We start from the raw sequence: 144,179 nt of genomic DNA, 5'->3' as shown, positions 1-144,179 counted from the left end.
AGCAGTTGGGGGTTCAGTGCCTTGCTCAAGGACAAATCAGTCGTGGTATTGCCGGCCCAAGACTTGAACCCACTACCTTAGGGTTAGGAGTCATGCTCTCTAACCACTAGGCCACAAGTCGAAATATTACGAGAATAAAGTCTAAATATTACGAGAATAAAGTCAAAATGTTTCGAGAATAAAGTCGAAATAGCCTATTACGAGAATAAAGTCGATAATATTACGAGAATAAAGTCAAAATGTTTCGAGAATAAAGTCGAAATAGCCTATTACGAGAATAAAGTCGATAATATTACGAGAATAAAGTCTAAATTTTACGAGAATAAAGTTGAAGTAAAACTGATTTTGAAAGCTGAGACGTTAAAAGTAGGTTTATCAAAAGCATGAATCTTATTGCTATTGGGTGGCTGGTGCACTACAAACAACGAATGCAATGGAAGATATGAAATATTATTTACAAGCATACTGTCCCTGTGAGTATGACACATGGTATAATTTCTGCTAATAATCCCACATATTTTTGTATTGTTTTAAAAAAAAAAGTTAAATAAGAGAGCTACAACGCCCTCTGAAGGAATGTCGATTGGGTGTGTGAGCTGATGTTAATACTAAAAGTATTAATGTATGTTTCCTGTTCATTCTGTTAAAACATTTCGACTTTATTCTCGAAGTATTTCAATTTATTCTCGTAATCTTAGATCATTTTTTTCCAACATGGCACTAAAATACCGTCGTTAGATGTAGATGCGTTTCTTTATAAAAAAAAACAGAATTGGAGAAATGTAGCTTTCCATCACTTGTTCACCAATGAATGCTGTGGAGTGAATGGGTGCCGTCAGAATGAGAGTCCAAACAGCTGATAAAAACACCACAGTAATCCACGAGTAACCCACACAACTCCAGTCCATCAGCTAATATCTTGTAGAGCAAAAAAAAACTGCATGTTTGTAAGAAACGAATAAAATATCTTTGCTATGATCGCAGATCGAACGGTCAATTCTCACACAGCATAACCTAAAGCTATATATAAATGTATTTATAAAAACAGCAATGCACTGCAACTCTAAGGAAAGGAATTTGGCTTTCTTGTTGCCTTATAAATCTGCTCTTTTGTTGGTGGTTGATTTAATGAGTAAAATCTTTCTCTCTCTCTATCTTCCTCTTTTGTTGACTATATCTAATAAGCACAAAAAGTCTCTCCCCATCCGTTCTGGATTTCAAGGGCACAGTCAAAAGGGCAGTCATGTCTTTTATCCACACATAAAGCTTGTTTTTGTACCGAGTCCCTTTTCCCTCTGATGAAAGGAACAGTGCAGAACCCTTTCAGAATACAGAGTGCCACATAAACGCCGTCTTTCACTGAAGTACAGTTTGAGGGCTCGTTCAGAGCGCCTGGCCCATGCGCTGGAGTTCATTACATTAGAGATTTGTAGTTCAGTGAATGTCATACTCATAATCTCTCCATCTTCCCCAAATTTTACAAGTGACATGATGACCACACGTGCACTGCAAATGTTGATCATGTGTAATGGTGTTACTGTAATGAATGAGCGTTTTGTTTTTTATGTTGTAGCTTGTGTGAGAGTGTGTTTGTGTGTGTGTGTGTCTGTGTGTGTGTGTGTGTGTGTGTGTGTGTGTGTGTGTGTGTGTGTGTGTGTGTGTGTGTGCGTGTGTGTGTGTGTGTGTGTGTGTGTGTGTGTGTGTGTGTGTGTGTGTGTGTGTGTGTGTGTGTGGAGAAGGATTTCCCGCTTTTGTTTCTTGAGGAAGTTAACGGACTCAACTCTGTGGATGACCTGTCACTCAAAAGGCTGAGAGGCAGAAATAATAATGCTACACAGAGTTTAGTTATAAATAAGTATCATCACTGAGAATTCTTGTGAAAAAGAAGTGCACATAATTGTGTGTATATATATATATATGTGTGTGTGTGTGTGTGTGTGTGTGTGTGTGTGTGTGTGGTATAATATTGATGAAATAAAAGGCAGTTTAAGTGTACTTTAAGACTTGAAGAGTATACTTTCATGACTGTTTCTTAACACACTAAAGTGCACTTTTAGGTATTCTTAAGTTCACTTCTTTTAATAATGTCAAATTAAAAGCTTTGTTTACAGTACAATTTAAATCCGTTTAAATAATGTGTTGTGCTTTAACAAGCACACTTGTTTTAGGTGTTGACTTACAACTAAAGTACTTAATGATATCTTTAACGTAATGTTTTTCAATTACATTTAAATGTATTCAATTGCAGCTTAATTATTACAAATGTGTAATTGAAAATATATTTCAATACATTATGTGATGATGTTTCAATAGAAATGACAAAGTATATTTTAGTTTACTTAAATTAGTTTACAATACTTGTTAGTAGATTCAGTATTTAATCATATTTCACTGACAATGGAAGTAATTATGAAACTACATAAAGATGTACTTAAGTCATAGGTGTATGCAACTAATTCCAGTTAATATCTATTTAAACTATAAAACATTTTCATTTATTTGTAAAAAAAAAACCATGCAATTACGTTTGTCCAAAATGTTACATTCAGTTCGCACTTAAGTCTTATTTTAATGAATTTTATTTCTGAAATGAGTATTCTTTTTTTATCCTAAAATGTTTTTCTTTTCCACAGTGGAAACAGTTAAAGTAATCACTCTTCTTTTCATTGAAAGAATATTTGAACTGGTATAAAACCCTTGTAAAAATGTAAATGGTTGGAGAAAATAATGGTTCCAGGGCTTTCCTGCAGCACCCTCTGTGACTTTTATTATGTTACGTAAATGCATTATATTAATTTTATTAACTTTGTATTAACTTGACAATGGAACCTAATAAAATTGAAATAAAGACATAAAAGAAATAAAAGTTATCCATTGCTCAGTAGGGATTGACTTAGTTAACATAAGCGTGTCAGCTTTGACGAGATTTTTCCAACTTTGAATATTAATTATTATGTGTGTGTGTGTGTGTGTGTGTGTGTGTGTGTTTTAAATGAACACCTTTATGAAACAAGCATGCAATGATCAAAAATACATTTATAATATTACAAAACATATCTATTTCAAATTTAAAATTGTCACTAACATATTAAGCAGCACAATTGTTTTTCGATCATTATAATAACCAGAAATGTTTTTCTCGAGCAGTAAATCAGCATATTAGAATGATTTCTGAAGGATTATGCAACACTGAAGACTGGAGTAATGATGCTGAAAATACAGCTTTGCATCACAGAAATAAATTACATTTTAAAATATATTGAGATATGTTAATATATTCCAGTATTAAATCATTATGTTTAACAGCATAACTCAGAAAAACTAACAGAAACTGTAATAAATTTGAACAAGAGTGTACAGGAACGAGTTCAAACTAATTGTCACATAATTAAACACAATAATAGCTAAATAAACAATCACACCCGCCTTAATTATGTCTGCTATGATAATTTACTCATGTCATCATGGATTTAAAAAAAAGGAGCTGTAATAAAGCTTATGTCAGAGAGTGTTGCATTTCCTTTTTCACATGTTTATACCTGCTCTTCAGCCAGAGCCAAAACCCAAATGATCGTCTTCTGTGAGTCACACAGTTCATATGTGGCTGAGTAAAGCAGGGAGTGTACAGATGAATGAGTGATTGGATAAGTGTGAACGTGTGCGAGAAAAGGCTCAGACTTCTGTTATAGTCTCTTCCTGATGATGTCAGTGATTATGTAACTGAGAGCGAGACAATAGGGCTCTGTATGAGCCAGTAAGGTGTTAAAAGTTTTCCCTATAGTGCTGTTTGGACTGGAATCCACAATAAACTTCCATCTTTTTACAGTTTTACAGTCGCCTCTGGCAAGTTCAAAATGCAAAATTGCCTCTGAAAGTGAAAAAGCTGATTATCACATTCAGGTTTCCCGTCAGAACACAATCACGATCGCTCACAAACCATCGCAGACACTTTAATGAGGGTTATTGATGGCCGGTCATCTGTGACAATACATCCTTTACTAGGCACAAAGACGCTGCTTTACTGTACATTAAATCACATGCACGACGGAAACTCTGACGTATAATCAAGTACTCCACAATTATCATTAGCAGTCACAAAGTCATAAATTAAACACAAGGGTCAAATTCTTGGCTGAAGCTCTCCGGCATAGTGCTGACATTCATGAGAAGCTGGCCATCTATGTCGCCTCCTTAAAGAGCACATAACTCATGCTAATTGTGTAAAATGAAGGAAATGAGGAGTTATTAAGTGACGACCCCCCGCTGCTAAATCAGCTCCCTTTCTCAGCACTTAACCACTTAAGACAATTAAGCGGTGGGAGGAATCGGTTGTGCTGGTTGTTAAAGCTGAGTGGTGTAGTTTCAGTGGGCAGGACGCCCCGGGCTGCGTGTGTTTAATTGGCTTGACTCATCTGCATGCTGTGAAGAGCCACTGGAGCTCATTCACAACACTACAGGACTACAGTTCCCAGCATGCCTCAGGGCACCGCTGCTGTCTGTGGACCATAAATATCAGTGCAGCACAAATTTCATTGACTCTACTAGATTATAAGACCCAGCATAAGTTATGTTGATTACTTTTTATATTTTATTTTGTGTGTGTGCGCACGCGTGTGTGTGTGTGTGTGTGTGTGTGTGTTTTCTCTCTTCCTTTTGGTCTTGTCAAAGCAAATTCATTTACAAAAAAAAAAAAAAAAGTGGACATGATATACATGATTTGTATATGGCTTGCAGGAATGCATTTTGAAAATATACTTGCGTAAAGAAAATTATACTTTATTCAGCAAAGAGGCATTAAAGTGACAGTAAATACAAAAATGTCTATTTTGTTACAAAAATAAAAATCTAAATAATAATAATAAAAAATCAAATAAATGTTCTTTTAAACTTTCTACTCATCAGAGAATCCTGTAAAAAAATTACTTTTTTTCACAAATATATTAAGCAGCACAACTGCTTCAAAATTATATTATGTCATTTTCTGAGCATCAAATCAGCATATCAGAATGATTTCTGAAGGATCACGTGACATGATCCTGAAATTATGCTGAAAATAAAGCAATAAATTACATTTAAATATATATTCAAATAGAATGTGTATGTGCATGTTTATATATATATATATATATATATATATATATATATATATATATATATATATATATATATATATATATATACATACTGTAAAAAATAATCCCTAAAATATACGGTAAAAAACCGGCAGCTGTGGTTGCCAGAATTATACCATAAAAAATACGGTAACACCGTTTTAAGTTTAACGGTTTTATGCCGTAAGGTTTAAAGTTTTTACCTTTAATTTACCGTTTACAACCGTAATTTAACTGATATAATATTAATATACCAAATTGATGAAGTACTGAAATCTGTTTTGTACCTTTGTAATACACTGGTAACCACCAAAAGCAGGTGGTGATGAGAAAGTCACGTGATGAAACAAAGCCCATCACAAGCAGCTTTTAAATAATAAGATACATAGAAGGTGCACAGTGTCATTCACACAAGCACTAAACACCATCATGGTGAGACTCATTAAACTGAAATATGCAATAAACATTAATTTAACAACATTATATGTAAAATACAACCCTAATAAACATAACAGCTAAGAAAAAAAATAAGAAAAAACATAGCTATTTCATAGAAAAAACATGAAATTCAAACAAAATTGGAAATGCAACGCAGAGAATTCTGGGAAAGTCAGTTTACGTTTTTTCTCGTTTACTGGGAAAAAAATTACCGTTAACCATTTAACAGGTTTGTACTGTAGCATTTTCACAGTTTTTTACCATTAAAATCACATTCATTTTTTACAGTATAAGTATATATAATACAGTATATATTATATTAATATTAAATACATAAATTGTTAATAATAATAATAATAATAATTAAAGATTATAAGAAATATTTCATGAGGTTTTTATTTCAATAATTTTTTTCCTCTTAATTATGGTATCACGAAGGACATTTGGAGGTATGTATGACTGAATCAACTGCATATTTAATGTATTTTTTAAATGAATTCAGAGATCCAGACAAAAAAAAAACAATGCCAAACCTAATGTCTGGAAAGGAGGAAAAGAGCTTCAAAATAATCAGAATCAGAATCAGAAAGAGCGTTATTGCCGAATATGTTTGCACATACAAGAAATCTGTTCTGGTGGCAGAAGCTTCCAGTACACAGTCACAACACCACCACACAGATGATAAGAAATAAAGATATGTGAATGAAAAACACGTATGTGTATATATAATAGAGATTACCAGGTTCGATTGGCTTCTGTTTGACTCTGTTTCCTGGTAATTTGATACTGGCTCTCTACAGGGATTGTTTTCATTCATACTGATGTTTCTGATCATGACACACAATATAAGCCTCACATTTAGCTGCAAACACAGCAAATAAATAGTGGTTTAATAGTTCACCAAAACAGTTAACACTGCTCTTTCCAATACAACTCACAGACTAATCTTCTCATGAAATCTCCTCCATAAGACGACCATTTCAACTTGATGAACAAGATAGATCAGGGCAGATTTGATGTGAATGACACCGTACACCATTTTATCATGCCCTTCTGAAAAGAGCAGCTTGAACATTCTTCATAACGTTTACTTCTGTGTTCTACACATGAGAGAAAGTCATTTTGTTCTTTATTTTTCAGTGAACTATCCCTTTAATGTGTATTTCTGAGTGCAATGAGAGTGTTTTATACGTTTTCTAAGGCTCAGCTCAGTTGTGGCCAGGACAAAGTCTAGACACACACGAGCTCCAGAAAACACAATTAAATCACAGATAAAGTAAATAGGTTGTGCAGGCATGACTGCAGTTCAGAGAATGAAGTCTCTTCATGAAGTGCCTCGCGGACAGGCTGACATTGTGCTGGGGGCTGCTGAGCGCACCATAAACATGAGAACTGCTCTCGCTCTTATGAGCGCATAATCAAATCAGTCTCATTGATAAGAGCTGTGCACAAACCGCTCAGTGTGGACGCAGCACAAAGGGGCTCTAGCTGCTCTTCTCCTCTGGCATCACAATGGGCCCAATTTAATCAAACCACCATTAAAACCCATGCACAACATGCCAAGCAAAATATGATTTTCACACAGGTTTTCTTGCTTACGTAAAGCTTCACATATATATATATATATATATATATACAACCCGAATTCCGGAAAAGTTGGGACGTTTTTAAAATTATAATAAAATGAAAACTAAAGGAATTTCAAATCACATGAGCCAATATTTTATTCACAATAGAACATAGATAACGTAGCAAATGTTTAAACTGAGAAATTTTACACTTTTATCCACTTAATTAGCTCATTTAAAATTGAATGCCTGCTACAGGTCTCAAAAAAGTTGGCACGGGGGCAACAAATGGCTAAAAAAGCAAGCAGTTTTGAAAAGATTCAGCTGGGAGAACATCTAGTGATTAATTAAGTTAATTGATATCAGGCCTGTAACATGATTAGCTATAAAAGCTTTGTCTTAGAGAAGCAGAGTCTCTCAGAAGTAAAGATGGGCAGAGGCTCTCCAATCTGTGAAAGACTGCGTAAAAAATTGTGGAAAACTTTAAAAACAATGTTCCTCAACGTCAAATTGCAAAGGCTTTGCAAATCTCATCATCTACAGTGCATAACATCATCAAAAGTTCAGAGAAACTGGAGAAATCTCTGTGCGTAAGGGACAAGGCCGGAGACCTTTATTGGATGCCCGTGGTCTTCGGGCTCTCAGACGACACTGCATCACTCATCGGCATGATTGTGTCAATGACATTACTAAATGGGCCCAGCAATACTTTCAGAAACCACTGTCGGTAAACACAATCCGCCGTGCCATCAGCAGATGCCAACTAAAGCTCTATCATGCAAAAAGGAAGCCATATGTGAACATGGTCCAGAAGCGCCGTCGTGTCCTGTGGGCCAAGGCTCATTTAAAATGGACTATTTCAAAGTGGAATAGTGTTTTATGGTCAGACGAGTCCAAATTTGACATTCTTGTTGGAAATCACGGACGCCGTGTCCTCCGGGCTAAAGAGGAGGGAGACCTTCCAGCATGTTATCAGCGTTCAGTTCAAAAGCCAGCATCTCTGATGGTATGGGGGTGCATAAGTGCATACGGTATGGGCAGCTTGCATGTTTTGGAAGGCTCTGTGAATGCTGAAAGGTATATAAAGGTTTTAGAGCAACATATGCTTCCCTCCAAACAACGTCTATTTCAGGGAAGGCCTTGTTTATTTCAGCAGGACAATGCAAAACCACATACTGCAGCTATAACAACAGCATGGCTTCGTCGTAGAAGAGTCCGGGTGCTAACCTGGCCTGCCTGCAGTCCAGATCTTTCACCTATAGAGAACATTTGGCACATCATTAAACGAAAAATACGTCAAAGATGACCACGAACTCTTCAGCAGCAGGAAATCTATATAAGGCAAGAATGGGACCAAATTCCAACAGCAAAACTCCAGCAACTCATAGCCTCAATGCCCAGACGTCTTCAAACTGTTTTGAAAAGAAAAGGAGATGCTACACCATGGTAAACATGCCCCGTCCCAACTATTTTGAGACCTGTAGCAGAAATCAAAATGGAAATGAGCTCATTTTGTGCATAAAATTGTAAACTTTCTCAGTTTAAACATTTGCTATGTTATCTATGTTCTATTGTGAATAAAATATTGGCTCATGTGATTTGAAAGTCTTTTAGTTTTCATTTTATTAAAATTTAAAAAAACGTCCCAACTTTTCCGGAATTCGGGTTGTATATATATTTTTATACAGTAAAGACCAAACGTTTGGACACACCTTCTCATTCAAAGAGTTTTCTTTATTTTCATGACTAAGAAAATTGTAGAGTCACACTGAAGGCATCAAGGGCTATTTGACCAAGAAGGAGAGTGATGGGGTGCTGCACCAGATGACCTGGCCTCCACAGTAACCGGACCTGAACCCAGTCGAGATGGTTTAGGGGTGAGCTGGACCGCAGACAGAAGGCAAAAGGGCCAACAAGTGCTAAGCATCTCTCGGGGAACTCCTTCAAGACTGTTGGAAGACCATTTCAGGTGACTACCTCTTGAAGCTCATCAAGAGAATGCCAAGAGTGTGCAAAGCAGTAATCAAAGCAAAAGGTGGCTACTTTGAAGAACCTACAATATGACATATTTTCAGTTGTTTCACACTTTTTTGTTCTGTATATAATTCCATATATAATTCCACATGTGTTAATTCATAGTTTTGATGCCTTCAGTGTGAATCTACAATTTTCATAGTCATGAAAATAAAGAAAACTCTTTGAATGAGAAGGTGTGTCCAAACTTTTGGTCTGTACTGTATATATATATATTTTATTTAAGAGATCTCTGCAGGGATCCTCTCTTCGGACAAATCGGACAATCGGACAAATGTCTGAGGAACGCAAATGGAGATATTTTGAAGAATGCTCATGCTGCCTTTTCCCATACAATGGAAACTTTAAACAATAATACAAGTATGGGACCGTTTTCTTTTCACTACATGCTTTTGTTGTATAAAAATTTGCCTGATTTGCGTTGCTTTGTCAATTATAAATTTTTAGCTTGATTTAGTTGAATGAAACACGTTCAATTTTCTTAAAAGCATCTGGTCCCATGACAGGTCTTTGAAAGATCTTCAAACAATAACGCTACCACAAAAACAACATGAAAACAGCTGTAGCATTTGAGCGTTGAACTTTAAGGTCTCTGGAAGTTATAAAGGGGGCTTTCTCACTCGGATATGGCCAGTGGGCCAAGATCACCCACAGGCCCTTCTGCTCACATTACAGTGCCACTTTCAATTGTGTTCAGTGTGAGAGAGGTCAGGCCTCTCCTATAACTCACACACACACACACACACACACACACTCATACAGCACCCTAGGACCTGGGGGCATCCATCATTACTAGGGTGCTGAAAGTAGACACTCTCAAATATTGCAACGTGGTTGGTCTATAGTAACCCAACACTGGCAGAGAGCGAGTGTGAGACGCTCTAATTTTATGAGCGCTCACACACACACACACACACACTTCTCTTGCCCCCGTCCCAGGCCTGAAGCACAACTGAAATCAGCCACGAGCGCAAAGAATTCGCTGAAAAACACAAGCCTGGCAATAGCTTCAGTCCGTCTGGATTGATTACATAATGACTTTCTTTTCAGAAAAGTGTTTGCTGTCTATATTTCTGCCCAGCACAAAAAGAGGATGCTGTTATTGATAAGATCTTAGTAATTATAGGAAATAAACAAAAAATCAAATCAACTCAAAACTTCAGTGTCACATCATTTCATAAATGTTCATGCATCTATTTAGCTGTTTTAATATTTTTCATACATATATTTTTCATTACATGTTATATTATAAACATAAGCTTTGAAATATTGAATAGAACAAATAAATAAATAAACTGTCCTCTAAAGCATGATTTGGGATAAATCTTGTGCTTCAATTGAAGATGGAGCATCTAACCCTGTACAAAGAGTCACATGATCAATTATTTGATTAGACACCAGAAATAGTGCAGAGTATTAAATACTTCTCCTTCACTTTAAGTGATTACCAATTTATTTCTGATGGTGTGACCTACCAAATGAAAGCTTCCACCCCTGAGACACATCAAAACAAAGGGTTGGTGGCCCTTTAAATTAAGGTTACTATTTTTTAATTGAATAAATAAGTCTCTTAACTTACCAACTGCTTTGCAGTTATTTGATCAAAAATACAGGAAAAACAGTAATATTGTGAAATAATATTTTTATTCAAAATAGCTGTTTTCTATTTTAATATATTTTAAAACGTAATTTATTTCAGTGATATAAAGCTGAATTTTCACATGACTTTTCACATTTTTTTCACATGATCCTTCAGAAATCATATGCTGATCTAACATTTCATATTATTATCAACATTAAAAACTATTTCGGTGCTTAAATTTCTAATTTAATTAAATTATTTTATTTATTATTATAGCATTTATTTGACAGAAATCTCTTGTAACATTATAGATGTCTTTACTGTCACTTTTGATCAATTTAAAGCATCCTTGCCAATTAAAACTATTAATTTCTTTAAAAAATGTATTCTTACTGACCCCAAACTTTTGAACGGTAGTATATAAATACTTGGCAGACTTAAATTTACATAATGCATTCCAACAGATCATAAAACCGAATATAATTATGATGTCATTTTAATAATGCATTAATTGTTAAATTACTCAAATGATTTTCTTCAAACTATAACACTGAAACATGATAACCATAAAAATCAGAGATTTGCAGACCTCTGCAGAGTCCCAAAAGTGAGAAAAGCATGTCACAAAAATTTTATATAAAAAGTTTTAAAATCTATTAAATACATGACATGTTTCAATGACTTTGAAATACATTTATACACTTAAAAAAACACTTTAAACATTTTTAAAGACAATAAAAGCAATTATAAATTACATATAAAGATCTACTTACGTTTTACTTAAATTGGTCAAAAATGGCACTTAGTTCCACTAATTGCATTAAATATAAATTTAAACTGAAATACATTCTCATTTAAGCATTAATAACATACAGTTTAATGTCTGAAAGCATGACATTCAGTCCACACTTAAGTATGTAAAATAAAAGTTCTTAAAAATAAAAATGTTGTATGTTGCTTTCATATAGTTTTAAAAAACCTTTAAATAAAAACGTAATGACTCTAAAAATATCATGTGGTGTAAACCATTAAGTAAAAAGTAATAAAATATTTTCCTTACACCTTGAATTTATTAATATTTTTTTAAAAGGTTTTAAAATATATTTTACTAGAGCAAAAAAAGAATATATATATATATATATCATAAATGATTAATTCATAAATATTATTGAATTTTTGGAGAAAGTTGCACCACATGACAATTTTGAACTTATACGCCAGACATGTTGAAATTTTTTTGGAAATAATTTCAAACAAAATTTTTGATTCTAGACTTTTGGTCATATTAATAAATCTCCTCTAAAATCTGCATGAGATTGCCGAGGTCTGATTCTCAGGAGACTTCCACTGTCTTCTAGAAGAAACAGCTGAGACTGTAGAGAGATTTCATCTGTGATTTTCTTTCCAGTGGAAGTAACAGTAACGTTCAGAGACTCATGTGGCGTTCCTGTTGCTTCTGACCGTGCCTTAAGAAGTGACGGCCGCCCTGCACTGCATCTGACTCCTTCAGGACACTGGAGTTATTCAAAGAGCAGGGATGAGCCCTGACAATGCCATATTATCAGCTGGAATCTCTAGGTCTGCAAAAGGAAAATACTCCTTCTCAGTGTCACACTGAAGAGAGATCCCTAAACCTGACACTGAGGAGAGCCATTTAAGAGCACTGAACAGTGCCAGCTATTCATGCGGGCCTGTGAAGAGAATGGCCGCTCTTCTGTCCTCGCCTTGTTTAAAACACAGAGAAGGAAACTCATGAGGGTCCGAGAGACAAGGCAGCGCAGAAACTGGAGCAGCCAGCTGACTCACACATGAATAGAGGCAGCACAATGATAAAGTAATCACCTTCACAATCCCCGGTTTATCAGCAGCTCTAGCCTAAACAGATAATGAAATGAAGTATCGTCGGCCTCGCTAACTAATGGAAGACCGCTATTATACACGCTGGCTGAGAGACGATACATACATCTGTGCTGTTGATCGGCAACACTTGATCTGAAAAACATCATTCACATATGAACTTATGTCGTTCAGAATATGTACAAATCGAATTGAGCTGTCTGGAGAATCCTAAGAGTTATTGCTGATGGAATTTGAAACCGCATCTCATTGGTTCAAAGTAACAAGCTGGATGTCTGACATTAAATAAGTGGCAGGGATGTCAGCTAACACAATTCATCTGGCAATATGAGATCCATATTCATGGATAGCATAGATTTTGTTAAAGGGATAGTTCACCCAGAAAAAAAAAAAAAAAACTAATTTACTCACCCTTAAGTTGTTCACGGAGTCTAAAATAATATGAAACCCCTTTGACTTTCATTGCATAGACTAAAAAAAAAGAAATAGTATAGCAAAAAATAAAAAGTGTTTACATTATTTTATTGTAAAGATAAAGACTAACTTTGTCAAGAAACCTCCAATATTACTTTCAATGACAACATCCCAAAAATATGACATGCCTTGAAATCCTAATGGTTGCAAGAATGTCCAGAACATCTGTATAGAGTTAAAGGGCCCTATCATACACCCGGCGCAATGCGACGCAGGGCTCAGCGCAAGTATGTTTGTTAGTTTCAGTCCAGCGCCACATCGTTTAATTAGCAAATGCATTTGCGCCCATTTGTTCACCCATGTGCGTGCTGGTCTAAAAATGAAGTGTGTTCAGGCAAATTGCTATTTCAAGGAGCTGAAAATAGACTGCACCATAGACCAACTCAAACCTGGTTCAAAGTCTGGCGCAATGTTTTTTCTTTGTTATTTAAAGAGCGTGTTAGGACAGGCGGGTCCACAATGCGCATACACACTGCTTATTAAACATAGGGACGCACAGCAGCACACAAACATGCCAAATATTAAATATTAAAGAATAAAGGACTTCAATTATACAACTGGAGTGACTTCTGTAGATTTGTTTCATATTAAAGAGGTTCCGTAGACAAACATCTTAGAAATTATTAATAAATTGTCTAATTCTAAAACAAATGATTTATATATGATGAATAGTTGTTTTTAAAAAAAATATGTAACAGTGTTAGTTAAACCTCTTACATATCTTGTCAATCTTTCTATAAGAACCTGTACATTTCCTTTAGGATGGAAAAAAGCAGTAATTGTGCCAGTATTTAAATCAGGAAGTCAGGACTCTATGTGTAACTATCGTCCCATATCTATTTTACCTATTTTATCTAAAGTTATTGAGAAAGTTGTAGCAGCACAAATGGTTGATCACTTAGAAGCCAATCAGTTCCTCCACCCACAGCAGTTTGGTTTTAGATCAGGTTATTCCACAGAAATTGCAAACTGCTGTTTTATTGAAAATGTGAAGAAATCACTGGATGGGGTGATGTGGTGGGAGCTGTTTTCCTTGAACTTAAAAAGGCATTTGATACAATCAACCATAGTTTACTTTTAACTAAAATGTCATCTTTTCATTTTTCTACTAAGGCAGTACAGTGGTTTGCGTCTTATCTTCAGGCTAGAGTTCAGTGTGTTAAAGTTAACCAGGAAAAATCCTCACTCTTGAACATCAAAATGGGCATACCACAGGGCTCCGAACTTGGTCCTTTGTTGTTCAGTCTTTTTATTAATGACCTACCATTAAACTGTTCAGGTGCCAGCTTCCAGCTCTATGCAGATGATGCAGTTCTTTATGCACCTGCTAAGTCACCAGAGTTGGCTGCTGATGTTCTCTCTGCATGTATGGCTGATGTCGGACAGTGGCTCAATCAAAATCAGTTGGTGCTAAAGACAGTCTCCATGTGTTTTAACTTGCAAAATGAAAAAATTCAATCTGTAACAGAATTCACATACCTTGGATTGGTTATAGATCCTCAACTTAATTTTACTAAACATATCAAGAAAATCTCTAAAACAATACAAAGAAATCTCAACTGTTTTAAATTAATCAGACACTATATACCAAATCAGGCAGCCCTACTGTACATGCATGCTATGGTGTTTTCACATATTTCATACTGCATGACAGTTTGGGGGCAAGCAGCTCCGTCTGCAACAAAACACATTGGTTCACTTTACAATCGAGCAATAAAAATTATGGATAAAAAGCCAATCCGCTATCATCACTGTTACATACTGGAGAAATATAAAATATTAAGCTTTGAAAGCTTTAGTAATTTATGTTTCCTTAAATTAATCTTCAAGTGTATTAATAATTTAGCACCTGAGCCTCTTAGTAAATTTATTGAAATACAGAACAGCCAAAGATTTACTAGAAGTAGTACAAATCATAACTGTACAATACCATACTGTAGGACAAGCTTTGCACAGACTGCCTTTTCTGTTAAGAGCTGTAGGCTATGGAATGCATTACCATCTGATATTAAGGCCATATCTGACTTCAAAAAGTTCACTTCCAGGATTAAGCTGTGGCTAAAGACAAATCAAAACTGTATACATTTTTAATTGTTGTTATAATTGTGTATGATTATGTATGTATATGTGTGTATATATATATATATATATATATATATATATACATAGTTTTGTAGTATTTCTTGTTTTTTATGTATGTATTTGTTTTATAATGTTCTTAGAAATGCCCAACCAGGGACAGGAGTTGAAAATTAGCACTAGCTATAAACTCTATATGCTGCACATCAGTTACAGGCTTTTTATTGTAACTATGTTTGCTTGTATGGTCCCTGTTAAATAAACTTTAAATAAAAACAATAAATGTATCAGAATTAGGCTACCAATTTGCTCGTACACGAGCAGCTCCGTTTCATCTCGGAGACGCGTTCTGTTTTTGCGCTTGCTAAATTTCGCCGTGTAAACAGCAAATCCGTCATGGCACAAGTACTCCTCGCTGCAGACTGTAGCGCGGCGACGTCACGTATGTACGTCACGTATGTACGTGACGTGTGTTTACCGCACATGCGCAGTAACGTATATGTATTTACCGTAAATATGATTGTGCACCGTACTTACTGTCATTAATGCGCATATCCAGGTTCATTCACTTCCGAAATTTCGTAAGGTATGGTGAATATGAGCTATTACTTTTTTTTCTTAAAAATTTGCGTTTAAAAATGCTTTTAATTGTAATAATGCTTTGGTCATAATCATAGAGAGTGCCATTGCAAATGTGTGTGATTTCAAACACTTCTGACATGTTTTATGATATACGTAGTATTCGAATGCTGGTCTTTCAAAGTCTTATTTCGCCTAAAATGAACCATTAAAGATGTATTAAAATAGAGCAGAAATACTTTATTAATATAAGTAATGCCATTGATGGTTGCATGCATTGCACTATATTTGTAATCTTTTTCATTAACATTATCAAAAATTAATAGATACTGTGTATTGTTCATTGTTAGTTCATGTTAATTAATTCATTAACTAGTGTTTACCAATGACACCTTATTGTAAGGTGTTAACTCTTAAATTGACCTTCATATATCTTAATATGACTTTTTGGGGACATTGTCAGTGAGAAGAAATTCAGAGAAGAGACTCAGTTCATGTGGCTAGAGTACTGTAATTATCTGTTTTTCTTTCTCTGACAGACTGTATAGCCCTCAACTGTAACATTTTCAAATTGACAAAAACTTCAAACTTTCAGGCCATGCTTTCTCAAGCCAAGCCAACCTAAATTTTGACTTGACAAAATGTATTAATTTAGTTGATGTTAATGCTGGTAAATTAAATATCTTAGGTAGTTTACAGACAAAGCAAATAACACTTTTTCTAACACCATGCTATAATACATTTAAAAATACATTTAAAATATTTTCCTTGTATGGCTCTTCTGCCTTTCTTCAAAATGATTTAATATTGCTTTAGTATTGTTTGTTCTTTTATGTAAATTAGGTGTCGTGAACTGGAGTGCATTGTCTGAACAATACAACCTGAGCTCCGGGCGTCATGTTCTCTGACCCAGTGCCTCCGGTGCAGTGAGATATTTAAAGACTGTCCACCTGTGTGTGAGGAATCACAGGAGGAAAGTCCTGTGTGGGTTTTATCCATTCAAAGAATTTGAGGGCTACTGCTTGACTTATTGTTTTATCAGTGATGGAGGTGAATTTCAGATATTTTTTTCTTGTGTCATGTCTATAGTCTTAATCTATATTTGGATATACAATTATATTTTCTGTTTTGTTCTTTGAAATAAATGAAAAAATATCACTGTCATCAGTTTTTTTTTTGAGGCACCTTGCATAAAATGGGATGCAGACACTGAAAATATACTGTATGTAGTCAACTGAACTTAAAACTACTTTATTGGCTTAAATGTTTCACATGCAGAATTGCCAAAGCAAAAGAAAAATGTCCAAATTTCTAGTTAAAAAATAAATAAACAAGAACCATAGCAAAGGAAAGATTAAAATAAGAAAGGCAGCGGCTATTTACACTTAGAGCAAATGGCTAGATTCTATTTACACTATGTTAAAATAGCAGGATTTTCTGCTATTTATATTACTTATTGCAAATAGTGGCAATTATCTGCACCTCAGTATTTTAGTACATTATAAAACAGTATGCAATAATTACTGAGTGTAAATTGTAATTTTAATTCAAATTATTAAATGGATGCCAGCATATTAGGACAATAAAGCCCTCCCTCAAAACTGTTTGATTATTTCCTTCATTTTTATTTAAAATAAATGCTTTTCTGATGTGATTTGCAATTTGAAAAGGTAGGGGAAAAAAGGCAGATTCGGATCGATTGCATCATATTGTGAACAACACACGTTTTACCATCTGCACTATTAGAGCCGACGACTGTACTTTATCTGTTGTAATTTTGACTAGCTCAATAAGAAATATAAGGTGCCAGTGCAGTGTAATATTACAATATACAGTGAAGTAAAGTGCAACAGAATGTTAATATATTGTAAGTAAGATACTACACAGATATTACAGAATAAACTTTAATTCCGTAAAATTTTCCCTCAAATGAAACATGGTTAAACACGGTTGTTTCCCCCGTCTTTTTTACACCTAAATGTTCTTTAATACTTTAACATTTTATTAGAGTTTTCTTTTAAGTATGCGCATCGTTTTAATGCACGCACGACGCGAAAACAACTAACGTCATCACGCAATGCAGATTACAAGCGCATGCGCGGTAAACACATATGTGACGTACATACGTGACGTACATATGTGACGTACATACATGACGTACGTACGTGACGTCACCGCGCTACAGTCTGCAGCGAAGTGTGTCTCTCATGGCACAAGCGCAACTGGCTCTTAAAGGGAGGGAGACTCTGATTGGTTTATTGCACGTTACGCCCAAAAAACACCCATTACTCATTAAGAGAATAGGGACAAATTAGCGTCGTTAAAATAGCAAAACTGGGTTTGGACACGCTCTGAGTGCACCTGCGCCGTGCGCTTCACACTTTGAGTTTAGGGGCCCTATTTTAACGATCTAAAAGCAAAGTGTAAAGCGCACGGCATAGGCATTATGGGTAATGAAAGGTTCATATTTTGTTTTTGGGAGACGCAACAACAGGTTGACATGCATGCAAGGTAAAAAAAAAAAAAAACATCTTCATTGTCTTATAATATGCATTTATTTTTACCTTATTTGCTCAACGACTCCCAAACGATTCGCTCAAGGATTCCTTTGCATGACGCTTATCTGCGGTGATTGATCTTATTTTCATTTCATCTTGCCTGTAATGTCTGATAAAGCAGTGTTTGTGAGCAGTGGCGGCTCCAGACAATTTTGATTGGGGGGGCAATGGGGGGTCCTGGTCATTTCAAGGGGGGTCTCATCAAAACCAACAAAAAATATAGTGGACACGGCTAATAACTGCATATTACTGCTACTAAACAACAAAAACAACACAGCATATCAACTACTTTGTTTTTAATTAATTAAATTGCAGTTTGCAAACAATATGCTCAAACTTTAAAGGGTTGGTTCACCCAAAAATTTAAATTATGTCATTAATGACTCACCCTCATGTCGTTCCAAACCCGTGAGATCTCCGTTCATCTTCGGGACACAGTTTAAGATATTTTAGATTTAGTCCGAGAGCTCTCAGTCCCTCCATTGAAGCTGTGTACGGTCTACTGTTCAAGTCCAGAAAGGTAAGAAAAACATCTTCAAAGTAATCCATGTCAGTTAGAATTTTTGGAAGCATGGTCCAAAAATAGCAAAAACTACGACTTTATTCATCATTGTCTTCTCTTACTGTTGTGTGAGATTTCAAAACACAACAGTTCAATGATATCTGGTTCGCAAACGAATCATTCAATACAACCGGATCTTCTTGAACCAGTTCACCAAATCGAACTGAATCATTTGAAACGGTTTGCATCTCCAATAAGCATTAATCCACAAATGACTTAAGCGGTTAACTTTTGTAATGTGGCTGACACTCCCTCTGAACAGGGCCGTGGGGAGACCTTTGGAGGGGAAGTATAAAAGGGGCACATGGAACAAAGCTTTAAATGGCGCTGTTCAAAATATCAATACAGCAATATATTGTGATGCATTCCTTGCTGATTCGCATATCGATATGGATGATTATGTATTGATACAGCAGCAAATACTTTGATTCAATTTTGAAAAAGAAAAAATAGAGAAGACAATTTTAAGTTTAAAATAATAATAGCTCTGGGATTAGAAACTGAAATTTCTTAATTTGTCCCAACCTGATGGCTTTTTCTTCTCTGTTCTACAGAATCATTTAGAGCAGCAGTTATAGTAAAAACTATAGAAAACACTTGTGCCTCTACATTTTCCTCTTTCTCACCAGCCTCTGTCTCCTGGCTTGCTGTTACCTGCTCTCTTTATGTCACATGTGCCTCTACATTTCCCTCTTTTTCTTCCTCTTTCTCCATCTCCTCATTTGATCTATTACTTTCCACTTTCTGTCCATCTAGGAACAAGGCTCAATTTACTATTTCAGCATTAATCTATTATTTTAACCATCACTACTACTCTTGCACCTAATCAATAAGTCCACCTTAAATATCGATACAAAACATTAAAAAACTGATACACTGGAATATAGTGATTAATATTATTATTACTGTTGTAGTTGTCTAAAATTTAACACCTTTGCAATGTAAACAAATGACAGGCTACATTTGTTATTCATATACTTCACACTGCACTTTGATGTCAGGTATGTTATGCATTTTTTATTGACATTGATATTTTTTTCCAGAGAGATATTATTGAGTTTACAGGCTAAAGTGGTCTTGCTGTTGGAAACACTGTTGCTATTGTAGAAAAAAAATATTTGCGTCACATTTAAAATATAATTATATTTTCATTCATTTCTGAATTGTTTTTATTTTTATAATGATAATTCAGAGAATGAGAAAATCTGAATAAGCCTTACCAGTGTTGTGATAATTATTTTTAAGGCACTCTACGTGTAAAAAAATAAATAAGTACTGTAATATAATAAAAGTTTAGTCAAATAACATAAAAAAAGACCAGACCCCTCAATGCCTGTGAAACATTTCTCCCTCACGCCGCCTTCACACTGGCAGTTGAAATCAGCTCCGTAATACGCAATACTCCCCCAGTGGACGTCGTACTACACTGCTGAAAAGCATCGGAAAGCTTCGGAAGCGAGTAGAACAAAAATGGTGGAGAGATTAGAACGATTGATATTGTCTGTATCTGAATGTGCAGTACTCTATGATCTCTCTGATGAGGGTTATAGAGACATCAATCGGAAGGCTGCTGTGTGGAGGAAAGTTGCCCAGGACGTTGACATGTCAGGTCATCTAAATGTGATATAGTGGTATATAGGGCTGCAACAACCCTGCACTCGAGTGAGAGAGACCGGGTGTGTCCGAGAGCGGGGGCCACAATATTTAATTATTCATTTTAAACTGCACTTATAATGTTAGAAAATCATGAAAATAAAAAAATGACATGACAGCTTATCGTTATAAAATCATTATTTATTTTATTAAAAGTTACGAATTCAGGTTTGTTTATCAGTACCATAGCAACGCCAACTTCCGCTGGAATAGGGCTTGGGCGTCGTGACGTCATTACTTGGCGTGGCCGCCTCATTGATGGCCTTCTTTACTGCTCCTCGGACTACTGCGCAGTGTATTGTGGGGTGTAATAGCGCAACAGATAATCACCATGGGTAAAATGAGAATGGATTAACTTTCCACCACTTTCCTGCTTGAAGGCGCGACCACGGAGACCATAACATCTGAATATTAATTTATATAGCTTAAGTCAACATTGAAAATAAGGGAAATTTCTCGGGTTACTCATCCAAAATACAGGAAATTTCAACATTCATTTTTTGTTGCTATCCCTCTGCTGACAGCAAAAATTCGTACTACAAAACTGCTGCATTAACTAACGTTAAGCGATTTGTGAAGCTAGGTCTAACGTGACTTTAGTTAGAGATTGGCGTGAAATCGTGCTCTCACAACAACCACGCTATCTTAAAAAGCCCAACATCACGCTAAGGTTGCTTTCAAGTAAGCAAAACGATGCTTTGAAAACATCTGTTTCGCTGGAAGGGCAAGGAGTAGCAACAGGACAACAACACAGAGACTTGACAGGTCCGATCGAAGGGCTAACGGGATATTTTACAGGAAAATACTAAAACGGGAAGACTGCGGGAAAAGAGCTCAAATACGTGAGAACCCCAGAAAAAACGGCAGGGTTGACAGCTACTAACTACACTTTTGAAACACATTGTTAAAAGTCCATGTGTGAATGGTTGTTAGCACTAACGGTTACTAAACTAGCAGCAAGGTAGAGCGCATCTTACCGGATTTCTGTGTACTGTTTTGCCGCTGTTTCGGTTCTATGATTTGCAGCTCCTGAACCCATCCATTTGTGAACTGTACATGAGACTTCAATGACTTGTAGCTTCGGAACTATTCTGAAGTGTAGGCGCTCACAAAACAAACAAGGTAGCCGAAGATATCTGTAATGCAAAAGTGCGGCAGCAAGTCGTCGGTATTCCACTCTTTGTTGGGAATTTCATATGGATCCAAACCGTTAATAGTGCAGATTTTGTCCACATACCGGTCCCTGGCATCCCTATTTAGCGTATCCCTATAAATCCCACAACCTTTTCGCGATTTTAACATCTTTTTTCTTTCTCCCAACTCTGCTCTTCTCGTTCAACTTACTCTATGTTTACATTCGCGAGGCCAGCAACATGGCAGCTACGTCCCAGAATGCAACTCGGCGCCCAAGCCCTATTGTCGGCTAGGAACCGTCTGTAGCCGTTTCGCAAGTGTTCAATTTTTGGAACTCATCCGGATGACCAACAGACACGATTTTTTTCGCACCGCACTCGTTCGGACCCGATTCGTAGCCATTCGCATGCGGTCTGCGAATCTCCATAGGAAATGAATGACTTCGGACGTTTCGTAGCCGTATTAGAGCTGATTTCAACTGCCAGTGTGAAGGCGGCGTCAAACAGCACGCTAGAGTTACTTCTACACTACAGGCTACACACAGCAATATAAACAACATATCTGCATGTTCTCACACCACATTGTTCTTGTAAAATAATGATAAGTAAATAAACATCAAAATCACTTTGCTGAGAATGAAACACAACTTACCAGCTGCCACGGTGTTGAAAATATCCTTTAGCAATTAAAAAATGTGCGTACGGCGTGAAGAATCGTCCCGCTCGGATAAGGTCGTCGTCGTCAGGTGAAAGGTCATCATGTAGGTCATTTTATTTACGGCTAAATTATTATTAATAAATTGTAGTAATATTATGATTGGGAGTGGGCAGGCATTCACAAAAGGGTATGTTATTACAAAAAAAATTCGAGGAAATTTTGCTTTGACAAAAGGGCACTTAAGGGGCAAAGGATCAGGTGCTCAAGTGAACCGGTTCTTTTGGGCAGTTCGATCAAATAAACCAGTTGAAAAAAAAACTGTTCACCAGTTCTTTTGCGCTCGAAGTAATGTCATTCGCGATGACTGCCCTTCATTCAAGCCTTCGGTTTACCCGCGCTTATTACAGTACATTAGCACAGAATCAGTTCAGAATCAATCATCAAAAGAATCAGTTCGGTTCAGACGCTCTGTGTGTCATTCTGCTTCAAACTGAATCACAAATGCGCAGTATAATCAGCTCCTCGGTTCTCGAATCGGACGCGCCTGACAGAAGCGGTTCTCAGTTCAGTGTGCGAATAAATATCGAAGTAATTATTATTTATTATTGTTCTGCGTAGTGTGAAGAGAAACTTTTTTAATCTTTATCCCGGATTTATATATTTCTAATCAGGAAGAGGGTGGGGGGTTAAATGGGGGGTCAGTCGAAAATTTTTTGCAGGGTCTTGAGACCCCCCAAGACCCCCCGTGGCGCCGCCGGTGTTTGTGAGCACAGTGTTGCTTTGTTTACAGACGTTACCGGGGAAACCGCTGTTTTTATGCTCCAAAAGTGGCATCTAGTGGCAAACAGTGAATTTTCATTTTCCATTCAGACCAAAGTGAAAAGACCAACAAGTGGATGGGAAATATGCTAATGTTTCATGTCGACTTCAACATGAAAATGGCTTGGGATTTGTTTTAAAAATGACTCGTTTCAATGATTCAGAGTCGACTCTTTTTTTGAGAGACAATAACTTTATACACGGTGCACTTTCAGATTTTAATCTTTGCAGGATGTTTTCTATCACTTAGAGCTTTGTTCTATTATGTAAAATCCATAATAGGGCCATAATTAATGTAGGTGTTTTCATGAAAATACATAGGCTTCACTTTTCTGCTTATAATCCTCCAAAAATGGGCTCCATTTACTTTCATTGTAACTGTTTCTCATCTTTTAAGAGACGAGGCTTGAAATTATTTTGTGTAATCAGCATTATGTCTCAAATGCTGTAAAATGAGCATAACTTCCATTTGTAAAATAAAAGCAATTATTTTTATGAAGGCCAAAACCATCCATTGTGAACAGACAGTATGTGAGCAGAAAAAGAAAAGAAGAAGAAAAAGCTAAAAAGTCATGGATATCTATAATGATCTTATGCATGAAATTAATATCTCAGTCACTTACTTGACTAGTGAAGAGAAATATCCTCAAGTGAACAGTGCGGGTCACTCTTACAAGCTCTGTTCAAATTCCAAAAAGAAACAAGGATATGATTGGAAACCAGTTACAACTGTAATGTTAAAAATGTTGAGCTCCAGAAAATCAATGCTGAGGTGGCTGTGACGGAATTTTGACAGTTACAGATTCTAATAGAACTATTACAATGCGCAAAGAACCTTTAAAGAGCCATCTTTTTTAGAGTGTACTGTACCCAAAATATCCCTTTAATTAATTGTTTTTAACTCAACTACAGTGCTATACTGACCAATCAGCATCCAGGATTGAGTGTTTTAGAACTGAAAAAAATACCTTTATTTATTTTTATAAACATAAGACTTATAACTGCAAAGTTTTGAAATGTTTTTGAGGTTCTGTCAGCCGTTTTACTCACTGACCTAACAGCACATTGTTTAACTTTAGGAGAGTTTCTTGTTGTTAAAGTGACTATAAACCCTGCTTGACTCACTTTAAGCACCTTGGAGCTTTCAATGTTAAGCAGCTGGAATAAAATTCACTCAGAGAGATCATGACTCTGCCTCAGGCTGACAGAGAAGCCATTAGTGTCAGAGTTAAATTGGATAAACCTGAGACGAAATACAGCCTTTTACAACACAATACGCTATAGATTCATCAAGGCCATCTGATACTCATGCACGTGGCACATAAAGAAACTGATCACTGAGGATTGAGTAATGTTATAACACACTACAAAAGTTACCACAGAGTGAAATAAATCGCAAAAATTAAATGCAAAAAAAATTCTACCCAAATTATTGCTTACTGTCAGTGTTTTTGTAAAGCGATGGGGGAGGGCAGACTTTAACCTCAGTGAATATTTCTCAGGGTAGGTTTATTTCTGTAAACATATCTCAAAGTCTTGGCTACACAACAGCTATTGAACATTTCCACTCTTAATGCCCACAGTTCATTAAACACAAGGTTGTCACAAGGGGAACCTACCTATTATAAGCTATTAAAAAGCCTATAATCGTCTTTAAAATTATAGGCTTTACTCAGTGAAATACAAACAGTTACAAAATCAGGAAACAGGACAAATTATGAAAACATTGTTATGGCCATCACATTATAATTAATTGTATAAAACGGATAAAATAACAGAAACACGTGACAATCTGTCCCAAGTGAGAAAAATACCCTTAAAACACATTTTTTCGGTGGTTTTATTGTCTTCAATAATTGTTACCCAGCAACGTCAAAAAACTTCTTTCTAATTACAATTATAATTGAAATTTATTCACTGAACATCAGACTACTTTTATTTTATATTATGTCTTTCAGTTTCCCGATGCTGTTAACATGGGCTTCATATCATATGATGGAAATGTAATGTCACACTTTTAGTGCTAAAGAAAAGAAATCTACGAGCGTTTAGGATTTCCCCTCAATTTACCTGGACAAACAGCGTCATCTTATGGACAGAGACACCACAGCAAAATTAACTACGATTTAAATGTTCATTTTCAGGAATTTGCATATATATATATATATTTTTTTTTTTTTTTGGGTTGAGCAAAAATAGATGCTCATGATCATTAAGCGTAGACCTTACGAGCATTAGTAGAAGTATCCTAAATAAATATGTTCTAGTGTAGTTTAATGAGATGCACTTAAATTGGAAGGATTACGGTCAATATTGAGGTTTTTCTCCTTATTTTCAACTAAATAATGTGCGCGGCTTCCGGTGCACATTCGCTTCCAGTTGTTTTAAATCTACAAAAACAAATAAAATAAAAATAAAATAGCATCACAAACATATGTTAAATTATTTAACAGCGACAGTTCATATGGCTTTTTTTAATTTACAGATTAAAATGAATTTTTTTCACTTAAAAAAAATTATTTGAATAAAGTCAATTCATATTTATCTTCGATTACAAGTTACTCTCCACACATACTTTAATTCAAATTACGAACGATAACACCCACATAACTACATTTCCCAAGATCCCATCGCACCCCAAAGTATCGCGATATTATCTTAAATAATTGGCGTTTTATCGCGAGATTCCTCTTGCTGTCTAGTACAGCACTAAAAACTGTCAGTGAGGTTAGAGGGAGGTAAGAATTTCTGAAATCGGCGACTGCCGTTCAAACAGCGCTGTGAATGTTCAAACCTGTGCTTTTGTGTAATACAAACGCAACGTGTGACGCTGAGGGGGAAAACGGCAGCGTCCTCGTCCAGACTGCACAGGCCAGCAGTCTCTGAACCAGATCAAACAGAGCTGTAACACAGCGAGCAAATGGCGTTGAAAAGAATCCAGAAGGTGAGTCTGTGTGCATTGTGTGAATCTCATAACCTCAAGGCATCTCTCGATGTCCTCTTCCTCTTCTCTAATGCTGTTGTGAATGTGAAGCAGTCGCACTTTTCTCATTTGGTCCCCATCTGGCCAAGACAAAGACGGACGGCCCGATGGTGGATGCATCAGTCGACAGACGCACTGATCATTACAGATTCACTGCGCGCGTACTAACGCGTGGTTTGGGGAGGACAGGTACTGTGGTGACTGATTTGTTGTATGTAAGTGTGTCGGCGCTGGAAACATTGTTAAAATGAATCTTTTCTGTTGTGTGTCATCATGAATGAGAGAAGCGCCGCTGGTGCGCATGGGCGATGGCGACCACTGCTCTCCAGCTGCCAAATACTGAACCCCAAAGTCAGTGTGTCCATATAAGGCTTGGTAAATAGTGCAGAAGGACACCGGAGGGTATTTTTAACAGATTTGCCACCCTGCCCGAATAACCAACGACTTTAATCACAGAAAAAGAAAAAAACACTTTGAGTCTGTCTGTTGCTTTCATTGATTTCATGAGAGTTTTATTATAAAGGAGGCAGATTCCGTCATTATTGTCTCGCCCTCATGGTGTTGTTCTAAATGAGGAGAAATTGGAAAAATCTGACTTTTTTTTGAATAGTCGTCTCCAAAAAATATTGTCCCTTTAAAAAAACTATTAAAATTTGGATTATTATTATTATTATTAATGTCAAAACACTTACTAACAAGCCTCACACAACAACAACCTCAAAAACAATAGAGGACAAAATATGAAAAAAATAATACAAGATAAAAAAAGATAAAATAAATGAATAAATAAATCAAAGAACAAACAAATAGCATAAACCAGAGGGGGGAAATTATACAAGGTTAAACATCTAAAGCAATTTTTGACTTTAGAATGACTTTTTGTTTTTTATGCCCATCAAAGATCAAACTTAAGAGTTATAGTCAACCAGAAAAATGTACAGGACTGGGTTCTTACCCAAAAATGCTTACCCAAAAATTAACAATATATTGAATACAAAAGTTAGAGTTTTGATAGATATTCTAACATTTGTTTTATCTGAGAGATAAGTAAATAGCTCATTCCAAAATTATTCATCAATTATTCATCATTCACATTCACAAAAAAGATGTACAATGGTCTCTTCTATATCACAGAAAGTACAGGTTTTTTTCAATATTTTGCTTATACTTATTGAGTACTATATTACAAGTGTGGCATCTATGTAATATTTTAAATGTGCCTTCTTTAATACCCTATTGAATTGTGTGCTATATCCCAGGGTCTTCTGGAGTCCATAGCTTCGTGTAAGGAAAAGGCCAAAGTTTAAAGGGATAGTCCAACCAAAAATGAAAAGTGCTATCATTTGCTCACTCTCTTGTCGTTTTAATCCTGTGTTACTTCAGAAGACTCTGAATATACAGCTTAATGGAGATCTCAAGTAGTCGCGTTTAGTGCAATATAAAAAAATATTTGAGTTTTAATATCGATGTTGTACGATTTGATAGCCATAATAAACATGACAATCAATAATTTATCTCAGATCTCAAAAATAACAGGAATGTTCAAACTGGGAACAGTCTTCTCTTTAAGATCTGAGAAGCCCTGTGAAACAATGCGTAAGATCTATTCACTAAATATTAAATGCACATTTTTAGACATTATATTAAAACGCATACAGACCCATGAACAGGGATAGAAATGAGACATTTAACATGTGCTGAATGCGATGTTTCATCAACAAAGGGGTCAAGAAAGAGTGTCAACAATAGACTGTAAAGGCTCCGCCCCCTTAAAAAACAGCACAGATGTAGCACAGTATGCAGTGTGTTGTTGTGATGATCCTGCCAGAGGTCATTTTATAAGGATCAGTATTGTGCAATGATCATGGTTACGAAATCAGAAATTCATGCCTGTTTATGTGTATTTAAGTATGTAAAGGCAGTATAATAAAGTATAATGTAAAAGCAGGTGTCAATACAGACTACATGTTGATTGATGTATTGGACTCCAACACTGAAGAAAAGGATAATTATTTTTTTGAGACTTTTTTAATTTATTTTTTTACATACAGTAAACATTGATTTTATTAAAGCTGTAGTCTTTTCTGGGGAGGATAAGACAATACACTGTATTGCAGGTTTATGGCATAATGATATATTTTTTTAATAATTGTCCCTAAATTCAGCGTATAGTTTGAGGGTCTGTTCCTTATTAATTTCTTGCACTGAAGTCATTTAATGATGTAATGTTGCTCTGTTGTTGTGTACAGTGTTACATATGTACCGCTCCATTAAAGCCATTTATGTTTTGTTTTTTTAAGTGTGCTGAGAGTTAAAGTTATTGAAAGTGCTGTCGATGAACAGCTGACCGCTCCGTGTCTATCTTTAGAGAGGTGTTTCAGCCGCTCAAGAGGTGAAATAGAGGGGTGACATGGCCATGAGGATGAGATATGAGATATTTCAGATGAATGATTCAGAACGGTTACAGAAATACACCTGATGCCAGATAGCAAACTCAGTAGAGAAGCTGGTCCGAGACACTGTAAATAATGTCCAGTGTTTGTATAACAAACAAGAAGTGGAGATTAATTTCCTTAATTCAGATTAACATTGTAGCAACAGTTATGTTATTGTTGAAAGAATGCTTTAAGATAGAAACTGGGTCAAAACCAGCATTGAGCATTAATAAAAAAACATATGGATAAATCTCATAAAAAATATCAAAAACATATTTAGCTCCAATTTTACCCCCACATTTAAAGGAAATAAATGAATGCAGTTTAAAATGTAATGTATATCCAATACTGTTCAAAAGTTCAGTTAGTGTTTTAATCATTTTTATGCATCAGTTCATTCAGCAAGGATGCAATAAATCGAAGATATTTATAATGTTATAATTTATTATATTTTAAATAAATACTTTGGAGCATTCTGGTCATCAAAGAAATGTAAAAAAAATAATAATAATAATAACCGTTTGCACCTAAATGTAAATGTATTATTATTACATATTAATAAGAAGAAAATAATAGGCTGCTAATATGTTTCTTGAGCAAGAAATCATCATATCAGAATGATTTCTGAAGGATCATGTGACACTGAAGACTGGAGTAATGATGCTGAAAATTCAGCTTTACCATCTCAGGAATAAATTACATAAAAATATATGATAAAAATGCTGTCTTTTGATCAATAAATGCAGTCTTGGTGAGCATTGAGGCTCATTTCAAAAGCATAAAAAATACATCTGGTTAGTTGAACTACCTTAAATTGCTGATTTAAATTACTAGCACAATATTTTTGTCTTTTATGCAGAATGTAATTTTTTTTTCTTCTGGTAGTGTTAGTGAAATTCACATGGATGCACTTATATGTCTATATTTCAGATATTTCTGTACACCCTGATATTTTCAGTCATACTCTGTTTACACACCCATATTTTATTCTCAGACCTGTTTGTTAGGTGCTATGAGGTGACTGCCCCAGCGTTGGTTGAGCTGGCAGTGCTCCAGAAATAATCTCATTATTGAAACAAACCTCAGAGCCAAAGCATTAGGAGTATGCGTTGGCAGCCACGTTACACTAACATGAGCCAAATTCTGTTTTTAGAAAGCATTTTGAGTAAATAAAGTATCCTGGTGCTGAAAACATTCTGATCCGACCAAGAATCCTTTCTTGTCTTGTCAGTTTTCTCTGAAGTTCAGGTTTCCTGCACCAGAAGTGCTGTTTTACATGACGTGGCCCTTTTGTTTCCCTCAGGAACTGACAGACCTTCAGAGAGATCCCCCAGCCCAATGTTCAGCAGGTCCGGTCGGAGAGGACTGTGAGTATTTGATGAGTTACTATTGAGTTACTATTTTGTCAGATTACCGTTTAAATATAAAGATATTCACATGTATTCAATCTAATAGAGATCCCATTTAGGTCGTCCAACAATAACTACCATTCTCAGCATACATTGGATCAGTTGTTGCTCTTGCATTGATTTTATATAATGAATCATGTTTTTCAGTGTTTCACTGGCAGGCAACAATAATGGGGCCGGTAAGTAGCCATTTTTCTGCCTAATTCTTTTCAAATTATAGGCTTCCCACACTCATGAAATATCAGGGAATTTTGATTTCCAGTTCTGGGGGGTGGGTGGGGGGGATCAGTACACTTAAGATCAATAAAATTAATAGACTTAAAATTAATAGAATCTTAAAATGTTTTGGGAAAATCATTGAAATTCATTGATCTAAATGTGTAGTAATCCTGAAATTAGTTAAAGGGACAGTTCACCCAAAATTCTAAATCACCCCATGATTTACTCACCCTCTAGCCATCATAGATGTATATGACCTTCATCTTTCAGACAGATACAATTAAGCTGTTAAAATGAAATAAATTACCCGACTCTTCCAAGCTTAATAATGGCAGTGAATGGGTGCCAAATTTGTAAAGCCCCAAAAAAGTGCATCCATCCATCATAAAAAGTGCTCCTCACAGCGCCGGAGGATTAAAAAAGACCTTCTGAAGTGAATCCATGCATTTGTGTAAAAAAAAAAAAAGTCGATTGCACGAGTGGTGTTCCAGCAGATGGAACTTTATTATCCCCCCAGAGCTGTGTGGAGTACTTTTTTATGATGGATGGATGCAATTTTTTGGCCTTCAGAATTTCTACGCCCATTTACTGCCATTATAAAGCTTTTTTTCTGCATTCGTCTGAAAGAAGAAAGTCACATACACATAGGATGGCTTGAGGGTGAGTAAATCATGGTAATTTTCATTTTTGGGTGAACTGTCCCTTTAAGAAAAGTTTTTAAAGTATTTAAAAGGGACATTTAATACCTTTGTAGCATTTTATTTTCTTCTAGAAGTCCACTTACAATGCTGATGAATGTTTGCTTGTACCACAAACAGTTAAAGTTTAGAGAAATAATCAGGTTAGTGTTTAACAGCTATATGCAAATATCCTTTGTTCTGATTGGCTGATCTCCATGTCCAAGTGCAGTTCATAAGATTGTACATTTAAAAAAAGTCGTTTAAACTAACAGAATATAACATTTTTTAATTAATTTGTCCTTGTCATATATAAATATTGTGATGTGTTAAAATATCGCCTGCTTTGTGACAGTTGCAGTACATGCATATATAAGCAAAGCTGTGTTCTTGGTTTTTAGAATGACAGTCCATATCAAGGAGGGGTTTTCTTCCTTACAATTCATTTCCCAACAGACTACCCCTTTAAACCACCAAAGGTTAGTTGCTTTGTGAGATTCATTGTGGTTGGAGTCATTAGTCAAATGCAAATGAATGTAATGGTTTGTAATTCTATAATCAGTACACTTTGCGTTGATTGACAGGTCGCATTCACAACAAAAATCTACCACCCCAATATTAACAGTAACGGCAGTATTTGTCTGGACATCCTCCGATCTCAGTGGTCACCTGCACTTACTGTATCCAAAGGTAGGATTCAGCAACATCTCAATGCATCATGCAAGCACTTTGAAAATAAAATGTAAAAAATCTGCAGTACCTCATTGCTGTATATGTACAGTACACTACCATTCAAACGTTTGGGGTTGGTAAGTTTTTTTTTTTGGTTTGTTTTTAAAGAAATTAATGCCTTTATTCAGCAAGGATGGATTAAATTGATCACAAATGACAGGAAAGACATTACAATGATACAAAATATTTCTATTTTAATTAAATGCTGTTCTTTTAAAAAAATATTAAGCACTGCAACCGTTCTCCACATTTATAATTATCAGAAATGTTTCTTGAGCATCAAATCAGCATATTAGAATGATTTCTGAAGGATCATGTGACACTGAAGACTGGAATAATGATGCTGACAATTCTAATAAACTACATTTTCAAATATAATCAAATAGAAAACAGTTATTTTGAATTGTACTAATATTGCACAATATTACGGTCTTGCATACCATTGGTACAGGTTAAAAGTCATGATTGTAATCGGCCAGTAAAACCTACAGTACAAGTTCTCCTGATCAGGAAAACTGAAAGATGATTGTTATAATTTAGGTATTATGATGTTCTCATGTGGCTTGAAACTGTTTGTTTTGAGTACTGTAGAGCACTGAGCCCAGTGTGTCTGATTGTGTTGTCAGACTGGAGTGATTAAGCAGTGACCTAGTTTGGATCACTCCACGGGAAGCTGTTTTGGTATTATGTCTTTTTAATGTGTTCCCTCTCTGTTTTAGTCCTGTTGTCCATCTGCTCCCTGTTGTGTGACCCGAACCCAGATGACCCGCTGGTACCTGAGATCGCACATACATATAAAGCAGACAGAGAAAAGTGAGTGACAATTATGTGCATATTTAATTTTTTTTTTTTTTTAATTATTATTGTTCATGTGTTCATTTTTCTTGTTTCCATCAAATGCCTATTTTTGGAAAATCCAATTAATTGAATACAAATGAAAAGTACTTGTAATTGCTTGTTGTGCTTCTGCTTTTAATTGATGGACGTCACATGACAAGTGTACAAAAAACGCTTTATGTATCAGAACAAAAGACTCAGAACTGTTACACTCTGATTGAATGAGCGACATTCAGAGTTGTTGTAAAATTGCCAATACATGCACACGTCAGACTGTTAAATACTGTATTAATCTGCCAGATTAGTTGCCACATTGCGACCTGAACTTCTCTCCATATTGCACCCATTAATAAAAAGCTCTTCCTTGTCTTGGCTTGTTTGGGATGTCTTAGTCTCGTGTAGTCAAATTTTTGACTGATGCCTTTAGTTTCTTAAAAATTCGCCATTTGTAAACTGATGTTTATTGTCCTTTTTTTTTTACATTTCAATAATGTATATCAGAAATGTATACAAAACGAATCGTAATCTAATCGGGACATTTGAATCGATACCCATCCCTAATGACGATATATTGAGGTCTTATGAAGTGAAACAATCAGTCGGTGCAAGAAACTGTTCATTAATTACAACGTTATTAACTGTGATCCAGAGCCTCAAACAAACTAGTTATGTTATTAGTTAATTAATGTAATCACTCAATGGCATAACATATACACAATTATATTATTAAAGTACCCAATAATGATGTGAAACATGAATGTTCTACCTGTATAAAGTGAATAAACTAGCCTTAACTAGAAGTCGAACTGTTTCTTCAGTTCAGTGACTGTTGAAGGAAGTGGAGCGCTGAATGAGTAATGAGCAAAAACCAGCATCATAGGATCATATACGCCGCTATCTTGGCTCATTTCGAGTCAGAGTGACTGTCAGGCGTCCGAAAGTGAGTTTTGATTGAGTAACTTGTAGATCTGTGCTGGTCGAGAACTGCAAACTGTTTTAGATGGTTCAGTCCTTTATGATTGACCCAATAAACAGTGTCACTTTATGTAAAACATTCTTGCCCACTGTTAAATAAAACAGAAATGTGGCTTGAATTACATCATAATAGTGTATACTTTTTATGCTTGTAGGTACAACAGACTAGCGAGAGAATGGACGCAAAAGTACGCCATGTGAGAGTGCCTGCGACTAAAACACTACAGAATCAAACGGACAGAGAAACGTGTTTTTACTTTGAGCAAGAGGAGTCAAAAGAAGTGAATGTTGATGGGAGGGGACGTCTTAAAACCAGTCCCTTGGAAGGGAAGCAGAAGGCGGAGGTTTGGAGGTGAGAGCCACTGGTACATGTGCCGTTCTCCCAGATCCGCCACCACAACGGCTTAGCCTGGAAAACTCCAGGAAAACTGTAAAACCGGACAAACCTCGGGAACCACAACCCAGGAAGTTAGACTTGTACTACAGTTAGTTCTGTTATTACTGACTTAGTGATTTTCTCAGTGTTGCTTTCTCACTCTTGCCATCACTGAATGAGGAAACGTCGGGCTGATGTTGGAATTGCGGCGATACAGGATTGATCATGTCTGAGCCATCGCACCATCCCGTCGGAGTCCCTGTGGAAACCATAGTTGTGTGTGGACTCATACACGTGACATTTTTAACAGATTGTGGTAGAATGTAAAAAATTGGATGTCAGAAAGACCTTACTGTAGTCTCCAACTTCCTGCCGTTTCAGTGTTATCCCATAAAACACTATGAATGTGATTAGGAAGAGGTTGTGTCCTAATGAGATAATGGGATTTGATTTTTGAACAAATGGAGGTCATAAATAGTCAAGTGAGTCTATATCTTTGTGCTATAAAAAACAGAAAAAACATAACACCAGGTCCTAACCAGACGCGATGCAAAGAGATTCCATATACCCTCATTCACTGTTCCCTAGCTTACTTCACTAACGTAGTCCACTTACATGAGTGAATGAAAACAAGTGTGTAAACTTGGACACTGAGTACACCAAAAGAGCTGCAGGAATTCATTTAGCTCAACCCTCACATGTTTTTTAGCACGTGAGTGTACATTGGTTGTACACTAGATATGAGTGCACTCGATAATGTCCACTTCGGTCACCACTACAAATGTCAGCTTCCTCAAATAGTGACCTTTTAAGGGTATGGGGTGAATTTGTCTGTCCACAACGGGCGCAACAAGACACAAAATGCAACAAAAGCGATCACAATTCACAGCCAGTCAGAAGAGTATGTGGGCGGAGCGTTCTCAGAGAGCTTACTGCTCTCTCGCTATGAAATGGATAAATATGTAATTTCATCACATTTAACATATATACTCAGTGACTGATACAATTTTGTTGTGAAATACACACAGAGTTCACAGTTTGATATTTCTTGTTTATTTCAAGGTGTAAATTATCCATTGTTTCTTTCATTATGACTTTAAATTCATACAAAAATGAAACGCAAATGAAACTTTTAATATTGTACAAAACGCATACATGCCTGAGATAAGTCTAATCGTTGTCAGCCATGAGGTAGCAGACATTGAAAAAGAAATGTGTTTTTAAAATTAAAATCACCCTTCACTCGTCTATTGCTGTTGATTAGGACAAAAGCAAAATGGAAAAGCAAATCTTTTATCTTGTGGCGTGTTGCATTGCGTCTCATTAGGACACAGTTATTTTTTTTATTTGGTTATAATCATATCTCCTTTTGACATATTGTTTATTAAACCTTGAGTGTTGATTTCAGAATTAAGCTGGCCGTTCGCACAGGACATGCTCTTATTTTCTATTTGTGCAGTATTTTTAATGTTGCTATATGTAAACGTTAGATGGATATCTTTTTTCAAACACTATTTTGTTCATTGTTTGATGCGCAGTGGAATGGTGTCGATTTTTAAAAGAATGGACCAATCAGATGAATCTGGGGGCACGTTAACCATATTTACTGTACATATGGACGAACAAATGTATATGGAAAGCTCTGTCAACCTGTTTTTAATGCAAAAATGTGTCTTGTGCGAATGGCCACTAAATTTTATTGACCTCAGCCGCATGTGCATGATATGGCAGATGTGTAAGTATTTGTTTTGATGAGTATTGTGAAGTTGCTTTAGGAATCAAATATACTTGTCTTAAAAATTCACCCAATTTGCTTGCAGAACAAAAAAAGAGGGAGCAAAAATGCTGAACAGTGGGACTTTGTGAAAAAAAAAGAAAAAGAAATGCCACCATTTCTGCCAAATGTGATTATGCCCCTTTCAGATTTGCAGGCAATGGGCACGTCATAGCGTATGAATGCAATATTTTTTGGCTATGTAGTATTTCTCTCTTCTACAAATCTGTCTGCAAAAGTGTAATCCTCAATAATCTTAAGATACTCTTGTTCCTGTAGTCACTAATATTACTAACTTTTGAAAGAGTAGATGGTACGTTTGATGTATGACCAGCACAGGTGTTGGATTTACTTTTACTGTAAATTATGTTTTGTAAACACACTCATTAACTCATGGCTGCCTATTTAGAGGTGGATGATCAAGATGTTTACACAGAGCAGAATGAAAAAAATATCTTCACTTGTCTGAACTGGAGCTCGGTGGGGTTGGGAAGCCTTTCCATTGGGAAAGAAACCGTGAACATCTCACTCTCACCTCCTGGTGCTGCTCTTCACAAGCTCATGGCTCAAGACTCCCTGAAAAGGGCTAAATATTGCCACAATTATATTAAGCATCATATATGTGTTCTGTCACCAAGAGAACTGACATTGGTGTCAGGTATAGCTTTGGATGATCCAAACTTTTTGAAACTGCAGTATAGTTTACAACAAAAGGTGAATTCTGAAATAATTTACTCATTTTTCCAAACAGAATGGATGACTTTCCACTGAGAAACACAAAAAGAGAAATTTTGAAGTATGTTCACACTGCTGTTTTCGTACATTTACGTTTAGTAATTTAGCATTCAGTTAGACAAGCTGAGAGGTGAGCAGCTACCTTTTGGATCATCAGGATGGAATGAGAGGTAGAGTTGAGTGTCATCCGCACAGCAGTGATATGAAAAGCCATGTTTCTGTATGACAAACCCAAGGGATGCCATGTAAACAGAGAATAGAAGTGGTCCAAGAACAGAGCCCTGAGGCGCCCCATTCTTCATATGTTGCCCCTTAGATAACTCACCTCTCAAAGATACCTACAATGAAAGCAGATGGGGACCATGAACTTTCAAGCTCCAAATCAAAAGTTTGTTATTTGTTTCCAACTAAAATTGTAGTAGTTATTTATTGGAAATTTTTGCAATTGATACTTGACCACTGTAGTCACCATTTCTCTTTAAATGTATGGAAAAGAGCAGTATGAACAAACTTCAAAATTTCTCCTTTTGTGTTTTATGGAAAAAGGTCATCAGTTGGATTTGGAAAACATGATGATGTGTAAATGATGATAGATTTTTCTTTTTAATTGAAGTGAATGTAAAATTTTATGTGGACTTTTAACTTTGATTCAAAGACCAATGGTATCGTCTTTGCATCATTCGATTTTTCACTACTAAATGTGGCTCACTGGTTTTGCATCTGGAAGTAGAATGTTACATTTAAGTTATTTATTTATTTTCTATTTATTTGTCGTCTTCCAGTCATCAGCTTAAATGCAGTCAGCCTGAAATTACGAGTTGCTTCTCTCTGATGCTTCATCTGAAGCACCCGGTCGAGTTGCAACCCTTTTTGAAATTGTGCTAAGGCAGTATAGCATGCTTTGCACTCTGGTAGTCCACAAACCTTTTTCCGCAGCTATTTGCAAGATATCAGGGATCTTTTTTCCATTCTCTCACCTCCCTCAAGACCTTCAATAAAATCTTAGCCTTAACCATCAATGTATAAGCAACTGTACTGTTTACTTTATTTTCACTGATGATTGGTACTGTACTACTTTGTGTATCATGTACACACGTACACAGAGCCATAATGACCTCTCCTTGCTAACTGTTTGTGTTAGAAAACCCTGTCATCTAACCAGCTCTCTCCTCAGACTCGGTACAGCTGAGACTAACATCCAAGGTGTCAACTTTAGTGAATAAATCTCCTTTTGTTTAATAAATTCTTTTGGATTTATTGTAAAGACAACACCACAGACTTTTATGAAACTCAAAATGTTACGGTTGATCTAATGCACTATCAGACAGAATTATACATTTATTAAATATATAAATTACAGGTCACATTTTACCCCAAGATCAATATTACAATAATTATATTATTTTGAATAACAAAAAATGATGCCTGTTCTGAAACATTTATTATATATTAAATCAAGTTTGTAATTCATCTATGGATGTGTGATATGTATATAGGTGCATCTCAATAAATTAGAATGTCGCGGAAAAGTTCATTTTAGTAATTAAACTCAAATTTGAAACTTGATACATTCAATTCACACTGTCTGAAGTAGTTAAGTCTTTGGTTCTTTTAATTGTGATGTTTTTTTGCCTACATTTAACAAAAAAACACCAATTCACTATCTCAATTCAATTGACTGTCTATTTATGTGCATATGGCAGAAATTTTCAGAAAAATTAATTAAAGACGTAGTCAAACAGACATGAACACTATTAACAGCAATTATTATATACACAATCATGGGCAGGGGCGATTCTAGGGTCAGAGCTTTAGGGGTGCTGAGCACCCAATGAGCCCCAATGCCTCCACCCACCCTCTTTTCACACGAAAACAAAAAATATGTCTATTGAAAAATAACTTTATAATTTTAACATTGATTCAACTAACTCCAAAAAATTTTCTTTTTTTGAGACCTTTTCAAAACAACAGCTTAATTGTGAGAGTTCACACAGACAGCCCCCTGTAACAAACACAAAACCTTCTTCACTCAGCTGGTTTTCCTGACCGTTAACTCCATGTGCCTCCTTTTGTATCAACAGTCATCAGATTGGTTACATTAGATTCAACTTTATTGTCATTGAACAAAGTAACAGGTACGACAACAAAATGTAATTCATCTTCTGTAAATTATTTACAAATGGCCATCTCTAACATATCTGGATGCACGCCTGTCTGAACTTTCATAAACCAATATGTCATCAATAAATAATAATAAAAAACAAGCTTCATATCAAGAGTCATTTTAAATGTCTTTATTATTATTATTATTATTATTATTGGGCTTAGAAACTTTTTTTAAATGACAAATTCCTTTCACAAGAGAAACTTGTGAGTTTGAAATAAATAAATAAAAAATAAAAGCAGGGGACCATTGACTAGATAAGTAATTTGATACAACAGCAGCGGGTTTGCATTATCTGTTACTTTAACTGAACTCTTTTCAGCAGAAAAAAAAAACAAGACAGAGGTCATTATGGACTGTCCCTACTCTCTCACATGAATCTGTCTTTTTTCTTTTAAAGAATTGTCGTATGTCCATTGCTCACTGCCAGGCCACATACACACACACACACACACACACACACAGAGAGAGAGAGTAATGCTAGGAGTTCAGGAGTTAAGCCTGGTTCAGGTTAAATCCTGTGTGTGATGAATGAATAAATACAGCAAAAGAAAAACATGAAACTTTATTTTATTGTCTAGTTTGATAGTCAGCCACAACTGAAAAATAACAGATATAAATCTAGGAATTAATAACAATTCTTTTAAAAAGCCACAGTGAGTGTTTTCAGTGATACGTCGTTTGTTTTCACTCAAAACGCCAGCGCTTCATGTTTCCATGACGACTGACGAGAAAAGACGCACGTGACGTCATGTTTACATGACTCCCGAGTATTAAATTAACGATAAACTTTAACAACAGAGACACACGTACGCACTACACAGGTACGCAGTTTATTTGTCGCGCTTCTGTTTTTGTTTCACGCTCTAGCAGTTAATAAACAGAACTGCATGCGTCTTGCGGAAGAACATTGTAACCGGCGTTAATTCTCTCCGTTTATGACTATGGACGAGTCACCCAGGTCCTGTGCTACTCCACAGCGGCGGGGACCCGCCGGACTAAAATAGTCCGAAAATAAACACTTATTATAGATGTACCATAGATTATAGATGTATAGAACCACCATGGTGATTCAGGATACTGACTCCAGTATTCACCGATATGGTTTCGGAACTTAGTTGCATCACAACCGATCACAACACTACATCACGGGTTCTCACTCTGTGTGTGTTTCGCGCTGGATGACGGTCGTGCTGAGCGGTGCAGGTACAGAGGAGAAGTAGAAGAAGAGAAGAGGATGACACCATTTGCTATGCGGGGATGTTTTCATTTTCCTCATTAACACCCACAAACTACGGAGTATGTTTTGGACATTATTTGACCGTGTAAAAGACGAACAAAACTTTTAGAATAACAACATTTCTCACTCCAAGTTTTAGGGGTGCTGAGCTCCTTTTTAGGGGTGCTTCAGCACCCCTAAAAAGGGGCTAGCCTCACCCATGATCATGGGTAAGACTGCTGATCTGACAGTTGTCCAGAAGACAATCATTGACACCCTTCACAAGAAGTGTAAGCCACAGACATTCATTGCCAAAGAAGCTGGCTGTTCACAGAGTGCTGTATCCAAGCATGTTAACAGAAAGTTGCGTGGAAGGAAAAAGTGTGAAAGAAAAAGATGCACAACCAACCGAGAGAACCGCAGCCTTATGAGGATTGTCAAACAAAATCAATTCAAGAATTTGAGTGAACATCACAAGGAATGGACTGAGGCTGGGGTCAAGGCATCAAGAGCCACTCACAGATGTGTCAATGAATTTGCTGAACCACAGACATCTTCAGAGGTGTCTTACCTGTGCTTAGGAGAAGTAGAACTGGATTGTTGCCCAGTGGTCCAAAGTCCTCTTTTCAGATGAGAGCAAGTTTCATTTGGAAACCAAGATCCTAGAGTCTGGACGAAGAGTGGAGAAGCTTACAGCCCAAGTTGCTTGAAGTCCAGTGTTAAGTTTCCAAGTCTGTGATGATTTGGGATGCAATGTCATCTGCTGGTGTGGATCCATTGTGTTTTTTGAAAACCAAAGTCTCTGCACCCATTTACCAAGAAATCTCGGAGCACTTCATGCTTCCTTCTGCTGAGCAGCTTTTTGAAGATGCTGATTTCATTTTTCAGCAGGATTTGGCTCCTGCCCACACTGCCAAAAGTGTTTAAATTGTTATTTTACAGTTTGGGATGCTACTACAGACATTCAGTCTCATTTCATTGAATATATATATATATATATATATATATATATATATATATATATATATATATATATTACATTTAGTCATTTAGCAGATGCTTTTATCTAAAGCTACTTACAAATGAGGACAATGGAAGCAATCAAAAAACACCAAAAGAGCAATGATATACAAGTGATGTAACAAGTCTCAGTTAGCTTAAACACAGTACACGTAGCAAGGGCTTTTAAATAATATAATAAAGAAAAAGAAAACAGAATAGAAAAAGATTAGAGCAAGTTAATGTTAGAGGTCTTTTTTATTTTTTTATAAGTGTATAATAAATTAAAAGAAAAAAGAATACAAAAAGATTAGAAAGGTAGTTAGAATATATATATATAAGATAAGATATAAGATATATACAAGACTAAGGGGTAGTAACCTGAAATGGTTTTCACTTTACAGGTGTGCCCTGTCAGGTTTAATAAGTGTGATTTCTTGCCTTATAAATGGGGTTGGGACCATCAGTTGTGTTGTACAGAAGTCAGGTGGATACACAGCTGATAGTCCTACTGAATAGACTGTTAGAATTTGTATTATGGCAAGAAAAAAGCAACTAAGTACAGGAAAACGAGTGGACATCATTACTTTAAGAAATGAAGGTCAGTCAGTCCGAAAAATTGGGAAAACTTTGAAAGTGTCCCCAAGTGCAGTCACAAAAACCATCAAGCGCTACAAAGAAACTGGCTCACATGCGGACCGCCCCAGGAAAGGAAGACCAAGAGTCACCTCTGCTGCGGAGGATAAGTTCATCCGAGTCACCAGCCTCAGAAATCGCAGGTTAACAGCAGCTCAGATTACACTGTAAAAAATCCAACTTACACTTTGTATTACAAACTCAGTTTTTAAAGTTAACTCAACAATATAACATTAAAAAAGTTGAGATAACACAGAAACGTAAGTTGAATAGAATTTTAGATCAAATTGTTACACCAAATTAATATTTCAAGTTCGAACAACTAACAACTTTAAGTTTGTTATTAGTATTGCCCACAAAGGCCGATGAGCATGCGCAGTTCGATCGCTTTTTTATTAACAACGCCATTTTAATTTCTCCTGTTTCATTTTCGAGTTTCCTTAAGCAGCGTCTGTTTATTCCCTCATTGTGATCGCTCTGGTAAGTGTAGTTCTATGAGTATCAATTCACGATTTGATTTAAATGAAGTTTATTCACAATATGCGCTTTTGTACAACATAGGTGGCTGCAAGTTAGTCAGTTAAGTTTTCCCGCCTGGCCTTATTGTTGCCTCAGGTCAGACGTCGCCTATTTTTTTCTGCCTGACAGTGTAAATTAATCTCTCCGTTAGGTGCTGTTCTCTATATAATATTTACCATAAGAGTTGAAATATGTTTGTTCAAAATATGTGCTTGTGTACGCCGTTTTAGAGTTGCCTCAGGCGGCGCCCAGTTAACGTTGGTCCGTCATTGTTATCACTCCGGTAAGCGGTGGTTCTTTGTGTATCAATTTAAGCCATGATTTAAATGAACTTTATTCACAATATGCACGTTTTTACATCGGTGTAGGTGGCGGCAAGTTAGTCATTTCATTTTCCTGCTTCGTCTTCGAGTTGCCTGAGAAGGGTCAGACGAGCGCGAGGTTTTTTTTTTTCTCGACCGTGCAATCGCTCTGGCAGGTGAGAATAATTAACAATAAGGTCTGAATGGTATTTGTTCACTATGTGCTTCTGTACAGCTGCTTGGGTGGCTCCAAACTGGTCAGTTCAACCTCTCCTGCTTCGTCTTCGAGAAGCCTTTAAGTCATTCGGTGGCTTTTTTTCCCGACAGTATCATGACTTGGGTAAGCACTGTTTTATATATATAAAGTAAAGGGATTTAATTATTGTTAAGGATAGAGTTTTCTTTATTTGTTTATAATATGTTCATTTTGTACAGTTGTGTGGGTGCCTTTGAGTTTTGAATAAGATTAAGTTATAAGTGTATTAATAAAAAGTTAAAACAAATGTAACCGTATAAGATTGCTTGTTTTCGTCTCAAAGATGTATTTTCTTCTTTTAACTTATTTTAAATTTATGTGCTTATGTTTGCTAGGCGTGCTATAAATCTGTATGTTTTAAAAATGCAAATAACTTGAGAGCTACTTTAAAGGGTTAGTTCACCCAGATAGCAAAATTATGTAATTAATAACTTACCTTCATGTTGTTTCAAACCTGTAAGACCTCCATTTATGAAAAACATCATCAAAGTAGTCCATGTGACATCAGAGGGTCAGTTAGAATTTTTTGAAGCATCGAAAATAAATTTTGGTCCAAAAATAGCAAAAACGACGACTTTATTCAGCATTGTCTTCTCTTCTGTGTCTGTTGTGAGAGAGAGTTCAAAACAAAGCGGTTTGTCATATCCGGTTCACGGCCGAATCATTTGATGTAACCGGACCAGTTCACCAAATCGAACTGAATCATTTTAAACGGTTCGCGTCTCTAATACGCATTAATCCACAAATGACTTAAGCTGTTAACTTGTTTAATGTGGCTGACACCCCCTCTGAGTTCAAACAAACCAATATCCCGGAGTAATTCATTTACTCAAACAGTACACTGACTGAACTGCTGTGAAGAGAGAACTGAAGATGAACACCGAACAGAGTAAGATAACGAACAAAACATTGACTCATTCACGAGCTGATGATACTGCGCATGTGTGATTCAGTGTGAAGCAGACCAACACACAGCGCCTGAACCGAACTGATTCTTTTGGTGATTGATTCTGAACTGATTGTGTACTAATGTTATGAGCGCGGGTAAACCGAAGGCTTGAATCAAGGGCAATCATCGCAAATTACGCCATTATACGTCGAGCGCAAAAGAACCGGTGAACCGTTTTCTTCAACCGGTTTATTGAATCGAACTGTCCGAAAGAACTACTGGTGATCCGAAAACCGATGCAACCGGTTCTTGACTAGTGAACGAGTCAGTCTATTGTTTATCTTACTCTGTTCGGTGTTCATCTTCAGTTCTCTCTTCACAGCAGTTCAGTCAGTGTACTGTTTGAGTAAATGAATTCCTCCGGGATATTGGTTTGTTTGAACTCAGAGGGGGTGTCAGCCACATTAAAAAAGTTAACAGCTTAAGTCATTTGTGGATTAATGCGTATTAGAGATGCGAACAGTTTAAAATGATTCAGTTCGATTTGGTGAACTGGTCCGGTTACATTGAATGATTCGGCCGTGAACCGGATATGACAAACCGCTTTGTTTTGAACTCTCTCTCACAACAGACACGGAAGAGAAGACAGTGCTGAATAAAGTCGTCGTTTTTGCTATTTTTGGACCAAAATTTATTTTTGATGCTTTAAAAAAATTCTAACTGACCCTCTGATGTCACATGGAATCTAAATCTAAAATATCCTAAACTGTTCTGAAGATAAATGGAGGTATTACTGGTTTGGAATGACATGAGGGTGAGTTATTAATAACATAATTATGACTTTTGGGGGAACTATCCCTTTAAGTTGTTGTTGTTTTATATTGTTCTCCAGCAATTAATGCATCCCTGGTGGTAAAAAATTAAATAAAATCGTATGTTGTTGCCAAAACAATTTAGTTCTAACGTTACCGCTGTATTGTGTGTGTGTGTGTGTGTGTGTGTGTGGGGTTTTTTTTTTTTTTTTTTTTTTTTTTTTCTTTCTCTGATTAGGTTGATGCAGTGCAAGATGGGCAGATTTGAACACACTGCCCAGGAGGTCCTTTTGAAACATGACCAATTGTGCCACTACCAGGGAAGATACTGCCAACTACCCTGCCTCTACACAGATTGCATCTGCTCCTTTATAACCACTGGTTGAAGTCTCGCCTTTTAAGATCACACAAGTGCTTATCTTCACGTGAGAGTCACTTAACATTGAATGGTGAATTGTGTGACTTTAAGGAAATTTGTAAAACACCCTATTACTCCAAACATATAAGGAGCCATTTAAAAAAAAATCATGAAACTTTAAGGTGCCCTTTTAGCCAGTGTGGTTTTTAAAACCCATCTGATTATATCATCCAGTGGTCACAGAAGTCAAAAACATTGCAGCTTTTCCATTACAGACTTTAAAGCAAATATCATTATTCAAAATGCAGAACCAAAAGACAGTGAGCCACAAACTGTTGCTATGCACACACTTTTATCATCATTGCAGTTAATTTTATATTGCTTGTGATAGATATGAAAGCCAATACATTTGAGTGGACCCGTTGTTATTTTTGCACATTTATTTTGGACTTGAATTTTGTGATAGTTTTTATTTGATGCTTTCCCAATTTAATTAACTGTAGAAGGTTTTTAATTTTGCAACACAAATGTGACAAATAAGCTCTTAACTTGAAAAAAACTTTATATTGTATTTAATTGTATTGCGAATGAAATGACTTAATATGGTTTGTGATTTTAAACTTGCTGTTCTACAAAAAAAAAAAAAAATATTGATGGAATAAAAAAAAAATGTGATTCTGTCCATTTAAAGTTTTTTTTTTTTTTGAGGACCAATGTTGTACTGAGTAGCATTTAATAAATTAATTCATTCATATTGGTTTGACAGTTTTGTGCTGAACTTTAAACTGCTTGAGTAAAACCTAAAGTTCTGAAGCTGCACTGTAAAAACCAAAAAAAAAAAAAAAAGTTGAGCTCAAAAACCTTCGGAAGTTGCACAAATTTGGAAGTTTAACTAAAAGTTCACTTAACTTAATATATTATGTTGATTAAACATGCACAAAAGTTCGTACAACTAATTGACCTTTAAGTTGAGCAAACTCAAAAATCTGCTGAAGTTTGTTGCCTTAAAATTTTAAGTTGGCCCAACTTTAGATTTTTTACAGTGTTGAGACCAGGTCAATGGCACACGGAGTTCTTGCAGCAGACACATCTCTAGAACAACTGTTAAGAGGAGACCGTGCGAATCAGGCCTTCATGGTAGAATATCTGCTAGGAAACCACTGCTAAAGAAAGGCAACTAGCAGAAGAGACTTGTTTGGGCTAAAGAACACAAGGAATGGACATTAGACCAGTGGAAATCTGTGCTTTGGTCTGATGAGTCCAAATTTGAGATCTTTGGTTCCAACCACCGTGTCTTTGTGCGACGCAGAAAAGGTGAACGGATGGACTCTACATGCCTGGTTCCCACCGTGAAGCATGGAGGAGGAGGTGTGATGGTGTGGGGGTGCTTTGCTGGTGACACTGTTGGGGATTTATTCAAAATGGAAGGCATACTGAACCAGCATGGCTATGCTATTCCATCCGGTTTGCGTTTAGTTGGACCATTTATTTTTCAACAGGACAATGACCACAAACACACCTCCAGGCTGTGTAAGGGCTATTTGACCAAGAAGGAGAGTGATGGGGTGCTGCGCCAGATGACCTGGCCTCCACAGTCACCGGACCTGAACCCAATCGAGATGGTTTAGGGGTGAGCTGGACCGCAGACAGAAGGCAAAAGGGCCAACAAGTGCTAAGCATCTCTCGGAGAACTCCTTCAAGACCAGGGGTCGCCAAACTTTTTTCTCTGGGGGCCACATTATCGTTCCTGACTGTGATGGGGGGCCAGGCCGGGCCGGCTATATAACATAGAATTGTATTACCCAGGCCAAAGTGACCACCAGCAGGCCTCATTGTGTAGTAGAGATTACTAGCCTGGCACAGCCATCCCCACTACTAAATCTACACATCTATATCAACACTTGATTCGTCGCACATATTTGTTTATCTTTACTAGTGGTTTGCAAAAAAGTCGTGGCCTGGTGGTTAGAGAATCGGACTCCCAATCGAAGGGTTGTGGGTTCGAGTCCCGGGCCGGCAGGAATTGTGGGTGGGGGGAGTGCATGTACAGTTCTCTCTCCACCTTCAATACCACGACTTAGGTGCCCTTGAGCAAGGCATCGAACCCCCAACTGCTCCCCGGGCGCCGCAGCATAAATGGCTGCCCACTGCTCCGGGTGTGTGTTCACAGTGTGTGTGTGTGTTCACTGCTCTGTGTGTGTGCACTTCGGATGGGTTAAATGCAGAGCACAAATTCTGAGTATGGGTCACCATACTTGGCCGAATGTCACTTCACCTTCAAAAGTAGTCATTGAGTTTACACTTTACACTTTGTTTAAATTTGAAATACCACAGATATTCCATTAATTTATTTTCTAATAAAAATAACATCAAAGCTGTCAAGGAAAGAAACATCTGCCAAGTTGAGGTGATTGACACTGGCAAAGGTGAGTGAAAAATTATAAATCACGGGTAGGTCTGTTGATAATAATAATAATAGTTATAGTGTGCAGCACTTAATAAAGGAAATAAAATCAATAAAAAAAACATTGAAATTCTAGATGAGTAAAAGAACATTTAACATGAGTAATAGAACAACTAGCCAGCTCTTATGCCTATCCAGGTGAGCATGTTCAGTAAACATTTTTTAGGTCAAGGTGAAAATGAAATGAGCAGTAGGCTGAACATTGTGAGTTGCGCGTGGGCACTGTCTTTTACTGATTGATCTCGAGCATGTCGGGTGATGAAAATTCGGCAAATATTATAGTTTATTTTATAACTAAATATCAATTTCTAACTGAAAAAAAAAATCTAAATACCAGATACAGACATTTAAAAAAAATAAAAATAGGCCATGATGACTTTTGGGGATTGCCTCATAGGGCCGGTTCAAGTAGTGGGGGGCAGAGGGGCTGAGGGGCCAGTCAAAGGGGGGTGGCGGGCCTGAGTTTGGTGACCCATGTTCAAGACTGTTGGAAGACCATTTCAGGTGACTACTTCTTGAAGCTCATCAAGAGAATGCCAAGAGTGTGCAAAGCAGTAATCAAAGCAAAAGGTGGCTACTTTGAAGAACCTAGAATATGACATATTTTCAGTTGTTTCACACTTTTTTGTTATGTATATAATTCCACATGTGTTAATTCATAGTTTTGATGCCTTCAGTGTGAATCTACAATTTTCATAGTCATGAAAATAAAGAAAACTCTTTGAATGAGAAGGTGTGTCCAAACTTTTGGTCTGTAGCTACTGTGTATATATATATACATTAAAATAATAGATTTAGAATAGTGAGAGCCAGAGTTAGAGGGTCAACGTTCACATGCAGAACGCAAGCTTCTAGGGCACATAACTGAAGTAATGAATTTAGTTAAATGGTTGCAGAGCCTGTGTGTGTGTGTGTGTGTGTGTGTATATGTATATAATTGTTCGTTTAGAAAGGTGCCTGTCCAGCAGGTGGCGCTGCCACGTGATTTATAAACCTATACTATGCCAGAGAGTTGCTTGGTAACCTTTAGAAGTCTCGTGTCTTCATTAATATACATGAGGAGAGTCGTCGTTCGTGCGTCAGCCCTGCAGCAAATCAGGGAGGCTTACTGGGCATACCTCGCTTTGCGTAATTAATATTCATGAGCTATGCCTTCACCATAGTAGGCCCGTAATGTCGCTCCAGGGAGGAGTGAGTGATACGTGATGTGTCTCTGCGCGCTTCCTGTCTGCGAGAGATCCCCATCTACCCCCGGAGTCCACTGCAGCGTCTGTCTCCGCTGTCGGACGGTCAGAAACCCGCAGATTTGTCCACCATGGCTGTGAACCTGAGTAAAAACGGCCCAGCTCTGACCGCGGCCTACAAGGAGGTGGTGGATGAGAAGTCGGAGACAAACTGGTGAGTAACGTTAGTGTCTCTGTTACACTCACTCACATCCTCGGGTTTAGCCTGTTAGCTGCTCCTTTGGCATTTAAACGCACTACTTGTGTTTATCACAGCATAGATAATAACAAATGTCCTTTGGGATCAATGCAGTGACCGTTTATGATGTTTGCGAGATCACTGCACTTTATCCGTGTGCCCTCATCCGTTAACAGCTCATGCACAAAAACACTCAATCTTCCAGAAATGATTTCCTCCCAGTAATGCACTGATGCTCTCTGGCCAACGATGAAGGTTTATATTCAGTTGTGCACATCAGTGCAGTGTTGCTTTGCATGCTTGCACATCTGAGATGAGTGGATCAGTTCAGAAGCATCACAACTTTCGGGGAAGATGGGGTTTAAGAAGTGCACTCATGTTGAACCACTCCTACCTCCTTATGTTCCTGTAGTTTCTGTCCATATATGGCTGCTGGGTTGACAACTCCCTGCCTACTATTTGTGACTCAATTTGAATGCAATCTCATTGTCTTGTACTCCAAAATAATTGCTCTTTGTAGCCAGATTGTTCCTGCAAGTGTATGAGTGACAAAGACAATTGTATAAAGATCGGTAAGAGACTTCCTCTCCCTCATACGGAAATGATATTAATGTTTGACAGCTTGACACCAGACTGAAGTCCTATAGCTCTACACTCTGAAGTGTAAGAGTTTCAGGTTCAAGCTGTGGAAATGAGGACAGAGTGCTGGGATGCTCTTGAGAGACGGCTGTTTGAGTCTGGGTCATGAACGCTTCAGAAATGAAGAGTGATTAGAAATGACCTACATTAATTACACTCCTCGCCCTACCTAGAGATTTGACATCATTTGAGAAAAATCAAACAAATGCAGACACTGGAGTTTCACACGTGTAAAAATAACATGTACATTACAATTACATTATTGTATATATATATATATATAAGGAATTCATTTTATTCCTTGTACTCTTAAGAATCCTGAAAAAATGTATCGTGGTTTCCACAAAAAATATTAAGCTGCCTCAACATCATAATTCCAACAAAATAAGTTAACAAGAATAAGTTTTAATGATAAAAGTAAGAAATGCTTTTTGAGCATACATTCTTAATATATATTACAATAAAAAGTTTTTTAACTTATATGTTTTTTATAACTTTTTTTTCAATATTACTATTTTTGCTGCATTTCTCAAGTAAATGGAACCTTGGTGAGAATAAGAGACTTAATTAAAAATAAATTTAAAAATCTCACTGATAAACTACAATTTAAAAAGTAGATTTTTGTATTTTCTCATTTAATTAACTTTTTTTTTATGCTTTAATTTGGTATTTTGTACTTTTTTGGCCTCTTAAACATGGACCAGGTCAATTAATTGGCTCAAAAGATGGCCATTTGTACATCGACACATCATATTGTGCCAAAGTGCACATGTTTTCATTTATTTATTATTATTATTAAGAAAATTGAAGGAATTGTCCTGACAGACAAAATGAGTCATTATAGGCCCCGGAAGGTACACGCTCAACCTATCATTGCCTATTAAAGAAGCAGCTCTGTCTTAACGATTGTGACTTTCATTTCCACATCAAACCACAACCGAGCATGAATGTCACTGGATGATCAGACCTGTGAGGTCTTCTGGAAATATAACTGCTGCAGTTCTTATTCCTCATTACACACTTCCTGTTTGTGACAGGCAAGAGTCTTCAGTTGACTTTGGCTCTGTGTTTCAGAGAGGAAGTTGACACAGCTTCCTTGCTGTACAAGTGTCTTTGTTTAGTGAGAATCAGAACTAAGTTCACACACGCACACACACACACACACACACACACACACGCGCACACACACACACACACACACACACACACACACACACACACACGCACACACACACACAGGGCCGGCTCTATATCGGCTTCATATTACAGACATTTCAGAGGCGTTTTTTCACTTTGACATCAGTCAACAACTGTGTATTTTATTATCAGTGATATACTATTATATTAATATTTTGAGTTAGTTGTAATTTTTTATTTTCAGTATCCTTAAAATTCAGTTGTTGTTTAATTTTTTTTTTGTATGTCTATATGTTTTATAGATTTTAAGGAATAAATAAATTGTTTATGAATTTTTAGTTATTTGAGAGCAATATACATTAAAATTATCTAAAAATTTGAAATGTTGTCTCGGCAACTAGCTGATATAAAATGAGTTTCATGTCAGTGTTTTGTATTTTATATTTTATCTTTTTTTCAAGTAACACAGGTATTTATGGTATTTTTAACTTATATTAATTAAACTTCCTTTCCTGGTAAATGGTCAACTTTATAAAATTGTACAAAATTACAGAATTTCTTCTTTTTAGGTCTTAAGTTAAATTGATAGTTTATCCAAAAATAAATAAAGAAATAAAAGTTAACATATACTTACCTTCATGTTGTTCCAATCCTCTATGAGTTTCTTTTTTCTGTGAAACCTAAAAAAATATGTTTTTAGAAATCTCAATGTTTTTCAAAATATCTTTTATGTTCTGCAGAAGAAAGAAACTCCTACAGTTTTGGAACAACATGAGGGTAAATAATAATGGCAGAATATAATTTTTTTGTGAACCAGCCAAGACAAGTTCAATATTGGAACCACAATGTAAACTCGTATCACAATGGTTACTAAACAAATAAGACCGAAGTCTGATTTAGGACACAAATCTCATGGGTTTGATTTCCAGTATAAAAGTATATTTTCAATGCAGTGTAAAGTCACTTTGGATAAAAGCATATGCATAATGTATGAACTCAAATCTACTGTATGTGTCGTAATGTAACAACCTACTCCATCTCAGAAAATCACTTTCCTTTCTGGCTAACATCACAGACCCAATCAGTTCCCAATGGATTATGTTATTATTTCTCATTGAAAATCCTGATTTACTGAAAAATGCATCAGATTATGGACTCAATGTTGCTTTTGAACAGTGTTTGATGTTGACTTGAGTTGGAAGGACTGAGCCGTGTTGCCCTCAGTCTTCAGTGACCTGACTGTTTAACACTTCTGTAATGAACGTCTTTCACACGTTTGGTGTTTCTGCAGGGCTCTCTTCACCTATGAGGGAAACACCAATGACATCAGGCTAGCAGAGAAAGGAGGTGGGTTTTCTTCTGCTGTTGATCATGTGCAGACTCATTTAGAGAAGTACAGTCATTTACACTAGCATCATGTGGTGTATAAGCAAACCGTGTCAGTGTGCGTCCGTCTTCAGCCTGCAGCCATTGTATTGAGTGCATGAACTGATTGAACCAGTAGACAGTCAAGAACAGGTCGAGATTCATCTAAAGATTTGTCTAGAGTTCTTCCTACATGTTTGAAGAAAATAGAGCTGGCTAAATGTGAATAAACATGGATTTTAACTGTGGTAAACCGGTGCTAAAATCAGTAATGCGTTGAAACCATGATATGTTAAAAGATTCCAATGAACAAGAAAAAGAAGAAAATCTTACATAATATTTAAATAACCCTGGTCTAATGAATACCCTGGCATCTGGATTTTTTACTGGATTCATATTGTTTTATTGATTAATTTTATAAGAATATCTACCGGTTGCTAGTATAAACTTTCCTAAAAAGGTTCCTTTTGAGCTTAACAGTCCAAATGTATTAAATGTACACATTCATTTCCTAACAAAACAGCTTAAAGCAACATCCGTTCAGAAACCCCAAGATCAAAACAAGTCTCAGTTGTCAGCTTTATTGATTCCTGTGGAATTATTTAAGGTTTGGCTCCAGATCTTGAGTTGATTGCTTACTGCGTGAGTGTGTGTGGTGTGTGATTTCAGAAGGAGGTCTGGAGGAGTTGGTCGAGGAGCTGAACAGCGGGAAGGTGATGTACGCTTTCTGCCGCGTTAAAGACCCCAACTCTGGCCTTCCCAAATACGTCCTCATCAACTGGGTGAGTTATGAGCGTCCAGTAGCTCAGAGCTAAGTCCTTCTGTCAAATCTATTTATGAATCCGTTTAGCTCCTATGCACCAAATCAGCATTTTGGACAGCATGATGGTACATTATATTTAATTTATTCACTGGATCATCTTAAAAAAAGCATTACCACTTGGTTATTCGATATATAAACTCTTTTTCTTTGAATTTCCAGCAAAAATAACTGTTGTAATACAGTGAAAGGCCATGACTGTCATGTAAATAGATTTTTTTCCTTTTTTTCAGACCGGTGAGGGTGTTAAAGATGCCAGAAAAGGCCAATGTGCAAATCATGTGAGCTCCATTGCTAACTTTCTTAAGGTACTTGGGCTGTTTTGTAATTCTTTTCGGTGTGTGAGCATTGTGAAGAGTGTGTATGGTTGTGTGGTCCGTGAACTCAGTCTATGACTCACAGTGCTGCGTTGTGCAGGCTAGACTCTCACAACAGGATATGACATCATGGGCTATATCCAGACACATTTGGTTTGGCTTCATTGGTATTTATGCAGAGCGTGACAACATCCGACCACGAGCCCTTACTGTGTCTAAAAAAGAATTACAGCTGGTCCAGATTTAAAGCAAAAATTCACTTTCACAGTAAGTGGTGATATTAACCCAATTAAATTTGATTCCTAGGTTTTTTTTTTCCTTTTATAATGTCTTTTTTTTACTTTTATGAATGTATGCAATTGATGTTAAACTTTTAAAGTGAATCAGTCAGTTCAGTTCGAATAACACACTATAGGCTGTTATAAATCAGATGAAATCAGTATTTTTGAAATCTACAGAGGTGCCACAGAAGAAGCACAGACTTCTTTTTTAATTTAGTCTTAGTCCTGGTATCAAATGCACTTTTAAGTTATCATATTTAATCAACCTTGTTCTGTTTTTGTTTAGTCTAGTTTTAGTCATTGAAAACGTTTCGTCACATTTTCTTCATGCTGTATAATATTAAACTGATCACTTTTTTTTTTTTTGCTCAAAATTATAATCAAAAAGATCATTGTTATTTGAGAAACTTTTACATTTCAGGTATTGCACTTTCACCAATAAGCACAAATCAGTAGACTCATGCACATTGTTTATTTGACCTCATCTAGTGTACTGATTTATTATTGGCTAATATATGAATTAATATCAAAGACTTAGATCTGTGCGTTCTCTGTCTACATTATGAAAACAAATGTATGTAGAAATAACCGTCATTTGGGGCTCCCCAAAGCTGGAACCACGATCCCGATGTAACAGAATTAGCAGAAGTAGATGTTTTCTTCTATATTGTGATGAAGTGGATTATGAAATGGAAGGCAGGGAATCTATCTGTTGGTTTTTGATTGGATGGAGGCAGATGAGATGCATTAAGAAATTAAATAGGATGAATTAGGTCCATATCATCCTGATTTAGATCAAAATCAACCTTTTAGACATAAAAGTGCTTGAGGTGTTGATAGAGAGATGATGAGAGAGAAAAGATGTTTGAATTCAGATTCCTGTTTATTTGAGCCAATCACTTGCTTGCATCAGATTAATTGGTGTAAAGTGGGAAATGGGTGGAGGCCTCCTCCTCTGATTAGAAAGTGTTTGTATGTCTACGCTAGCTGTGTTTATGATCAGTAAGTCACAGCCAAAGGTTGCTAATAAATGAACTGAAGGAAGTGTGTGTGCACGTGGGCATGTTTCACTAAGAAATCTGTGAATCTCGACGCTTCCTTCCGGCTGATAGTTTAATATGCATGTTTTAAAGGAGGTTTGAGAACATGTTTGGGTGTGGGACTAAACTGACAGTGCTGTGTCTGCAGGGAGCTCACGTGACGATAAACGCCCGGGCGGAGGAGGACGTGGAGCCTGAAGCCATCATGCAGAAAGTGGCCAAAGCCTCAGGAGCCAACTACAGCTTTCACAAAGAGTCCAGTCGCTTCAAAGACAGCGGGCCGCAGGGGCCTGTGGTCAGTTCACACACACACACACACACACACACTTTGCCCACAATGCACCAGAGCAGTGTCCAGTGCCGTTTTTAGTCATTGAACATATATACATTACGGTTCATAAGTTTGAGGTCTGTAATTTTTGTTATTGTCATTTCTATTTCTATTTCCAGACAATATTATGCAGCCCAGTTGTTTTTAACATTGATAATAAGAAGAAATGTTTTTTTTTTTGAGCAGCAAATCAGCATATTTGAAATCAACCTCAAATCAAATTAAATCCAAACTTTTGAATGGTAGTGGACATTAATCTTGCACAGGTAGACTTTAATTGCAATTGAATACAAAATGTATTACGTTCATGTTCCCTATTAGCTCAATGTGGTTAGCTAATCATAACAGAGGTCATTTTCATAAAGAAGTCTCAAGGGACAGTAGCAAACACAGCCTGCTTAAAACTGGATTTAATAAAGGCTCAGAGAGGAAATAATCATGTAACAAAACACTGATTAAAGCAGTTTTTGATGCAAAATAGTTATCATTAATATTATAAGTCGGTCCATTATTGAGAGTTCACGAGGTGTGCGTGGTCTGATGCATGCACATTTTCTTGAGAAGATGTAATCATCTACTTTGGGTTTTACACTGCTTGTGAAAAATAATTGCTATTTTTTAAATCTTTCTTAAGTGTAGTTAGTGGTCAGCAGCAGAAGGCATCAGACAGGTCTTATGTGCCAGCATGCTGTTTGTTTATCTCAAACACTCTTTCAGAGTGCTGTGTCAGGAATTTCACAGGGAATGAGCCAGAATGCTCGGAATGTGGAAACTGAATTAGTGGTTTGGAATAATTTCTCTGCTGGACTCCAAATGTGTCCACACACTGCAGTTGAGTCATTTCTCTTTAGTACATTGTGAATGCATAAATGTCATTTTGATGTATGGTTATTTAGTGTTGTGTTTGACTGTTTTCAAGTCTTGTTTTGGTTCTAATGATGCCCACATGGAATCTGCACCCGCAGTAAGCTGTGGGAGATCCTCCGCCCCCTTGCATGGGTGTTTAATAAATGTTCTGTCTAATTTGCATATGCTTTTAGCTGTAAGAGTGTCATGCTCTCATAATTTTTTTTAAATCATCACAGGAAATAAAGATGTTTTGGCTTAGTCGTAATTTACCATTGTTTTTCCATACAGGGATCTGTTTACCAGAAGACTAATGCCATGTCTGAAATCAAGAAAACCAACAAAGACAATTTCTGGGCCCAAGCAGAGGTAATACAGCATACTTTAGAGTATCTGCTTGCAAAATGTTGTGGAGTTTCCTCAAACAAAATAAGCATTTTAATGCAGTTCTCCTTGATTCCCCATAATCCACAACAGTGCTTGAAGGTCCTGTGACTTTCTGATTTATGGATTATGATTCTGAATAAGGATTAAGGACAAGAACTTAAAATATATTTATTCACAATTTCTACCAGTTAATATATTTTCGAGCTTGGCATAAATCTAAAAATGTAATTTCATAAAATAGGTTTAAAAAATGCTTATGTAGTTATAAGATTGTTAGTTTAATTATATTTATTTACAGACTGTTTGAGTTCCTCTTAAACCCTCCACCTCCCCCAGCACCACCTGTCTAGATCTGCTACAGGATTTATGTAGCAGCAGCATTATGTCTTGCATGCTTTCAGCAGCATTTCTGAGGATCTGTTGGCATTAGCAAGTGTGTACTTGCTCTGCAGCAGCATTGCATAGCAGATCTAGCGTGCCTAGGCCAAATATATTAACATTGTCTTATACGTACCATGTCTAAACTATTGAGTTGTCATGATTGATTGAGTCTACCTTTATATTTGAACTATCTTTGTTTTGCTTAATGCTTTGGTCTCTTGTACAGAAAGACGAGGAGAAGCGTCTTCAGGAGGAGAAGAGAAGGGCAGCAGAAGAGAGACAGCGGCTAGAGAAAGAGACGAAGGCCCGAGATGTTAAGGAGGCGGATTTACGGGAAAAGAGATCAAAAGAGAGGGCATCGCAGATAGATGAACAGAGGTCAGAAACATTTACACTAATAAACGCCTTGTGCATTGGGCATTACAGGGTTGTCCAACCAGAAATGAAAATTCTGTCATTGTCGCTCCAAACCTGTATGACTTTCTCTGTTCTGTGGAACACTTTTGAAGAACTTTGGTGCACAAACCATTTTGGGTTCCTTCCAATTTAAGCCATGCTGCGTTTCATTTTATTATTCTGATATATATTTTTTATGTTTTAATTTAATTTCAGTTCATTTTAAACATCATGTGTTTGTGTTATAGGATGTACCAGCAGCCGCAGGACGTGGAAAATCGAGGCCAGCAGAAACAGCAATGGGTGAGACACACACACACACCCCTGCGTAGTTATTTAAGTCCACATATCGCCACTCTGGACATGTTCTGACATGGTTCCTATAGAGAAGCCACATTATGTTTAACACCTTCATAGCAGCACAAAAACACTTTTATCTCTTTTAAGTTGTGAACATGTTCATGCAAATTGTGTAAAATATTAAGAGACTGTTGAAAGACAATTACCCATCAATTCAAACAAATTTTAGGGAGGAGTTTAGAAGAATTACAAACCCTTTGAAAACACTTTTAAACATAAAAATTAAAATCTCATCCACTTTGCAATTTATTGGGCTACAAATCACCCATTAATACAGGAAGAGAAGGTTTGATCAGTTGTAAAGCGTTTTTTTAGATGTTAATAGCAGATCATTGTGAAATCATAAAGTTTCTTCACTCTCACAAGCAGTCCGATGCCTCTTGAATATATCTACATTGATTTAAACACTGACACAGTTCTTCTGTCTCATGTCATATTGCCCAATGCTACAGTGTGTACAACAAAGACTTCCCTTTTTCTAGCACAGTGTGGTTGTCTGAGCCCACTGTTCTTTAATCATCTTAACACTTCTCTCTTCGCATATATAATCTTTAAACCAAATTTCCAAAATAAACTTTCTACAGCCCAGTGAGACACTGTGACACAAATAAGTCTAATAAATAAAACCGTCTGTGGTTTGGTATTTAGGCCATATGCACAAGAGACACTGCCACACATGTTCAGCTCACAAGGGTCTCGGGGCCCGATCTGCAAGGGCCACAGCTGTTTATATCCGAGATCGTGGTTGTGGTTACCAGCCCACCTTTACAGCATGCTCTGTGGCTTGGCATCTCAACAGGTTTTGATACACGGCCCTCATTTATGAGATCAACCTTGTATTTAAGCAGCTGCCTTCTAACTCAAATGCTACTTTATAACTGAACAGTTGGTAGCGATCAACATAGACAGCAATGCATGTGCATCATACAAATAACACTCCTCATGAGAAGTGCGCTTGAGACTTGACTCTGGTGTTAGCATGTTGCTAAACTATCAGCGAAATAATGCAGTGTGCAACAGTCAGTTCCGGAAGTCATTTTCTCCTTAAGGGAACTGGTTTTTAAGCTAACTTATAAACCTTTAATGAGAGACCTACTGTGAGCTCTGTGGTTGTTAATTGATTGTATTTGCTTTTGTTGAAACCATCAGCATCCATTATTTCAATGTATTTTTTAAACAGTGGTTTTTCCATGAAATTCATGGTGAAAAACTTAATTACTAAGTCCGTCCAGGATTTTGCTTTTCTGCGATCGCAGAATTGATCACAAAATCAAGCAAACTCTGCAATATTCGGAGGAGCTACTCAAATTTTTCTGCAGATTTTGGGCCTAGAAGCGTCGTGTGACGACATCATTCCCATCTACCGGTTGACTTTATCAGTACTGTCTGTATGTTGTGTAAAGCAGGCTTGCATATTACGTAAACAACCACAAAATGGATAAAGAGATAAATGAACGGAATGAGTGAAGACACCGAATGAAAATGTAGATTCACTTTCTGACAGTAGGTGGCGCTTTTGTAACAGCAGTACTATAGCGATTTCCAGGGTTACCCACTTAAACACAGCAGGCTGCCCTTTCGGTTTCTGACACTCTCAACAAATATACTAGTTTGTTTTTAACCCGGTAATGCTTGAAATAATTCAATGATAGTTCATTTTTAAGTACAAAAAAATGCATATCTGTATTTGTAAAACCACCACAAAAAAATGTTTTGGCTGCAAAAATCTGAAGTCCTGCAGAAACCTGGTGGGACCGATCACCCATGATTCTGCAAAAAATAAATACATAAATAAACCTCCGCCAATTTAAGAAAATATAAACAAGCAAATCTCACCTGCTATGTAGTTCCATGTGTATTCTGCAATAAACAGACAATGTTGTTTCACAATAAATCCTTAACAGATTTTAAACATAATAGTTTTATATTTCTTTTTCATTTTGCAATGGTTCATGGGATTGTAGTTATTTAACCTCATTAAGTATTTTTTGTTTTTGTGTGTGTATGTGTCTGATTGGCCTGGTTTGTGACTTCTAGTGCATTAATGAAGACTTTTTTTAAATTCCCAGTTTTAAAAAAAAAAAACCAATCAGAAAAATGCTTCTAGTACCAGGGCCACTTCTTTCACTTCTGCTCTAGAATTTGGCTGAAAGAAGGCGGCATAAACAAATATGATACCTTAAAATGCAGCTAACTAGGTTTTGTAATAAAACAAAGTGTGTGAGAGTCAAAGTGTGCTGATGTCCATCAGGAGGAGGAGGAGGAGGAGAGGAAGCAGGCAGCACAGAAACCCTTTAGACGCGGAGAGTCGGTGGAAAAAGCCAACGTGAGTGAGAGGAAGCATCAAACATCTCCTTTGGCCCTGGACAGCAGGACTCTCCAAACTTTCTAACTGTTTTCTTCCTACAGTGTGGCAGTGTCCTCTGATGCTGACTCAGATTTTCTTTCTTCCTCTTCCCCTTCTCTGTCTGACTCAACTTGCCTTACTTGGTAAACCACCATGGCTCACATCAGTGTCTGTTTTATCACTCTAGCAAAATCCTATGAACAAGCTTTTTCCTTTTTTTCTTTTTTTCTCTGGCATAATCGCAGTTTATAAACCTGATTCCTGTTCCTAAACCTGTTCCAGTCATGAATGCCGATTTATCAAGATTCACAATGAAGTATGAAGTAGTAGTACCAAAATGCTTCCAAAATACCAAAACAGTCTTAGCCTCAGAAGCATGCATGATGCAGTGTTAACATCCCTTACATGATCCATGCCCTTTTATCAGTATTTTCAGCATGCATACAGTAGGATGGATATGCAGTTTGTGATTCAGCCTTATAGTTCTGCTGTTCTCTGTTTTTTTCCTCTTTCACTGTAACCACTTACTTTGTATCTCTGGCTCTTCTATTCTGTAAAGACTCTTTGTACTGCCATCAGGGTTATCAGTCGTGATGGCTACTTTAATGTTTGTGTGTATCTGTAACAGGAAGCCGCGGCTCTCGTCTCCCAGCGCTCCGTTAATCCCAGAGAAATGTTCAAACAGCGGGAGATGGGCATCAGCTCTGCTAACACAGACAATACTCAGTCCAGTCCAAAACCAGGTAACCGTTCATCTGGACGTACTCTGTGTCCCTCAAAAACACTCACTAATACCAGTCAAACCACAATATGTGTTTATATTAAAATATAAATTCGTTATATTTAGCTTTTATAGTAGTACTATTTAATATTTTATGTACTCTCTCTCTCTCTCTCTCTCGCTCTCTCTCTCTCTCTCTCTCTCTATATATATATATATATATATATATATATATATATATATATATATATATATATATATATATATATATATATATATAGACAAAATTGCTTTCTCTGCTGTGGAGTCAAGACATTATAAGATTAAAAGATGAATGTGTGACAACTACAGAATGTCACATTTTATTATAATAAAATGTGACATTCTGTAGTTTTGTCTCATATTAATCTTTTAATCATATTTACTGATTTATTTACTCCAGAACAATTTTGTCTTTACTGTTCCAATACTTATGGAGGGCACTGTATATATGTGTGGCTTGACACAAGGAATGCGACAGCTGAAACCCATGTCTTGCATACGTCTGTGCGTACTGGTTCTTGAAGCACTGGCTCCAGCTGCAGTCCACTCTTTGTGAATCTCCCCCACATTTTTAATGGGTTTTTTCACAATCCTCTCCAGGGTGAGGTTATCCCTATTGCTTGTACACTTTTTTTTCTACCACATCTTTTCCTTCCCTTCGCCTCTCTATTAATGTGCTTGGACACAGAGCTCTGTGAACAGCCAGCCTCTTTTGCAATGACCTTTTGTGTCTTGTCCTCCTTGTGCAAGGTTTCAATGGTCGTCTTTTGGACAACTGTCAAGTCAGCAGTCTTCCTCATGATTGTGTAGCCTACAGAACTAGACTGAGAGACCATTTAAAGGCCTTTGCAGGTGTTTTGAGTTAATTAGCTGATTAAAGCGTGGCACCAGGTGTCTTCACTATTGAACCTTTTCACAATATTCTAATTTTCTGAGATACTGAATTTGGGATTTTCCTTAGTTGTCAGTTATAAACATCAAAATTAAGTCTTTGTATAATGAATGAATATAATATACAAGTTTCACTTTTTGAATGGAATTAGTGAAATAAGTCAACATTTTGATGATATTCTAATTATATGACCAGCACCTGTATGTAAATGATTTACCAGTATAAATTAGTGGTTATCATCAGGATAATAAATAGCAAATATAGTCTAATCCCAAGTTTGCATATTAGCAGTATACCGATGAGATCTTTACAAGCACCATTTACGCTATAGGAAGTGTTTTATTTAAATGCCACAGTATTTGCATTCTATATTTAGCTTCCCCTTTTGTTATGTGGGTCGCGTTTCATGTAGTGAAAAGACTGAATGTGTTCAAACACGTTTAAGGAATGGCCTTGTCTGTGAATTCGACTGTATTTTCCTGTGCATGCAGTGACTTAACTTCTGAATGTTCAGCATTTTGTGGTATTTCCCGTCCTCCCATCATTCTCTGGGCATCTCAGCCCCGTCCGTCCATCTGAAATGTGACACTGTCATTAAACAGCCTGAAGTTCTTCTGTCTAAAACAATGTTTGTGGTCTGTTCTGCTGTGTATAACTCCGTCAGCCATCTGTCAGCTTGGGTTTCTCTCTTTGTCGTTCTCTGTTCTATGTCTCAGGGCGGTTGAACAGCCCTTTTCTGTCCAAGCAGTCATGTGACCCAGAGCCATTTCGCTCTCCCGTGCTTCAAGCCTCACCTATACGAGCCAGAGGTACACAAACACGCACCTTATCATTCCTTCCTTATCACTCACTTGGAGAGGTTTGGTGTGTTGTACATCTCTGTCACTCTCTACCTCTTTGTGTGGGTTTTCATGCATCTCAACTAACATCTAACCACTCACACTTTCCTCATGCTTTGTTGTAAAATTCTACCGTGCACCTCAAAATAAACGAGATTTCCAAGATGCTGTGTGAGAGTTTGTAAACACCTCACGGTGTGTTTGCTTTGTGCATTTAAAGGAATACTTCACCTAAAAATAAAAAATCTGTTAAATTTTTTTTTAACTATCCAGGCCACTGTTTGCAATGTAATGACAGACTGAGGAATCCAAGCTTCAGAAACACGATAAAAGGATCATAAAAGTAGTTTGTTCTCATAAGCTAAATCCAGTCTTGAACAGATTGAGGTCATTAAAGGTGGGGTAAGTGATTTTTCAAAAATGCTTTAGAAAACTGATTTGGGCCGACTAGCAAAACAAACGTGTAGCCAATCAGCAGTAAGGGGCGTGTCTACTCGTGATGTGGCGGAGAGAGCGTTTAGTGCACAGGACGAACATTAACTGAGCCGAGTGACAGAAAGATAGAGATGGCATATAAAAAAACAAAAGAGGAATATGTATGTGTAACAAAAGAAGGCTTAAGGCAAGAGGTAGGACCCGTGTGAATATCAGATCAGCTTTCCAGCGCTGAAGTGAACTCCAGGAGCGGAAGGCCTGCAATCGTACGCCGAGGTTGCTTTGTTTCTTCTCGATAGGTGATAACACAGTGTCTGCCCTGCAACAACTACAGTCTGTCAAGTACACTGGACGCGACAGATGCGACCATTGAAAATCATTTGAAATTTTTGTCAATACGTCATAAATCGAAAGCAGCAGCAGATTTCACGTCCGGTATAGACACTGTGTAACATTGGTTTTGCTTTGTTTCACAGATCTAATCGTTGCCAGGGATGCATTTGTATGTGTGGGGCGAAGCTATCAAAATAGGGGCGAGACCCTATTGGGGTAGGGGTGTTTGTTTTGGTGATTTCAAATGTCAACACTGGCTACCAGAAATCTCTAACCCCACCTTTAAGAAGATAAGGGAGTTATTGAATGAGCGAGTCACCAAGTCATTCAGCTTAAAGAATGAATTGTTCATGTGTTGGGCATCGCTACTTTTCTCAAGTCATATGAACCATTTTTATGATGCTTTTATTGTGCATTTTTGTTATTTTGGAGCTGGCCTAGAAGTTCTTTAGCATTTCTCCTTTTGTGTTGCATGGAAGAAAAAGTCATACAGGTTTGGAATGACACAAGGGTGAGTAAATGTTTTTTTTTTTTTTTGGTGAACTGTCTCTTTAAATGGATTAATCGGCTCAAACTAAGGCTGGACATTATCATGGTACACTAGTGTTCAAAAGTTTGGGGTCGGTACGATAAAAAAATTTTTTTTTTTTTTTGAAAGGTCTCTTATGCTCACCAAGACAAAAAAGGAAAGAAAAACAGTAATGTTGGATATCTTTATTAACAATTACAATCACTTTTGGTCAATTTAATGCATATTTGCTGAATAAGTAAAAAAAAAAGACTGACCCTAAACTACTGAATTCCCATCAAAAAAACTATATAGTGATCTATACAGATACTATCAAATAAAATCACTCATAGCGTGATATATTTTGGTCATGCAGCTCTCAAACTCTGAATACAAATCCCGTTCTCCCAGTGTGTGCTTGTTACCATGCATGTGTTTCCATGCATATATGTGTGTGTGTTTTGAGTAGAACCCAGTTTTGAGGAACAACCCAGATCTCATTATGTGGAACCAGAGCCAGAACCTGAGCCAGAGTATGAAGGTGGGATTCACACACACACATTATCAGCTCCTGTCATATGTTTTGTTACATTGTCCCATCTCCCTGTCACATTCTCATCATCAGGCCCATATTTGAGTCAGTCAGTCCACTGATTGTCAGCACCACCTTGTGGGGAAGCTGTGCTCTCACAGGACCCATCACAAATAATTTCTCTGCCTTGTTTTCATTCATGTCCCAGATGTACAAGCAGTCGCTGATAACTATGAAGTGCCCGTAGAAGAAAAGCAGCCACAATATGAGGCGGTGGTGGAACAAGACACCATGTATGAGGAACCAGCACAGGTACGATCCTCACTGCAGGAACAAACTAGTTAGGACAGCAGTTATAGCCAAAAGCCTTTTGAGTGGACGATATTCAGTGTACTACAGTTTGAGTCATCGTTATTTTTCGGTAAAGATGTACATTTTAAGTATATAGATGAGCTCAAACTAATATATATGAACCAAAGGCCACAAACCTTTCAAATCATGGGGTGTTTAAAGTTAAAAGCATCCATTTTTTTGTATTGCATGCTGTCTTTAAGTGGACGTGAGGTGTGTGTGACTTGAGTGATTTGTGAATGTTTCGTAGGTGGAGGAGCAGAACACGTATGAGACGACAGATGATCGCGGTGTCTGTGCCAGGGCTCTGTACGACTACCAGGCTGGTGAGTATTGATTATACATGATCATGTGTTCTGAATATACAGTGCATAAACAATCACATTCCTGTCCCACAGTTCTCTTCTGCACTTCTGCAATACTTAAAATCATTACATCATGAATTCTCAGTCATGCATTTAAGAAAATCTGATGGAAATAGATTTAGGCTAGTGTTTGTTTTTTTCATCTGTTTTTGCGTCAATCAAAAGATGCATATTCTAGCTCTTTTTGGATTTGGATTTTTATTATGTTAGTATGCTGTATTAACGTTACTGGTTAGCATGTTTGGTTCACATAAGTAAGTGATTAAGTGGCCCATACTTGGAATTTGCATTTAACCCATTTATGTGCGCACACACACACACAGCAGTGAGTAGTGAACACACCGTGGACACACAGCCGGAGCAGTGGGCAGATATTTTTGCTGCTTCCTCAGTTGTGGTTATTGAAGGAAGAAGAGAGCGCTGTTCTGTTTCGGTTACAAGTTTGACTCTCTACCATTAGGCCACAAATGCCCCCAGAACTAATATCAGAAAAGGTCAAATTCTTGGTGTATTGAGTTTATTGGAAGACTGTGGCATTTTCTTAACTAATCACTGCAAATCTGGTTTGTTCAGCTCATTTGTTTAAATCTTTTTCTACCTTCCCGTGGTATCAGAATTATCATAAATGCGAGTTTTCTATTCGTAAATTGGACGTGAATGGCGTCTCAGGTCGTATTTAAAAAACGGGACTCTTAGATCTTTTTGATACTGGAGTTTCCATGTTAGGCGGGCCTTAAAGGGATAGTTCACCCAAAAATGAAAATTACCCTCTTGATTTACTCACCCTCAAAGCGTAGGTGTATATGACTTTCTTCTTTCCGATAAATACAGTCAGAGTTATATTTAAAAATGCCCTGGCTCTTCCAAGATTTATAATGGCAGTGAATGGGTGTAGAGATTTTGAAGCCCAAAAAGGGCATCCATCCATCATAAAAAGTGCTCTACACAGCTCCGAGGGGGTTAATAAAGGCCTTCTGAATCAATCTGTTTGTTTAAAAAAAAAAACTATCTGTATTTAAAACTTTATAAAGCATAATCTCTAGCTTTCGCTAACTAACATGTTCACGAGAGAGTGGCGTTCAGTTCTCAACAGTCATTCACCACCATTATAAAGCTTGGAAGAACCAGGACATTATTTAATATAACTCTGACTGTATTCGCCTGGAAGAAGAAAGTCATACACACCTATGATGGCTTGAGGGCGAGTAAATCATGGGGTGTATTTACCAGAGGCGGACAGAAGTGAAGTATTTTTACTCTGCAGTCAAAGTAATTTTGAGGTGTCAGTAATTTATCAGTGTTTTTCTTTAGAAAACCTTAATCCAAAGCATAATAATGTACTTTTTACTGCACTACTTTTCATATTAAATATAATTCAATACTTAATTACATTAGAAATCTTTTACTTTCTGACTAATGTAATTCAAAGATTTATTTGAGTACAAGAAAGTACTAAATTTTTTTCATGTTCTTACGTATTAAAGGTACAAACAGCCACAAAAAAATTTTACTTTGTGAAACATAGTGCGGTAAAAAGTATGACATTATGCTTTTTTCCAAAGAAAAACACTGATAAACTACAGATACTTCTTAAATTTACTTGAGTAAAGTAAAAACACTTCTACTGTCCACCTCTATTTACACACACAAATTATCTTTTGATGCAAATTGTATCTATTAAAAAGTGAAAATAGCATTTATTTGAACTAAATTTGGAATCGTCAGCCAGCTGAATATATAGATAGCGCAGTGAATGTTTCTATGGTTAACAATGAAAGGAACGCTACATTTTATTCAAAACCTGTTGGATATTGACTGAATATCTTGTATATGTTTTGACTTTGGCAAGATTTCCCCAAGAAACCAGAAAGAATGAACTCATAAATGGGCCGTCCAACATGATTCCTGTTCTTTCTTTCATCCTTTCCAAGATGAAATGGGACAAAGCAGATTATTTTTCCTCCTCCTTCTTTCTGACAACAAAGTACCACCTTTTCAGAAGTGGGATGCAGGAAATTTCCGACAACATGTGAAGCCAGTATTAAGGCTATAGTATATTGGTTTTAACCTTTTTTATCATGTAAACTCTGGTATGCGTACAGTTTCCGTCGCACAAATATAATCATCAGCATAGTCAGCAGCTCTTATAAGTGCACAGACTGATTTTTCTAGTCACGCTAAGCTTTTGTGTCAAAACTGAAGTACAGTTTGGCCTTTTTCTGTCATTTTAGTCATTGAGTCTGTCATCTGATCTGCTTTTCAGCTGATGACACGGAGATCTCGTTTGACCCAGATGACATCATCGCCGGCATCGAGATGATTGATGAAGGCTGGTGGCGAGGGTACAGTCCGGACGGACATTTCGGCATGTTCCCTGCAAATTACGTGGAACTTATCTAACACCGCTCAACATCTCCCCCTCCCTCGTGAGAATCAGACTGAAGTCATTTTAGATTTACATCTCTGGTATATTTGATTTGAAAAGACTAAAACTTAAATCATGGACCAAAAGAGTGATGATCATGTGACCAGGGATATTTCATACTGTATTGGTAGATTTCTGTAGTTAATTTTATTTTGAATTTGATAAAACAATTGATTTCGAGTATGTTGGCAGACGGCCCAAAAACGACCGCCTAAATTTGCGTTTAGTGCAGGAATCCTGGGAATTTTCATGTTGAATAAATGCTGCAGTGACATGAAAATATCATTTTGAGACGAAACCTTTTCTCAGTGTTCCTTTTGAACATTTCAGTGCTAGTTCCAATATTGTTCCAGAGATGTTTGTAGTGATCTGTCCCGTTTTTGCCTTCTTTTCTCCACGAGACCGAGTGTGACTGCCTTGCTTTCTTGAGAAATAGCGCTGATGTCTTGCCGAGATGTTTTGAAGTTTGTCGTGTTTAAAATTACGGTTCTTGATATCCTTTTAGGCTTGCAGTGAGAAGAGTGGGAAGTAACTTTGCAGCTGCAGCTTTACCCGTCCGCTCAGAGATGTGGAGAATATTAATACTGTGATTTTTAGGTTTCAGGGAACCATCTTTCTTTCATCATCTCGCCTTTGGGTCCCAGGTGGGATCTGGATTGTGTTTAGATGCCGAGGTTTATTTAGACCCTTGCATTTTTACCGTTCGTAAACTTTACTGTCAGTGCTGTGCCAATATGAGAGCGAGGGGAGAAGTGTTTTTGAGGAAATGTTTGAGGTTTTATTTGTAACAAACCCGTGTGGAAAAACATCAAATGTCAAAAGTCATTCAGCAGTGCCGTAGTTCCTCTCAAGAGCTCATTGTGAATATCTAACAAGACTGGAAAACCTTGTAACTTCAATTAAAAGAATAAATAAAGAGATTTAAGAGTGAAAATTGTTGCATGGGTTTATTTGATCTTCTTCATAAGCAAAATGTACGATATACGAGGCCATTCTAGACGCTGTGTTTTCAGATACACAACTGTTCAAATGATTTTTGAAAGAAATGAATCCTTTTAATTGCTTTAAATTGGTCAACAGTGACTGTAAACATTTATAAAGTTACAAAAGAATGTTAAATGTTTTCAAATAAATGCTGTTCCTTTGAATTTTTCCTTTGAAAAATTCCTTTCCTTTTCCTTTGAAATCCTTTCCATTCATCAAGGAATGCATCGAAAGTATCAGTTTCTACAAAAATATCATTGGTAATAATAATGTTTTTTTGCAGCAAATCAGCATATTAGATTGATTTCTGAAGGATCATACTTATTTCAGAAAAACAAAAAACAAAATGATTTCCATATTGTAGTGTCCCCAAATGTTAGGATTATAGTGGAAATTGTTTCGCATGGGAATGTAACTCATTGAACGGTTTTACAGATTTTGCATGCCTAAAAATACCTAACTGATAGCAGTTGTGTTCACTCTTAAAAGGAAAGCTCACCCAAACATGAGATTCTATCATCATTTGCTCACCCTCACGTTGTTCCAAACCCACATGACTTTCTTTTGTTCCGTGGAACACAAAAGGAGTTGCTTTAATTAATGCACTAATTAAAAGGTATTAATATGATTGTTCTTTTCCATGCAGTTTCAGTGAATGGGCACGAGAGCTTTCAGCTTCAAAAAGCAGAAATAATGAGTGAACTATAACCATCAAATACAATTTAGTCAACTCTGATACACATCTTCCAGGTCTTTAAATTTGATAAAGGTCATTTAGTTTTCTGTGAAGACAAACAGAACTCTGGAAATGAATCAATCTCAGTTCTAAAAATGGAACTTCAGCTCACTTGTTTTGGAATGCGACAGCTGGTGATGAAACCAGTGATCACAATGCATATTTCCCATTGAGGAATGAATCCGATGTAAACAAACACTGTTACCAGGGAGTGTTTTTCTCATCGATTTCATACAACAAAACACACAATTCTAGTAGAGACCTGTGTGTGTCACACTCACCGGGTTTCCTGGAATAAACCAAATCAACATGGCCGTTGGGGGATTTTTTTTTTCTTTCTTTCTTTAGCTTGATCACCCCCAGTTTCATTTTCAGAAGAAGAGAGACTGTACTTTTCCCCCCTTCTTCAGAGATCACAATCGTCTTGTTTTTTAACTGAAAGTCTAACCGATGTTTCAGATAACATTTCACCTATCCGTTATTAGTTTTTCCATCCATATTACCTTTTATCCCATATCAGATCTACTATAACTCTGAGATCTGATATTTGCCGAGAAGTAACTGTGATGTATTTTAGCACAATATTTACTTATTTGAAAAGGGAAGTAAGAAATGTCTTGACGGAAAATATCAACTCACTTCTGCAAAAAGGGCAGTGGAAGTCCTTGCTGACCCACAGATAATGTTGGGAGTGGATGGGTGTCAGCTATATTTCCATCTGAGCACAGCTTTTTCTTTATATATATATATCTATAAACATGAATAGTTTTTATAAATTTTTAAGAAAATAAAATCTAAAATATCTCCCTACAGTAAAAGTTACAATATTTTTACAAGAATGTGCAATTTGTTACTTTTATAACTTGAATTCTGTCAGATATATTCTGTTTGAAAGTGCATTGGCTGATTGAGGGAATGTATGAGTTTGTTTTGTGTTTGTGTTGAATTTTGGGAAATTTCTGATTTCTGAGAATTTTTTTTTATTTCGTGCTGAGAGAGGCGATTGTGTACGTCCCATGAGACCTTGCAAACAAATTTGTTCTCTGAACTGGAATACTTAGTCAATGTAAAACTCTTGACTGCAGTAATGTAACTTCTGAATCGAGTCACACAAACCACACGTAACATGAGCGTGTTGATGCATTACTCATTTGATTCCTAACATGAGCGTTATGATCTCTAGCCAATATCAGAAAACCCTAGTGGTATCATACCATCGATAGTCTAATATCCTACATCAGAGGTGAAGTGTGCCTATATAAGGGAATAATTCATAGCACATACTTTAGACATTACCAACATTTCTGTGCAGACAATTATGATCTATATAAATATTCATATGTAGTAATGTAGACAAATATAGAAATCGGTATCACTCAACTTAATCATACATTAATATTTATTGTTTTTGTCTGCACTGTGATTGAAAAGTTCATATTTTTTATGCTACATTATAAAGCCAGATCATTCATTATTAAATGGAGAAATTATGTGAAAATTAACAGTCTGATTATCTACCTTTATGAAGCTGCAAACAGTGAAATATTAATATATCAGAATGCTCTCTCTCAGTTTTACAAGTAAACCTTGCAAAAGAAGGTCACATTTCCGCCAAAAAATATTAAACAAAATGTATTAATGTATTATTATTATTATTATTATTATAGATTTGTACATTTATTTTACTTTTTTGATTCAGTAAAATCTTTTTAAGACCTTTAAGACTTTTGATTTCATAATTAAAATATTTTCTCACCAGATTCTCATTACTCTATAATATATATATAGCAATGCTATTAAAAATTTCAAAAATAAATACATCAATTGCTATCATGATATAACAATAATTTACAAGTTACATAGTATTTTACTTATATGAGAATGAAACTTTTTTCACTGCATTGGAATTTTTTTTTTAAATGTGAAAATAGAAATGTAAAAAAAAAAAACTTTAAAATTCTTAATTTTAGTAAAGCAAAATATTATCCTTTTTTCTGTTTTTACTTTTTATTTCTAGGTGAAATAATATGACCCAGACATGTTCTTGACAAGTTTTGTGAAATTCATCCTGCATTGCATGTGAATCTACAGGCCTATTTTAAATAACAGTCCCTTTTCTTCATATTTTTCATCTTCTTCATCATATCTCTTTTTCATCTGCAGGTGAACTTTATTATTCTGTAAATGATTAAAATCAGATCAACGTCTGCTAGAGGAATCTGTTCCCAGGAGAATGAGTCAAATCAGCCTCCGCTCTGGATCAATATGACCAACCCATCACACTTCTTGTTAACTCTTAACGTCTGTTTTCTGCTCGAGTGCCCCTCCACATCTCATTCTTTGTTGTTACCCCTCTTTTTGACTCTCACTCTGTCTCTCTCTGACATGAATAAAGGGGGAATTACTGTTGTCTGTAAATCTCTGATCTTCCACTCTCCATCAAAGCTCTAACTGGAGTGTTTTCACTGACTCAACGGAGTAAACGTTCATCTCAAACGTTCTTCTCTCATTACACTCTCATCTGCCTACTCAACGTTTAACCTACAGGTTTAGATTCTAGTCACCATTCGTATAAAGCTCAATACCCCTACACCCATTCAAATACTGAAGGCCTCCATGTGACACTGTATTACTATAGTACATATGGTAGGTCTGGACAGCGATGAGAGGTTTGGGTTAGTTCGCTGTCTGACTTGGCTGAGTGCTTCACCATGAGGAGATGTGTTAGTCAAGCCGATCCGCTATAATGTGTAAAACTGTGTTGCCGAATGAGAAAATATTTCCAAACTAGATTTTTCCATTTCCGGATGAAAGTGTAATTGGTGCTTCCCCTGCAGCACTTGTTATCTAGGGTAGTACTATACTGTTGTTAGGGAGTTGGGTGGTTTCCAGGGCATTGCTATCCGGTTTCTAGGGTGTTCTGTGTGATTGCCAGGGTATTACTATGCAATCTCTAGAGTGTTCTAGATGATTGCCAGGCTCATGTGATCACTAAAGTGTTCTGGGTGGTTGCCAAGGCATTGCCAGGTGATATGTAGTGTTCTAGATGGTTCCTAGGGTTATGCAAACTCTAGAGTGTTCTAGATGGTTCCCAGGGTTATGCGAACTCTAGAGTGTTCTAGATGGTTCCCAGGGTTATGCGAACTCTAGAGTGTTCTAGATGGTTCCCAGGGTTATGTACAGTAATCTCTAGAGTGTTCTAGATGGTTCCTATGGTTATGTACAGTAATCTCTAGAGTGTTCTAGATGCTTCCTATGGTTATGTACAGTAATATCTAGAGTGTTCTAGATGGTTCCTATGGTTATGTACAGTAATCTCTAGAGTGTTCTAAATGGTTCCTAGGGTTATGTACAGTAATCTCTAGAGTGTTCTAGATGGTTCCTATGGTTATGTACAGTAATCTCTAGAGTGTTCTAGATGGTTCCTAGGGTTATGTACAGTAATCTCTAGAGTGTTCAAGGTGCCTCCCAGGGTTATGCGAACTCTAGAGTGTTCTAGATGGTTCCTAGGGTTATGTACAGTAATCTCTAGAGTGTTCTAGATGGTTCCTAGGGTTATGTACAGTAATCTCTAGAGTGTTCTAGATGGTTCCTAGGGTTATGTACAGTAATCTCTAGAGTGTTCTAGATGGTTCCTATGGTTATGTACAGTAATCTCTAGAGTGTTCAAGGTGCCTCCCAGGGTTATGCGAACTCTAGAGTGTTCTAGATGGTTCCTAGGGTTATGTACAGTAATCTCTAGAGTGTTCTAGATGGTTCCTATGGTTATGTACAGTAATCTATAGAGTGTTCTAGATGGTTCCTAGGGTTATGTACAGTAATCTCTAGAGTGTTCTAGATGGTTCCTAGGGTTATGTACAGTAATCTCTAGAGTGTTCAAGGTGCCTCCCAGGGTTATGCGAACTCTAGAGTGTTCTAGATGGTTCTCAGGGTTATGTACAGTAATCTCTAGAGTGTTCTAGGTGCTTTCCAGGGTTATGCGAACTCTAGAGAGTTCTAGATGGTTCCCAGGGTTATGCGAACTCTAGAGTGTTCTAGATGGTTCCCAGGGTTATGTACAGTAATCTCTAGAGTGTTCTAGATGGGTCCCAGGGTTATGTACAGTAATCTTTATAGTGTTCTAGGTGCTTCCCAGGGTTTTGCGAACTCTAGACTGTTCTAGATGGTTCTCAGGGTTATGTACAGTAATCTCTAGAGTGTTTTAGATGGTTCTCAGGGTTATGCGAACTCTAGAGAGTTCTAGATGGTTCCCAGGGTTATGCGAACTCTAGAGTGTTCTAGATGGTTCCCAGGGTTATGTACAGTAATCTCTAGAGTGTTCTAGATGGGTCCCAGGGTTATGTACAGTAATCTTTATAGTGTTCTAGGTGCTTCCCAGGGTTTTGCGAACTCTAGAGTGTTCTAGATGGTTCTCAGGGTTATGTACAGTAATCTCTAGAGTGTTCTAAATGGTTCTCAGGGTTATGTACAGTAATCTCTAGAGTGTTCTAGGTGCTTCCCAGGGTTATGCAAACTCTAGAGTGTTCTAGATGGTTCTCAGGGTTATGTACAGTAATCTCTAGAGTGTTCTAGATGGTTCCTATGGTTATGTACAGTAATCTCTAGAGTGTTCTAGATGGTTCCTAGGGTTATGTACAGTAATCTCTTGAGTGTTCAAGGTGCCTCCCAGGGTTATGCGAACTCTAGAGTTTTCTAGATGGTTCTCAGGGTTATGTACACTAATCTCTAGAGTGGTCTAGATGGTTCCTATGGTTATGTACAGTAATCTCTAGAGTGTTCTAGATGGTTCCTAGGGTTATGTACAGTAATCTCTAGAGTGTTCAAGGTGCCTCCCAGGGTTATGCGAACTCTAGAGTGTTCTATAGATGGTTCCCAGGGTTATGTAGAGTAGGGCTGTGCAAAAAATCGAATGCGATTTTCATGAGCATCTCATCAGTAAAGACGCTCCTGTAATTAGAAGTATATCTCCAGCACGTGCGTTCAGATCAGGGTTGCCAAGTTTTCACAACAAATCCTGCCCAGTTGCTTCTCAAAACTAGTCCAAGTGCATTTCCAGGAGGTTCCCCAATAAAAATTGCTTCCTGGGGTTAAAATATAAGTTTCTTGGAAGGGTTGCCTTGGTAAAAATTGAATTTTAGGCGCTAGAACTCTAGATAGATGATCCATAGATATGGGATTTGATCTTTTTTTCGCCTTTTTAATCACCAAAATAAATTTATAAATTTGGTCACTTATCAACGTAATAGCAAATGTTTCCTCAATAAGCCGCACGATTAAGCTATCATTTATGAGATAGGAACTGTGCTGGTTAAGGATTTTTCATTTACTCTAAAAGCAAAACTAATTGTGATGCTTGACAGCAATCACTTATAACCAACATTTACTAACATAATGGATACCATATTAATATAATCAACAGCAAACACTGTAATATTTGCATGCTTTATCAGTTAATTTGATGGCAAGGTAGTCAAGAGAGCAGCAGCTATGACAAGCACCTAAGCTATTGTGAAACTCGGGTGTGATCTCTGACTGAGTAAAACCGGAACCTCTCAAATCGAAGATGAAAAGTCATAAACTCCCTAATTTCCATTTCATCTGATATCAACATAAGCAATTTCATACTCCCCAAAAGAAATCATCTTGGAGAGTTGTAATATACACCGGATTATTGTGCACAGGCTGAGGTACTGTATTTACGCTTTTACTCCCAATAACAGGGAGGACGGATGTTTTGTCTAATATTTCACCTGAGAAACTCCCTCAGAGCGATTGGCTCTGGGCTGAAAACTGTTATTGTGACATTTAAAGGTTAAATATGGTTAAATGTCAGGGACTATGCGAGCAGGTGAGAGAGGCCCCATCCATAAACGACACATCCGAAACTTCGACAGCAAGACTAGTTCATGACCGCTCTAAAGATATCATGCCGGTACATAACATCTGTCAGCTTCAAAACAAAGACACATTTTCATGATGGGGTTTTCCGGTGTTCTTTTTTATAGTTCATGTTAAATATGTACAAAACACCCGCACTATATAATCATGGTCAATTAATAACAAAACAGTGGCTGTAATGGTGGTGTTTTGCATTTATTGGGGCATTTCCCAACATTTTGACATTAAATTATATGTCAGTAGCGACTTGCTTGAAACACAACGTTCCTGAGTCTTTTATTATTATTTTAACAACAGTCACATGTCCTTAAAGCCCCTTTAATTCTTAAGTCCCTATGAGTCCTGTAGTCAAGTCTTCTAGTGCAGCCCACAAGCTAAACCATATAAAACCATGCCTCTTTGCTGAAATAAAAAAGAGAGAGAGAAAATGTTAATTATTAAGTATTTTGTAATCTTGTAGCAATAAACATTAAATAAACAGCAACATATAAATGCATTAATTAATAATTATATTGTATAAATTTAATTAATAATAAATAAATGAATGAATAAATATATAATACCAAAGGCTAGTTTGTAGTTAACAGAGTTAACTTATATTTTCAATTAACTGAGAGAAAGATTTACATCATTTTTTCCTACAATAACTTGGTAGGACAGTCATCCTCATGTGTTTAAATATATCTTTAGTGTTGCATTAATATTATGATATTTAATATATAGTAACAAATCAGTTTTCTAGTAATAATTAGTAGTTCTAACAAAAATAGGGAATTTTTAAGACTAAAGTAATAAAAAGTTCTATGATGTTGAAATAAATTTGCAGAATCTTTTAATTATTTGAATAATTGTTGCAACAGTAATTTAGTGTAACGTGTCCTCATGAAGTGCATCTCCATCATAAACTAAGGTAAAAACCATTAAGTGCATTATGTTTAATAGCTGCTACTCATTATACTTTACTTTTCGCTTTGCACTTCTTAAAAAAAAATCTGTTGTAGAAACACACTCATAAATTGCTAGTAAATTTCACAAACAATTAACATAATTAAAGTAACGCTATTTTGAAGTATAAAAAATTCAGATGTTACAGTTGTTGTGTTCTTTTTTATTTCCATCACTCCTCATGTGCACACCTTTTGTTATGCTAAAATATAGTTGTCCCCTTTTTACAGTTTTTGAGGTTTTGCATAGCGCAGTACATCTGTCCTGGTTATCATTTTCATAACAAATACAAAGGGGAAAAACTGAGAACTGTACTTTCACCGGTGCTCTTCTGTGTTAGGGCAAACCCCTTTTTCTCATACGTTTCCAGTATGTGTCTGATGACAGGTTTTGAATCCAGCCATGTAAGGGTTTTAAACTACAGGCACTTGTGTGGAGTTTTAGAAAAACAATTTTTTTTTTTTCAAAATATATCTTATTTTAAAGGAATAGTTGACCAAAAAATGAACATTTTCTTTCTTTACATTTACTCCCTCTGGCCATCCCAGATGTAGATGGTTCTTTCTTCACCTGAGAAGATTTGGATAAATTTAGCATCGCATCACTTGCTCACCATTGGATCCTCTGCAGTGAATGGGTGCCGTCAGAATTAGAGTCCAAACAGCTGATAAAAACATCACATATATATATATACATCCTTGATTTGTGCATATACTCAAGCAATACATTTTTTTTCACTGGAGAAAGCAATGTTATGGACAGAGGACTTGTATTTTTGACGAAAGCAACAGTTAAAAGTTAAAAACATCTCAACGACTGATTTGTTTCTTACAAACATACAGCTTTTCACTTCACAATACGTTAACTGATTGACTGGAGATGTGTGGATTATTGTGGTGTTTTTATCAGCTGTTTGGGCAGTCATTCTGATGGCACCCATTCACTGCAGAGGATCCACTAGTGAGCATATCAAGATACAGGTGTTGGTTTTCCTGCTGGACATCACTGCCTGACGCACCTCCTCCAGTGCCTTTTGTACTGGTGTGCCGTGACACCTCACTGAGCACTTCTGTGAGCCTGAGCGGGTCGTCAGCTGGGGACCACCACTCATCGACGTTTCGCTCCTTTAACCCCAGTACGTCTCGTGGTGGCGGAGCGATGGCAGGGATCTCTCCCTGCCACCCCCTGCTGATGCCCTAGGTGTTTACCCCCCAACCCTTCTCCTTCCTCCTTAGCCACAGCCAGAAGCTGCCTTTCTCTGCCTCCTCTGCCAGCTCTTTCATGGCTTTCCGATGCCTCGCTCCTGTGCATCCCATGTCGCGGAGTAGGCGAGCGGTTGAGGAACCTACGAAGCCCCTACACCCCACTTCCACAGGGCATATAACGGCTTTCCAGCCCACCTCCCTGCACTCTGCCGCCAGATCAGAGTACTTGGCTCGCTTCCGCTCAGACGCAGCCTCCATCCCTCCCTCCCATGGTACAGTGAGTTCCACAAGGAGGACGGTCTTGCCAGCCTCTGACCACATGACGAGGTCTCCCTGGGGAACTGGAGCTGCTTTCCCAAGTCGACCCTCATGGTCCACTCACTTCCCGGTGGGAGGAGCCTTGCTGTATCTCTCTGGCGGGAGGGTCTGACACTCTCTCCAGCCCTCGCGAACTGGATGGAATGTCGTCCTCGAGCGGAAGGTCTACTGTTCGCCTCCTTTCTGCATGACTCTGACACCTCTGCCAGCTTGTTCAGTACTTGGTCATGTCGCCACCTATAGCGGCCTTGGGACAATGCCGTCGTGCAGCCCGACAGGATGTGCTGGAGGCTTGTGTTGCTGGTGTTACAAAGGGAACAGGTCTCTTCGGCAACAAAAAATTGGTGGAGATTTCGCGGACAATGCAAGGTGTCATAGGTTGCTCTGATCAGGAAGCTGAGCTTAGCTTGGGGGATCTTCCATAGGTCGGACCATGACATGGACCTGTCTGTGAGACCTTCCCATGACGTCCAACGTCCTTGCTGGCCCTGGGACACCGCTTTGACGTTAAGGCGTTCGTGCTCAGTTCTTGCCACTTCCGCCACCACCATGGCTTTCCGGTCTTCTTTGGAAGCCTTTGACCAGAACAAGGGAATATCGCCCCTCCCAAGGCCTGCTCGACCCTCCTGGACTCTGCCGACCACCTCGCGGTGCTTCAGCCTGCCGATTGCCATGTCGACCTCTTCTTGGGCTTTCCACTTTCTTCCCGTTCTTATCTGGGTGCCCGCTGCTCTCACCAGCTGGTCAGTGGTTTCCCTCAGCTCCAGCACCAGCCGAGTCTTCTCTTGCTTGTATCCCACGCTGATGGATCGCAGTGGTAGTTGTAGCGTGTTCCTCCCGAAGAGGCCTACCTCCGAGAAGCATCTTGGTAGTCCCAGCCACTTCCTGATGAACGAGTTTGCCAGCCCGTCCATCTTGTTTACCACTGATGAGGGGATTTCGCTCATCTTCAGTGGCCACATCACCCTTTGGTACAGTATGGCCTGGTGATGCAATGCTAAATTTCTCCAAATATGTTCTGATGAAGAATCAAACTCATCTAAATCTTGCAGAGTGAGACCATTTTCAGCAAATTTTCATTTTTAAGTGAACAAATGCAATCCACTAATAGTGTAGCATCACTGGAGCATTCGTTTTTTTTTTACTTTAATTTTACTAACGCAAATTGACAAAATCATTGGATTCTCAACTGGAAATTATGGGTCATGTGTTTCAAACTATTTAGGTTCAAAATGTGTGTTGCCGTGGAATTGATGCCATAATTGAGGCACAGTATAGGCTAAATTTATATAAATCACTGTCACGCATAATTAAATATCAAAACGCTTTATTTTGCTCTTGTAGCTACATCATCATAATTTTAAACGTGTAAATAAGTCATTTATCGTTCATATCATAAAATTGAAACTCTGAGGGAAGATTGAAGACTCAGTACAAAACTGCAGTTAGACATACTGAAAATGTATTAACGGAAACATGCACACGGAGTCTGTAAACCAAAAAAAAAAGAAGACTCAGAGTCCCATGGTTCCTGGCTGAGGCTGACTCGAGTGAGGAAGTCCTCTAGAGAGCGCGTGTCCATCCAATGAGAGGCAGAGCGCGCTGGAGAGCGAGCTGTCAATTACTGTTGCGCGAGACTGAAGGACAGACATCAATACACGCTCCTGACGTTACAGCTGTGCACGACGCGCGTTCCAAAATGGGTAAGCGCTTATATTCCTATGAATGGAGCGATGACTTTCTAATGTCTAAAATTACCATGACTTTTTTTTTTAGCACTTTCTTTACTTTACAAATAAATAATCTAATGGTGACTAGTAGCTATGTTTCGTTTCAAAAGTAACCTTTTCTGAGGCACTATTTCTTTTCTCACTAATTATAATTGTATTTTTACTTGTCATGCATAATGACTATACAGATTAGCTACTGTATAATTAAATTCAAAATCTTACTAGGAAATCTTAGAAGAAAACTGGAATAGTAGCCTAATGAATAAGTAGCAACTAGTAAAACTGCTAGATAGGCTACTAAAGAGAAAACATACTAATCACTAGGCTATTTGATTATTTAGTAGTAGTTAAATTAAGTACTAGTAGGCTATCATAAGATGAAATATTAGCTTTTTGGAAGGATGCAATGTTAAGTGGCTTACCATAATGGTTATTACTGTCATTTGTAGTAATTTGTATATAAGGACTAGGTATGAGTAACATAACTGGTTTTGCTCTTTGAGGAAGTGGTTTTAGAGAAATAGCAACACATTGCTGTTGAAGCGTAAAACCCCTCATCTGATACACTGACAGCAAACTGATTAGAATAGACCAGATAAGCTTACTGACCAAACATCACGGGCCGTTTCTGTTTAGGAACCTTACATCACAGATAAGTATTTCTGCGTTGATAACTTTGTATCGTCCTTTGATGTAACACAAGTTTGTCTGTGACATTATGAGGCTATCACATTGTGGTGTCATCGCACGATATGGCTTTGTTTTTGAGACAGTCCATCCAGGATATGACAAATTCATGGTTAGCACGTCAGAAGAAAAGCCCAAGTTTAAGGTCTTCTGATGATGAAATAATTCATTGGCTTTTTATCCCATCCCGTCTGCACAATAGCAGGCTACCAGAAACAATGCAGAAGTTGCTATCGCACCAGTGATAATATCAGTCCAACTTGTCACAATCTTTCTGCACTGTGGCTCAGAAGGGGAAGTAAAATAACAGAAGCCTGTTGAGTGCCCTGGCACAGGAAACGTCTGATCTCGAAAGCGAAGCGTTGCTGGATGTTACAGACAGAGATATGAGTGTCGAGCGCGGTGAGGAGGCTGTGAGAAAGGGAAGTGGAGACTTTGAGGTAGAGGCTGCCCAGAGCCAGCCTATAATTCAATGCTTGTGTGGTTTGTGAATAAGATGCTGTCAGGTGCATGATGGTTGCATTGTGCTGGTGCCATTCACAACAGACGCCTGAACAGATGACTTGATATGCTCGCCTGTGTGCCATTTTTGACCTGAAACTTGGCCATCGAAAGTTCAGTGTGATGATGGTGTCCTCTCCTGCACCTCCTCAAGAAATACAAAGCTCTGAGAAAGGTTATAATAATGGAGTCACTGCACATTCACCTCCACAGTCCAGTCATTTCTAAACAGGCAGCGGTGATGAATCGGCTGAACTGATGTCTGAATGATAAGGGATTGTGTAATAAACACACGACTGGCAAGTTTATGCAAGATATAGATATTATAACAATCAGAGGATGCATTAGAGTGTCCATTTTAATAGACAGCTCACAAATATTTATTTTTATATCCGTGCAGAGTATCACATAGCTGTGGTTTATGCATACAGACAGGAAGTAGTGTTGTAATCATGTGGTTTCATATTAGAATGTTCTCTCTTATTCTTTCTTTCTGTTTTACACGCCCATTTAATTCAATACTTCAGATTCAAAACTGCATGTTATGAAGCAGATGCTGGGTAAACAGTGAGCATTGCTCTGCTCATGCTAAATTAGCAGCTGATTTTGATATTTAAAGTCATTGGGATTCACGGGATACTCTCTCTCTCTGGGCCAAGACCCTTTTGAAAGGTACTAATATGTTCACTTTATGTTCTTATAAAGCACTATTATGTACCATTTATGGTGAATAAGGTACAAAGATGTACCTTTTAGCTTTTGTAGGTATTTTGTAAGTATTGTAGGTATACCCCAATTTACAACTTTGTACCTCAGTGTAGGGGTGAGGGATGTTTATGTAGATCTAATAAGTGCAAATGCTGTTTTTAAAGGGACAGTTCAGACAAAAATGAAAATACTGTCATCATTTACTTTCCTTCTTTATTCTGTTGAATGCCAAAAAAAGAGAGAGAGAGAGAGAGAGAGACAGAGAGAGAGAGAGAGAAAGACATTTTGAAATCTGTGGTTTTGTTAACTGAAACCCAAAAAATTATAAATTTTTAGTAATTGATATAGAGCTGAAATATACGATGCAATATAAATATTAGATGAAAAACGTGAAAACTAGAAATGTTGTCTTGGCAGTATTTTAGCGTAATCTGAAGTACTGAAATGACTCAAACTAAAATACAGATTCAGTTAATCTATATAGAAAACCCTAAGAACTAATAAAAGTGACAAATGCACATAACAAGATGATCCAAAAAAAAAAAAGTGCTAAAATTCTTAAAACTGAAATAAACATTCACTAAAGTTATATAGAAATTAAAAAAAAGTCAAAGAAACTAATAAAAGTGAAAAAAAGAATGTAGCAAAATTACAAAAATAAATAAATTAATTAAATAAAAATAAACAAAATATAAAAATAAAAAGCTCATTCGAAATGTTAATAAATACTTCACTGGTATATAATTAATACTGAAATTTGACAGAATTTGCATATTGATTTCTGGGTGAACCAATATAATAATATTATATTATAATTTGTGTGTAACTAGTGTGCTGGGCTTTGTTTTAGTGTTGGACCCTCGAGGAGAGGTTGATGTTGTAGAAGGGGAACTAGAAGACTGTGAAAAGCAAAAGCAGGAGCTGAATTCACCAAACCAGGTAAGAGACACGACAGCACAGTGCCTCATGATTCACTCCTCTTCTTGTCAGTTCAAGCCTGTATGGTGTTATTTCTTGTGGAAATAGACATTGTAGAACATTTCGTGATAGTTCATAGTTTATCAGAGACAATCAAATGACTTTAGTCATACTGACTATTTTTATGCTGGTCATTCTGTGGCAAAAGTTACGTAACAGTTCTCAAAAATTCTACTTTTGTGTTCCACTGAAAATGAGTAAACTCCGACAGAATTTGCATCATTTTGGGTGAACTGTCCCTTTAAGGCATGATTATGGATCATCTCCAATAGCTTAACTGTACAGGTGAATATGAATTTGAATGTAGTTTATGTAAATTTCACATAACTGATCCTCCTGATGTGGCTGGAGTGCAAATTTTGCTGGTAAAAATAACATCTCACTTCCCCTTTCGTTCTAATGACTGTTGCCAAATTGATTTCTGGTATTATTGCAGTATTTCGGTTATGGAGAATGCTGATGTCAGTAACAGTAGTTAGTCAGACGAAATATGACAGTGTTCACCGATTGTCCACTTGACTGTCATTTTGCAAGAAATATCCATCTTCCAGTATATTTATGTGTGTTGACGCAACAGCCTCTGGTCTCTTTTATTTCGGTTACAGTTTTCGGTTCTTCATTCCTGCAGTACATCAGAATAACAAGTGAATGAGTGGGTTTTTAGTGTTAGATTACAGGGGGTTGGTAAAATGTGACATCTGTAGTCATTTCTTTCATGCGACGCACATAGATACTCATATAAACAATCACAGATGTTTTTTCTCTCTCACACTTCTGGTAATTGAAAACAGTGTTTGTATGCCTTTGCAAAGATGCATCATATTTCCAGGGTGGCGTCAGAAGTTGAAAGCATTGTGGTTTTGGTGGTGAGCGCTGGCCATGCCACTGCGTCTTCATCAAGCATGTATAAACTCTCATTCTGAGTGTTATTGACACGTCCGCTGCAGACTAACCCACGCACTTTTCCGAAATTTGAATGAGGTGGAAATTAAAGAGCTGCAGCACGCAGAAAGTCTCTCACACTGGGGTCTGTGCTACTTTTAGCCAAAGTTCAAGAGGGAAGGGGGCACAGTTCTCAACACACAAAACAACTTTCCTGTTTGAAACTTGAAGGTAGTGTTTAAGAGCTAAGCTCTTCCCTATTGTGGTCTTGATATGACTGTATTAAATTGAACAAATGATCTTATATTTTTATAACGTATCAATTGGCTAAAAATAGTTATAGCACGCTTCAAGCATTTCAATGCGCATTCCACCAGTAACATCTCTTCTTTGATAAAAAGTGTGGTTAAAGAATGATTTTGTAAAAATTTCATTATATAAAAGACAAAATGTATACATTGGCTATGTGTTATACAACATTAACAGAGCGTTATAAACCAATTTCAGAAACAAAATACCATCTGCGTCTTTCTTAAAAAAGCACTTCCCTTGATTAAAAGATATTCAAATATTTATTCCAAGAACTAGTGCTAACAACGATTCCTCAAAGCTGGTTATCTGTGTTGTCAATATAACAGGAAGTGTTAGGGTAGATGGTAATCAGATAAAGCCGTATATGAAATTTCAGTGAAGATGACTCAATTCAGAACACACTGGAGCTCAGCAGCAGCCATAGCAATTGACATCTCAAATTGTCTCTGTTGTATTTACGACTGAAGCGAGGGAAAGTATGAATCAGACACTTTTAGACTGCCCCAGCTTTGGGCCTACATGTTTGATATTATTCCCTTCACAGGAGAGAGATGTAATCTTAGGCCTCAATGTTTACTCATTTCAGTACCATGAGAAGGGGCCTTCTTAGCTTCTATATTACTCAGAAGCTAGAATAAAGCCCTATATGCACAATATTAGTCATTGTAAAGGCCTTATTCTGGGAAGAAGTTATGTTCTCTGAGGAACTCTATTCAGTGTGAAACTTACTGACTGAACTTCGCTTTGGCAGAGAACAACCACCAAAGACATCAAATGGAAATCCAAAGCTTTCTGTGCGTAGTGTATATAGTCACCGGGGAATTTCTCCTCGCAGGCTGTTATGCATTGTTTTTGTCTTTTTCCACAAACAATTAAACCTGCTGAAACCAGTCTAAGCTAAGCTGAGAAGTCCCAGAACCAAGCAAACAGACCTGGATGATCAACTAAGACTAGCTTTATTTCTATAGCGCTTTATACAATACAGATTGTTCCAAAGCAGCTTCACAGAAATAAACAGGAAAATAACAGAATCAATTATGGAAAATCATCTATAAAGACAATTCAGATTCTGCTGTAAAGCAGCTTTAAAGCACAATATTGTCATTATTTAGTCAGCTGTTTCATTTCAGATCAATAACAGTGTGAAGTTGATCAATTTTGAACCACTTGAGTTAGTTCAGTGGATGTTGGTCTAGGTTTCTTTCATCAAAGTTAATTTATCTTTAGTCAGTTTCCACCCTGTTACCGTATCTTTAAGAATCATTGATGTAAATGACCTCTTTTATGATTGGCTAACTTCTGAAAATAAAATCATAGTTTTTAATCTCAGTGGCAGTTGGCCTGACATCCATGAGTGTGTAGGGCAGCACGGGGCACAAAGTAACGCGGGGTTAGTTGTAACACACGTGGTTTGAATATTTCCACACATGCTAACGTAACAAAATATACAGTATTTATTAGTTACCATATCAACATTACTTAGAAAAAAAAAATGTGCGCCAAAATGAAAAAAAAATCTTTTGATGATATCGCTGAAAATGTATTTTACCATAGTAAAATAAAAATTCTGGCTTAAGTAAATTTTTCAACTCAGTTTTTATTATTCATTTAAAATGAGAAAAATCTGCTATTATTTTAATCTCCAATCTGTTATTTATCAGTTTAGATTATTTTTGCTTTAATTACTAGCAGAAGACACTAACCAGTTTTAAATCCCTTTTGCGCAGATGGGGCACGTTGTAACATTGCGTTACAATGTTCTATTCTATGACATTAGCAATGTAATTTACACTATTTACTTTAATTAATTTTAATGAGAAACAACGAGAAACAGGTGAATAAAGACTGACAGTCAATTTTTAATGTTTACAAATTATTATTTCAAGACATGTAAAGAATTTTTGCTCGTTTATGTGGGCCATCCCAAGCATGGCTGCAATGTGTTCATTGTCAAACTCTAGAATTAGATTATTTAATTGACTTAAAAAACGACATTATTTTATTTGATCAGATAAGATTTTAAGCTGTCATTTGGTCATGTTACGCGCCCCTCAGCTGTTACAATGAACCCCACCTAAGGGGCATGTTGTCACATTTCACTTCCATTTTTTGAGGGTAAATAAAGAAAAAAGTAAACACTGTAATTATGAAATAAAGTGACATATTTGTACTAGACAAGTGTACAATTGCTGTGGATAAAAAAAAGAATTATGTTCTTGTAATGATATAAACCTTCATATTCATCCGGAAGAAGGAGGCGGGAACCGGCGGACAATCAAAAACATTTTAATAACAAAATAAACACAAAAACAGCGCACCAGCCCCTCACGGACGACTGGTGCGCGCAAATAAAACACAAAACACAACTAAAAGCCCAGGCCTGGTCCTCTCTCGTCCTTCACTGTCGTCGCTCCAGTTTTATATCCTTCCATCTCCTCCGTGGGCCTCGAGACCGGTGGGTCGAACAGGTGTAGCTCATCTCCAATCACTCCCCCGGCCTCGCTCCCATGTCCCTCGGCCCCGCCCCACTCGTCACAGTTCTGAACCCCATGTGGATGTACACAAACTGAGAAACTCAAAAAGTGTTACTTTGTGCCCCGCTCTCGTCTACCAGCTGTACATAAGCAGCTTTTGTCCTAATTGCTTACGTAAACTTATTTTCTAGGGTTTACCAACTTTTCTGCCTCCCCCTATAAGTCATGTGTATTGTTACTGAGTGGGGCGTTCCTGTGACGGCTAGCATTCATTTCTGCATGCCTTCACTCTTTCATTTCTCACTTGCGGCCTGCTTGCACTGTGGGTCATTGTCCTGTGTGCTTGAGCGCTAGATGCTAGCAGTTCCACTTTGGCCTGATCATCTTATAGCACTTTGCCACACAAGGATGAATGTGCTGTTTTTCTGTAGATAACATTCACTTACTTCCCTTTTTCAACAGGGGCTTGTTCCTTCGTGCTTTGCAAGAACATCAACAAGGTTTATAAGGTGCTAATAGTCTATGCTAACCTGTTATTAGCGGTTTTTGCTAAGGCGAGCGCATCAGTGCACAACTTACTCTATCAGTTACTGTAATCAGTTACTTTTTATATATTACATGATTACACGTTATTTACATAATGACCTAATAATTTGCCCTAATTCTTCTTTTTTGCTTATATACATTCAGAAAGCATTTGTATAGCAATGTTAACAAACATTTCTTATAGAAATAATATACTTTAAAGGATGTAGGCCTACCTATGTGCAAATACTTAATTGCACACTTTAAATACTAACAAACAAGCATTTATACTAAACTAAAATGTGTGTCATGTATTTAAATATATTAGTAACCACACATTTGAAATGGTGAAGTTGCAATTCAGTACTTTACGTGTGCTTTTATATGTGAGTCAACACATCATTATTCTATAAATCATGACAAAATATGAAAACAATTATTTAAAATGTATATTAAAGTAAAACATTTAATTTGAGATGATTACAAAGTGCACTATTTAAAGTGTACCTAATTGTGTTTAGAAACATAGTCATAAAATCAAGTCTACTTAAGTGGCCTTTTATCATTAATATTGCAATATCTAAAAGTATAGTTTTTTTAAGATTCAAAATACAAGTGCACATGCAATACAGTTAAACACACTTCTTTTTCACAGCGGCTGATTGTGTGGTCCAGACCCGATCACACCAAGAATGATAAATATTAAGATAACTATGTAAGTGCCCAATATGTTAAATGGACAATAACATATTGTTTATTATAAGCGTGAGCTGGAGTTTTGTCATCTGCTGATTTAAAGTCGGATGGACTCTGATTGGCGGGAATGTTTTTATCATTTTTCATCAGCTGGAAAAGAAATCATTCTGAAAGTGATTTCGGCATCGTCGTTCCTCTGTGTCGTTATTGTTGTGGTGTGAACTATTAAAGCATTATAATTGTAGTTATAATGAACAGCCCTTTATTCTGGAGCTAAGCTTCTTCCACAAAGTCTTTTGATCAGATTGTGCGAAAGTGTGATGTGAGGAACATATCTCATAATCCCACTTCACTTTTTTAGTATCATATAGATAAGGAAGGCTACATTCATACTCTTGTACTTCATCTGAAAATCACAAGATTTGCGGATACACCAAACTCCCGCCCTCTTGCAGTAACTGCAGAGTTTCTCACGTTTGCACCACTTGTGTCTTTATCATAGCGTGGAGTACAGCACCAGTGCAGCTTTCCTTTGTGAAAACCCCACCAGTGGTTCGGTTTCCCTTCAAACAGGATGTCTGGTTACTTATTGAAAGTGGTGGTGAAAGCCAAAGCTGTTGTGTTTTCAGTCTCACACTCTGAATATGACTGTCTCAGAACAGGGTTGCATGAACACCTATATCACCTGCAATTTTGCATGAGGCTTTGAGAAAATGAATCAGTGAGCAGATTTATCAGGTTATTTGTGTGAAAGTGAAATTTGAAGTTGTTCGAAGCACAGTTACGCTGCTTCCTGTAAATGACACAGACTCACCCACATATATTCATATATTGCCTATATCGTGTACAGTGCACATGATTAGTGTAGATTTATGTTGGGAACTCCTGAACTGGACAATTAAATTATTTTTTGACATCTTTTGTGATCATGTATTTTTCCACTAGACCAGCAGGGAGATGGAGAACATGGTTTCCACCAATAGCAGCGAGGAAGGTTCCAGAACTGACAAATCTGAGAGTGAAGAGAGGACCTTTGTGACCAATCTGTACTGTTTCATGAAGGAAAGAGGCACGCCTATAGAGAGAATTCCCCATCTTGGCTTTAAACAGAGTGAGTCCGAATACTGTTGCATATAATATCAAAGCATTTAAATCAGTGCTTTTCAACTCGTTTTGCTTTAAGTTGTAGATTCTACATTGAACTTTATGTAGTAACACAACACAATAAACCTCAGCTCTCAAAATCATGCAGATGTACTGCAATTCAACCAATGCAATGTAAATGTAATTGTTTTTCTATTACCAAGAACAGTTTGAAGCTCTCAGCAGCAATAGCAAAACACACTGTGGTTGTCACAAACCAAAGGAACCCGTGTTTTACCTTCTATAGTTTTGTTCATGGTTTTTGAGTATGAGCTCATGTTATGCAGCGTATCCGTGTTGGCATTTCTCTGATTTGAATAAGTTTTATTATTGCAAGATTAGATAAACCATCTTTGACGTCAGTAACAAAGTTAAAGGTTTTCTCCTTCCTTTCAAAAGTTGAACAGCCTATTTATTATGCTATTTCAACTATGTACATCTATTTAGATAATTGCATTTTATTAATTACATTTAGCATGATTTTTCAGCACAGAACACAACAGCAACCATTTTGGGGGGGGGGGGGGTGATGCACCCATTAAAACCATTAATATTAAAAAGTAACAACATGCTGACTAAATCATGTACTGCATCTGCCACTTTCCAATAATGTGATACACTTTTGTGTGTCAGGACTTTTTCTTTTAAACCATGAGGCAGAAATCACATTATTAATTATTTTGTGAACTGTTATCTTAAATAAAACAAATCTAAAATTAATTATCATTGTCTACTGAACTCACATTTAATTCATTGTAATAAAAAATATATTTTTAAATATAGTTATTTATCAAAAATGTAATATGTAGTTCTACATTTTGCATAGCTATGCTACAATTTTTCCTCATTACACACTTGACTTAATTTTGACTTTTTATAATGGGACAGAAAGAAAGTAAAACATTTAAAAATGTTGCTGTGTTGAGCTCAACCATGTAAGTCTGTTAAACACAATGTTGTAAAAATACTTGATGACACTTACAATAATGTTTCATTAGTTAACATTCATTAACTACTTTAGTTAACATGAATTACAAATGAGCAATACTTCTATTGCATTAGTTCAGATTAATTTCAGCATTCATTAATGCATTATTAAAATCAAATGTTGTGTTTGTTAACATTAGTTAATGCACTGTGAATTAACATGAACTAACACCTTATTGTAAATTGTTACCAAATATTTTCTTTAATTTATGGAAAATATATTTATTAATAGCTACAAACCAAATAGCTAGCCACTACTGAGTGGGGCTACATTTATGCTAAATTTGCAACCCTGTTAACCCCTTCTGGCATTGTATTTTTAAAGTTTTAAACTGTATTTTACAATGTCCAAACATTTGGTAATAGGGTTGCATACCTCATATAAAATGAATAGAAAACAAAACAGCTCTTATAAGATTTAGTCTGATTTCCTTGAGATGAGGAGCACCTCATTTCACTGATTTTCACTGATCACAGTTTTGACGAGAAGTGCCATCTACATCTTACAAGTTGATTTTTAAGATTGTGTGTTGATGCAATCGTGTCTTTGTCTTTTTTCCAGTCAACCTGTGGAAAATCTACAAAGCTGTGGAGACACTTGGAGGATATGATGCGGTAAGTATCCTTACACAACCTTGGGCAAACAAACCTCCAGACAGACCTTTCACAACCTGGTTCTGGTCTATCTCCCTCATCTCTCATTCACACCACTGATAGCCTTATCATTTCAATATATTGTGCAAGTGTGCCAACTGCCCGAGGCTTCCGCAGCTAACGGGGAAGTTGAGAAGCAGGTCATGCACTTGCCACTTGCTCTTGCACAGTGGAAACTATGATGGCTGTAGGCCACACCATACATACAGTGACCGTTATGACCACAATGAGAACGAGGGTCCATCTTCTACCTAGCTCTTTCTGCCCAAACCCGCTGCTTCAAAGCTTTGTTCTCTCGCCCTTAAGTTTCCACTCAGTCTAAGGTGCTAAAGTGTTTGTGTTTATAATGAGAGTGCGTGTGGTCAGTAAAACCGATTTTTGACAAAACAATGTCTGTCTGTATATAATTTTAGTCTTGGTCAAAGGGGGTCTTGTCTCTGTGTGTGAATTGGGTCTGGAAGTGGAAAGTATGACATTTTACTCTAAAAACAGTCATGCAAAAAAATAAAATGCCATTATTGCATCAGTCACACTTTTTTCCAGTAGCACAACTAAACCGAAGGTGTTTGCTGTCACTAAACGGAGTTCAGAGGACTGACACCTGTAAACAAAAAGTACCTTGGTCATTAATTGATTTAGCAATGTGTCAGGCAGTAAGTGTGGTATTAGCATTGTAAAGCTGAAACTTTCATCAGCCTGTGAAAATAAATTTAGGGTATGTACTTAAACACATTTGAGGCAACCTCTGAAACTAACCAGTGACTAATCATGAAGTTCCACTATGACAAGAGCTGATCAGAATGATAATGCAGTGCATGCAATACACACACTGTCAGTCCAAGAAAACAAAATGCAAGCACAAATGCTAATTTAGAATTGCACATTAAACACATTTAGCCTTAAGGCACTATCACATTAGCGAAAGGTTGTCCATTGTCAAGAGCGATGGATAAAGCACCGTTTACTCTGTGTTCACTTCCCAATTAAACAGCGTTGCATTGGTCAACAAGGCAAATTCACATTCAGAATTACATATCTGAATATATGTAAGTGCAAACTTAGTCATTAGCATCTAGGGTTTGTAAGCGAATCATTGTCAGAGAAGTAGCTATATGCAGTAGGTAGTTCAATTCAGTTGTCGTTTCTTCTAAGGGTGTGTAATAATCCTGTGTTTGCTCACAGGTAACAGTGCGGAGGCTATGGAAGAATGTGTATGATGAGCTGGGAGGTAGTCCAGGCAGTACCAGTGCAGCAACCTGCACACGCAGACACTACGAAAGGTAAACTCACTTTTAACTGTAACAAACCATGCATTTTTTAATTCACCAATCAAAAATTGTATGTTCGATTACTTAGCTATACTCAAACTCACATTACCCACATGCACACAACTGATCAAAGATTCTGAGCATTTGCATTGACCACTAGGCCATGGCTTAAACAGTAAAACTCTTTCTTTGTGCAGGTTGGTGTTGCCCTTTGAGCGGCAACTGAGAGGTGAGGAGGACAGACCACTACCACCCTCCAAACCTCGAAAACAGTACAAGAGGAGCCCTGAGAACAGGGGAAGTAAGCCAGAGAGCAAGAAGAAGAGGAAGATGGAGAGAGAAGAGTGCGAGGTGAGCAGGAAGTAAATGCACTTGGATCAAAGAAACTCTTTGTCAAATGTACAGTTAGGGTGGGGACATTGCTATGTGTACTTCAGCTTTTTGATAGGACATTTTGAAGTAATGACGCAAATAGATTGTTGAATTGATTCATTGAAATGGACCATTTTAACCCTCAGTCAATTCTTCAAACCAAATGTCCTATATAGGGTCAGGGGCATGCTGGAGCCAATCCCAGTGGCTCAGGCCATAGGCAGGGAAACACCCTGGATGGTCAGCTTATTGTCCCCATTAATGGAAATTAATCTAGTGCTATTTATGCTACTGTCTAAATCAGGGATGTCAAACAGTTCTTGGAGGGAAACAGCAGAGTTTAAACACACCTCACCCAGCTAAACAAGGTCTTCGGGATTACTTGAAAACTAAAGGTAGCTGTGTTGGAGCAGGTTGGGGTTAAACTCTGCAGGACTGTGACTCTCCAGGAGATGAGTTTGACACCTAAATGCTCCAAGTCTTGGGAGAAGGAAGGATTACAGGTCTAGATAACATTCTTTAAGAAACTCCATGGCCAAATAAAAGACACATTAGAACTTTAGAAATATTCACAATGTTGCTTAATTTAATTTAATTTATATCAACCGCATAATCATCAATCACCAAACCCTACATACAACAATATAAATCTAAGCGATGCATAGAATATATCTCCAAATGTCCTATGTGTTGAGATGTATCTGTCTGCTCCTTGTGCTGAAGCATGTCCCTTTTGTTCTCAGGACAAAATGGGATCAGATCATCACTGTGAGAGAGGCATGTGTTCCCATCACAGCCCATGGTTGGCATCCTCCGATCACCTGGACTCTGATCAGTCATCCGTGGTTTCTGTCCATGGTCCCCACCCTGGCACCTGCTCCAGAGAGAATCCTCTCCTTCATACTCCCACCCCGACTGAGGTGATCTCTCCCTTGGAGAAGAAGAAGCGTCTGGCCCAGGCTAGCCTGACCATCCCTGCCTCTGGCACCTTGGAGGATGGTGCAGAACTGGAGAGACCCTCTGTTATTCAGCTGTCCCACTGTTCCCAGTCTCCTGTGTGTCCTTCTTCCACTCGAACTCGCCACTCTTCCGATGGCTCACCCCTCCCCGTCTCCTCTCCGTCTGGCTCCTTGTCCCGTAGCCCTTCTCCTTGCTCTGTCTCCTCTGAGGACTGTATAGCCGTGCCAACCCAGAAGTCTTCTTCCAAAGATACTGAAAGTAAGACACCTTCTCATGTGTCTGCTCTCCCCACGTCCAAGGCTGCTAGCACAGGAGTTTGTAAGCCTCTCGGATGTTACCCCAGCAGCAAAGAACTTGTCAACTATCACCGCAACCATTACAGGGATTTCCTGCCAGGTGGCCAACTCCACTCCGAAAAGACCCAGAGAAGTCTTTCACCATGGACTTTGGATGGTAAATCCAGCACCAGACTTACATCCTACAGGATGCCTTCACCTGCATACACCAAACCCTGCTGGGTCCCTCATGCCTCCAGCTTCTCCAAGGTCTTACCACGAGATCCCTGCAGACCTGTGTCACTACAGCACACTTTTAAACCGCACATGTCCTACCCCCAGCACCTCCTAAAGAGGCCCATCACCGACGATGCCTACTTGAAGAAGATATCAATGGGCTCTCCACATCGCATTATGGACAGGAAAGAGAAAGCAAAGACAGAGTTGCCCAAGCCTTTGCCTACCCAGCAGTTCTTCTACCACCCTCATGCCGGTGTAGCAGTGCCCTACCTGCCAAGAGCTCGGGCAGACTTAAACGAACAGTTGAAAGCTCTACCTCTTCAACATGTCTTTCTTCCAACCCATCTAACAATTCCTCCTTCTCAGACTCACTCTATGCATTGCCCACCAGGGGGCACCCCCTTTCCTGGGTCTTACGAGGCTGCTTTGTCCTCCTACCCTTACCCATTACCCATCTGGCATCCACCCGCTGGGTACAATATGGCAGGCCTGCAGCCCTACTGAACGACTCTGAAACAACTGGTCCTTCAGATCTATAGGTCAACGTGAAATCAAAATAGACGAGTTTACTTTCTCAATACAGACTCCTTCACGTTACTAGAAAACTCAGATACTGAAGTATCAAGTCGATTTTCTTGATCAGCTTTCAGGATAATTTTACATGAAGTACAATGGGTTGCAAAGTGTTTCTTGTTGATTTTAAAAACTAATGCTAACTGAAGGAGTTTCATACATGGTCCTGTAGTTCAGCTGGTAGAGCATGACACTTGCAACTGCAAGGTTTAGGAATCAATTCACAGTGTATACACAATACTGATAAAATGTAGCAGTGAATGCACTGAAAATCATTTTTTTTTTAAAAAGTCTTCCAAATGGTGGTTAAAATGTAATTGCTACATATTGATATGTTCATCAATGTATCAATGTATGTCTGCAAAAGAGAATAGTTTCCTAGTTGATGTGGAATAGGTACAAATAATCTTTTTAATGCCATTTTTCATATGAATACCAATAACTTTATGGTGCAATTCAGGGTCCAATGTGAATAATCAAGTTTCTTGTAGATCTTGATAAATAATTTCCAGGGTTGGTACGGCTCAAATAAGAATATTCACATAAGGGTACATCCTAGAATTTGTTTTTTGTTTTTTACATTTATATGGGGCCCTCGACAAGATCAGTCTGTTTGACAACACACCAATAATGTGAAAAATGTCTGTAATGTATAGTTGTACATTGCATACCGAATGTTTAAAATATTTTTGTATAAAATAAATTTGTCAAGATCATGTCAGGTCTTCAAGACACTTCCTGTGAATCAGCTGCAAAGTTTCTAGCAATGAGATGCACACAAGACACATCATACATGTTAAAAACACTACATTCATTTTAAAAAATGGTTCAACAAAGAAAGCATTCAATCTCAAGTCTTTCACAGTAAATGGAATATATTTGGAGTCCAACATAATCAGGAATGTACTATCTTTGTCTAAACATTGAAAAAAATCAGACAACGCCTGTAGACATGATCTCTTAAGTAAGAATGTGCAAAAGTAGCAGCTTGTTTATATAACAGGGCAAGGAATGCATTGCATTTATAAGGAAAACCAGGGCATGTAAACTATCCTTCTAAAAATAATGAAACCAACATTCACAATTAGGAAAACACTGCCGAAATTTGAAGCAAGCCTGTTTTCTTTATGTTAAATTGCTTTTTCTGTTTTTGTGAAGCAACCAATGAGAGCTAAATAACTAGGTCCCTATAAAGTGCAATTCTATTCTTCAGAACAGGGAACATTGAAGGGGATTGTGCATTAATATGAGTATCTATGGTGTTTGAGTCAGTATGGGAGTGTCTGCGGTGAAGTGTATATTTCAGTGGGCTAACTCGTGTGGAACAAGTTTGTAGTGAGCACCACATCATGGGCAGTGCTTGGGCCTCTCCATGATGCAACCAAAACCAAACCACTACAGTGTTGTCCTCTTCATCTTTATAAAACAGACGCATAGGTTATTGGCTTTGACCAAAAATTATTATGTTGTTATGATGGCTCATACTGATAAGATACACATAGAACAGATATGACTATACTAACTGATATAAAAATGATGGTTAAATTATACTATCACTTACAAACACAACCAACAATCCTCTTGTTAGTTACGGAGGAGACAATATGAGGGGTGCTTATGTCAAATCTTGTTTGGAGACTGCATACTCCTGCGCTTTTGAGATGCTATATGGATCCCAGTGAAGAAGACAGCATTGTTTGTTCACACAGCACTCTTTTATTTCACATGAAGCCACAACAGAACAATAGAACACAATACAAGACACTTACAGTTCCTTTCCTCTAACACAATCTTCTCCAAGAACCGGTGGCCTGCTCGTCATCTGTGGGAATTAATAATATTACAGACCACGTTTGCAAGGCGGACTGATGTTCACAAACATTTTATTTTTGGTGTTGTCCACATTTTTTTTTTTGCAAATCATTTGGCTTGAACTACTTAAAGGTAGGCTACTACTGGAAGCCCGTTTCAGCCTCTTAAGGAAAAAAATAATCAATAATTATTATGAAACAAGTTGAAATTATGACATACTAAGATAATTATGAGCATGACACAAGTAAAAATTACTACAAAAGGTAAAACTTATGAGACTTATGAGAAAGCCACAGTTATGACATAAGACGTCATCATTTTCATTAAAAAAATTAACTTTTTGGTCATAATTTCGAGTTATCGTAATTATGACTAAATTTAATTATGTCTCAACTTTTATCTCATGAATGCTATTTTGTAATTATTAAAACAATTATGATTTACTTAATCATTTTTGGCTTATGTGGCATTGGCATTAAAGGCTAATCTATTTTGTCCCTGCCATTACTGTTAGTATGCAAAAAAAAAAAAAAAAAAATTTCCTGCTAGTGCACGTGTGACTAACTTGTGAGTGTAACTCAAGGAGGAAATAACGATGAAGCTGTAGCGAACCGTGAGATAACAGTTGCATTCAAGCCCGAGGCGGAGGGTGAGAGATGCTGCCGCTACAAACAGGCGATATCACTTTCGACCCAGCAGCGCAAACCGTCCAAACACGTACACAAAATAAAGCCACTGATCGCCCAGTTAGTTACCTCGAGATGCCAGTCCCCAGCAGTTGATCTCAAAACAAGCGCGCGCCATTCAGATCGAGATTCTGCGCATGCGCCGCAGCGGCTGCGCGCCTCATATGAAGCGCAATGCCGACATCTAGCGATCTGTACAACTGAAACATTGGGGACAAGGAGAAACTTTTTATATTGGTAGAAATGTTCATAATGTGTCCATTCAGCGAAAGTAGGGTGACAGTCTTGTGGAAACAGTATAAAACAATGTCTAAAATGTACAAGGATACAATAGCCTACAGTGGTATTGAGCCGAGCATGCAATGTTCATATTAACGCATAATATACAAATTATACGCAATGCACTCTATGCACAGTGTGTGCACCTAAATTGCAGTGTCCGCGTTCAGAGAACTGGAATGTGACGAATGCAATAAGATTTCCCATTAAATATCAGCGTCTGGTACAGCATGTGAAGAATATCAGGCAATAAACACCTGCTATACTGCAATAAAGAGTGGGAAAATGAAATAGGAGAAGGAAAAGGAAAATAACGAAGGAACAAAGAATCACAGTTTGTAAAATTCATAAATGCTGAGATTCTATTCAAACCACATGATTACTGATTTCACAACATCTGAATGCTCTAAATATTTACTAAGTGTTTTCTACAAAGGCTTATTTTATTTCTGATGATTTTGAAGTAACTTGCTCCTTTTGTGATCACCAACCCGTTTTTTTTATTGTTAATATACATAAGAATCTCTAAAAAAGCCTATTGAGTGATTATATATATATATCCTGATATCATTTTGAAATATGGAAATGATGTTCTAGGATATATCTAACATTACACATGTAAATTTAGTAATCGCAATCCTTTCTTTATGATTTGTCTTGAAGATTTAAAACTCATTAAAAATTTTTTATTTAAAACATAAAAAAATGTGTTTGATTTCTGACTCTGAGTTGTGAAAACGTATACTTTAACAGTGAATAAAAAGTACGTATACATTTACATTTAGCAGACGCTTTCATTCAAAGCAACTCTGCAACAGCATTCAGGCTATACATTTTTTTACTAGTAGGCCTATGTGTGTTCAATATGTGTATACAGTAAAAAATAGCCTACTGTCATCGTTACATTTGTTTATAATAGTATAACAATGATATATATAATGTCCCATTATGCAAATGTCATGTAACATGATGATTTGTACGGGAAATTGGGCTTTTATGGAGGAACGAAAGCGCAGCGCTGCAAAAAGGGGGCGGAATGGGGCGCAATAATCGTTTTATCTCAATTATTGTATTTTCATGATCGTTGGAGGCCAAAATCGAAATCGAAACGTTTTTTCAATTAATTGCACAGCCCTACTCCACAGTCATTTTATTGACTTAAACTAAACATATTACACAGACCTCTGGAGTAACTTTAAGGATATGTGTCTTTCTCACAGACACAGTTTAGACCAGTCCAGAAATATCTAGCTGTCCTTATAGATGGTTTTAAGATGTGTTTAAGATTTTAAGATGAAGCAAAGGTAAATTGCACTGTAGGTACTTGTTTATACATACAGTGGGTATACGGAAAGTATTCAGACCCCCTTAAATTTTCACTCTTTGTTTTATTGCAGCCATTTGCTAAATCATTTAAGTTATTTTTTTCCTCATTAATGTACACACAACACCCCATACTGACAGAAAAACACATACTGACAGAAAAACACAGAATTGTTGACATTTTTGCAGATTTATTAAAAAAGAAAAACTGAAATATCACATGGTCCTAAGTATTCAGACCCTTTGCTGTGACACTCATATATTTAACTCAGGTGCTGTCCATTTCTTCTGATCATCCTTGAGATGGTTCTACACCTTCATTTGAGTCAAGCTGTGTTTGATTATACTGATTGGACTTGATTAGGAGAGCCACACACCTGTATATATAAGACCTTACAGCTCACAGTGCGTGTCTGAGCAGATGAGAATCATGAGGTCAAAAGAACGGCCTGAAGAGCTCAGAGACAGAATTGTGGCAATGCACAAATCTGGCCATGGTTACAAAACAATTTCTGCTGCACTTAAGGTTCCTAAGAGCACAGTGGCCTCCTTAATCCTTAAATGGAAGATATTTGGGATGACCAGAACCCTTCCTAGAGCTGGTCGTTCGGCCAAACTGAGGTATCGGGTGAGAAGAGCCTTGATGAGAGCGGTAAAGAAGAACCGGAAAGGATTTTTTAATTAAATCCTTTTATCATTTATCAATGACTGGCCTGTCTCAAGTATGCTGGTCACATGATTTGCTTCAAGTTTTCAGTGATCTATTAGTCAGCCTGATCTAAATCCAACATGGCTGCTAGTGGTGGAGAACATTCAGATTTTGAGGTAGGTAATTATATATTAAACTTACTTTCCTTTTGGAAAAAAAATTATATTACTGCTAACATTAATTCTGAACATTGTCTTAGGGTGCTGAAGAAAAAAATTGAGTCATATGTTGTTTATGTTGTTACTTTTTGTTGTGCACGTTTTGAAATGAATGTGACTCCTGAGTCACGTTGCCCGTTTAGGGTATAAAAAAGAGAATACTGACTATATGTCACAGTGTCTGGTTTGTGTTCCCTGGGTATCCACTAGATGTCCTCCTTCCCCACGGTGTCTGTCACTTCATGAACCACATTCCTCACGTTCTCTGCCTAGATCATTGCACCCAGCTGTCACGGATTATCAATCATTGCACTCAGTCAATTCCCCATTAGAGTTTGTCTCTCCCTGTGTATTTATACCAGGTCTGTCTAAGTACGTATCACGGAGTCCTTGTTTAATTCATGTCCGTCACTTGTCGTGCCCTAGCCTTGTGTCCTTGTTTGTTTATGTTTGGTATTGACCCCAGCCTGGACTGTTTATTCTTTGGATTTGCCCTTAAATAAAGACGTACCCGCATTTGGATCTCTCTCTGTGGTTTCCTGTATTCCGGTCGTGACAGAAGGACTCCGTCACTCTGAGAGCCAGCGGTATGTCTGCTTATGTCTCCTCCCCAGCCACAGAGCGGGAGAGGAATGGTTTTGAGGGAACTTGCCTGGTGGTTTTCCGGGGGACCAGGGGAGGTCGTCGAGGAGGGAGTGGTCGAGAGGAGGCTCAGCATCGCTCTCAACCATGGCCCCCCTTCGACCCGGGGCTCGTGTGGGAAGGATCAGAGCCACCGTCTCACCATGGCGGACGGAGAGGGGAGAAGAAGCGCACGTCCGCCATGGTGGCGCCATTGCCCATGATGGCGCCATTGCCCATGATGGCCGCTAGGCCAGCGCCATGAGGCAGGATGGATGCCAACCCAGCGTCACAGCCCAGGGTGGTCGACAGCCCCACGCCACGAGGCAAGACGGCGCCAGCCCAGCACCACTGCCCAAGATTGCTGCCGAGACATTTTTGGATTACTTCTCCATGTTGAACAAGATCCTAGAGATTCCCAGGAGTGTTCACGTCACGGCTGCTGAGCCAGGGCCACAGCCCAAAATGGCCGCCAGCCCAGCGCCACAGCACCAGGTGGTCGCCAGCCCAGCACCACAGCACAAGATGGCCGCTAACCCAGCGCCAATGCTCAAGATGGCCACCGGTCCAGAGCCACGGCCCAAGATGGCTGCCCGTCCAGAGTCATGGCCCAAGATGGCCGCCAATCCAGCGCCACAGCACAAGATGGCAGCCAGCCCAGTACCACAGCACAAGATGGCCGCCAGCTCAGCGTCATGACGCAAGATGGACATCAGCCCAGCACCGCAGCATGGGATGGTCGCTAGCCCAGCGCCACAGCACAAGATGGCCGCTAACCCAGCGCCAATGCCCAGGTTGACCACCGGTCCAGAGCCACGGCCCAAGACGGCCGCCCATCCAGAATCATGGCCCAAGATGGCCGCCTGTCCAGAGTCATGGCCGAAGATGGCTGCTTGCCCTGCACCGCTGCACAGGATGACATCCACAGCTGACCTTCCAGAGTCGAGTCAGGTTCCAGTTGACCCTCCAGAGTCGAGTCAGATTCCGGTTGACCTTCCAGAGTCGAGGCAGGTGCCCGTTGACTTTCCAGAATCGAGTCTTATGTTTTATGACACTTGACCCTGCCCACTAAGGGGGAGGTGACCGCCATTAGATTTTAAAGTACCATTTCCATGGTAAAGCAATGTCCGATTCCAAAATTGTTTTCATGAATCTTGGACTTCTAAGCTTTCAAATGATATATGATTTATATATCTTAAGAAAAAGAAAAATAACTTCAAAAAATGATTACAATTACTGTAAATCAAATGTACTCTTAATATTTAATATAAAATATATATTTTACAAAAATTTTACTCTAAAATTATCAAATCAAATCAAAGTCATATGTCTAACCAATTTGTGTTTTAAATTTAATTTGATATCACAAAATGTAACGTCCCATGAGATTTTTAGGCGTTGTACCAAAAATAGCCACTGGGTGTTTTTTTATGCATTCTCCTGTATCAAATTTATACATTTCAGTCTCAATATCAAAAAACAGTTGGCAGATGGGACTGTGAGAACTTTCCGATGATATGTGTTTTTGTCAAGATTAGAATTTTTTTTTTTATAAAGTAGTTCAAATAAATTGTGTAATACAAAACCTGACACCACCCATTAGGTGAGGAGCTTGCTAAAAGAAATTAACATAACTGTCACCGTCCCACCTGTGGGACGCTTGGCACTCTTTTTTGTTGTTGTCTTTTTCTCTATGCATTTTTTTAGTAATCATCATAAATCATATATCATTTGAAAGCTTAGAAGTCCAAGATTCATGAAAACAATTTTGGAATCGGACATTGCTTTACCATGGAAATGGTACTTTAAAATCTAATGGCGGTCACCTCCCCCTTAGTGGGCAGGGTCAAGTGTCATAAAACATAATGCATTACGGTCTCTAGAACCAAAACTTTTTATAATCTTGGCAACAAACATATAATTTGAAAGGTATGAGTCTCATGATTTCATATTTGGTGGTTATTTAGAGATAGAAGTAAAATTCACAGAGGAATCTAGAGAAAAAATCATTAAGCAAAATTCAAAATAGTTTTGATGACTCCCAGTGGCTGTGTGTGGTATGACGCCCTAAATAAAATCTCATAGGAACCTCAATTTTTTTCATGTCAACTTCAAATTTGTAACAACTTATTTAGACACAAGGCTTTCATTTTATACCAATTTTAGAGTAAAACCTGTTATGTAAAATATTTATAATAAATAAAATAATACAAAATTAATATAGCGCATATTATTTACAGTACATTTAAACTTCTATAACTTTTTGATACTTAAATTTTTTGAAAAAATTCCACTTTTTCCAAAATCTGCTAATTTTCTTCTTTAAAAAAAACCAACCTTAGGTTTATATTCCAAAGTGTTCATAAATTACAGCAATTTAAGTTTGGATAGTGCACTTCAATGCCTATTTAAAAATTGGGGGGTAACAGAGTACCATTTTTATGGTAAAGCAAAGTCCGATTTCAAAATGGTTTACACAGGCTGAATCTTGAGTTCGTAAGCTTTTGCATGATATATAATTTGTAACATTACATCAGGTAAAGTATAGGATATAATTGTTTTAAGCATGCAGTGGCAAGTAGGCCAGTAAAAGTTAACAGATTAATGACTTGGTCCTTTTTTATACCCTAATCAGGCAATGTGAACTGGGAGTCACAACTCATAAAATCCAAAATATATAAAATATTTCGAGAATTCTTTTGGATATGTCTTAAGCTTCGATGATATAAAAAATGACATTAAAATATTTTTTGCTTATTTTCCACTCTTGCCTGTTTAAGGGTTAAGGTACTGTGGACCTTATAGTGGTCAGTTATGTACAAAGGTGTACTGCACAGAAAAGCATATAGACAACTGTACAAAAGTTTGTGGTTAGTAAGTTTGTTTGTTTGAAAGAATTTATAGAGCAAGGATGCATTCAATTGTCTAAAAGTAACCATAAAGACTTTTAAAATTGCTATCAAAAATGTATATTTCAAACAAATGCTGCTCTTTTGAACTGTCTATTCATCATAGAATCCTGAAAGAAATGTACCAGTTTCCAAAAAACATTAAGCACCACAAGTGTTTTTAAGCATGGATAATAATGACAAAATAAAGTTTACCGATCAGCAAATTAGCATATCTAATTGATTTCTGAAGATCATGTGACACTGAAGACTGGAGTAATGATGATGAAAATTCAGCTTTGCATCACAGAAATAACTTACATTTGAATGTATATTACAATAGAAAACCATTTCAATTGTAATACTTTTTCACAATGGTATAGTTTACTGTATTAAAAAAAATTATACAGCCTTGGTGAGCATAAGAGAGTTTCAAAAATGTTAAAACATCTTGCCAACCCCAGACTTTTGAACAGTACATTTTCAAACTAGACCTAAATTAAATGCTGTAATCGCCAGTTTCACAATTAGTTGATAACAGGAGCTGTATTCGTAATCTAAGTCATTTATTTGTTTTATAATTTGATTAATGTTGCAGCCCTGATTATCCAGATCTGGTGGCACTGATTGATTTAACTGGTGGATGTGTGTGTTTGTGTGAAGTCCCTGAGCTTTGTCTGGACTCGTTTGTGTTCCTGAGAGTGAAAGAGAGGCAGGAGAATATCCTGGTGGAGCCTGAGACGGATGAACAAAAATTCATTCAAATGAATAAAATACAATGGATTTACTTATCAAAATGCTCAATGTCCTAGAATAGACATCATCTGGCTGAGATGATAAAGCAATATGAGTTCATAAACAGTATTTAGTTGGACATCTTTGTTGTTTTCTCTCTCAGGGAGTGCGTGGTGGACTTGGACGAAGGTTCGTAGCACCTGAAGTGTTACCGTACTATAGCGCCTCTAGTGGCCAGCGGTGCAGTGCAACTCATTTAAACCTGCAGAGCCTCAGGAACAGGATGAAGACACACAGAGGAGCACTCTTACATGCTTGAACATCCATTCGTCTGCCTGTATCATAGTATCCCAGCACCATCACAGATCCAGTTTGGACTCTAGAGGCATTTTTATTTAAAATTGCTCATTCTCATCATAAAACTGACATGAAAGCAGTATGGATTGTTATTGTTGACTTTGAAAGTAATCTATTAGCATGAACAAACTTCAGTGTATTCTGGTTATCTGGATTGTCTTGGTGTATTGCAACCTTCCTGCAATATTTCATCATCAATTGACAGCTCAGTCATTGCAGTCTGATCAGAAACTACTAGTGAACCTGTCACTCTTGCTCTGGAACGGAAGCTGTGGTTTTCTCTGTAAATGGGAAGTTGTTGGTTTGGATGTATGCGTTCGTTTAAATGGTCATTGGGGTTTTGCTGGTGTGTTAAAATAAAATTGTATTATTTATGTTTCTGTACTGGTCCACCATGTTTTCTGTGTTTTCTGCATGCTGTTTTGTAGTATATTATAGCTAGCTTCTAGAATGATCTGACTTGCATGTTAAACTCTTTAAGTCTGTCAACAGGATTTATGGCATAATATCAATTACCACTCAAAATAATTTTAATCCTCAGTTTCTGCAAAAAAAAAAAAAAAAATTATAGTGACATACTTCAGTGAAGGGTATCTTGTATTTTATTATATGAGTTTTTCAGAAAAAAAAACTGTTTTTGTTTCTAAATCAAAATTCTGTAATTCTATTCTAAATGCTTTTTTTATAAGTGCTTTAAAACACACTTTAAAAGGTCAATCTCAGGATGACTAAAGCAAAAAAATATATATATATGAATAACTCCATAAAGGTTACTATGTCATGTTTGATGCAACAATTTCTGTGGTGTCTAAATGACCAACATGATCAAATTTTGTTTCATATTCTCTTATATAATATTATAAGGGCCATAAAAGCCTGATATATCAAATATGATATAAAACATATATGCAACTTTATACTTTTTAGATTTTTATATACTTTGTCCAAAGTTTCAATAAACTGTTCCATTTAAAAATGATAGATTCATATATCAGGTGTTATGGGGTTAAAATGCCCTGATTTTAGTGGATCCAATATTATTAAAATCAACAAGTGGCGATGTCAGTTCAGTTCTCATGAAACCAAACACTGCTCTAATGTTTGAGGTAAATAAAGCCACTATGCCCTGCGTTCACCTTGTGACCTGACTCTGCAGAAGATAACATTGCCTGATCTCACACTTCCATCTCTCTCATTCCACCCTGAGAAATACACCTATTGCTCCATTTCCTGTCCTGTCACTTTTACCACTCTGCCAGTGTTGTGTTCTGTATGTGATCATTCCTCAGCGTTTATGGGAATTATACACCTGTGGTGGCTTCACATGCTGAAACCTCTGCCTACAGGCTTGAACTAGCTTTAGAAGTATTTTTATTGTAGTTCCAGTGTTGTGAAATGTGTGATTCACTTGAAAACTGATAGACTCATGGCAATCTCATCTAGAGTCATGATTAACTTCTGAATCATGGAAATTAGCCAGTTAATACTGAAGCATGTGTAAACTGACAGTTTATGAAGAATCATGCGGTCAACGCCCATACTGCAATGTAAACTGGTTGTTACTGGTAAAGAATAACACGGTGAGTAAAACTGCAGACACATTAGCGATATTTCAGCGCAATTTCGCAGAGAAAAAAAGGTCTATTAAATAGAGTAGAAATGTATGAAGCACAGCTCAAACACAAAGCTGATTTCTGCGAATGTTTTCTTCCTGATTTAAAAACTCCTAAAATTATGGATTCCTACTGACTGGATTTTGCCTGCGAACGTTTGTTGAACATCAGTAAATGTGAATGCATCTTAAAGGGATAGTTCACCTATAAATGAAAAACTGCTGTTAATTTACAAATCCCCAGGCCATCCAAGATTCAGAAGATTTTTCTTTGTCAGAACAATAAATAAGTTTTTAGCTGAAACTGTGGAACTTACTGATTCATATAATGCAACTCAAGAGCTACTGAGTCAAAAAAAAAAGAATCCTTATTGCTCCTGGCGATATATTGAGGTCTTATGAAGTGAAATGATCAGTCTGTGCAAGAAACTGAATATTACATTTACAACATCCTTCCTGTAATTCATACCCACAGGCAAAATCTGATGCTTTACAGCAAACTGGTTCTTTCAGAAATTTACCAATGTGTTTATGTAATCACACAATAATGTAACATATACACAATTATATTATTAAAACATGATAATGATGTGAAATGCAGATGAGTTACATGTCCAAAGCATATTATGTGAATAAACTATTTTTACATAAACACTGAGGAGCTCTTAAAAGTTTAATTCTGCCTCCTCGTTCGAGTGCTTGGTTCACGTTTGCACCTATCACCGTCTCATCGGTCTTTGGTCTGGGTCTGTACTGTTTCCCTTAGTTCAGTGACTGTTGGAGGAGTGATTCGATCGTTAGACATCACTGTTTGCCTGAGGCTCATCTTTTCACTTCATAAGATAAACCACAGATATTAATTTTGTGTTGCCACACTTCTTTTGACCTTTTATTTTTTTTTTTGGTAGACTCTGACTTAATTTCATTAATCACCAAGGACCATGTCATTCCAAACCTGTATGATTTTCTTCTGTGGTGATATTTTGAAGAATGTTTACAATGTTTTAGTCCATACTGTACAATGAAAGTAATAGCAATACTTGCCAATTTATTATTAGATGTCCTTTGAGGGCATAGTTCAAGCATTTAAATTATGTCATCGTTTACAGTTGTTCCAAATCTGTATAAAAGTTTGAAAATATAATGAAAGTCAATGGGGTCCAGAACAAGATAACATTGGACCCCATTGACTTTCATTGTATTGAAAAAAAGAGAAACACACACACACACACACACACACACACACAAACACAACACACCTTTCATATTGGTTTGGAACAACATCTAAAATGATGACAAAAAGTACATTTTTGGGTGAACTATCCCTTCAAAAGACATTTAATAATACATCTATAAAAATTGCTGTTATATTTTTATCAGCTACTTTTTGTCAGACAACCACACCCAGAGTTTGTTGACGTCAATTAATATTATTCTTGGTAATGTGGGTTTTTGTAAACTCAACGCTTGTTAACCTCTGTCGCAGCTTCCGATTTCACAGTCACTTCCTTTATGTCATCAGTTCAATTATACAGAACTGTCCATCTGTTTTCGTAAACTAGGTCAGAATCCAGCTATTGGCTAATGCATTGTACAAATACTGGAATGAATAGTTTTGTTATGAGGCACAGGACGTGCACTAATCGTTCAATAATAAGGAAAACAAACAAGACATCTGTAAACTTGCATTACAGACATATAAAACATTCTTTCTGCTCTTCCAAAATCATAATGGAAAGTTTGCGTACAAACTAAATGCAGTTAGAAAATTAGATTATGTGCTTCAGTTTCCAGTTCAAAAGTGAATCATTGAAATAATGAGTATTATAATGGTGTTACTGATGATGCTAAATGATATCCATTATGAGTTAATGCGAGCACATTTCAGGTTTGGTGATGATATAGGGGTTCTTGAGTCTCGCTGATGGTTGTGGCAGTGCATGAGACAAAAAAGGCTTTGGAAACACTGATCTTAGATGTTTTGACACCCACAGATCTGCATGAAGTCATCTCAACAGGAAGCAGATAACAGAGTCAACATTTCAAAGAACTGCACAGTAGTGCAGCAATTCTGCCAAATTCATTATTATGCATTTTCAGCCTAAACTCAGACATGTCACATCCAGAGTTGTATCTCATTTTAACTCTGTAACTTTTTAGTTTGATGCTTCCCCCAAAACACCCCAAGAATCGACATGTGTGATAATGTCAATGTGAATTCACACTGCAACACTATTATATTTAGTAGACTCTTCCATGTTAAATATTGCAATGTTTAGGCCCAGATCTGCCTCTTTCGTATGCATTCGATACATATTAAATTGTGTTTTATTATATTGGCATTTTTGGCTCTGTGGACTAAACTTCTTTGAAATGAAAATATTCATATTGGAGTGTAAACGCTAGTTCATCTAGTGCCCATAAATGTGACCTTTTAATGTCTTTTGCACTGCTTACCATTACAAAGTTATTTTTGCTTATAGACTAGAATTGGTTAAGCAAACCGTCACTGAGTCAGTTTGGCATTTCTTTTTTTTTGAGGCACTGATTGGCAAGGGTTCAAACCACATTCATGTGCGCTACGTGCCTAACTACAGGCCTGATATGGCAGCTATGGTTATTTTCTCTGTCTCTCTTTTTAAAAGAACCTCAAGCATGAAGAATGAAAGCCTAATAAGGTTATAAATCATGCTCACTGGGTTGTTTTGTGGGAAGATGGCCTCAAGGAGTTTTCATGCATTTCCTCGTTGTCCTCAGGCATAATTACATTAATTTCATAACATTTACATAAATCACATCAAATAGAAATATCATCAGATTTGTTGGAAATGATGAAAATTGCACATTTTTATTTTTCAGGAAGCTCTTTTTTGTAAGTAAATAAATAAATAATCAATTCATTTTCATCTCAGGGTTTCAGGTTGCTATATTTGTTCAGATTGTTTTCTTGCTCATTTGTCAGATAATCCCTGTAAGAGTAATTTACTTAATAAATGCCACTTTATTCATTTAGGCTATAAATGAAATTTCAAATAGTGAAGATTTGCTGTATAATATGCTGAAACTGCTTTAAAGTCTACACAGTGTTTAAAATGCAGTTTGTACTTACATTAGTTGAGAGCACATGGCGTATTTATACCTTGAAAAAAACATTTGCCACTCTGAAGGACTATTAAGTCCCCTGAAGAAAAAAATAAATAAATAAAAATAATTATATATATATATATATAAAAAATTAAGAAATAATAACATAAAAAATTAAGGAAAAAAGACACCTTCGATATAGCTGTTCTACCTAAACATTGATATGAATGATAACCTAAAATCTTAATGATTTTTTAAAAATTCATGTTCCTGATGTTTGTCAAGCATCCATATATTTTCCCTAGGATTTAGTCTCCTACTCTTTAGCCCACAGATCAGGTCATAAATAGCTGGTTAAGTCTTATCCGGTCTTTACAAAGCTCATTGGCCTGAGTTTGGAGGAGGGCTCAAGCTACTATAAAAGACGAAATGACGCACAATGCTTCCTGAAGCTCAGCTGAGCCAAGACATCTCAAACTTGTGTCCTTCAGTACAAAAAAAAACGAAACAAAAAGGATTTCATAGGATAATCCAGTGATCAAAATTAAAGCACAGTAAGATTTGTTTTTCTCATGTTTTATTCAAAAATGATTGATTTATTAACCTGAAGTTGTTAAAACCACTTATGTCTGTTTTTACAGCATCTGCATTTAAAGTGTGCGACTACTTTGGGAGGAAAGGAAATAATAGTTCTGGACGAAGATTTCACTATTGTATGCTGAAGATGACTTGTGCAAAGTAAGTTTTTTGTTGAATAAGACTAAAGCATAAAAAACCTGGAAATACTGGAGGAATTTCAAAAGTGGGGTTTCTGGGCCTCAATAAGTCATGAAAAGTGATTAAAAAAAATTCTGTTAAAGTCATGAAAATTTCTGCAATCAATATTTCTAGTAAACTTCACCTCTAAAATGTTTCTTCAACTAGAAGTCATTGTTTGTGAGCGTGTGCATTCAAGGCTTAAAACACAATTGGTCAAAAAGTGTGGGGAACCTGTAAAAAGAGAATATAAAGTAAAAAAAAAAGAAGAAGCATGAAAGTCATCATTTTGTTGTGTTTGTGCACCTCCAGTGTGATGTCGAGGTTCGGCCCGCCGGTGTCCGTGAGGTCTGTGGACATGGCCGTGGGCTTCAGGTGCAGAGGATCACCAAACATCAACCACCTGCTCGGCGTGTCTTCCCCCAAACCCCTGCGGCCCTGCATCGCCCTTCAGCCGGTGTTCGAGTACAGACACCCGCCTTCGACAGGCCTCATCACAGCCAAAAAAAACAGACCCAGGGAAAAACGCGTCGCGTTCGCGGACGCCAAAGGACTCTCGCTCATCACGGTCCGCCTGTTCTCCGAGAAAGAGGACAAGATCCCACGTGAGCCGCTGAAAACCCCACGGCTGAAGAAGAAGCTGGGCTCCGCTACAAAGACTGTCCACAATGCTTCGAGGTTGAGGCTTGGGTTCGAGCAGCCTTGTAGAGATTTCCAGGCGTTCAGAAGTCGGCTTCAGGATCAGATGGTTGTGTTGGAGAGCTGTCACGTCACCAGGTGCTCCATCCTCGGCACCGTGCGCGTCAAGAACGTCTGCTTTGAGAAAGCGGTACAAATCCGTATAACTTTCGACACCTGGCACAGTCACCAGGACGTGGCGTGTACTTACCTGGATCAGAGCTACGGGGAACCTGGAACCGACGTGTTTGAGTTCAACATCCGCGTCCCTGAGCGGTTAGACCCGCGCGAGCGCGTCGAGTTCTGCGTCTCTTACTTCCCGGCTGCGTTCAGTGCTGCTCAATGGGACAATAATAACGGCGACAACTACTGCATTCACGTGTGTGACTGAATGTGCTGTTCTCTAATGCCAGTTTTACACTGCGTCTGTACAAACTTGAAACTACAAACGTTGCTTGCTGACCCGTTTAGCACATACTGACTGAAATACTGTCCCACGATCACTGAGTGCACTCAAACGCAGCCTATCTTATTTATTTAAATGTATTTTTAATATTTGGCAACTCGACAAATGTGCGTAAATATCTCGCATGTACTGTATAGCCTACCCTAACTGTGGAAAATATTTTTGACATTGTATCAAATAAGTTATTTTTATATTTTTAAAATTGAGTTGTTTTAGGAATGTGCCATTTATTTTGTGAACTTGAGCACTTTAACCTGTTTATAAAACACTTTCATACTGTGGGTAATTTACAGAAGGGTTTTATAGAAAATATTTTATTACATAAAATAAAGATCACTGAAATTACTTCAAATGACTGTTCATTTTCTCTTGCATTTATCTATTGTTGTTTTCTCTTAAAGAAGGTTTCTGTGATCAAGGCAGTTCTCTCAAATCCCGGGACGTTTTTGTCTTGGACACTTGGAGCATAATCCATTTTAATCTATTAATTCCCAGGATTGGTACCTGACATAGAGCTTTGGACTGACATGAGAACCCTTGATTGGAAACTGAATATTTCATTATGTAGCTTGATACGTAGGTTGTTTATCTGAGAATTATATGGTTTTATTCATGTATTAGGTTTGTGACATTGCATTTTAAGTGGAAAACTAAGCCCAACTGAGATTTTTCAGTTGACCTCCAGGATATAGCACTGCTGTGTGAAATGCTTTGCAGAAGCCTTAAGGAAATGGAGAGCTAGCATTGTTATTTATCTCATTCATGTGAAAGTTTTAAGGACGTGCCAGGCTGCCAGCACAGATAAATCCTGCTCTCAGCTGTGGACAGACAGACAGAGAGATCAGTGCTTGTTCAGTCTGATTATAAGTGGCCTTTTCATAATCAGCCTTGATCAGATTATGTATTATAAGCAGATACTGGCCACCTTCAGTTATCAAATATTACCATAGAGGTTTTGGAATCTGTAACAGTGATTTAAAGACTGCTATGCACTCTGTAAATTAACATTGTGGAATACAGTGTGACATGATAAAATTTGAAAATGTCAGTTTCAGGCAGTGATCCATCTATTTCTGTTCTGGAACATTTGTTATATATTGTAGACTTCATTAAGGTTTTGGAGTGCAGCCATTCTCGCTTGCACTCAAATACCGAGAAGTCAAGCCCTGTCACTGTTTAGATACGGATCTCTGAAGCAAAGACAGAGATGTCAATGGTTTGGTCCACGACACCCATGCAGTACTATATTTAATAAGCTTCTTGCAATATTTTGTGTATCACAATGACTAAAACTTGTTCTGAGGTGAACTGAAAAACAATCTGAGCTTAGGTGAAATGCAGTCATTAAATGTTTTTCAATATAATCAACGGACAACCTAAGTAACATGCAGAAGCTCACAGAAGTGTTTTATTATTTGTTAAAATATTATGTTACACTTAATTTCACATGATCTACAGACACAAAGAGAGGTTTTACAAGACGTGACAGTGAGTAAATGATGAAATTATTTTTGGATGAACTGTCTCTTTAAGATCTGAATAGTTGCCTCACAGATCATATGGCTTGGTTTTATAACAAGTGGCTTGACTAGTAGCCAGACTATCATGAACTCATTCATTTTTCATGTTCTTATTACTTATTCTCGTCTCTTTTGTGCAATGCCTTTGGCATATTTTAAAATTCCAAATACCTCTTTTTATAAAGAGTGAAATTGAATTTGGATTATCATTAGAACTTTGGGTCCCTTTCCAGACTAGTGAGGTGCTCATGATATTCATGCTTCCAGTTGCACTTCCAGTGACGTCTGCCATTAACATTTCAGCGGCCCACACTGATATTGCACACCTTACAGCTCGGGTCTTTTTTGGCATTCGCAGTGGAAAGGCTCATGAGCTGGTGACGGCCGCTGATCTGAGCCAGGATGCCGTGCTCCAGAAGCAAGGGCTCTGTGTACAGCACCTCCAGAATGACGTCACTGGCATGACAGAAGGCCGGTGCGTCTCCGGGTGTGTATGTCAGGAAAGGATTGCTTGTTAGGTCCAGCTGCGGAAGGTGGCTCTTGCAAAAGCTATCCCCCTCCGATCCAGCAGGGGCCAGCACCAGCACAACATAATGGTATGCTGTGTACATGCAGTAGAAGTCAGCAAAGTAGAGGTTTGTACTCGGATTGAGGAGACGTTCGGCGGAAATTTGGAAGCGCAGAGGGCCGTATGGGGAATCTTTGGGAGGAAGGCCTGTGTCGAACTCTGTGTTGCAGCAGAGGAAGACGCCGCGTAGCTTTCCGTTGATGGGGGAGCCGTGACTTCCACTGTTGTCTTTGAAAGATGGGACCATTGCACCTCCACACTCTGATCTATAAAGAGAGATGCAGAATAATCAATAATCTAGGATTTTAAAACAGAAATGTTGACATTAAAGGGGTCATGGACTGCCTTTTTGTTGTTTTGTACTAATAATGTTATCGAGATTTGAACATCAAAAAACATAATTTAGAAGTAATATGCTATTTTCTGTCCTGGTTTGACCTGCCTCATCAGAATGCTCTGTTTGGATTGTAGACTCAGAAGTAAACACCCACTGCTATTTAGGTTAGAAAAGCTTAAATTCACTGTACATACAGTATCAAATGATATATAGTAACATACAACGCTATAGTGATCATTAATAAAAACAGTCACACTTGTGACTTTGTGTGGTGTGACATTAATCCAATATATCCATATATACTATATCCAATATAGTAGCACAGCATGGTCTTGTAGAGTTCTAAAACTTATTGGGCCCTATCATACACCTGGCGCAATGCGGCGCAAGGTGATGCAGAAGTGTTTTTGCTAGTTTCAGGCCCATGCAGTTCTCATTTTCCCATTCTGCACCACATTGTTTAAATAGCAAATGCATTTGTGAACCATTTGTGTACCCATGGGCATGCTAAACTAAAAAAGAGGTGTGCTTTGTTAGTGTGTTTTGTTGGTGCGCATTGTTGGTGTGTTGCTATTTTGAGGAACTGAAAATCGACTGCACCATAGACCGACTAAAACCTGGTCTAAAGTATTTTTTCTTCATTATTTTAAGAGTGTGTTAGTAATATACACCTATGGTGGGTGCACAACGTGCATACACTTTGCTTATTACACACACAGGGACGTGTATGGAGCCAAAAGAGTCTCAATAAAGATAAATGCACACACTACATTCACATATGCACACACAGGATTCATTCATGCACACACATGATTCATAAATACAAACACAGGATACACAAATGCGCACAAAATTTACAAATGCACACACAAAATTTAAAAAGCACAGAAGATTCACAAATGCATACAAAATTCAGAAATGCACACAAAATTCTGAAAAACACACACAATTCAGAAATGCAAACAACATTTACAAATGCACTCAAGATTCACAAATGCACAGGACAAGAAGGAGAAATCCACTACAGCCGCAGCTGTAGCAACAACAACGTTTTCGTGAGCAATGCAGGTGTTTTGTAGTTGGATGTAAAAGTGAACATAAGAGTCTTCATTTACTACTGACATCAGAGCCACTGAGGAAGCAGTGGATTAATTTGATTATTTTTTTTAACTCGCCATCAACTACACAAAAAACAGGAGAGGGGCGGGGTGAGCAGAGTTCATTATAATTCAAAGAGACTTGCACAGATCAGAGCTGTTTTTGACATGATAGAAAAAAATATTATTTTACCCGTCCATTGAGGAATTTTAACCAAAGTATGTTACAGTCATTTCATGAAGACCCTAAAGAATCATACCAGCTTGTTGAAAATGGGCATCTGGTGTCCCCTTTAATGTCCACACCAATTGATGTTTAGTAATGTTGTAGTAATGTTGTCCATTGCTTTAAATGCTCAAGCACTTTGTGGTGTACTCTAATTAACATTATAGTTATTGTCTTTGATATGAATGCCAATTTATACATGGTGAAGTGATTAGATCGTGAAAAATTCCATTCCAGAATGAAGCCAGACCTGAATGTAAGTTTGTTTGAATGTGGTCAAGCTATCACTACTCTGTTAGCCTCTGCTGGAGATGCCAGAATTACACCATCTGGAACATCTTGATCTTTTGACATTATAAAATTTTATATTTGATCCCCCCATTTGTGTAAATTTCCCTTGGGTGCCATTAATTACACACAGTAGTCACCAACAATGGATAATTTGCTATAAATTTAGGAAGACAAAGGAATAGTAATTTCATGTCAAGTTCACTAGCGTTCTCGAACCTCAAAAACACACAGCAGATAAATCAGACACTGCGGTCTTAGAGCTGTCAAGGAAAGATATATGTAGAAAGCAGGAGAGAGACTGAGGGTGACAGATGACACTAACCTCACATATTGGAAATATTCAGGACTCTGATTGCGGTAGAAGACAGAGAACCTGAGCATCCTCCCAGCAGCGGTCTCAGCTTTATCTAACAGCTGCTGGAGATGCACCATGGAATAATCTGTAGAAAAGAACCCATTTATTAAACCCTTACTAATGAACATAATACATAAATGCTTCCTATAAAGCACTTATGACATCAAACATGTCACTGAAGGCAAGAAAAAGGAAGATGTGTCACGATTGGCTGTGTATTCTATCTGAGCATAATATACAGTCAACAATAAATTAGCCATTTGTTTGTTATATTTTTAGCATTAGTATTCAGTGACAAATTTGTGTCATGAAGATTAAGTTAAGATAATCATGAGACTTAATTCAGTGTGCAATACTGTGTAATTTGATGGTCATTTCCAGACAGGTTTCCCCAAATAGTCCTCCTGTTTATTTATTGGTTGGACAAAACTAGCCCCTCTACCACACTCACACCATTGGTTGAGCTGTGTTGAGCTGCTTAAGATTTGACAGTGTCAAAGTGTTTACTCCTTTTTTAATGGAATCAACTCTAAGAAATATATTTTTGTCAGGTGTCTTTGTATAGTAAGCTAGGAGGAGGTATTTTAACAATGAAAACACATTCAACCTTTGTTACTCTGTCTCTGTCTGCTTACCCCCAGTGCAGAACTCCACTACTTGGCTCCATTCAGACACCTGATAGTCTCCGTCCGGCTGTCTGATGGCAGTCTGCACAGCGACACAGTAATCTGTTCGAGGGCTCAGGAACCAGTGGCCTCTCACAGCCATTGGCAAAGGTCCTGCTTTTGTCACTAGCTTGGTGGGGACATCCTGAAAAGCCAAAAGCTTACAGTTAATTGTTGTCTTACAGAGCTTGTGTTCTGCTTTGAAGAGAAGAATAACCAACCACCAGTGTTGGGAAGGTTACTTTGGAAATGTAATAGGTTACAGATTACAAGTTACCCTATTTAAAATGTAATAGTAGTGTAACTTTTTTAATTACTTTAATAAAGTAATGTAACTAATTACTTTTGAGTACATTTTGATTACTTTTATAAATTTCTAATGAATGTTAATTTGCAACTGTTAATCATCTTCAACCATTTTACACCATGCAGGTTTAACCTTACAGTAGTGCTCAATACTGTCAGACTTTCACCATCCTTCATCACTTAAATTAAGATGATCACATTTGAACACATCCACCACACAATCAGACTTTACTTAGAGATTGATCTGAAGTTCAAAGCAGATTTAAAATCAAAAGAAATAGTTTATAGATACTGTTTTTGAAACCAAATCTTTGCATAACTACAGGCATCTAACTGCATCTAACAATGGTTTAATAAAAGCATATACATCAACTCAAATACGGTTATCTAATAAGCATGTGTCCTATTTTGTGTACTAAACTCCTGAAACATTGGTGTCTTTTTGAAACACTGCTGTCTCTTTGTATATGATATGATGATAGTTTCTCAAAATAAGTAAAAAAGGCTCATGAAGTGACTGTTCTAGAGATTAATTTCCATGAGGGGCGGACTGGGGAAAAAAATAGGCTGGGAAATCTCACACTCATACACCCACAACCCATTCTGAAACATGGACAACCCTATTTTTTTTTTTGGACCTGACATGAAAAAGATTTGAATCCTTAGGTTGGGGGACTTGCAACGTAATTAAGAGTTCTCTCCTGAACTGCATCTTCACTTCCATTATCCATCCATCTCTCTCATGACTTTAATACTGAAGATTTTTATTTGACTTTTACCATGTTTTGTTTTTTTGGCAAATGAATTACCACTTGTATTTATTTTTACTACAAATTCCATAGTTAAACCATTTTAGTGCCATACCATAGGCTACATAAATTTTCCTAAGGGTTGTGTTTTTGTATGCACTAGCTCCCCCTAAACCTATGATAAAATATGATGATTTGTCTGCTAACTTACTACTGTAACATTACAATAGATAATAATGACGTCGTTTATACAGTATTTTGAGTGATTGTGAGCAATGTGCTGCTGCTGCTTGACTAAGTAAACAAAGACAAAACTACATTAGCATATTTACAGATGAAACTGACCTGCACCTGAAACCCTGAACAGAAGAGTCGCTTCTCTGCTCCAGCTGTGCGCTTACACAGTTCACTCCGGTCTCTCTCTCGCATTGATTACTCGGAGTCTGATCCAAACCGTTCGGCGGAGGCGCGGAGAGCGCGCGAGCCCAACCATTGCCAGTCACGACTAACCGATTCATGATTTATTAGAGATTTAATTATCGAATGGCGGATTCGGAAATAATCGCTTTAGTATATTCGTACTGCAATTATACAATAACAATATTAAAGTAGAAGGCCAAATCGTCTGCCAGGCCACCGGGAATAGTCCCGGTTCTCCCAATGTCCAGTCAGCGCCTGATTTCCACAGACACGCAGAACGTGCAGGATTCAAATTCAGTCTTTTTGCGGCTTAATATTCACAGACATCAGTCCATATCGGGTTTTGATTCAAGTGTACTGACCTACTTTTGATTTATTCGTCCAAAATGTGGCATATTGCGTCCGCGTTATAGGCTGAATTCCATTTTTATGTTTTCCGCGTCTCGGAGATTATGGGCCATGTGTCTTAGTGCAATTTGGGAAAGAAATAAGCTGTATGTGGATGTGTGTGAATATTCAAATGTAATCCTCTTTGTAATCATTACAATTTTCATAAGTAACTGTAATTTAATTACTCATTTTTTCTTAGTAACTCTAACTGATTACTGTTACATTTATTTAGTAATTAAATTACGTAACGCCGTTACATGTAACTAGTTACTCCCCAACACTGCCAACCACATATTTACAGATTACCCCTAAATCTGGTATAAAGCGTGATCTGGTCAGCGAAGAGAGATCTAATTGAGACTGAAAAGTCTGCACTGCAGAAAGCTACAGCCATCAGATGATATTTGATTGTTTCATTATAAGGCCTCAGTAGTTTGACAATGATTGGTTTTATTAACAGTCCACTGGGGTAAAAAAAAAAAAAGGTGTTTAAAGAAGAAAAGGTGCAAAAACTGCAAAAGGCTAGTCAGGATTTAATTGTGAAGGAACCCTTTAGCCTCCTGTCAGCAGAACTGTCACTCACCTGGATTAGGAGGTGTCAGGTTGTCAGAGACTTTGCCAAGGTAAGGAAAGCTGAAACACAGCTCTCACTGGATAAAAACCACAAGCAATGATTTTTCAAAGGTTAATGGATCCACATTGTTTGACTGTGGCTGGATCATTATCAGACACTGGGAACCATCAGGCTTTAAAAGTATATATACTTTTAATAATAATATTATATATATATATATATATATATATATATATATATATATATATATATATATATATATATATATATATTATAATTAATAATTATAAAAATATATTTATACAAATACATATATTAATAACAAAAACTAATAAAAAAGTGATAAAAACACACAAAATATTAAAACTAAAATATAATAGAAATAAAACTGAAATATAATCATAAAAGCTTGTTCACGATATTTAGCCCCTCTTGGAATTGCTCCATTCCTTATAAATATTATAATAGTATATTAATAATTCATACTCTGAATGACTGATGGTGCCACACATGGCAGCCGTGGTTCTTCGCTCTCCAGTTGTTTTAGTGTTTTTATTAGTTTTTCCTGTTTTTGTTTTTCATACTCAATCAGTTTCACCAGGGATGAGCTGCTGAACATTCAGCAGAACACACCACAAAGTCTGCTTTTCACAACACAGTCTAACTCCAACTTGTCATATATTGACGCTTGGTCAGGACACCTTGGCGTCGCTTTTTGATGCTCAAGGTATCCCCTTTAGCATCATTTTTCGAAGCACAGGGTCCTCCATTGTTTTTGGTCTTAATTTAACGGTTTTCATGCATTGTATTAAACAAGATGTACAGATCTAACTGTGTTAAAGAAGATGTGCTGTGCTGATCTAGAAGTGCTCTTCATTTACTGCAAGCCATTCTATTCACCAAGGGAGTTTCACTCATTCATTCTTGTGAGTGTTTACATTCCTCCGCAAGTGCACATGAGCTCAGCTTTACAGAAACTCACTCATCAGATCACAGAGACAGAAAAACAACATCCAGACTCTGTTTTAATCATTCTTGGGGACTTTAATAAAGCCAGTCTCTCTCGTGAACTATCAAAATACAGACATGTCCCACCAGAGACAGTAATATACTATATCACTGTTACACAGCAATAAAATATGTATATCATTCTGTTCCAAAAGCAGTTTTGGGGCTGTCTGATCATTGCCTGGTTCATCTTATACCGACCTACAAGCAGAAACTTAAATCTGCTAAACCTGTAGTAAAGACTGTAAAGAGATGGACCAAAGAAACAGAGTGGCCTTAAAATCCTGTTTCAACCTCACTAATTGGAGTGTTTTTGAAGTTGCTACCACTGATCTGGATGAACTCACAGAGACTGCAACATCCTATATTAGTTTTTGTGAGGATATATGCATTCCTACCAAGATTTAATTAACATTCAACAATGATAAGCCATGGTTTTCAGCAAAACTTTGAAAGACATCTTCCTCAAGCCGAAGAGGATGCCTACAGAAATGGGGACAGAGTCTTGTACAATCAGGCCTGGAACACACTGAATAGAGATCAGAGTGGTTAAAAAGACCTACGCTAAAAAGTTGGAAGTTCAGTTTACTTCCAACGACTCAACTTCAGTGTGGAGAGGACTGAGAACCATCACTAACTACAAGACACCATCCCCCTGCACTGAGGCAAATCAACGACTTGCTAACGAACTGAATGAGTTTTATTGTAGATTTGAAACCACCCACACCCGTTCTGACCATCTCCCTAAACAACCGTTAACACCTCCTGCAACACCCCACCCTGCACTTCAAATCAGTGAGGATGATGTGCACCAGGTCCCCGTTATCCCCGTCCCAAAGAAACCCAAGATAATAGGACTTAACGACTACAGACCTGTGGCTCTAATGTCTGTCATCATGAAGTAATTTTCTAAAACTGGTTCTGGCTGATCTGAAGGACATCACTGGACTCTTACTGGACCCTCTGCAGTTTGATTACCGAGCAAACAGGTCCATGGATGATGCAATCAACATGAGATTGCACTTCATCCTGCAACATCTAGACAAAACAGGGACTTATATGAGGATTATGTTTGTGGACTTTAGTTTGGCTTTCAACACCATCATCCCAACGGCCCCCTAGACCAAACTGACCCAGATCTCTCTCTGTTCCTAGCTCTATCTGTCAGTGGATCACCAGCTTACTGACAGATAGGCAACAGTTACTGAGACTGGGGAAATTCATGTCAAACAGCTGCTCCACCAACACTGGTGCCCCTCAGGGCTGCGTTCTCTCCCCACTGCTCTTCTCACTGTACACCAACGACTGCACCTCTAAAGACCCCTCTGTCAAGCTCCTGAGGTTTTCATTCAGGATGGTGACGAGTCTGCTTACAGAAAAGAGGTTGAGCAGCTGGCTGTATGGTGCAGTCTCAACAACCTGGAGGTGAACACGCTCAAAACAGTGGAGATGATAGTAGACTTCAGGACAAACCCCCCTTCACTTTCCCCACTCACTATCATGAACAGCATCGTGGCTGCAGTGGAGACATTCAGATGCTCAAGCATACTTGGCAATAAAGCTCTTTCTGATTCTGATTCTCAAAGTATAGACCTCATTGGTTATTTGCTTATTATTTGATAATTGTTGTCTTTAATTTAAGAGTAATTTGTGTATTACTTTAAAGTGGAGAAAAATGATTTCTAATCTACAGTATTTGCCTAATAAATTATTTATACATTATAATATTATGCAATAAAGTTTGTGATTCATTGATACTTATGTATGCAGCCTAATCAGTGAGAAAATATGATTAGTGAGCAGATAACATCCGCATCCGTATCTGTATATAACATCCAGTGCTGTAATCTTACACCTGTTATTTGTTTGAGGACTCTTCTGACTGAAAGGTGAAAGACATTTTCAAACTTCACTAAAGCATAACGTATTTCCTCTCAAATATCTATCATAGCTAATTAGTCTTGTTGTGGAGGCTCGAGTTTCTGACAAGCAGAACCAATTATGAAATGCTCAGAGGGGCGTAGCCATAGCAACCCCCTCAGCAAGTCCTTTCCATTCACCCACAAATGCAATATTAGAGTCATGGCGAAATCAGATGTAATTGCAGATGCCTTTAGCAGCAGTTCATGCCTGTATTTCTGGCAAACAACGAGTGCAAAAGAGATACTGGTAATGCTCCTACATTATGTAATTTTTAAAAACTAAACACAAAGAAGTTGTACATTTATTCAGTTCTGATTATCTTATCAGTATCCTCTCAACACATAAATAGCACACTAAATTGACAATTAAGTTTTTAAAATGTGTCTTCTCAGATTTTACAATCAAGCTGTCACGGTTTGCAGGTTCGTCTGCTCCATTCTGTGTTGCTGCTCTGATTGTCTATCAGCGTCAGCTGTTGCTGACGAGCAATCCGTTGGCGTGTCACCATTGTTGCTTCCTGTTTTTGGTTCGTGTCTTCGAGGATTCTGTCCACTGCAGTCCCTGCGCTGCCAAGGAGGAACTGCCGACCAGAGACTTGTGCCTACTATCTGACCTTGTTTGTTCTCTTGAGCATTTAAATAAACACCATTGTTCATTCACAACTGGATCTAGTGTTTCTTTACAAGTGATCTTAAAGAGGAACGATGTTCGGTTTAATCGTCAGGATGAACAAATCACGGCAACCAGTCAAGCAATTCAGGCCTTGGTAGTGCAGGTCTCGGATCTCACCAGCCAGATACAACATCTGAGAGTGGAGCCTGTCCATGTTCCCATGGGCGTCAGTTTGGTTTGAAATGTGGTGGGGACAGAGACGCATTCAGAAGTGCATTTTCAGAAGTGGTGGGTACAATGATGCATTTTTTTTTCTCTTTCGCGCAGGTCATGTTTTGAAATACGTCCTGTATCTTATTAATGTAAATAAATAAAAATGTATACAAAAATGTGATGATGTCCGACTTGTTTTATGAAGAAGAAAGCCGTACAAAGCATTAGACATATGATATATGACCCACTAATCTGCTTCATATCATCATATAAGTACCATGTTGACAATATGACATGGCCATGACGTGGTTTAATGTACCTAAACAATGATTACCAATTTTCTCTTTCATGTTGCTTTGTTATAACCACTGAAAACGGGGAAAAAAATCTAACCCAAAATCGGGCCTCGCTCTACATTATCCCGCTTATTACATGGCTACCCACCAAATAAATCAATAATTTGACACAAAATATTGATTTAAAAAAGAGTTTATTGATTTAAACACTTATTTGTATTGTATTGTATTGTATACAATTGTATTGCTTCCGCTAAAGAAAATAGTTCCGTCTCTACGATTAGAATCCTGCCGCGTCCACAGCAACGCTCTGTTTTTCATGGCAACGGTGTTATTATCAAGAAATAACAGACAACACAACTTAAGCACTACAAATTTTATCAAGATTGAAAAAGCAAAAATACGTGTAGCACATGAACACTATTGACTATCACACCATGATCTGAATGCTCTCAATTCACAACAACATGCATCCATCCAATCTACATCAGGCATTTTGACTAAAACTTGATCCATTCCTCATCATCATCATCATCATCATCACAACTATTTCAGAATTCAGCAATAGATTCAAGCAATAATTAAACAAGATACTGACTACTCAACAATCATCTCCCCCAACACTTGCTGTATGAACGCAAACCGTAACTAGCTAATTAAGTTGGTGGCTAAGGAAGTCTAACGTAACATTAATTGCAAGAGAAGAATTAAAACAGCCGATCCCTTGTGTGCAAATGCACAAGACCTAGCTATAATACCAGCAAATCTTAATAAACATAAGTTATCGCGTCTTACCTTTGTGTCAATGGTCTGCAGACCCATGCTGTGTGTACAACAACATCCATTTGTTCTACAGGTTATCACTTTGATATGTTATAGTCCATGGCACTAGGATGCAACCTTGTGATATTGTATGAAGGCTAAATGACTTGCTCGTCTATGATACATTCGCCAGAAATTCTGGCCAATCCCAACAAAGACTAGGTAGCCTCGTTCCCGCTCGTTCACTGTCCATTTCAAACTGTCAACTCATTTGAAAAACATTCTTTAAAAAAAAGAAGCGCGATAGTCATATAGACGGTTTTATCGGGCGCACGCGCCTGGACCTAAGTTAACTTCCGGTCTGTGTTGTGTATATCGGTCTGGCTGCAGTGCCTTCTACAAACGCGGTTAAAGTCAAGGCGATGAGTAGACTGAGGGCTCAGGTGGTTGTGCTGCGGGATGTGTTTCCCATACATTTATTTATTTTTGGAAACTCACCACAATTTTAAAACTGATCGATTTTCAAAAAGGCTTCGCTGAATAAACATGAGTAACGTTATGTACTGCACGTTTAATAATAATAATCCCTTACATTTATATGTTTAAATATCAAAACGAGGCACAGGTGTTTTTTATATCGCTGTATTTCTGAAGGAAGACTTGCATGTTATATGCCTGATAAAGCAGCGTGTGTGCGCGTACTTTGTTTACAGCTGTTACTGGGGAAACCTCCATTTCTCGCGCTTTATGTCTATGCTTTAAAACATCTCCTATTGGCAAAGAATGGATTTGCATTCTCATTAAGTCCGCCTGATCCATGCAGCAAACATATTTTGTTTGTTATCAAAAAATATCTACTCTAGAGGGACTTGGCTGTTGTTATTGATTCTATTTGGAAGTCTACCGGAAGTTAAGTTAGGTCCGCAAAAGCGCGCATGCGCAGTAACGTTTGTTTATGTTGTTGCCGTTGAAACCGTCTATAGAGAAAATAATAACAGTGACACGATGACTCCCCCTCCCCCAACCTAGAACGTATCCCAATGTTACAGTTGTTGCAGTTTTAATGAACAGAAAAGCGTGTAGCCATCGCAGCAGCAGAACTCGAGGTTTAAAAACCCTCAAGTTCTTTTACTTTAAAAAAAAAAAAAAAAAAGTGGTGGGTACAAAATGACTCATGACGAAATCTGGGGGGGACGCGTCCCCCCCGTCCCCCCCGAAATCGACGCCTATGCATGTTCCCACTGTGCCTACACCATCTGCAGTTCCACCCACCAGCCGACCTACCAGTTCTTCGCTCTGCAGCCATCATCATTTCCTACTGAGGAGTCCAAGGTGACACTTGTCATTACGCTGCTGTCGGGACGAGCAGCGCTGTGGGGAACAGCAGTATGGGAGCAGTGACGTAGGTGTCTGGATTCGTTCCAAACTTTCAGTAATGAACTTAGGAAGGTGTTCGATCGTGCTGTGTCTGGCAAAGAGGCGGCCAGGGTGTTGGCGGATGGAACAACGAGGCGCACTGGGACATGTTTCTGCATGGGTTGGCCGACCGTATCCAGGACCAGTTATACACTCTGGAGTTACCTACAACATTGGAAGGGTTGATTGACCTGGCCATTCGAGTGGACGCACGGCTGCAGCGTTGAGATTGTCTGAGACAGAGAGACCAGGTTTCAGACATGGAGACTCGTTCCACCACCCCTCCATGCGATACGGTCGGTACCTCACTCGATCCCGAACCCATACAGGTGGGCAGAGCTCGCCTCTCCCTGGAGGAGAAGGAGCGTCATAGAGCACAGGGACTGTGTCTATACTGTGGAGCAGCGGGTCATTCGCGGTAAAGTGCCTGATAAAAGTCAGGGGCTGTCAGTAGCAGGGAGGTTACTGACGGGTGGCATTTCCTTGTGTGAATCCTACCGAGAATCGATGCTCCTCCCGGTCAGACTGCAGTGGACCACCTCTCACCATCAGTGCGATGCCTTGGTGGACTCTTCATGGATCAAGGCCTGGCCCACAGACTCGGGATCCCCATCATTCCCATTACACATCCCATCGCTGTCAACACTCTGGGTGGTCAACTCCTGTCCAGGAGATTCGGTTCCTCCTTATTGACTATGCTGGTGCTCCAGTGGTTTTGGGGTCACACTACATAACCCTCACATAAACTGGCAGCAGAACACTATCATGTCTTGGAGTGAGAATTGTCATGCGTCTTGTTTGGTGTCTGCTTGTTCTTCTGTGTCTTGTTCTGTGTTGCAGGAGGAGCAGACGGACCTGTCTAATGTGCCAGGGGAGTACTCCGACCTGAAGGAAGTGTTCAGTAAGTCCCGGGCTGCTTCTCTTCCTCCGAATGTCCCTATGACTGTGCCACAGAGTTATTGCCAGGTACGTCTCCGCCTAAGGGCGGGTTATACTCACTTTCCGCTCCAGAGAGGGAGGCCATGGAGAAATATATTTCTGATTTTCTAGCAGCCAAACTCATCCCCCCTACTCTTTCCTGCAGGGGAAGGATTCTTCTTTGTGGGTAAGAAGGATGGTACCATACGTGCTTGTATTAACTATCGAGGGCTGAACAACATCATGGTAAGGGATAAGTATTCCTTACCATGATGTTGTTCAGCCCTCGATAGTTAATACAAGCACGTATGGTACCATCCTTCTTACCGTTGATGTCTTCAGCTTTCGAGAGAATGCAGGGAGCCTCCTTATTCACAAAGTTGGACCTTCGTAACGCCTATCATTTCGTCCGCATCAGGGAGGGAGATGAGTGGAAGACCGCTTTTAATACCCCCAGGGGGCACTTTGAATACTTGGTCATGCCTTTCGGCCTGTCCAATGCCCCTGCGGTCTTCAAGGCACTAGTTGACGACGTGCTGAGAGACATGGTCAATCAATTTATTTATGTTTACCTGGATGACATATTGACATTTTCTTCGTCAACTAGCCACACCTCTTACTACTTTGACCTCCACCATGACGACCTTCAGGTGGTCTAGTGCAGCTGAGGCTGCATTTACTAAACTCAAGGACTGCTTTGTTTCAGCCCCCATTCTTGTCGCCCCTGATTCCTCTCGTCAGTTTGTGGTGGAGGTCGACGCATCAGAAGTGGGGGTAGGCACGGTTCTCTCCCAGCGATCCTCTGTGGATGGCAAAGTACATCCGTGCACTTATTTTTCTCATCGTTTGTTACCCGCCGAACACAATTACGACATTGGTAATAGGATCGACCACAAGAATCTTGAATACATCAGATCCGCTAAACGACTTAACTCTAGGCAGGCTAGATGGGCACTTTTTTATTTTTTTTTATTTTTCCATTTCTTACCGTCCTGGTTCTAAAAACATCAAACCGGATGCCTTATCCCGTATTTTTGACCAATCTGAATCCCCGGTATCTCCCGAGTCCATCGTTCCACAAAGTTATGTGTTTCAATGTTGACTTGGGAGATCGAATCGAAGGCCCGCACGGCTTTACATGGGGTAATTCCTCCGCCCGGGTGTCCACCGGGTAGATTATTCGTACCAGAGAGGTTACGGTCCAATGTTATTCAATGGGGTCATTGTTCCAAGGTGGCTTGTCATCCAGGAGTAAATCGTACTATTTTTCTTACTAAGCAACGGTTCTGCTGGCAATCTATGGCTCGCAACACTCGCCATTTTGTATTGGCCTGCTCAGACTGTGCTAGTTGTAAGACTTCTACCCGACCTCCTGCGGGGCTCCTTCAGCCGTTGTCAGTTCCTTCGAGACCCTGGTCACACATTGCGCTAGATTTCGTCACAGGCCTCCTTGCCTTCAAGGGTAACACAGTGGTTTTAACCGTGGTGGACAGGTTCTCGAAGGCGACTCATTTTATCCCTCTGCCCAAATTACCTTCTGCCAGAGAGACAGCAGTTGCTGTCATAGACCACATTTTTCGTATTCATGGCCTCCCGACGGACGTGGTCTCTGACAGGGGTCCCCAGTTCATATCCAAATTTTGGAGAGTTCTGTCGGTTGCTGCGGGCGAGTGTCAGTCTTTCCTCTGGGTTCCACCCCCAGAGTAACAGTCAGACGGAGAGGGCCAACCAAGAGTTGGAATGAGGGTTGCGATGTTTGGCGTCACAGAATCCGTCCTCTTGGAGTCATAACTCATTACCAGTGTCGTCCACGGGCCTATCTCGGTTTGGGGTACCAGCCACCAATTTTTCCCAGTCTGGAATCCAAAGTCGTGGTCCCCTCTGCTCACGAATTCGTCCAGAGGTGCAGACACATCTGGAGAACAGCCAGGGTGACTCTCCTCCAGGTGGGGTTGCGCACAAAGGCCCAGGCCGATTGCCACCGGTCGAAGCCTCCCATCTACGTCGTTGGTCAAAAAGTGTGGCTTTCGTCTACCGATATTCCACTCCATTCTGTTTGTAGAACACCGCCGCAAATCGTAGATAGGGAACCAGCTTATTCGGTTAGTCGTATTCTGGACTCAGGGCAGAGGGGACTCGGATTCCAGTACTTGGATGACTGGGAGGGCTACGGTCCAGAGGAGAGAAGTTGAGTTCCCACCAGGGACATATTGGATCACTCCCTTATTGATGACTACAATCGACAGGTAAGACCCTCTGGGTGCGTCAGGTGACGCTACTAAAGGGTGGGGTAATGTCACGGTTCGCAGGTTTGTCTGCTCAATTCTGTGTTGCTGCTCTGATTGTCTATCTGTGTTAGCTGTTGCTGACGAGCAATCAGATCAGCGACAGGTGTGTCTTATTCTGTGGGTCTATTTATAGTCCTGTGTTTGTCTTGTGCTTTGTCAGATCGTTGTTACTGGTTCTCTGTTTGTCTCGCTCCATGCAGTGTCCTCCAGTTCCAGTTGGCGTGTCACCATTGTAGCTTCCTGTTTCGGTTCGTGTCTTCGAGGATTCTGTCCCCTGCAGTCCTTGCGCTGCCAAGGAGGAACTACCGACCAGAGACTCGTGCCTACTATCTGACCTTGTTTGTTCTCTTGAACATTTAAATAAACACCATTGTTCATTCGCAACTGGATCCAGTGTTTCTGTCCCTGTCACAAGCAGACTTTGAATGCAGCTTTCAAGAAAATTAGTTGGACTGGATAATTAAGTTACACAATTATTTTAGATAAAAGAATGTGTGTCTTTTTAAAACCCTGCTGCAGATTTTCATGTGCAAGTGGCAAGGACTGCTACTAACTAACCAATTAATAAATAAATACATGATGCCCCAAATTAGTGTACTTAATTATACAGTTTTTGTCAAAGCAATAGTGTACATGCTTTTAAATGGGTGCTTGGCCTGGGATTGGGGGGTTTATGTGTTTATTGGGTAGGAAACATGTCCTGGTGAGTCATTATCCGCTCACAGCAGTTTCGGTCAAGTTTCTCATACTCCTGTATTAGAAGAGACGTGAGCATCACAGTAGCCCTGAAGGGTTGCCCTGCACTGGGCTGTCAGATGTGCTCATTACCAACAAACCTACAGCCACCTTCTACACCCCCATCCTGCTCCCCGTCCCACCATCTGCATCTCCAGAGTCTGCTTTATTCTGTCTGTCCTTAATTAAACCTTTACACAGACAGGAAAGCAGAGGATGTGCAGCTTAAAGAAATATAACATGAAAACAAATTAAAGACATGTAACTTAACTAATTAATTTGCCAAATCTAAAATGCCCTTTCAGTCTGATCTAGGTGCCCCCAAGACCCCACCATTTGATTTTAAAAGATTTATTATATAAAAGATTTTTTTCAATAAATCCTACACATTTTTTCTCAAAATGTAATAAATCCATTGAATCAATGTGAAAGTTATTTTTCATGTTGAAACTGATGAAAATATATAACACAGTAAGTTGGTCCACATATGACAGCCTCTGAACTTAGTCAATACTAATCTTATATCCAGGTACTGGACTAAAAATACATTAATCAGTCATTGCTTCCAAAATCAATTCAACGGGTCATCTTGTTAATGCTATAAATTAATTATTGCAATAAAATAAAATTCGTCATGAACAAGAACATGAGCAACAATATCACATTAGACCACAGAAATTCCAAAATTACATTTCCCTTACATTCAGCATCCAAAAGTACATTCATCTTTGCCATGTTATATTCATTTAACTGACTAGTGCTACACACTGTATTTACAAAAACATAAATGGCAATAATAAAAACACTAAGACTGACAAGCTACATCAGCAAAATCACGTTCATAATCGAATATGATTCATCTAATGAATGCGATAATAGCGTAGCTTGACAGTGATCTACGGCTCTGTATTAAATGCATCTGAATAATTTCCATCTGAAAGCATGTGATGGAGATTTATTGGTACTATTAATCACAGTACCAGCTTTACTGACGAGATGTGCATGACAATCACATGTGATTTATCATGCAGTCCTTGTTTTTGATCACAAAGTACAAAGTGGATGAGAAAAACTAGGATTCTAGGTGTATTCAAAGCACCGCCATTACTGTCTAGAGTGTGTGGAATAGTGCACTGTGATTGGTTGTTACTGTTTACAGTGCGTTGAATGCTGCGCTGTGATTGGTAGAGAGGATATATCACATTCTGCTAAAAAGGGGGACTTGTGTTTGTTACAGTTTGGAAAAAAGGGAGAAAACATGATCTAATAACTCTGCAAAAATTGCATTTTGCATAAAATCAAAAATGGACTTTTCAATACTGATAAGATACAATATGGATTTTGGTGGGAACTCAATTTTTTTTTTTATCGCGTTTTGGAACCAAACTCTTCATATCGTTTTGTTAGCTGATGATATTTACATTTAGCTACATTTATGTATTTGGCAAACATGTTATCCGAAGAAACATATACTGTATTGAAGACATACATTTTTAATACTTCATGCATGTTATTTTTTGCTAAAAATCGAACCCATGTTCATGACGTTGCAAACACCACATTCTACTTATTTTGTTTAAAATGAAAATGTTGTAATATAATTTGTGAAAACTAAAATGTTTAAGATGTTATATGCAGTTTTTAAAAAAAATTAAATGTGAGATTAAGTAGTATTTAACATTTTTTGTTTTAACATTTATTTACTTATTTGTTTGTTTGTTTGTTTGTTTGTTTTTGTACAGAATCCAAATGACCCCTTCCATAAAAATTAGTAGTTACAATACTGTTTATAATAATCATAATTTGTGAAAACAAAAAATATTATTTTAAATAATTGTTGCATGAAGTTAAAATATATATATATATAGTCCATGAGAAGCATTAATGTTAAAACTGTTCTTATTTAACCTTTATTGAATGATTGATTTATAATTTTTTTATAGTGTGACCTTTGATTAATTGTACTGAATCCATAAATCCTAAAATAATAATAATAATAATCTTAAATGTTCTGGGTTCAATTTATTTTAAAAAATGTGCTTAAAATTTTCTTAAAAGTAATAGTTTATTATTTTGAAAGATGTCTTTTGCCAGTGAAAGTCAAGAGGTCCTGTATTGTGAACCACTAGTCCTCACTGTGAGACAGGTGCATCTCAATAAATTAGAATGCTGTGGAAAAGTTCATTTATTTCAGGAATTCAACTCAAATTGTGAGACCAGTTTGTGGCACTGCTGAGGTGGTCTGGAAGCCCAAGTTTCTTTGACAGTGGCCTTCAGCTCATCTGCATTTGTTTGGTCTCTTGTTTCTCATTTCACAGATTTTCTCTGGGGTTCAGGTCTGGTGAGTTTGCTGGTCAGTCAAACACACCAACACCATGGTCATTTAACCAACTTTTGTCAAAAAACCAAATGAAATACAAAACTTGCTCTCATCTGAAAAGAGGACTTTGGAACACTGGGCAACAGTCCTGTTCTTCTTCTCCTTAGCCCAGATAAGATGCTTCTGACGTTGTCTGTGGTTCAGCAAATTCCTTAACACGTCTGTGTGTGGTGGCTCTTGATGCCTTGACCCCAGCCTCAGTCCATTCCTTGTGAAGTTCACTCAAATTCTTGAATCAATTTTGCTTGACAATCTTTATAAGGCAGCAGTTCTCTCGGTTGGTTGTGCATCTTTTTCTTCCACACTTTTTCCTTCCACTCAACTTTCTGTTAAAATGCTTGGATACAGCACTCTGTGAACAGCCAGCTTCTTTGGCAATGAATTTTTGTGGCTTACCCTCCTTGTGAAGGGTGTCAATGATTTTCTTCTGGACAATCCCCATGATTGTGTAGCCTAGTGAACCAAACTGAGAGACCATGTTGAAGGCTCAGGAAACCTTTGCAGGTGTTTTGAGTTGATTAGCTAATTGGCATGTCACCATATTCTAATTTGTTGGGATCGTGAACTGGTGGGTTTTTGTTAAATGTGAACCAAAATCATCTGTGTGCATTTAATTTATTTATTACACGAGTTTCACAATTTGAGTTAAATTACTGAAATAAATTAACTTTTCCACGACATTCTAATTTATTGAGATGCATCTGTATGTCCCTGTTAATAAGTATGTCCCTATAATAGGTTCACAGACTCCACTGGCACTCGTTGTGCGACACCAAATCAGGGCTGTATATAATCCTGTGTCATCACAGGGAGCGCAGTGGACCAGAACGAGATCTATATGACACAATGACGGTGGATACTGACTCTGTGCTTGAAGCGGTTGTGGTCACTACCCTCTTTACGGCTCAAGTCGATGAAGTAATGCGTCACTCGGGACGTGTCCTCATGGGCCATTTCCCAGGTGATCCGGAACGAGTCACAGGACACATCGCTGATCTGAATATTATGGGGAGTGGAGAGGAGCTCCACCTCAGCCATCGCCTGCAGGAACAGAACACGAGAAACTGTCAAACAGAGAAAAATTACCGCCAGTCAGTGGGGAAAAAAACAATCTGACTTCAGATGAAATTCAATAAACCTGTGAATAGATGATTCTTCAGCTGAATAAGAAAGATTTTTTCTTTCTTCATGATGATGCCTTGCCTGTTTTTTCAACATTCTCTTATAAATAAGCTAACGATGATACAAAATATGCAAAGAAAGTATGTTATTTTTAAAGTGTAACTAAACCCCTGCTCAGAGCCTGACTCCACCTACTGACAATATTTGAAAAATGCTGAAAAGTGGGCAGATCACAGCGGAGATAGAGGGGACGAACCTAGGGCGGGGCTGAGCGAGTGCGGCGTGATCCTGAGACTCGCAGTGACGGATTGATTGACAGCTGCTGTCAGAGACACTAAAATGGAGAGTGACTGTAATGATGCAAGTAGCTTTGCAACAGAGCGATCATTTGAAGTAGAGGACTTTTCTCCCCCACTTTTACCTGAAGTGGAGGGTGTCGAGGTGTCTGTTCATATCAATTCGAGCCGCTGGCTCAAACTGCGGTCTTAACTTCCTCACCGCGTCGCTTTTCAGCGCGAGCTGTGTGGAGAAGCCCATTTCCACCTCCATTGCATTGGAGAAGCAAACCAGTGTAAAACGCAGTTTGCACACTCCAGCTCTAGGCGGGAACTTGCGGTCTTCCAGGCCAAATGCATGCAACCACTGGCGCTTAATTTTAAAGTCTGCTGGAATTTATGCAGTCCAGCAGTGCTGTAGCAACCAGCAACACACCTCCGTACCATCCTGACCACTGTACTAAATACAGATAAATCTACGCTAACTTGAAGATCTAAATAACTATATAATTGCTATGCTAAATAGATGCTATATTAGTCTATCCTGGTCGTTACCAATACTCGCAATTCCAGCTCCTGACTCACTACAGTGATTTTGATGGTTTTATACTGCCAAGGGCAAGGGCGTGGTAGCTCGTACCAAGGGGCCTGGTGAGCTGGAAACTGCCTACGTCACCTGCCAACGCTTACGTCACTTGCCACCGTAACATCCAATAGGAAAAATCAACTGCAGTAGCCACCGTTCAACCTGAAGAGGGCAGCACTCACACGTTTTTACACCATATATTGTAGAATTAAAACACTTTATACTCAAATGTCAAAAAAGTTACTCGAATCAATGAACAGCACTAATAAAGCCCCATTCTTATAGATCATTAACTAAAAAAAGTTGGTTTAAGGTTTATGTCAGGGTTTGGGTAGAGGGATGAGGCGAGGACTCAATGATGCAGAGAGAAGGGTTCTTTAATAGTTGTAATAATAAAATAAACCAACAAAAACTACCCCGTAGGGGAAAACAGACTAAACTTGACTGGCAAGGCAAGGCAAGGCAAGACACGACACGATGTACACAGACAAATGTTTGACGACGAACTAGCAACCAGACTGCAAACACAAGGACAATAAATGGGGAGCTAATGAGGAGGATAACGAGGGAACACATGTGGGGAAACTTACATCAATAATCAGGTAACAAGATGGGTGGGGTCAAGACAATTGACGAGAGCACATGGCACATAGGAACTAAGACAAAAGCCATGTGCTCACACAAAACAAAAAAACACAAGCACATGGCCAGCAAACCAATCACTAGCCATGTGCTTAAATAGACACAAACACGCAGCTAATGAGCAAGCTCATAAACCGCGTGTTCACACAAGACGGCACGCAGCCAGTAAAAACTAAGCCGCGCACTCACATGAAAACAATGACATGAGGAGAGTATCAGGGCTCTGTCACAAAACCATGAATAACACTAGACTGGAGTGACAGAACCCTGACACTAGCCCCCCTCAAAAGGGACGCCACCTGGCTTGGGCGGCGCCGGCAGGGCGAGGCGCTTGGGCGGCGCCGGCAGGGCGAGGGGCTTGGGCATGACTGGATTGGCCTCCAGGCCAGCAGTGGGCTCCTGAATGGCCACCGGGCCATGAGGGATGGAGGAAGCCTTTCTCCTCCTCCTCCTCCGTCTCCGAGACTGGGGCAGTGCAATGTCGTCAGCCACTACTGGGGGCGCTGCAGCCTCATCCGGCACCTCTGGGGGCGCTGCAGCCTCATCCGGCACCTCTGGGGGTGCTGCAGCCTCATCCGGCACCTCTGGGGGCGCTGCAGCCTCATCCGGCACCTCTGGCATTGGCGGGGCAGAGCCATTCCTCTTCTTTCCCCTCTTCCACCTACAAGAGTGAGGTGCTGCGGTCTCTCCGGCCACCTCTAGGGGTTCTGCAATGTCACAAGTCACCTCTGGGGGTACTGCAGCTCCTTTATCCACCATAGGGGGAACGGCAGCTTTGAAGGGCACCACAGGCAGTACTGCAGCCTCCTTAGCTGGGGAACGTGCCACGAACTCCACAAATTCCCCAAACGACAGGTGGTCCAGCCCCCTCATTCTCCACCAGCTGAGAGGCTCATCAAGGGCATCATTGAAGAGGTCCTTGAGGGCCGCATCATTAAACTCCAATCCCTCTGCAGTACCACTGAACTCCAGGGCAAAATCCCTCACACCAGTCCCTTGTTGATGGAGAGAGATCAAGGTCTTAAACTGGAGCATGCGCTGGTAGAGGGGGCTGGAGAGAGTGGAGGCTGGTGGACGGTGCAAACCCTTCTTCCGCTGAGTCCTCATACTGGCTTGTTCGTACTGTCAGGGTTTGGGTAGAGGGATGAGGCGAGGACTCAATGATGCAGAGAGAAGGGTTCTTTAATAGTTGTAATAATAAAATAAACCAACAAAAACTACCCCGTAGGGGAAAACAGACTAAACTTGACTGGCAAGGCAAGGCAAGGCAAGGCAAGACACGACACGATGTACACAGACAAATGTTTGACGACGAACTAGCAACCAGACTGCAAACACAAGGACAATAAATGGGGAGCTAATGAGGAGGATAACGAGGGAACACATGTGGGGAAACTTACATCAATAATCAGGTAACAAGATGGGTGGGGTCAAGACAATTGACGAGAGCACATGGCACATAGGAACTAAGACAAAAGCCATGTGCTCACACAAAACAAAAAAACACAAGCACATGGCCAGCAAACCAATCACTAGCCATGTGCTTAAATAGACACAAACACGCAGCTAATGAGCAAGCTCATAAACCGCGTGTTCACACGAGACGGCACGCAGCCAGTAAAAACTAAGCCGCGCACTCACATGAAAACAATGACATGAGGAGAGTATCAGGGCTCTGTCACAAAACCATGAATAACACTAGACTGGAGTGACAGAACCCTGACAGTTTAGTTACTCTTTAATGTCTATACACTACCTTTCAAAATGTAATGATTCAATTAAAATGATTAAATACTTTTATTTAGCTAAGATGCATTAAACTGACCAAAGATGACAGTATATATATATACTGTCATCTTTGGTCAGTTTAATGCATCTTAGCTAAATAAAAGTATGTAAATAAAAAATATATATATAGGTTCCTAGTAAAAATTTTCAAATATATTTAAATATCAAAGAGTTATTTTAACTGTAATAGTATTTGTCAATTTTACTAGTTGTACTATTTAAAAACTCTTTCAGCACAAATCTAAATCTCATTTTTATCACTTTATCACTTCAATCAGTAGGACTCAATCATAAAATGTCAACCCTGTTACCATGATGCACTGAAAACAACTGATCATTAAAAAATGGATATGTATAGAACTATCAGAATGAAATGAGGTGCTTTGTAACCTTGCAGTCTCCAGATAAACTCAACTCTGTTGCCATCCACCCTTTTACTTTTCAACAAAGACATTGTTATATCCCTAAATTTAAATATACAGTATTAATCTAGATGGCACAATGCAGTCTATCAGCAGGTAAACTCATTATTTAGCCGATCATCTGATCTAACCTGTTGGCCGATTTCACAGAGTGACCCGACTACTGCCCCTCAGAGGAGGTATAATAAGCCTGCTGTGTGAGTAATGCTCTCTGCTCTCCTCCAGTGTGTGATTACTGCCATGAGTGTGTGTGAAGTGCAGTGAACGTGTTTGATTAGCTGTCATTGCCTGACTCTAGAGTAATGTGAAGTCACACAGTCTATTACAGTATCTGCCCTTGTGCTCTGAGAAACACCCATAACTCTGACAGAGAGAGAGAGAAACAGCAGGGTGGTTTATAGGCACCTCTCTTTCTTGTCCTCCTTTCATTGCCTTCATTCAGTTGTTCTTTGATTTTTGTTCATTCATATTTTACATACTTGATAAGTGTCCAAATACATTTAGGAGTCAATTGTATATGTATCATGTACATGTAAGCTCAAATGTCATGTATTTGGTGTATTTTGTTATAAATCTCGCATATGGACAGTGTGCTGAGGCAGTGCAATGCCAAGAGAATGGCATGGAAACGCTGGATGGCACAAATGTGAGCATGCCAGGAAATGAGAATATGTTTTACAGCAAGTACTTCACACATGAATGCTTTGGCTCGGAGACAAAAGGCATCCCTTGGAAAAGAGAAATACACTTTTAAATGAGAATTTATTACAGAGATATTATACTTTGAAGAATATACTTAAGTGTGTACTAAATTGTATGTTTTTGGACTCTTACATTACATTTTCAGTACATCTTTATGTGTGATTTCATAATTACTTTTTTTGTTTTTGAAATATGGCTAAAGCGTACTGCTGAATGTACTGACAAGCATTTGTGGTAAACTAAAATGTACTTTGATGTCATTTCGATTGAGACTTTTATGCCATGTATTTACTTGTAATTACACATTTGTAATAATGAAGTTGCAATTTAGTACACTTCAATTATATGAACTTTAAATGCAATGTTAAATAATACCGTACAGCTGAAATTATAATTAACATGTGATTTAGTATGTTATTCAACACATCGAAATAAGAGTATAAAACATGACATACGTTTATTAGTTTAAAGTAAAACTTTTTTAATTTAACTATATTACAAAGTACACTTTTTAAAAATGTGATAAGAGAGAGTCACGTCATTGTTCATTTATTTCAGTCAAATTCTCTGTATTCAAATTAGGCTTGAACTACACTTCAACTGCAATTAAGCACAATTTATTTTTTTCACAGAGGACATGTGTGCGTGCGTGGCCTGAAGTGATCATCTGCTTTGCCTCATGATTGAACATAATTGAAAATGTTAATTTAAGATTAACGAACTGTGAGTTTTCAAATATCCGCTCTGGTTCTGTGGACGAGGTTTTACAGATGTGATGGAAACACACGACTCCCAGACTGCTGCCTTTCACTCACAGGGAATGTAGGCCATGATAAACATCCTCACAGGACTTGCATCAAAGCTGTAAAACACACACACACACACACACACACTGCTGCTTGCTTACTATTTTAGAAAAACCTTTGAACATTTTTGAGTTTTGCTCTACTGCTGTCTGTTACAAAATAAGCCTTAAAACAGCAAGACAATCTAATGCAAACATGTTTAGGTCACATTTTACCCCATAATATATATCTATAATTATTATTATACATTTTTTTTGCACATATTAAATAAAAGCAGGTTTAAAAACCATAAAGTTATTTTGCTTTTAATGACAACTGATAGTTATTTTACCTAAGTCTCATTGCAGCCAGACATTTTACTTCTGAGTTTGTGTGTGTGTTTGTGTGTGTGTGTGTGTGTGTGTGTGTGTGTGTGTGTGTGTGTGTGTGTGTAATTCCTATTATTCTTAATGAAGATTCTCATTAAATTCTCATTAATATAATAGTAATTTATCATGCAATAATTGTATAAATCAATGAAAAAAGCTATATATTAGCAAAAGTTCTGCAAAAATTAATGCAATTATTTGAATTAATAAATTAGTATTAGATTCTCTTTAAGGCTGATTTAATAATTAATTTCTACATTTAAAAATAAATACACTGTTGTGTTATTCGATATTAAACTTTAAGTTAATATATTTAAATGTACTAAATTGCAACTACATTATTATAAACGTGTAATTACAAATATATACTTTGAATCATAATTTTGGAGAAAACTTACTGTAATATGATTTAAAAAATGTACATTAAAATGACTGTAATACAATATAAATAAATTAAAGACAACTATTTTGTGTAAAATCCTTAGAATTATCTAGAATTATATAATTATTTATAATGTATCTGTATTATAATAATTTAATAAACAAATGCATTATAGTATTGTGAACTATAAAAATAAATAAATGAAGACTTATTTTGTTCAAGCAAAATGCTAAGAAAATTTGTATTTATCTATTTATTTTTGTTCTTTTGAGTTTGCGGTTCAATATGAAACCGCCATAGTCTTATGAGATTCACTCAGCAGTATAACAGCATTAATAAACATACTGGAGTCTGTTAAGAATATTATTGAGAAAATGATTAGTATTGACTGTGTAAATATGTGGGCAGTGGGCATATACATACAGTATACATATCCAACATCAGGATTGTACTATACAGAACTACAGGGATGCACATAATAAGATGGGGTTTTCTTTTTTGATTTTGACTAAGAAAAACCAAAACCTTTTATCTTTGCTTTGAATAAGCCTCAGCATCAGTGTATTCAGTGACCCATACATGCTAAAATAGACATAAAAGAGCATTTCACTGGGTCAGTTGCAGAGAAATGAGCCACATACACACATGATTAATGATCACCTGCACAAACAGCAGCGCCTGAACTGAATGGGTTTCACTGAAATTAGCTGCTGGAGAAACAAGAGCCTGATTCTCACAGTATTGATGACTTTGTCATGGTTCAGATTTCTCTTCATGAGCCAATCACATATGTATCTGCAATGCAGCTCTGTGCTGGGAGTGAAACTATTAAAAGCAACACTGTTCTACATTTCACTGAGATAGACAGAACTACAAAAGAGAGGAAACAGCATCAGAGCAAGAAAGCACACTTTGAACAAAATGTTCTAATCTGATTATCTGTGCTTCTCCTCTGGACAGTGGAAGTCTACAAGACAGTCCTGAGCTCGCTACACTTGTGAGATAAACAGACATTTGAGGAGGAAAAAAATTAATAGGGAAGATGTCAAAAAAGCAGTAATATAAATAATAATGAATGGATTATTGAATTGCTTTTTAAGAAACAAAAAAGATAGACGTACCTCTGTGTTCAGAAGCAGCTGTGATGATGAAGAAGTGAAATGTTCACAGACAGAAGCTGTATGAATGAGTGTGGCTTCGGTCCCTCGTCTTTTCCTCTCTTTCACTGCTGCACGCTCCGAAACGAGGATGAAAACTGAGAGCGAGGGGATTCTCATTTGCCCCCTCGTGCTCACGTTCACTTACCATCTCTCTCTCTCTCTCTCTCTCTCTCTCTCTCTCTCTCTCTCTCTCTTCTCTCTCTGTGCGCATGTGCGAGTGTGGCTGAGCAAGGCAAGCCTGGCTGTGAGAGTGTGTGTGTGCAGGTGTGTTTTTACTATCTTTTCTATCTCCTTTTCTTTACTAAAATAGTTAGTATAGTTTAGTGTTAAGCAAAAAGTTGTGTTTTTTTTGTTAGGCGCGCCGTTTTCCGGGGTTCGGAAGATGGCGGGCGCCGGTTCAGAAGTTTTAGAGTCTCTCACGCGGCGCAATGGAGTGAAAGTTGCGTCAGTGTCGAGTATAGAAGAGTGTTGTTTAGCTGCAGGAGAATGAATAATGCCATAGTAATGTTTATGTGCTCTGTGGAAAAAGCCAATGAATTAGTGGAACGTGGTTTAGTGATAAATGATGCTTTTACGGTCGTGCTTCCGCTTTCAATGCCGTCTAAAAGAGTGACTTTGTCAAACGTGCCACCTTTTGTAAAGGATGAGTTCTTAGTAAACATGCTGTCTCGGTATGGAAAATTAGTTTCACCAATTAAATAGATTCCACTTGGAAATGTTAATCCACTCTTGAAGCATGTTGTTTCCTTTAGGAGATATGCATATATGGTACTAAACGATAGCCCTAATGCTGAACTTGAAGTGTCTTTTAATTTTCGAATGGATGATTTTGATTACTTGATTTATGCAACTACTGATAAAATGAGATGTTTCGGCTGTAGTAGGGTAGGATATTTGGTGCGTACATGCCCAGATAAGCGTGAGAAAGATGAGGTTAGACCACAGACATCTGTAGTAGCGTTGGTGGAAAAAGAGGGGTCCAGGGCCAATGTGAATGTTTCAGAGGGTGCTGAAAAAGAGCCAGATGTGGCTGTTGATAAGAGGGTGGCTGACTAGCCTTTCTGGGGCTGAAGAACCAATGGAAGAAATAGCTATACTGTTGGAAGGTGAAATGCAGAATAGTAGTAGGCCTACTGAATGTGATATAAAATCATCTGAAGTGGTTTCTGATGTGTCTCTCACAGAAATAGTGGATTCACAGTCGTTTAAGGTGCCTATGAAAAGAAAGATGAAAGGTGATGGTAACTTAAAGATGGTGAAAAAAGCAGATACAAATGAGTTGTCAAATGGAGAGGAAGATGAAAATGAGGAGTATTCATCTGATTCTAGTAGTGTTTATTCTCGGATTATCATATTCGGGGTTATAATGTTCAAAACATTAAACATTTTCTGAGAATTACAAAAAATAAGCGGAATGTAAATGTTGAAGATCATTTCCCGAATGCTCAGTTATTTGTGGAAAGATCGCGGAGTTTAATGAGTGAAGGTGGTTTTACTGACAGAGAGGTGTACCGACTGAAGAAATTTGTGAGGAAAACTAGCATGGAAATAGGAAGCAATGATGGGGTTTCAAATGTTGAATTCCATGGTCCCTGCTGTAATGTTGGTATGGGGCTTTTTGTTGTTGTCTATATTATCAAACATGAGTAACATCAATATAGCATCCCTGAATGTGAATGGTGCAAGGGATAGCAAAAAAAGGGCAGAGATTTACAAGTTTGTTAAGCAAAAACATTTTGATGTTGTGTTACTTCAAGAGACACATAGCGACGTACAAAATGAAGTAAATTGGGCCATGGAATGAGATGGGCTTTCTGTTTTGAGCCATAATAATTCACTTAGCGCTGGAGTTGCTATTCTTTTCTCCAAAAATTGTACCTATTTTTTATTATGGAGTAGATGAGATTATAAAGGGAAGAATTAAAAAAATTAGAGCCATTGTAGAGAATCAAGTTTTTGTTTTTATGTGTGTAATGCTCCAACTGCAACTACAGACAGAATAGTTTTTTTAGACTCCCTATGCTTGGCTTTACAAAAGTGTACTAATGATGATATTTAAATTCTTGGTGGTGATTTTAATTGTACGGAAAAAAACATTGATAGGAATCACCATGAAACTCACATGTTGTCACGTATAAGGCTTATAAAACTTATTAACACACATGAACCTAGTGATATATAGAGGGATTTTCATCGGGATTGTAGACAATATACATGGACATATGTTTGAGATAAGATTGTGCCTTTAGCATGGTCAGACAGATTATATTGGTATCGTCACCAGAGTAATGTTTTTAGAAGTTGCTGTATTTTTCCAGTTTCTTTCTCTGACCACTGTATAGTTCAGTGTTCTGTTTTATTGAATTGAGTAAAACCACTGAGTGCCTATTGGCATTTTTAACAATGCACTTTTAAATGATAAAATATTTAAGGATATTTTTTAATTTTTTTGGAAGGATTTTAGAGGCTCGAAATCAGCTTTTAGCTCATTACAGCAGTGGTGGGACTCTGGAAAAGCCCAAATTAAACAGTTAAGTCAGCAGTACACAAAAAATGTTACAGCAAATATAGACAGGTCCATGAAAGTTTTAGAGATGGAAATTGTACAATTGCAGGAAAAGTTATAATCGAATGGACATTGGACCCTTATGAGGGGTATTTCAGAGAAAAAATCAAAGTTAGATGATTTATTGGAGATGAAAGCAAAAGGGGCTTTCATTAGGTCACATTTTCAAAACGTGGACCAAATGGATGTACCATCTAAGTTTTTTTTTGGCCTGGAGAAAAAGAATGGTCAAAAAAGATTATTTCATTCATTGCGATCTGAATCTGGGATAATGTTGAATGATGTTAATGAAATTCGAAAAAGAAAAGTGAGCTAAAAGAAGAACAAAACATAAGTAATTCTTTTTTTAAAAAGCTACCGCAAGTTTCTATTGAGTCTAATGGTGATCTTAGTGGTGAGCTACGTCTGGAAGAGCTGAAAAAAGCATTTCAGAGTATGGCACTTGGGAGGACCCCTGGTATAGATGGTCTCCCGGTTGAGTTTTTTAAAGCCTTCTGGTCTTTGATGGGAGAAGATTTGCTTGAGGTTTTTAATGACAGTTTTACAAATGGCCATTTGCCTCTGAGCTGTCGTAGAGCTGTCCTAACCCTTCTACCAAAAAAAGGAGACCTCACAGAAATTAAATGTTGGAGACCAGTGTCAGTGTTGTGTAGTGACTATAAGATACTCTCTAAAGCCCTTGCTAATAGACTTTCAGGGGTTTTAGAGCAGCTGATTCACTCTGACCAAACATATTGCATCCCGGAGAGGTCTATTTTTGATAATATATCATTTATCCGCAATAGTTTTGACTTGACTAAAATGAAAGAGCTGGATGTTGGCCTAATCTCTTTAGATCAGGAGATAGCCTTTGATAGGGTTGAACACCAATATCTGTTAAAAACTCTACAGGCTTTTGGTTTTACTAATGATTTTGTTGGAAAAATTAAGGTTTTATATAATGATATTGAAAGTATTTTTAAGGTTAACGGTGGCTTATGTGCTCCTTGTAAAGTGGAAAGAGGTGTAAGACAAGGTTGTCCTTTGTCTGGTTTGTTATTTTCTATTGCAATAGAACCTTTTTATGCAAAATTAGAGAACATACAAAAGGTTTAAAGTTACCTTTTTCTGGTAAAACTGTTTCACTATCAGCTTATGCTGACGATGTAGTGGTTTTAATTGACATTGTCATCAAATGACAGTGATATAGTGGTTAATATTTTAAATGATTTAAAAAAAATATCTTCAGCTAAGGTAAATTGGGCCAAAAGTGAAGCGATTTTGGTCGGCCATTGGTTACAGGGTGCACCAAAACTCCCAAATGACTTAAAGTGGTCCACAGGAGGTTTTAAATATCTGGGTGTATTTCTGGGAGATGAATCTACTGTTAGAAAAAACTGGGATGATGCCTTTGAAATAGTAAAAGGAAGATTGAATAAATGGAAGTGGTTGATTCCAAAGATGTCGTATAGGGGACGCACTTTAATTATTAACAACCTTGTAGCTTCTACTTTGTGGCATCATTTAGCATGTGTGGACTCTCCTCTGTGTTTACTCTCTGATATTCAGAAAGTTTTGATTGATTTTTTGGGGGAAAAGTTACACTGGGTATCCCAAAGTGTACTTTTTTATCTAAGGATGAAGGAGGGCAGGGTCATACAAATGTGCAAAGTAGAGTTGCAGCTTTTCGAATGCGTTTTGTACACAGACTTTTGTATGGAGCATCCAATTCAAATTGGAAGGTTGTGGCTTGTGAGATTCTGAAGAACCTGGGAGGACTAGGTCTTGATAAGTCTCTGTTTTTGATAGAACTCCCAAATATTAATACACTGAAGGCACCACATTTTTATCAGTACATTTTTAAAGTTTGTCATTTGTTTGATGTTAATATCGGACCAAATTCAAGTTTGTTTTGGTTACTTCAAGAACCACTGATTTATGAAACTCGTTTTGAAAATGTAGTAAACAGTTCTTCTTCAACTGCAAACACTGGACTATTAATTAATGCAGGTTTTACGACAGTGGGACATTTAGTAAATAATGCAGGACCGGACTTGGACAATATTGAGAAGACAGTGGCAAAGTTGGGACTTAAATCTTTAAGGCTGGTTCATCAACTTTTAATGAAGTGGAGGTCAGTTCTTGTGGAAGAGGAGTTGAAAACCATCAAAGATTTTTGTAGAGGGGTCATAACACCAAACGAGGGTGACCCTTTCTGTGAAGTGTGAAGGTCCTTTTTTGGAAAAGAAAGATGTATTTTTCAGTGCTGATTCATTTAATGTGAAAGATGTGTATAAAAATTGTGTGAAAGTTTTTAACAGAAAGGTTTTACATAACAGGAGTGATACACCATGGCGTGATGTGATTGGGCTTAGTAGAGTTTTTAGACCACAATGGAGAGCAATATATAAGCCACCGTTACCTAAGAGAGCGGGTGACATGCAAAGGAGAATCTTACATGGGGTTGTAGCTGTGAATGCTTTTATTTCTGTAATAAATCCAGAGATTTTGCATTTCCATTTTGCTCTCAGAGAGAGACGGTTTTTCATGCTTTTATGTTTTGTGAAAGATTGAGATTATTTTCTGTTGTAGAGTCTTTTTTTAAGGAATTTAATGAAAATGTCTCTATGCAAATGTTTCTTTGTGGTTTTAAATATGTTAAAAGATAAGCTTTGGCGTGTCAGTTGTTGAATTTAGTTTTGGGCCAATCAAAGATGGCAATTTATGTGAGTAGGAAGAATAAGATCGAAAACATTTCTGGACAAGATGTACTGAAGGTTTTTTCCAATGTAATGAAGTCAAGGATAATTACAGTTTCATTCATCGTCTATGAATGATGTGCCATGTTTTGAAATGATGTAGTGGGGAGGTTTTATGTTCTGTTCATGAAGGGACATTAATTTTTGCTATTTGGTTGCAGTAAAGGAGTATTTTATAGTGTTATTCGTGAATAGAAGTATAAAGAGTGGTTTTATTATGTATATATATGTTTTTGTTTTCTAAATGTAGAATGATGTTATGAAATAATATTTTATTCTTGATTGTAATCAAATGTGTTTTCAAATTCAATTCTCTCTCTCTCTCTCTCTTTCTGTGTGTGTGTGTATTTGTGTTTTCTACAGCTGAATGCCAGAGGGATATGAACAACCATGAGAAAGTTCAGCATCAATGAACCTTAGAAGTGGAGAGATTTTCTCCGGTCATAACAAGAGAGAGATCATGTTGCTTAAAATAAAATATCTCTGCCTGAGAAGAAGTGTGACTGCAATCCTGTCACTTTGTCGTACATTTTCAACAAAAGGGAATTTGAAGCCCTAAGTTTTAGGAGTTCTGGTTGTTGTCTTTTGATGTCTTGAAGTTTTGATGCCTTTGAATTGAAGTTATTTTTTATGTCTAAGGGTTAAAAAAAAGTGGCAAGAATAACATATGCTATCGTTGTTAGTGGGAACTTCTTAATTGTAAAATAAATGACTGAATTAAAATATGTAATCTTTGAGAAACAGTGTAAAGCCTAATTACCATGATTTAATTAAAAGTATGTTCAAAATAATCACCTTTTCTTTGAAATTATTCCTGACAGCCAACAAAACTACATTACAGTGAAAAAAAAAGAAAAGAAAAAATTGTAGTAAAGCAATGATATATGTTTTATATAAGGATATATAATTAATCAGTATTTACCATGGTTAATATGTAAATTACACCATAAGGAGGTTTTTAATACATTATGACATCTTGTACTCAATATTACAATCAAGTCTTAATAAATATAAACAGATGCTATGTTTTGCAGTAGTCTATGAGATATGAAAGAAACATAAAAAGATAAATAAGCATAAAATCCAAATTAACAATCGTCTATTTAGTATACTATTACTGCTAATATTAGTAGCAATAATAATAATAACAATTATTGTTGTTATTATTACTGTTGTTGTTGTTTTTCTATTAATTATAAATGTAAAGAGCTACGAACCATCTGTATGTGTGTGTGTGTGTGTGTTTGTGTGTGTGTGTGTGTGTGTGTGTGTATACATATATTATTTTAGCATTTTTATAATATAATCAAAATAATATCTGTTTTGTATTATTTGTATTATTATATTGCCCTACAAAGGTTGTGATGTGTCAGAGTGAATGTGTGTTTATGTATTTGAGCTGCAGATGGTCTCATTCACAGAATTCACAGTGTGAAATTTTTATTTTAGGGTGTAAAACCATATCTGATATGCTTCCTGTCAGACTCAGAATCCAAAATTCATAACCAAACTTGAGAATGAATGGGATTTAAAGAGCTCAGAAACACACACACACACACACACACACACACACACACACAGATGAAGCTGGATTCAGTCAAATCAGTGTTGTTTATAAGGAGCATGTGAACTCAAGCGCTCTATGAGTATGTCACCATTACACTGAGGGCCAAAGTCTACATTCATTACATTGTGACGGCACAATAACTCAAGTCTATGCTGGATGTGTTCCACTGATATCAGCTCATGCATGTTATAAAAGCTGAAGGACAGCACGATCTGATGCTTCAACCTACGGAGGAACAAACCAAATGTTGCACCATATGGTCACAAGCAGCACATCCCCTGCAAAGCAAACACAGCACGGTGATAAACAGCACACAAGAACATGAGGCTGAAGCTCTCTGAAGGTCATTGTGAATGGCCTTCTTCACAAAAGAAGAATAATAAAACAGCTGATGGTAGCCATTG

At 37.8% G+C, this 144,179-nt stretch overlaps 5 protein-coding genes and 1 long non-coding RNA gene across 13 annotated transcripts; 5 read left to right on the top strand and 1 right to left on the bottom strand.

Moving 5' to 3' along the window:
* The first annotated feature begins 25,776 nt into the window (after window positions 1–25,776).
* Window positions 25,777–37,500, top strand: LOC132115411 (ubiquitin-conjugating enzyme E2 D4). Its single transcript, XM_059523876.1, has 8 exons — window positions 25,777–26,049; window positions 29,827–29,890; window positions 30,080–30,111; window positions 31,230–31,307; window positions 31,413–31,518; window positions 32,280–32,373; window positions 33,528–34,640; window positions 34,675–37,500. The coding sequence occupies exons 1-7, from the start codon at window positions 26,026–26,028 to the stop codon at window positions 33,571–33,573; spliced, it is 444 nt and encodes a 147-aa protein (XP_059379859.1). The 5' UTR covers window positions 25,777–26,025; the 3' UTR covers window positions 33,574–34,640; window positions 34,675–37,500.
* A 10,548-nt stretch (window positions 37,501–48,048) lies between these two features.
* Window positions 48,049–67,321, top strand: LOC132115409 (drebrin-like protein B). 7 transcript variants are annotated; one of them, XM_059523868.1, is made up of 15 exons: window positions 48,051–48,273; window positions 51,365–51,420; window positions 52,108–52,220; window positions 52,492–52,566; window positions 54,045–54,191; window positions 55,365–55,442; window positions 56,068–56,219; window positions 56,486–56,540; window positions 58,849–58,923; window positions 59,573–59,687; window positions 61,316–61,408; window positions 63,184–63,255; window positions 63,455–63,558; window positions 63,848–63,923; window positions 66,226–67,321. In XM_059523868.1, the coding sequence occupies exons 1-15, from the start codon at window positions 48,191–48,193 to the stop codon at window positions 66,360–66,362; spliced, it is 1,431 nt and encodes a 476-aa protein (XP_059379851.1). In that variant the 5' UTR covers window positions 48,051–48,190; the 3' UTR covers window positions 66,363–67,321. The 7 variants fall into 7 exon arrangements, with proteins under 7 accessions (XP_059379854.1, XP_059379858.1, XP_059379851.1 ...); XM_059523871.1 differs by lacking the exon at window positions 58,849–58,923 and having other exon boundaries at window positions 48,049–48,273; XM_059523870.1 differs by lacking the exon at window positions 63,184–63,255.
* LOC132115410 (uncharacterized) lies at window positions 63,931–65,630 on the top strand. Its single transcript, XR_009425486.1, has 3 exons — window positions 63,931–64,220; window positions 64,404–65,044; window positions 65,169–65,630. It is a non-coding gene; the product is annotated as an uncharacterized LOC132115410 (long non-coding RNA).
* A 10,744-nt stretch (window positions 67,322–78,065) lies between the features above and the next one.
* LOC132115408 (AT-rich interactive domain-containing protein 5A-like) lies at window positions 78,066–92,718 on the top strand. The gene is made up of 7 exons (XM_059523867.1): window positions 78,066–78,176; window positions 80,950–81,038; window positions 86,912–87,077; window positions 88,659–88,711; window positions 89,933–90,030; window positions 90,216–90,369; window positions 91,134–92,718. Exons 1-7 carry the CDS (start codon window positions 78,173–78,175, stop codon window positions 92,367–92,369), a joined length of 1,800 nt encoding a protein of 599 aa, XP_059379850.1. The 5' UTR covers window positions 78,066–78,172; the 3' UTR covers window positions 92,370–92,718.
* Window positions 92,719–107,126: 14,408 nt separating this feature from the next.
* Window positions 107,127–108,947, top strand: LOC132115407 (protein phosphatase 1 regulatory subunit 3C-like). The gene is made up of 3 exons (XM_059523866.1): window positions 107,127–107,256; window positions 107,344–107,440; window positions 107,771–108,947. Exons 2-3 carry the CDS (start codon window positions 107,418–107,420, stop codon window positions 108,525–108,527), a joined length of 780 nt encoding a protein of 259 aa, XP_059379849.1. The 5' UTR covers window positions 107,127–107,256; window positions 107,344–107,417; the 3' UTR covers window positions 108,528–108,947.
* A 1,036-nt stretch (window positions 108,948–109,983) lies between these two features.
* On the bottom strand, window positions 109,984–137,068 carry LOC132115405 (phytanoyl-CoA hydroxylase-interacting protein-like). 2 transcript variants are annotated; one of them, XM_059523864.1, is made up of 5 exons: window positions 136,866–137,068; window positions 129,516–129,692; window positions 113,632–113,806; window positions 112,964–113,081; window positions 109,984–110,956 (listed from the first exon to the last, which is right to left on the bottom strand). In XM_059523864.1, exons 1-5 carry the CDS (start codon window positions 137,019–137,021, stop codon window positions 110,422–110,424), a joined length of 1,161 nt encoding a protein of 386 aa, XP_059379847.1. In that variant the 5' UTR covers window positions 137,022–137,068; the 3' UTR covers window positions 109,984–110,421. The 2 variants fall into 2 exon arrangements, with proteins under 2 accessions (XP_059379847.1, XP_059379848.1); XM_059523865.1 differs by having other exon boundaries at window positions 129,516–129,715; window positions 136,866–137,002.
* Between the last annotated feature and the right edge of the window lie 7,111 nt (window positions 137,069–144,179).

The sequence above is a fragment of the Carassius carassius genome, chromosome 34, assembly GCF_963082965.1.
Source record: "Carassius carassius chromosome 34, fCarCar2.1, whole genome shotgun sequence".
Lineage (NCBI taxonomy): Eukaryota > Metazoa > Chordata > Actinopteri > Cypriniformes > Cyprinidae > Carassius > Carassius carassius.
Note: the sequence above shows the minus strand (reverse complement) of the source record. Positions and strands in the feature narration are given on the sequence as shown.

What these genes read in the sequence shown, in the direction of transcription:
- LOC132115409 (XM_059523868.1), top strand. Translation starts at nt 48,191, where the DNA reads ATGGCTGTGAACCTGAGTAAAAACGGCCCAGCTCTGACCGCGGCCTAC. An exon ending in AATACGTCCTCATCAACTGG is followed by an intron (nt 52,221 to 52,491) that starts GTGAGTTATGAG and finishes CCTTTTTTTCAG; the next exon opens with ACCGGTGAGGGTGTTAAAGA. An exon ending in CCATTGCTAACTTTCTTAAG is followed by an intron (nt 52,567 to 54,044) that starts GTACTTGGGCTG and finishes CTGTGTCTGCAG; the next exon opens with GGAGCTCACGTGACGATAAA.
- LOC132115407 (XM_059523866.1), top strand. Translation starts at nt 107,418, where the DNA reads ATGCTGAAGATGACTTGTGCAAA. An exon ending in CTGAAGATGACTTGTGCAAA is followed by an intron (nt 107,441 to 107,770) that starts GTAAGTTTTTTG and finishes GTGCACCTCCAG; the next exon opens with TGTGATGTCGAGGTTCGGCC.
- LOC132115405 (XM_059523864.1), bottom strand. Translation starts at nt 137,021, where the DNA reads ATGAGAATCCCCTCGCTCTCAGTTTTCATCCTCGTTTCGGAGCGTGCA. An exon ending in AGCTGCTTCTGAACACAGAG is followed by an intron (nt 129,693 to 136,865) that starts GTACGTCTATCT and finishes CTGTTCCTGCAG; the next exon opens with GCGATGGCTGAGGTGGAGCT. An exon ending in GAATATTTCCAATATGTGAG is followed by an intron (nt 110,957 to 112,963) that starts GTTAGTGTCATC and finishes CTCTCTTTATAG; the next exon opens with ATCAGAGTGTGGAGGTGCAA.
- LOC132115408 (XM_059523867.1), top strand. An exon ending in AGCTGAATTCACCAAACCAG is followed by an intron (nt 81,039 to 86,911) that starts GTAAGAGACACG and finishes TTTTTCCACTAG; the next exon opens with ACCAGCAGGGAGATGGAGAA. An exon ending in CACTTGGAGGATATGATGCG is followed by an intron (nt 88,712 to 89,932) that starts GTAAGTATCCTT and finishes GTTTGCTCACAG; the next exon opens with GTAACAGTGCGGAGGCTATG.
- LOC132115411 (XM_059523876.1), top strand. Translation starts at nt 26,026, where the DNA reads ATGGCGTTGAAAAGAATCCAGAAG. An exon ending in AGGTCCGGTCGGAGAGGACT is followed by an intron (nt 29,891 to 30,079) that starts GTGAGTATTTGA and finishes CATGTTTTTCAG; the next exon opens with TGTTTCACTGGCAGGCAACA. An exon ending in AGGCAACAATAATGGGGCCG is followed by an intron (nt 30,112 to 31,229) that starts GTAAGTAGCCAT and finishes CTTGGTTTTTAG; the next exon opens with AATGACAGTCCATATCAAGG.